This window comes from Myodes glareolus, chromosome 21 (assembly GCF_982192425.1).
Source record: "Myodes glareolus chromosome 21, mMyoGla1.1, whole genome shotgun sequence".
Taxonomy (NCBI): Eukaryota; Metazoa; Chordata; class Mammalia; order Rodentia; family Cricetidae; genus Myodes; species Myodes glareolus.
This window is the reverse complement of record NC_142046.1, coordinates 40,155,668-40,299,846: the sequence shown is the minus strand read 5'-3', so window position 1 is coordinate 40,299,846 and position 144,179 is coordinate 40,155,668. Positions and strand designations below refer to the sequence as shown.

Here is a 144,179-nt window from a genome sequence, read left to right as displayed (position 1 = left end):
CTTTGGGACAAAGATGTGTGGCTTTTCTTACAACATCAGTATTTTAAGTACCTTTCGCTGAGCAAGGCTTTCTGATGTGAGGGAGGGAAATTTTCATTTTTTCCCGTAGAAAGGATTTCTTTTAGTGGAATAAAGCCTGGAGTACATGTTAAATGACCGGCCTCTAATTTTCTGATAGACACGCACCACTGGGATATGTATCTTGTTGGCAGATGTAAGAGACCATTGCCCTTTGCTGCCTGAAATTAAGAAAAGTAAATTGTGGAATCCACTTGGGTTGTCTTCTAACATCTCATATTTTTAATAATTAAAACTTTCTCTGTGTGATGTGTGTATGTGTACGAGTGTATGTCAATGTGAGTGGGTACCCCTAGGGGCCAGAAGTGGATATTGGATTCCCTGGAGCTGGAGACCTAGGTGTTGTGAGCTGTGCGTCCGCCTCACCCCTGCACCTCCTCATGCAGGCTGGCTCTGGAACAGCAAGAAATACTTTGAGTTAACTGAGCCATCTCCCTTCCCCTCTTTCAACATTCCAAGTTAACCTCACACTCTCGAAGGGTTTGTTGTTGTTTGCTTTTGTTTTTCATTGCTGTTAGATCAGTAATTATATTCTTCATCCCAATGCTCCCACTTTTTAAAAAATAAACATAAAAAGCCTTCGTATTTTTAAATTCAAATGCTAATGGTGAAAAGCTTGCTGTCTTTTGGTCCTCTCTACACGCTCCTCAAAAGACAGAGGCACTAGGTAGAGCTTTCCAGGAAGTGTTTTTACATGTGACGCCATCTTCCTGCTAAAAAAAGTCATGTAATTTGGCCAGATGACAATACTGAATACAAAGGGCTCCTTCTATGAAGGGCACTGAGCAATGAAACTTGTGTCAATAACACGCAGTTCCAACTCAAAGGCAGAAGGAGTTACTGTTAGTCTTGTTGTAGTTTCTTTTTTTTTAATTCTTTGCTCTGCCACCCAGTTCCCAAACAAATACATAGAGACTTAATCTAACCTGTGAATGCCCAACCTTAGCTTGCCTTGTTTCTAGCCAGCTTTTCTTAAATTTTCCTGTCTACCTTTGCCTCTGGACTTTTACCCTTCTCTATTCTATACACCTCTCTTTCCTTCTTACTCCGTGACTTGCTGTGTAGCTGAGTGGCTGGCCCCTGGAGACCTCCTCCTTCTCTCACTCCTAGATCTCTCTCTCTCTCTCTCTCTCTCTCCCAGAGTTTTCCTATTCCCTCTGCCTGCCAGCCCTGCCTACCCTTCTCCTGCCAAGCTGTTGGCTGTTCAGCTCTTTATTAGGCCAACCAGGTGTTTTAGGCAGGCGCAGAACACAGCTTCACAGAGTTAAATACATTCAGCCTAAAAGAATGCAGCACATCTTTGCATCATTAAACAAACATTCCACAGCGTAAACTAATGTAACACATCTTCAACTAATATTCCACAGTCTCTTGTCCCTGGCCAGGCTTGGTAGAATGTCTACATTCATGGTTCAGTAAACAAAGGGCCTTTTGATCACATTGCTGTTTCAACACGACCAGCAGTGTGCGCAGAAGTTAAGAACTTTTGCTGCTCTGTATAGTGAAACATTATGGAGGGATCAGGCTAAATGAGCTTGCGCCTGGCTTATTCCTCCTGGATCTTGCCATGGTCGTGCTGTGAAGAAGTAGTGGGCTATGACAAGGAGGAGATGGAGAGTGGGGATGTGGGTATCTATCTGCCTGCAGCCAAAGAGCACATGGTCACAGGGAGGTCAGACGGAGGAGCCCTGCACTGGGTATTAGGCCCCCAGGTCCTTCCACTCCACATTCCAGCCCAAATGTAGCTACACATAATGACAGGAGCCTTTAATAAGGGTTGATTAACCTGGGTTCCTTTAAGGGTATTAGGGGCTCTTTGAATTTTCTGTAACCACTTGTTACCATAATGTTTGGCAAGGAAGCACAAACCTTGAGAAGTTTTGTAAAAAAAAAAACAAATTGCCCTTCGTGGAAGCTCTCTGGTTTGCTCTTGTTTGCCGCATTAGTTTTAAAAGAGCCGTGTAACAGTACATACCTCCTTTGTCTCTCTAGTCTCAAAGCGTTTCTCTATATTGTTTCATTGTATATCTTCGTTTCAGTCGAGCAAGTACCATTTCAAGGTGGGAGAGAAATGAGTTTGTATTAAATTGAATGTAGATTTAGACTTAAGTTTTTCAAGGTAATAGTAATATGGATTTTTATCCATATACATTTTATTCATATATATATCAAATATATTTAATCAAATATTTTAAAACACTTTGATCAAGTATTTGATCAAGACAGTTCCTTATTAACCAATAGTATTCATGGCATACAAAGGGGAGCCTCACATCAAATATTCACTAACCAACCAATACAAACCAAGAAAATGTAAGTTTATTAAACTGGAGGCCACGTAGAGTTAATGAACATCAATAACTTTTTCTCTCTTTGATAAAGAATAAGAGATTAGTGGGGGATGAGACAGCAAGGGACTATGTCCTTGCTGTCACCCTCCCTTTTTTTCCTTCCTAAAGCAAGAACTGGAAGGGGTGGGGAGGTAGCAGACTTGGAGAACAGTCCCGGGAGAGGATGGCAAATCTGAACTCTGTGCACAGGGCGCTGGTGACTGTCACCACCAACTCCAAAGGCATTGAGGAAAAGTTGCAAAATTCACAAGTTAAATTCATTCTTTCCTCCCTCCCTCCCTTTCCCTCTTCCTTCTTCCCTCGGCTTTCCCTTCCACTTCCCCCTCTCTCCACTCTATTAAGACCTCCAGCCCTCCAAATCTATGAGTTCTGCCTCCACAGAGTCAGTCAACTGCACACTGAAAGCATTTAGGGAAAAAAAATGTGTTTATATACCCCGCTATGGACGGTTCCTTTATCATGATTCCTTACGCCATGTGACCATGACATAGCATTTACATTGTATTAGTTTTTGGAAGTAACCTAGAGACAAATTAAAGCATGTGGAGGAGTGGTGTGTGGGTTATGTAAAAGTGCTATTCCACTTTATATAAGGGACGTGAGGGTGAATTTTAAATGAGTCCCGATGAATACATAAAGGACAGTTGTAGTTATCTTCCCAGATCTCGGTGGAGATGTTTGTGAGCTGGATTCCCACACAGCTGGGCTAGTACCTTTGCCTTTTCTATTCTCCTTCATTTAATTGCCTTGGGGAGGAAATGCTTTGCATTAGCCATGCAGCCCTTCCCAGACCTCAGCAGTGAGCTGTCGCATGGCCTCTGCTGCAGCTACCCTTCTCGTGGTCATTCTGCTTCCATGGGCACCAAAAAACCACGCTCACCAGAAATCGTCAACTAGTAAGTTCTCCTGTGTTCCAGAACACAGGACTTGCTCCAAAAGTGGTATTTGTATCAAGGCTATCTTTTATTAAATATGCTTTCCTAGCTGGCTACCATTGACTTCTATCCCAACTCATTGGGCTGTCGGCACACTTTTTCTTTATTTCTTTCCTATTAGGATTACCAGGAACATTTGGCTTAAGGCAAGGTTTTACGAATTGTTCAGTGTTTAAAGAGTCCTTTCTGGATGGTGCTGCTAGCTTGGGTTTTTTTTTTTTTTTTTTTTTTTTTTTTTTTGCCCTTTACTAACTTGTATCAGTTGATCTGCTCACAAGGGAGAGAAACATTGGCCATCTACGGTAAACATCCCTCAGAGCGGTTGCTGACGCCATGGCAGGTGACCCTGATTTCAGGTTTGTTGACCTGTTGCCTCTATTAGTTGCCATAGTGATGAGCGGAGCTCTGCTTAGTGGAGCTTTACCAAAATGAAGACAAGCTATAGCTTTTTAAGGCTAGGGTTTATGTTGGTGGCTTTTGATAGGAGATGTCAACGTTCAATGTTGTTATATGAATGCCTCCAATGATAGCATTGAAGTTAGGAGATGTTAGCATGTGAAAACGGATATTTAAAAAAAAAAAGACCTAATTCAGACGATGAATACACTCGGCAGCTTTTCAGAACACCTAGGATTCTTTATGAGGATACAGAGAAATAGAATGATGCTGTAGAAGGGACAATAACGTTAGCAATGGCAGACTTCAAAAGTCACGAGGACTTGGACAAGGATTTCTGAAGCCAAGCTGTCAGAGAACACTTTTAGGACCCGTTGAAGAATACTCTAGGCCGAGTTCTCCATCTACCTCTGTAACTGCTAATGATCCCAGAGGAGTCTGGAAATAATGCAGGAGGTATGTGGTGGCCAGTTAAAGTTTACTGTGCAAGCAGGAGTACCTGGCTGGTGCTTCAGAGCCCTTTCCCCACTGATAGCTGACTGGCAGCTGCCGGGACTGTGAAGAAACCAATAGGAAGACACTGGAGGGGAGCTGGCTAATTTTTCTCTCTCAAAACTAATTATTTCCAATGGTTTCTCATATATTTTTTTCCTATCTTATGAGTGAAATGCAAGTATCATCAATGTACTAAGCTTTCCAGTTTTGACAATAAAAAGGAAGACATTTGAGCATAAGTCCCAAAGCCCATTGTCAGCCATGTGTTCGGACTCTAAATTACAGGTGCTATGTCGTCAGCGGATGGTCGCTGGACCTTCCCTAGCCGGGATGGAGCCTACTCTGTGTGTGTAGGCTGCAGTTACCCCAAAGATCAGCTTGAGAGGGAGGCAACCTATGACCAAGAAGAACTGCTCATTAGCCAGAAGTGTAGGATCATCTTCTTGATGTGTGAGAACTCAAATCTCCTAAATTGTGTTGCAACAATCTGTCAAATGTATCCCAAGGCTTACTAAAAACAAAACAAAAAATGGGAGGCTACTCAGTGGTAAAGAATGTGTACTGTTTTTATAGAGGATCTGGGTTCAGATCCCAGCACCCACAGTCAGTCTATAACTCCAGTTCAGGTGTTCCTACAAACACCCTTTTATGACCTCCACAGGCACCTGAATGTTTATGCTGCACAAACAGACACACACACACACACACACACACACACACAAATATACATAAAATAAAAGTTTTAAAAAGCAAAACAACCAAAAGAGATCAACGCTGCTGGAGATAAGACATGACTATAAGATTCAAGAGGCAATTTTCAGTGAGCCAAAAGGAAGCAAACGGCACATGGGTTTCAAGGAGCAGGGGGAGTTAACGGCTTAACGACAGAAAGTATTTGTCTTCATGAGCCTTCTATGTGTCACTGTTTTTGGAAATGTAAAAGAAAAATCTGAAGTCCAAGATGAACTTTCTATTAAAAAAAATGACTATAAAGATTATCTTTTTTTCCTTATTTGTATCTCTGTGGATGCCTGTTCGTGTGTGTGTGTGTGTGTGTGTGTGTGTGTGGTGTGTGTGAGTGTGTGTGTGAATGCCAGAGGTTGATATCAGGTGTCTAATATGGTTGATCTCCACTTTATATATTAAGGCAGGGTCTCTCACTGCATCTAGGCCTTGGTCATTTGGCTGGTCTCATTAGACAGTCTGCTCTGAAGAGGATCCTGTCTCTGTCCCTTAATGCTGGGGTTACAGGGAGGCAGGTCCCTATGTGCTCTCAGTTTCTACATGGATTCTGGGGATGGGAGCTCTGTTCCTTACACTTGTGCAGAGAGTGCTTGACCTGCTAAGCCATCTTCCCTGGCCTGATTATGTCTGTCCAGTATTTGGTTTCAGTGATCACACTGATGATTTTGAGAGAGAGGCATTTTACTTACCAGGGATAAAACTAGTCAAACATTCAGGGACCCCGACAGTTGGTTATGTCCTCTTTACTGAGGACTGACTATGTGTCAGGCACTGTTGTAAGCACTGGGGATTCAGTTAGGAATACCACAGGCAGCTTCCTCCTTGTCCTCAGAGACAATCAGGTCAGATAATGGATGAATGAGAAAATGACCTGACAGCCTATTAGCCCCAACAGGAACATAACAAGGTTCCAGGGAGTGAGTGGAGACTGGGAAGAAATTCTTTTCAAATATTTAAAACTTTGCCTTCATTTTTTTAAATTTTGAGATGATTAATTACGTCACCAAGGCTGGCCTTGAGTTTGTCCTTCTGTGTCTGGGAGTGCATATTTATTGCTCTGGGCCCAGCTTCATGTAAGTGCTTTTTGGTAGGGTTGTCAGCTGAGACCATTGCCTTCTACCAGGCTTGTTGACCTGGGCTTCTAGCCGGTCTCCATTTTCATTCTTCTTGTTCCAAGTGTCTATTGACACAGTGGCCACTCAGAATTAAAGTTTGACGCTGCCTACAAACCTCAAAAGAGCTTCTGAGGTAAATGAACCCCCTACTCCTTCCCTTAGCCTGCAATAGACCACACAAGGTTTCTCGTTAATTCCTTGATTCCGTTTCCTCGTCTTTTCTCTGTTTATGTCTAGGATGTTTTGCCAAACTGACCAAATAGGTGTCCACCTCCCGGTCCCTCGCACCATCTTTCCCCCACGCTGGGACTCTGAGCTGCCATTCAGTCTCGCTTTGTTTCACTGTCTCCATGACACTTCTGCAGAGAGGCCTTCTAGGACCACTCAGTCTACAGTGACATCATGCTATCACGATGTCCTCTCTGCTGATTCAAACTCATAGCATTTATCTCCTCTCCCGCTCCTGCTCCGCAGCCCTCTGTTCAGCTGTCTGTATCTATGAGAGTTCATGAGCGCAGAGAGCAAGGATTGGGCTCTTCACTCGCCATTTTATTTCCGGCACCTGGAATAATCGCAACACATTCCAAGAGTCTGATGGGTATTTGGAGGTGCTAGTAGGGGAGCGCAGCTACTCGGATACCCTTGACCGGAGACCGGTCCTCCTCTATTGGGGGAAGGTTGTCTTCTTCAACCGAGCGCGCAGCTTCGGAAGGGACACACATGGAGGGGTGAAGGAGGAAGGGAACACTCGCCTAGCCAGCCAGATCAGCAGAATCAACCCTGGTGATCAATGGGGTGACAGATGTAGCAGTCAGATCGCCCTCACATCCCTGATGAGTATTTGGGGGAATGAATGAACAGATGGATAGATTTGCTGTAAGGACGGGACTGCTGAAGAACAAGGAGAAAACAGTAAAATTAAGAGCATCAAATATTTTGGATTTTTTTTAAAAAAAAAATCTTCCAATTCAATACTTTTTCTCTACCCCTGGCTCCCATTGCCATGGTAATATGTGCCGTCACCTCTCACTTTTCCCCTTATTTTTGCTCCCACTCTGGTCTTTGCCAGTGAACTTAAATCTGTGCTTTTATGGTTGCATAGTCTAGGTGAGGAATTTTAGCGACTGCATTTGGAATTTCCAAAATAATTTTTAATGTTAGTACTTTTAAACTATTTTTTCAACTTACTTACAAAGTCATGAATGGCTTAGTGTGTACTACAGATATGTATCTTTGAATACAGATACATACACACGCCTATAATTCCAGTACTGGTGAGGTGGAAGCAGGAGGATCAACAGTTCTGGGTTATCTTTGGCTACATAGTTTCAGGCTAACCTGGGCTACGTGAGACGCTTTCTCAAAATAAAATAATGTTCAGTTTTAGAATTACTGCAAAACTCTCAATTATTCCCTGCAAACAAATTCTAACAATACATATACAGAAGAAATAATTTTAAAAAAATGCTAAAATATTTTACATGAATTGATTTATAACTTTCTCTTTCTCTCTCTTTCTTCCGTTTCTTTCTTTTTAAACTGCAGTATCGCCAAAGGCTCCCAGACTGGGCCCCACGGAGCTGACCATTGTCATTACTGTGCCTGTTTGCCTCCTGTCTATAGTTGCCATGCTGGCAATATGGGCATGCCAGGACCGCCAGTGCACATACAGAAAGACCAAGAGGCACAACGTCGAGGAACCTCTGGCAGAATACAGCCTGGTAAACCCGGGAAAAACACTCAAAGACCTGATTTATGATGCCACCGCCTCAGGTTCAGGCTCTGGTACGTGTATGTTTTCAGCAAGCAAGCCCTTGTTTGAAAATAAACAAACAATCTTTTTGATAAACGTGTCCAATGTGAACTCATCAGCTAGAGATCAATGAGGTACATAATAAATAAGCTTATGAATAGAAATGTCTTTAAGTATTACATGTGAATTGTCTACAGTAGCAGGCTTCCTTAAAGCTTTGCCAAGGGCCTTTAGGATCAGTTGTATCTCACACATTCCCTCCTTTACCCTCCTCCCCCTCTCATTTAATATTATTTTAGTTTCTCCTTTATCTCTTCATAGCACTCCATTCCATTCCACCATCCTCTTTTCTTTTTAAAAAGAGAGACAGAGAAACAGGCATGTAGACCTCCCCTCCCCCGCACACACACACACACACACACACACACACACACATACACACACACACAGAGAGAGAGAGAGAGAGAGAGAGAGAGACAGACAGACAGACAGACAGACACAGAGAGAGAGCTTGAGAGACAGACACACATACAGAGAGAGAGACAGAGAGAGAGAGAGAGAGAGAGAGAGAGACAGACAGACAGACACAGAGAGAGAGCTTGAGAGAGAGACAGACACACATACAGAGAGAGAGACAGAGAGAGAGAGAGAGACAGACAGACACAGAGAGAGAGCTTGAGAGAGAGACAGACACACATACAGAGAGAGATAGAGACAGAGACAGAGAGAGAGAAAGAGAGGAAGAGAGAGCATGGAGTAGTTGGGGGGGGGACAAACGTGATCAAAATATATTGTATGAATAATTTTAAAAATTCCTACTTAAAATATTAGAAAATTGTTACGATAGAGTCTTCTCAGATGTCTGTTGAAGCTTTTTTGTTTTTTATGCCTTGGGATTTGATTCTTTGTTTATTTGTTTTGTCTGTCCTCTTGTCCTCCTCCTCCTCCCATTATGGTCAAAGCCATCACTGCTGCTTTCTTTGGCTTTTTTTTTCTCAAAGAAAACCAAGAGAGAAAAAAATCCTGCAATTGAAAAACATATAAACCTGGAATACAAATTATGTCACTGTATAGAAGGCCTACATTTTTATCTTAAAAACAATATTCCTTAGTATTTAAACTCTATTTCTTTGGATATTGTATGTTGAGACCTACTATACCCCAAAATTTTGATTACTTCCAATATTCTGGGCACAAAGAACTCTAATTTTTGTTTAATTTATAGAAATACATTTCTTTATCATTTTCAAAGGATTGAATAACTGTCTACTTATTACTCACAGAAACATTTTCATTTACTTGATGATATTAGGTTGTGTTCTGATTAAGTTTTATTATCAACTTGACACAACCTAGAGTCTTTTGGAAGGAAAAGGCTCAGCTGAACAATTGCCTGGATCAGATTGACTTGTGAGCAAGTTTATGGAGAAATGATTGCTAATTTATACAGGAAGGCATAACCAGTGGTGCCGTCTCTGGGCATCTGGTTTTGGGCTGTACAAGAAAAGCTATATGCAAGCCATGTTTCTCCATAGTTCCTGCCTTGAGTTTCTGCCCTGACGTCCTTCAATGGTGTCTGTGCTCTGCAAGTGTAAACCAAATAAACCCTTTCTTCAACCAGGTGCTTTCAGTCATGGTGTTTATATGTTTTCCTGTAGACAGAAGTTTCTGTTCGGCCCAGTCCTGCAGCTGTTCAGTCTCAGAGGCTTATATTAATTATAAACTGGTTGGTCTAATGCTCAGGTTTATTACTAACTAGCTCTTATGATTTAAATTCAGCCATAATTCTTGCTTGTGTTTAGCTGTGTGGCTTGGCAGTACTTCTCAGTAAGGCATTCTCATCTCTCTGCCTCTGCTTATGGATAATGACTGTCTCTCTGTCTTTTCTCTTCCCAGGATTTTCCTAGTCTGGTTGCCCCACCTCTACTTCTTGCCTGGCTACAGGCCAATTAGTGTTTATTAAATGAATATGAGTGACAGATCTTTACAAGAGTATTATCCCACAGCATTTCCCTTTCTTTTCTTTTCAAAACAGGAACCCTGAATCCTCCTTTGTTTAGTGTTTTCTCTGACCATTATTCATAACAACTTGTCACCAACATGCTAAACAAAGACAGACATCCATAATCCATTTTTGGGGGAATGTGGGCAGTGATTACCAAATATCTAATTGCCAGAAAATATGACCACGGTTTGCTGTAGGATAATGTCACTTACATTGGTTTAATAAAATATTGATTGGCCAGTAGCCAGGCAGGAAGTATAGGCGGGGCAACCAGACTAGGAGAATTCTGGGAAGAGGGAAGACAAGAGACACAGTCATCATCCACAAATGGATGAAGTGAGATGAGAATAGCTTCCTTAAAAAAAGGTACCAAGTCACATGACTGAACATAAAGAAGAATTATGGGTGAATTTAAGTCATAAGAGCTAGTTAGTAATAAGCCTGAGCAATAGGTCAAACAGTTTATAATTAATATAAACTGCTGTGTGTCTGCAGTACTGGACTGTATAGAAACGTCGGTCTATATTTTCCTATTCTTTAAGTGTACTGAATCTGACCAGGGATTTTTCTTTCATGTAAAAACAATGCAAATTAATATGTAGGAGACTAGATATATAATTTAAAAAAGGAGTGATGAGCTGGCAAGATGGCTCACTGGGGAAAGGTGCTTACCCCCAAGCCTGAAGCTCTGAGTTCATTTCCAATGACCCACATGGGAGAAGGAGAGAGCCAACAACCTATAAGGTTGTTCTTTGACCACACACTCCTTATAGTGCTCTCCCCATACACAAATATAGAAATGCTGTTAGGTTTTTTTAAAATATATAACAAGGAGTCATGACTTGAACACTAAAGCCAAACTTTTGACAGTTGGCACAGCCCCAGATTAGTGTAGCTCTCATCTCTCATCAAGGAAGTTTTGTTTTAGGCAGATGAAGACCATTAAGACCCTAGAGAGCCACAACTGTTCCAAATTCATAGAACAACTGATGCCAGGGTGCTCAACCCCAAGGCATACATTTACAGCACAACTCCTACACCTTAGGCTCAGGGAACATCACCGAGGACAGGATGGAAAGATTGTAAAAGGCACAGGACCAGGAATAATTCTGTGAGATCGTGTCTCCTAGGAACGGCAGAGACATTGGCTCTATGATACCTCAACTATATGACTGTCTGAGTAAGATCTGAATAGGGACAATACCAGCAAATATGCTAACATGGAAGAGTAAATCTCATGGAGTCCAAAAATCTCATGGGGCCCCATGATTAAACAAACACCAAATCAGGCTATATTTATATATTTATATGTATTATTCACTTAACAATAAAAATCAAAGAAAAATTCCTGTTAAATGTTTTAATGGCTTCAAAAGTATATCTTCAAGCATGCATATGAATTTGTCAGCTTCTAGACTCTTCTTTTTGAGATTATACTAAGACATCTTGTGGAAGGAAGAAGAAAACATGCCCCAGCCTGGATAATTTCTTTTTGTTTTTGCAGTGTGGATTGAACCAAGGTCTCATGCATCACATGCTGGGCAAGTGTTCTTACTCTGAGCTACATTCCTAGGCTGTGTGTTTGTGTGTGTGTGTGTGTGTGTGTGTGTGTGTGTGTGTGTGTGTGTGTGTGAAGAGGGGTAGTGATAAGGTGTCACTAACTTTCCCAGGCTAGCCCTTCCACAGCATCCCAAATAGTTGAGAATACAGGCCTGCACCACCAGACTCTGTTCATAAATACATTTCCTTAAGCACAAATTTGAACACGCTTTAGGCATTTTGTCTCTTCAAAGCGAGCTTGCTTGGCGGTGACCCCTAGCTAAAAGCACATGCCTTTAATCATGAGAGAACAGGTTTACCTTTGGCAACGCTTCTGCCACAATAGCTTGCCTGTGGGGAGGATACTGGACCAGCCTGCTTCCTTTCTGCCTTTCTCAATTGGTTGGTGACCTTGAATCTGAGGCAGCTTTGTCAGATACTGAAAAACCCTGATTACGAAGCTTATCCCTGACCAGGTCAGGGACAAATTTCAAAGAGTTAGAGAGACTACAAAGTGAAAATAAATGGTGTTTTATTGGACTGTGCCTGAGAGTGGGCTTTGTCTCAGGCGGCTTTGACGGAAGTAGGAAGCCAGCTTCTTTGTCTTACAGTATAACGTTCTGACAGATGGTGACACAAACCAGACATCAGGTTCTATAATCCCTGGTGAAAAGATTAAAATGAACTCATGGCAAGAGACAAAGTTTCTGTTCAAATGCAGTCTGAAACTGTGTAGCACAAAAACTACTCAGGTTCATCTCATTATTCGCTTTGGAAGGTTTTGAGGCAGCCAAAGCAGCGTCTCACCCGGCTCACCCCGCTGGTCCCCTTACAGGTTGCGATGTTCTTTATCCACCAATTGGCTGTTGCATCAACTGCCGTGTGGAAACACTGTCTTATCGACTTCTTTCTTTTTCTGTCGGTGGGTGATAATGTTGGGAGGGAGATATGCTGAGATTTGACTTAATAATTGTTAGTGCCACTTTGGGCCAAAAACATTGAGTGAAGCCTACAAAAATAACCCTGGCTATTTGTTACTGGATATCTTCCTTCCCACAGAGAGAAACACGGGTCTGTCCTCCTATGGGGCGCAAAGCACTCTGGGTCAGCCTCCCGCAGCAGCGGACTTTCTTCAAATCGAATGACTTGTCAGGCTCCCATTTTCTCATCGATAAATGACGAGGCTGAACCAGATGGTTCCCAAAGAACTTTCGGACCGTGGGGCTTGCTGACTAATTGTTGAGGCTCGTACCAGTGAATTTATAGTCTGTGCCTGTTTACCATCGTGGGTGGTTCTCCTGGAGAGGAGAACATCTGTGTAAACACTGGCTCATTCTTGGATCAGGGGACAATGCCCCCAAGGAGCCACATGGGCATTGCTTTCTCTCGCTGCCTGAGGACAGTGACAGTAACCAAACTGACTTTCTAGAATATATGCATCCTGTAGCCACTTCAACTATTTGCTTTCTAACAACAACAATTCCAGGAATAATAAAACCTTCTCCTGGGCCTTATGTTGAAAATGCAGCAGATGAGAAGGAAGACTATTATTCTAATTCACTGAGATTCCACCATGCAGTTCAGTCTTTCTTCTATGCACAGCTTGAAAGGCTGCAAACTCATATAGACAAAATTTACTCTGCCGTTTTCATTTGCCGTTGTAGCAGAGTAGTCTCCAGTGGAATAAGCTCTATTGGCAGCACCATTAGGGTCAGTCTTACAGGATTCATGCAGATGTTGCTGTAAGATTGAGGGTACCCGTTATTGATCATGCGTTAGGCCAGGTACAGGGCTAGCGGCTCAAACTGCTTATTAACTCTCCCACTGTCCAGTTTTGCAGAGGAGCGTGCGAAAGTTCATGGAAATTAGATAATCTGACAATGTTGACTAGATGCTGTAGCTGAAGTCAAGACCCAGGCCTTTACTTATCTGTGCTTGTGTGTCTGCACCATATTTCACAATTGCCTTCTTACTTGAAAGGGTTCAGTTTTGTTTACTATTACTAGCAACAATGTATTCAACATCTTTATCCAGACCCCTACATTTTGACTTAGTTCTGTAGGATAGAATTTTAGAAGTAAAGTTACTGCTTTAAAAAGTACAACCTGTGTGGGCATGGTGGTATGCATCTTTAGTCCCAGCACTTGAGAGACAGAGGCAGGCAGGGCTCTGTGCGTTTAAAGCTAGCTTGGTTTGTAGAGTGAGTTCCAGGACAGCCAAGGATGCATAGCAAGACCCTATTTCCAAATAACCACAAAAAAATATGAGCATTCTACAGATCCACAGAACATGTTTTTATTTCACAAATATGCATTCTTAGAATAACATGTTTATCTTATCAGTCATTGGATTTGATTCCCGACACGCACATTTTAATTTTGTTTTGCAGAAAATCCACGGAGAATTAATTCTTTTCCTTTCACAGTGGTACCCAGGAGCTCTGCATTTTATTTTAAATGTTAACCATGCATGCTTTGCTTGGAGTCCTTAGGAATTGGAATGGCTTTAGGGGGAATCCAGGGGATTTGCCACAGTTCTTAGGAATCAGATATCTGTAGCATCAGGCTGTGTTCAGAAAGCATTGCTAGTTCATGAGAGAAGAGAAATTAATAATTTAGGACATTTTCTAGGTCATGCCTTGGCCTTACAGCTTGTTGGAATGGTGCTTATTTCTTCAACCTTGGTAAAGTTACTAACGTGTGTAAGTGTTTGCTTTTTATGCAACAGCGTCATGGTTGTGACTGCTGTTTTGAAGGTTCTGTCTGCCTCTCCTTTGACTAGGTCTGCCTCTTTTGGTTCAAAGAACAATTGCGAGGACTATTGTTCTTCAAGAAATCGTAGGAAAAGGTCGATTCGGGGAAGTGTGGCATGGAAGATGGTGTGGGGAAGACGTGGCTGTGAAAATATTCTCCTCTAGAGACGAAAGATCTTGGTTTCGTGAGGCAGAAATTTATCAGACAGTGATGTTGAGACATGAGAACATCCTTGGCTTCATTGCCGCTGACAACAAAGGTAAGGTCACTGTCACCGTGGTCGGTAAGAAATATGTGAGATTGCTTGTAAGACAGATGGGACTCGTCACTTTGTCTCAAGAAGACGCATAATGTTCTAGCTTCTTTATTAAGAAAATTCCTTTTTCCCTCCCACAAGTAAATGCCCATAACTCAGCAGTGAGCTGTAGCAGTGAATAGCTAGTGTGGAGTCGTGACAATGCAGTGAAGCTGGTGTTTAAGATATTAGGTAACTGGTCCTGGGCAGGAATCAGCCATCTGCCTCTGGAGCCAGTTCTCAGAAAACCCATTAGCCTGGTTTTCCTGTCTTGAGTCACCCTGAGTTATGGAAATATCTAGAGGCATTTTGGACTGCGGTGGGGGTGGGGGGGCATCGAGTGTACTGGCAGCGGGACAATTTTGGAATTTTGAGTGCCCGCTGTTTATCAACCGGGATGGAATCTATATCACAAGATTTGTGTGCAAGAGAACAGTTTTCAGCCGTGTCCCCTCTAGACTGAGACTGAGACAAGAGTGTAATTATTAGCGGAGTTTTCTATCATTGTTAACTCGAACATGTCTCAGAATTTGAAGCTCAACTCTGACAGGTGAGTCATTCGTTGTTGATTGTTTTCATGTCCTGGAACAAAAAAGATCATCTATCTGGTGTTTAAAGTCAGAACTCTTAAAATGCCGTCCCATGCACTGCAGGGAAACCATGTAGTTAGTGGGTTTCTTTGTTTGCTTGCTTCTTCCAACAGAGTTCTGGCTTTGCAGAAAGGAGCGAGAAAATGCAACCCAGTCAGGTTAGAAATTAGACCTTTAATAGTCTCAGTATCTTTGAAGAACTTTGATGGAGCCACAGTTACAATCCCATCAACAAACAAAAAGGTTAAACTAAATTATCTATGAATTTTACATTTTACTTATCTACTATTGCCTGGGAAATTAAAAAATAGTTTTGTCTAATAGAAGCATGATCATGATTTTATTTATGAGTAACTAGATGACAAAAGAGAAGTTAGCATTCGTTGCACATTTTGACCAGAATTATGTTTCTTAGTTATGGTTTGTAAGGAAGGAGAATAAAATTGAGATACTACTACCACCACCACCTCTACTACTAATTATTATTATAATTATTATTTCATATGTTGGGGTAGTTTCCCTGCATGTATGCCTGTGCCCAGCAAAGAAAGAAGAGGGTGGGCATTGGATCCCCTGGAACTGGAATTACAGATTATTTTGAGCCACCATGTGGAGGCTGGAAATCAAACCCGGTTTCTCTGGAAGAGCAGTCAGTGCTCTTAACTGTTAAGCCATCTCTCCAACTCTGCTTCCCAAGTTCCTAAGGACATATATATACATTTACACTATGTCCAGAATTTTGAAAATAGAGTTACTGTCCCAAGGTTAAGAACCACTTCTCCCCTGCTGAGTTATTTCCTTGTAAAATTAATCAGCACAGTAGTGACTAGTCACCTAACTTATAATGATAAACTAGTTTAATCATAGTGCTTCCTGCCTTACAGACAAATCTGCCCCCAAAGAGGTGATCTTTCATCTTTGTTCCCTTCTGGTTTTTTTTTTAATATAATTTTATTTTATGTGCATTGGTGTTTTACCTGCATGTATGTCTGTGTGATGGTGTCAGATTACCTGGAACTGGAGCTACAGACAGTTGTGAGCTGCCTCGTGGATGCTGGGAATTGAACCTAGGTTTTCTGCAAGAGCATCCAGAGCTCTTAATAGCCGAGCCATCTCTCCAGCCCCTGTTTCCTTCTGTTCACCTGACTTCATATCCTTCCTTATCAGTCACTTTGTTCAGATACCAAATGATCTCTAATATCACTTTCATCTTCACACATTCTTTATTCATGCAACATTTACAGTACATTGTAGCCGAGTGTCTGAGAGTATAGTTCGGTGCAGGTGTTAGCAGGGAGAGTCTGAGGGTGAGGTTGATGGATGGTGGGTTCTTAGTGAACTTTAGAGTAGAATGCCTTTTGCGTGTCATGAAGCTTCCTTACTGCCTGGTTGTGGAAATGAAATCGATGGATACCATTCCATTCCTGAACATGGGCAGGAAAGCCTCTAAGCAAATGCTCACCGTAGAGTCCATCTGAGTCTCAGAAGTGGCCAGAGCAGCCCATATTGTTGGAGACACTTTGTTTAGAAAGCTATAAGTAGCTGGTCGGTGGTGGCGCACGCCTTTAATCCTAGCACTCGGGAGGCAGAGACAGGCAGATCACTGTGAGTTCAAGGCCAGCCTGATCTACAAGAGCTAGTTCTAGGACAGGCTCCAAAAAAACTACAGAGATATCCTGTCTTGAAGATCCAAAAAAAAAAGAAAGAAAGAAAGAAATAAAAAGGAAAAAGAAAACTACAAGTAACTGTTGAAGCGCCGCTTTTAGAGAAGCATCAGGCTAATTTCTCACCCGTTAAAAGTCTTTTTAAAAAAATGCTGGGTTGATTTTTTTGTTTAAATGGGAATGCTGTCTGAGAATGTCTAGCAAACGTATCACAGAGCGCAGCTCATTATACAACTGTTTGAAGTACAGAATTTCCTATTTTTAAAGGAAAAAAATCATGAACATTGTTAGACTATCAGCACTCTGGTGGTGAAAATAGTGGTTGGTGTAAATTTGTTATATTTCTTGTTTTTTATTGATTTAATCTTTCTTAAAAGCTTAAGAGTAAAGGATAAGGCAGAGGCCAGATGTGCCTCTCAGAAGTATCTCCCATGATGCATTTTTTCCAAGTTTCCCATACATGATGGTAGCTGTTACCAGCAACTATTGAGGAAAGTAAGCAGGCAAAGAGTTGCTCCCTTGTTAGAACCACCTTCTACATCTTTCTGTTTCCATGGAAGCTTCCTCCATACCCGATATCTTCAATAACTCATTGAGAACTTGATACTTCCCTAACCACAGCTTCCCAGCTAGAAGAATTAACTTTGTTTCATAAATGGTACAGATGACTGTTGTTTTTAAAACTGTCCGCATGCTTTCCCAACATTTGTGACTTTAAACGTTGTTTTCTCGTTAGATAATGGAACTTGGACTCAACTTTGGCTTGTATCGGAGTATCACGAACAGGGCTCCTTATATGACTATTTGAATAGAAACATAGTGACCGTGGCTGGAATGATCAAGCTGGCCCTTTCAATAGCCAGTGGTCTGGCTCATCTACATATGGAGATCGTTGGTACCCAAGGTAGGCATCTCCTTTCAGAAAACTGGTCTTTCTATTGACTGTATTTCAGTTCTTCGCAATCGTCAAACCCAGAGGAACAGTGAAGGTACGTCATACCAGTGAGGTTCTTGTCATGCAGCAAATAACTTTCTCATCCTCAGCACCACACACGTTATTCATGATGTATTTTTATCCCCAGTGGTTCTACCCATGCCATTAGGAGTCTTATTTTGGTGGCAAAGGCTACACAGTCATATAAATCCTTGCTTTTGATAATTAAAATGTGATTGGGAATGAAAACATGACCATGAAAGAATATTTGAAAGCTGTCCCGCGCTACCGTCTCGCCAGCAAGAACGACGTGGAACACTTAGGATCCTTCTGCAGAAAAGCTTTAATGCGTCTTGAGAGAGAGAGAGCATAAGCTTCCAAAGCGGAGACCCAGAATGAGGGGAACCCATCCCTTATATAGGAAACAGTCCTCTCTTCGGACGTGTCACTCTTGGATTGGTCCGCTGCCCATCAACCCAGATAACGCCTCGGGAGTAGGCGGGGACGCAGCAGTGGAAAGTTACCAAGCATATGTGCATTATAGTCCCACTGTCTCTGCCTCCCCAATGCTGGGATTAAAGGCCTGTGCTACAACACCTTGAACTCACAGAGATCTATCTGTCTCTGCCTCCCAGGCATTGGGATTAAAGGCGTGTACTACCACACCTTGAGGTCACAGAGGTCAATCTGCCTCTGCCTCCCAGGCATTGGGATTAAAGGCATGTACTACCACACCTTGAGGTCACAGAGGTCAATCTCTACCTCTGTCCCTTGAAGTCACAGAGGTCAATATGCCTCTGCCCCTTAAAGTAATGGAGAATGTGGTTGCGGCTCTCCACAGAAAGTAGGTGTGGGAAGCTGAGACAGAAGATACCCATGAGTTTGAGGCAGTCCTGGGTTACATGTGAACTCCATATTAGACTGGAACTGCTTCAAAAAGATAAAAGAGTATTTGAATATCATACTTGAAATCCAAATAATATTCTTTGCTTTGTTAATTTACTAAGCCTACAGAAAGTGACTCTCAAAAATGGTTAGTCTAAATAGGGGACTAGATTCACGACCCCTTTACATTCTTAAAGGTCTTTGAGCTCCCCAAAGTTTTGGTAAATGTAGGTTGTATTTATTAATACATTCCATACTAAAAACTTTACTGATAAATTAAAATCTTGTTTATTTCAAGAGCTGTAATTAGAAAGTTAAATATTAATATGACTAACAGCTTCCAAGTGTTTTACAACTTCTTAAATAAGGCAATGGAGTGAAAATGTTCTACAATTTTAAAAATAATCTCAATAACTAGCTTATTTCACACATGCTCTTTATCCTACTCATTCTGTTATATGGTTTAGTTGAAGTCAGGGGAGAAACGGTGGTATGAGTCAGGCAGGTAGATATATAGTCGTTTTAAGGACCCTCGTGAATCCTCTGTCCTCATTTGGGGAATTGCTAGTCTAGAGTAGTAAAATTTTGAGATATATGTTATTAAAAAATATTTGCCATATTGTGGATCACAAGTAGTAGCAACCTAAACTCATTTATTGAAAACCTGGTTATTAATGCCCACAACAGTCACCTGGTGCTCCACACACTGGAACTGCTTGAGTGTAAAGCCAGAGACGGCCCTCGCTTAGCTTGGAGTTTGGCTAGGAGGCTGAATGCCTCTCCAAAGCCCCTGTCGCACTGCTGGACTCGGGGTGCGGTCAGGGAAGATGTGTCTAAAGGGGCGATATTCGAGCTAAGTGTTCTAAGTGATTTGCTTCAAGAGACTCTGTCTTCAGTAGGGGAACAAATGAGTACACTTTTCTCACGTTTTGTAGGTAAGCCTGCTATTGCTCACCGAGATATAAAGTCGAAGAATATCTTGGTGAAAAAATGTGACACTTGTGCCATCGCTGACTTAGGGCTGGCTGTGAAGCATGACTCCGTCATGAACACTATAGACATACCGCAGAATCCCAAAGTGGGAACAAAGAGGTAAGATGACTTTCGTTGGCCGCTCACTAAAGCATATATGATTGATTAAATATGGGGACTGCCCGTGATGTGTGTCCAAATGTGAAAAACGCGAGACCTCGCAAAAGCAAGAAGTCTTTTCAGAGACACTGAGAAGCCATAATGACTTCAAAGTTGGAAAGTTGACTCCTTGTCCTGACGAAGCAGCCATTTGAGTTTAGAGTCTAGAGTGGGTAGTGGTGGCGAAGATGACAGCATGCCATGTTTATGTGACAAGTTTTCCAGATGTCTTTTCTGCAGAAGAGAAACCACCTCAGTAGTATATAGGGACTGAATGGACGCTAGCCAGCTCATGCGTGGCAAATGGCTCTGGCAGGCCTTGAACTTCTCCCCTTTCCCTCTGCCTTGCTAAAATCCCAGATTACATTCTTAAATCTAGTCGTCAAGGTCTATTCCCTTATTTGGCTACTTTCTCCTCCTGAGGCTGACTACCAAGATCCAACTATCAAAGTATTGGAGTCTAGCTGTCAAAAGCCCTTTTGGCTCACCTAACACACCCAGTTAAAACTAAATGCCTTCTCCTAACATGAGGTTTCCCCTTTTACCATTATAAACCATATTTTTTCTAGTAACCATATCTGTTGTCCCCCACAAAAAATATGCCTGCCCCTTTTCCCTTGTCCCCTTCTCTTTCTCCATTGCCATCTATCTCCTGTCTTTGTCTCTTTTTCCCTCTGGGACAAACAAATCTCCTTTGTGCTAAGAACTTGGTCTTGGGTACCCTGAGCTACAAGTCAGGGCTTGCTGTACAGGTTCAGGTTTTAAAGACCACATGCAAAACCAGGGCATTGGAGGAGATGGGTTAGGGGCATAGATAATAAAACCACGTGTGTGACAGTCAATTCCCTCAACACACAAAGATACAGTGTACAATTTATATCTTACCTGTAGCTGGACTTGCCTTTAGTGTCCCAGAATGATGTACTTTGAGATAATATGCATTTGAACACCGTTTCCACTTTCAAGGAACGGAATATAACAAAGCTAGGAGGAAGCATGAAGGGAACGGAGCACACACAGCTGTGGCTGCCACAGGCTTGGCAGTCGTTAAACTTCTGCTGTGTTCCTTGTTTTGACCAGCAGGTGGCTCCTCAGCTAGTCTTCTTTCAGCTCCTTTACCTGGCTGGGTTCCACACTTCAAGCTACTTTTTCATAATTCCAGAGCTCTTGGCCTGGAAATCACAAGAGTCAAAGCATTTCTCTGAACTTGTTAAAGCACTGGAGAGTAGCGAATTTCTCAGGAGGTAGAGCTGGCCTTCAAGCCAGCTGAGATTTCAGGACAGTGCCCGCAAGCCGTCTACTGTCTGCTGGTTGACATTACGGATGTCATAGGCGTTCCAAGGAGGCATGTTGAGAATGCCTGGTCTTAACCGATCCCTCTTCTTTTCTCAGTAACACACACCCTACCATTGCTGAATCGGGGCCCCTCAGGGACTGCTTGGGTGCTGATTTCCTTTCAGGGGTGGAGAGGGGGAGAACACTTTGAAAAGAACTCAAGAGAATATATTCCAGGAAAACGCTCAACTCTATGGGTCCGTTAGGCTCAGTCAGGTCTTGTGACTCCAGGACTTCTACCATTAAGTTTTGTTTGAACAAGGCCATACTATTCTTGGCAAGGTAGAGAGTAAAATTTTTCATTCTGAGAAGGTATCTGTGGAATACCATCTAGCCTTCCTGGTGTTGGAGGTTGAGCCCCCTCTGGTGAGTGAATCCCATCCCTGTCAGACAGGAGCTGTCTGTGATGACCAATTCTTGGGATGCTGAGCTCTGTTTCTGTTGTGGTGTGCTTTGCTCATTGGCCTTCCCAATTCATTCTTCCCAAGTACTAGGCCTTTTACTAATGATCCTGCTATAATGTAAAGCTGTGTGACCTTTAGTTTCATTTAAAATGTATTACAATGACGATTGAGTCACTAACTATGTTTTTTAATGTCCCCCCTATTTCGGTATCTGACATGGACCTTTGACACTGATGTGAGCGATCTTAATTTATGTTTGTATCGCGATGCATTAAGATTGTGGTTTACTGGGCCGAATCTCAGTGTGCGCATTTTTAAGGTATATGGCTCCTGAAATGCTCGATGATACAATGAATGTGAGCATCTTTGAGTCCTTCAAGCGAGCTGACATCTATTCCGTGGGGCTGGTTTATTGGGAAATAGCTCGAAGGTGTTCGATTGGAGGTAAGATTTTGGAAACTATCCTTTTGATCCCCTTTCCTTGACACTGGAGACAAGATGTGATTTTCTGTATTTTCCCAATAGTATACTGGATAGTTTCTGAATAGTGAGGAGAAGTCTTTTCAGTGATTTCTTTGCAGGGGCAAACGTGGAGCCCCTTGTGGAGAATGGCGGGTTTATCTTTTGGATTCTCCTTAGATGCAGGTGACAATGCTATTCATTCTGATGCCTGTCATGATTATTTCCAATCACTCAAAAATGATCTGGTTGGAGTTTGCAGCAGCTGGTATCCCTACGCTTGTCCCAAAGGAGCTAAGTGGCTCACCGAGGTGGAGGATGGCCAGCCTTCCGTCCACAGGCTTCTCCTCTTTTCCCTCTGGTGATGTCAATGCAGGGACGGATAAAGTGCAGTGGGGAAGTGAGCGACAGTCATCTCCTGTCCTCTACTGCTCCCGAGTTTAGAAGTTGGTATGGGAACCCCTGCTAATGCAGTCTAATGAACTTGCTGCATCAATAGAGAAGTTAAATGCTCATAGAAAGCAGCTTACTGAGTATTCTCTTGTGAGACACACTTAGGACGAGCCTTGGTTTAGCAGTGTGTGTGTGTGTGTGTGTGTGTGTGTGCATGTGTGTGTATGCATATGCACATGTGTGCATTCCCATGTGCTATGGCACAGAGTTCATGTGCAGGTCAAGGACAGCTCGTGAGACTGAATTTTCTTTCTTCCCTGTGGGATCTGGAGACTGGATCACTGTGTCAGACTTGGAAGCAGTGTCTCACTGGCTAAGTCAATTATCTAAAAGCTTCAACCTCCCGCCCCATACTGCTTTGATAGAGAAATATACTTATTTACAGTACAATGATGATATTTTATAAATATGATTATTTTGGATTATTTTTGAACCATATAATGATAATATATGAAAATAAAAGTTACGTTGTTTTTATTGGAGGCATATTTGCTTTATTTTGTATTGTTATAAAATTATATACATTTATGCAGGATTTTATGTATTACATATGATAACGATATCAACTTACATTTTATTCTATTTATTTTTATATTATAAAGTGTCATAACTTTACATGAATATTTAGCTGAGTGATTTGAACTGAATCCTGCCTAATAGTGATATACTATTTTAACAAAAGTGAGATTACACTTTTCTAGGCTATCATGCATGCCTGGCAGAACTAAGCATACTAGTTTGAAATACACATCATTATTGATTGTGTATGCAGGAGAATTTACCCTGCGAATTTCTTCCAGGAATGGTTGAGGAGTACCAGTTGCCTTATTATGACATGGTGCCTTCAGATCCTTCGATAGAAGACATGAGGAAGGTGGTTTGTGACCAGAAGTTCCGACCAAATATCCCAAACCAGTGGCAAAGTTGTGAAGTAAGACTCTTACGTTCCCCCTCCTGCATCCTCCCCCTCCCTCCTCTTCTTCCCTCCCCAGCTTCCTCCTTCTTGCTGTCCTCCTCTTCATCCACTGGAGATTAATACAAGCTGTGTTCTTCTGATTTCCTTCTGTTTTACTCTTCAGAGTAGTATCAGTGAGGATTTCCAGAGTACGCAGTTCATTCCATATATGGAGGGATGCCTTTTTTTTTTTAAATGTCTTTAGAGGGTTTTATCCCCTTAAGTGGGATGCATCCTTGACATGAACCCCTGAAGCCCTGGTGGCTTCTGACAACAGTGACTCTCTGAAGTCCTCTGGGGCTTAAGTGATATAGTCTGTGACATCCGTCCTCACCGAGGTGGCTCAGTAGCCATTCATTCGCACTGGTCCTTGCTGCTGCCATCCCCGTGCTGTTTCCAGGTCTCTGTGTTTATCAGAGAGAGGAAACAGGGGTGCACACACTGACTTTTCAGTGCTTGTCACAAGGGATACACGGTTGCCACCACACTGCAAGGGAGCAGGGAACTGAAGGACATGGGCAAAATCATTGGCTCATTAGTATAGTAATCAACAATTTGTACCTAATCTCGAGTTGCCTGAAGCTTAGCCTTCCTCATCAGAAAAGATGCCTTGCCTTAGATCCAGCTGTTAGCTGTCTTGTCAGCATAAGCAATGCAGGACTGTAACCCAAGCAAGGTGGACACACGGTACACAGTGGTCATTCTGCCTTCCATAAGTTCTGACAGAGGGAGGAAAGGCAGCCTTCTCCCCCGATTATGTGTTTCAATCTCCCCTTCCAATCACTACTGTTTATTTACAGCTTTATTTTGGTAATAAATACAACCATTTTATGTGACACTGTCCCTATTTATTTTGTTATAGGATTATTTTATGTAGTCGCCTTTTTACCCCATCTGTTTCCTTCCCCCGTGATTTTAGCTCTTTCGTTTAAGGCAAAGTCTTACCACTTTTATCGTTTGTGTAGTTATTTCATCTCTGTTTATTTGAGGATCAGGCTTTGAGTCTTGTGTAACATAACTGAAAGAATTTAAAAAAGGCATGCACCACCACACCTGGCTATTACTAGTTTTAACTACACAGGTATATAAACTGGGAAAGTTTAAAATATCTTAAAATATTTTAAATAATCAAATTAAAAGCTGTAAATATACAATTTGAAAAGTGGAGCATTCCGAAATCTTTGAGGAACTTTCTGCCTTGCTGAGTGGTTAATATTAATATTAATGATTTCTTATTGTTCCCTGACTTTATTTAGATTTTTGCCATATATTTGTGCATATCTTGAAAAATATTTGCATTTGTGTATTGATGAAAATTATGAGTAAAACTTATTACAAAAATTATTTTTAATTTTTTCACCATACGTATGTATGTTTGAAAAATCTGTCCATTTGCATTGCTCTGTAGCTTTCTTCCTTGTGGATATACTAGAATTTGTCTACTGTAGTATTGGTTATCACATGTGATTTATAGTTAGCATTATTAAATGTAATGTGGCTATATGTACTAGTGAATTTTGCTGTTTCTTTGACAGAATACTTGACAAAAAGAACTTAAAGAAGGACTGGTTAGTTGTAGCTCAAGTTTGAAGGTGTTATCATGGCGGAAAAGGCATGAATGAGGCAGTTGGTCACATGTGTCTTAGTTACATTCCTATTGCTGTAAAGAGACACCTGGACCAAGACAACATAGAAAGAGAAAGCATTTTATTGGGGTCTCATGGCCCAGAAGATTAGAGTCCATGACTGTCATGATGAGATACATGGCTACTGGCAGGCAGGCATGGGGCTGGAGCGGCCGCTGAGAGCTTACATCTTATCCCTCAGCATGAGGCAGAAGGGGGGGGGGAGTCAAGGATTGTGGGAGCTTTTAAAACTTCAAGGCCCACTCCTGGTGACACACCTCCTTCAAGAAGGCCACACCTCCTAATGTTCCCAAACAGTTCCATTAACTGTGGCTAAGCATTCAACCATAAGAGTCTATGGGGGCCATTCTCATTCAAACCACTACATGGTGTGTCCAGCATCAGGAAGCGCACAGGAGAATGGAGATACTCAGCTTGCTCTTTATCACTCAGCCCAGGACGTGTGCCCATGGAATGTGTCACCTACATTTAAGGTAGATCCTCCCCTTTCTCTTAAACTGTTCTGGAAATAACCTCATCGATAGACCCAAAAATGTGTTACCACGGTGATTCTAAATTCCTCCCAATTGACAGTCTATCTGCTGCAGGGACTGGAGAGACTGCTCAGTGGTTAGACCACCTGCTGTTTCCATATAGTACCAGAATTCGGTTCTCAGCAATTATGTAGTGGCTCACAACTGTCTGTAACTCCTGTTCAAGGGGATCTGATGCTTCTCTCTCTCTCTCTCTCTCTCTCTCTCTCTCTCTCTCTCTCTCTCACACACACACACACACACACACACACACACACACACTTAAAACATCTAAAAAGAGTTATCTACCATAGTATATAACCATATATTTTCAAAAATTTTGGAAGCTATACACCTATTAATTCTTTTGAGGTATCCACTTAGACAGGCAAGCAGTCTGCTCATACTTTCTTACTGTGGTTCTGGGATCTCTGGCATAATGTTACCTGGAATTGGTGGGGGGCAACTTTTTGCTCCTTAAAACTTGTTTTTCACTGTTTAGTGTGACAACTATTACACACATTTTTAAAGATTAAATAAAGATGGACTTTGATTTTAATAAACATTTGCCTCTTAATGCCTTGTCTACTTACTATTTTTATGCAAATGAATACTTGGCCTGTATGTTTGTATGCATACCATGTGCATGACTGGTGACCAGGGACATCAGAACAGGGCTTTGGGTTCTTGCAACTGAAGCCATGGATGGCTGTGAATTACCTTGTAGGTGCTTGGAATTAAACTCAGGTCCTGTGCAAGAGAAGAGTGCATTGAACAGCTGCGTCTTCTCTCAAGTCCTTCTAACTGCTTTTAAGAACATCTCTGGAGAGACGGCTCAGAGGTTAAGAGCACTGACTGTTCTTCCGGAGGTCCTGAGTTCAATTCCCAGCAACCACATGGTAGCTCACAACCACCTGTAATGAGATCTGGTGCTCTCTTCTGGCCTGCAGGTGTGGAAGCTGAATACTGTGTATATAATCAATAAATAAATAAATCTAAAAAAAAAAGAAGAAGAAGAAGAAGAATCTGCCTTTAGTACTCTGCAATTTCTCTGTGGTCAGCCTTTTTGTTTGTAGGTACTTAAGGTTTTATGAAGGAAGCTCTCCCTATGCATCCAAAACTTGTAGGAAACTTCCTGCCGTAGCGTCCCATTGCTGGCATCACAGCATGAGTCCCCTGACTCAGTTTTGTAGTTAAACTTGTTTGGAAAAAAAGAGTGTTCTAATTCTAAGGATTTGTGACATTCCTCTGTTCTAGAAAGTTCTGTGATAATATGTCTTCTGATAACTCTTGCCTTTCTATCTCCATTTTTATTTTCAGAAATCTCTTTGGCTGCTATTAAACCTTTCTGGTTCTGTTTTGCTTCATGGGTATTTCCTATATTGGCACCTGTAGATCCCCTAGGTTTCTTTTCTGCTTCTATACTTCTGCCTCAGATATGTCTAATTTGCCATTTAACTTATTCACTGGATTCTTTATTTTCATACCAAGAACTTTTACTGGTCCTGAAAGTACTGTTTTTACCCCCATGGGTTGTTCAGGTTTTACTTCTCTTTTAATGCATGTTTCTTATCCTTGAATTTTAATAGCTGATATTTCATGGATCTGATTCTGCTAGGTATTGTTGTGATTGGTTCTTGCTTATTGTTCCCCCTCCCCCTCTCTGAGTGTAGAATTCCATTATGAGATCGGATTTACTGAAAAACTTGGGTAGAATTTTTTTCCTTCACCCAAAGTCAAAATAAGTGGTTTTCCTTACAAACTTCCTTTTGGGAGAAGATTCATCTACATACATTTATTTTTATTACGTTTATCTTCTTATATGTAAATGGGAATACATGTGTGTACCAGGATACACTCACTGGAAGCCAAAGGACAACCTGTAGGAATCAGTTTTCTCTTTCCACCATGTGGGTCTCAAGATCAAACTCGGGTTGCCAGGTTCAGTAGAAAGTGTCTTTACCTACTGAACCATCTTGACAGTTTAGGGTTCATGTTCACATTCATGTCCTTTTAAAAGCATCGTTAAACCTTCTCTTTGCTTTAGGCTGACTTTCCTTCCTCTTGCATGTGGTCTTCATCTCTGATTTTCTCGAACAAAAGATGAGCATACACCAGTGGAGCTCTCCCAGCTTCAGTGACTCCCTGGGTCCCTTATGTTTCATGCGTTATACTGATTTCTCCTCTACGTACTGCCTTATTAGGGTTTCGGTTGTTGGAGGGCAATTCTTATAAAGGAAAATAATTGGAGCTAGCTTACAGTTTCAGAGGTTTAGTCCACTATCAACATGGTGGGACATGGTAGAGTGCAGACAGGGTGCTGGAGAAGGAACTCAATCTTCAGGCAACAGGAAGAGAACTGTCTTCCACACTAGGAGTAGCTTGAGCATAGATGAAGCCTCAAAGCCCGCCCCCACAGTGACACACTTCTTCTGACAAGGTCTCACCTACTCCAACAAAGCAACACCTCCTAATAGTCCCACTCACTATTAACTAAGCATTCAAATGCATGAGTCTATAAGGTATTCCTATTCAAATCACCACAGTATCTGCCTTCTTGCTTTGGCTATTCTGCAAAATATTTATATTTATTCTCAGATCAGCATTTGCAACATGCAATTATGAACAATAAAAGTATAAATCTTAGTTTTCAGCTTGATGAATTTTTTCATGTGCTTGCACATATGAAGAACTGTAGCTGGGATTTCATACCATTGCCATGTTCCTCCATGCCTCATGCCACTTTCTAGCTGTTTGGTTCGAGGCAGGGTCTCCGGTAGCTGGCATGGCCTTGAATTCCTACTGCTTCTGCCTTCGCCTACAAGTACTGGGACCACGGACTTGTAACATAGTGCTCAACTATCATTGCCTTTCTTAGAGGAGTTTGAAAATAGCCATCATAATGATTATCATTATCATTCTGATATCATTCATTATCAGAATCAACAATTAATCCAAAATGTTAATTTTTGTTTGTGCCTCTTGAGAAGATTTTACAGAAGCTGACCCAGGGTCCTCCGTCACCCCTGATTTGTGATTTCACTTCATTTGTACTCTGTTGTGTGCACCATTAACCCTGTGGTCTTTCTCTCCCGAAGGCGCTCCGGGTTATGGGGAGAATCATGCGGGAGTGCTGGTACGCCAACGGGGCGGCCCGCCTGACAGCCCTACGCGTGAAGAAGACCATTTCTCAGCTGTGTGTGAAGGAAGACTGCAAAGCTTGACAGCACGTCCAGGCGAAAGGACACTGGTCGCGGCTTCCGTTTGTGTCTCAGGCCTTGTGTGAACGTTCTTGCTTCTTTTTTGCCGTGTTGTGTTTCAGTTCTACCTCAATGACGACTCACGACAGTGTTTAAGTGTCCCAAAGGCGGCATCAAAAGACAACTCTAAAGTTAAGCTTGGGCAGGTCTCGACTTTTCCAATCTTCATGCTGTCATTTGTTTTATTTTTAAAGGTGACACACTCATTTTTTTTATTTAAGGAGGAAGATGTTATGAATATAAAATAAGCTACATAAAGCAGTGAAAATAAAACAACTTTTGTTTTACTTGAACCAAGAGCACACACAAATGAGATGAAAACATATTAAAAATGTGAACTAAGGCACATGATAGTGAAATAGAACTTTAGAAATTATCTGGACCCTTGAAAAGTTACTATTGCTCAGCATTTTGGTATCTAAAGGCTGAACGGTGGAGGCCCTCAGCAGGTTATGAGAGCAAGGTCATGCTCTCCGTACTCGCTCTCTCTCTCCCTGCTTGCCACTCTCATCTTCACCTCTACAACAGCCCCTAAGGAGTTAGAAAGCCACCCGAACCATTGCTTCTGATACATAAAAGAAGTCTCCGATGTCTTGAACACTGTGAAATGTTTCAGAGTCACAGAGCTCATGCCAGAGACGACGGCAAACCCTGTGATAATAAACACTGTGAAGTCAGCTGGCCCGCCATGTTTCCTTCGATTTCCCATAGTGCTTTTCTTCCTAAGAGGGGGCATCTTTAGTTATGATAGTTTTAATTTAGTCATGTAGAGAGTGTACTGAGTGTTTTGTAAGAGCATAATGGATTTGCTAGTATCTCAGAACCAATCTACTAGCATTTCCTCATAAAATGTCATTGTTATCCCAGTCATTAATGAGAAAATGTTTTCTGAACATTGCCAAAGATTGATCAATTATAAACGTACATAGTCTAGAGATGCATGTCTTAAGACGTAGGGTGTATATTTAGGAAGAAAAATGACAAAAAGGTAAACCAGGAAAGAGTTTTAGAAAAATTAAGAGAACACTTTCAGAAGAATCTAAGTACTACTAGTACAGAGAGGACTGACTACCCTGGCTGAGAAGACATTTCTGGCCTTTTAAGAGGAACCCTTATGGAGGGTTTTGGAGGCTCTGCCCCAGCCTCCTTTTTCAAGGTCAGAAATATTTAACGGAACACCAGATATTTAATTCAAATGTGCTGTACTGCTTTAGTGAAGGGGATTTAGCTTGATGCCTTTCAGTGTTCCCAAAGCCCATTCCTCAGAACAGGCTTCTGCCTCGATGTTCTCAGAACAAGTGTTCTCTGACAGCATCGTGAAGAGTGAGGCTTCACACTAGCACAGACTGTTCTTTGATGCTTCCGGCAGTAAACACACCTGACCTGGATGCCTTCAAGGCCAAACGTTTGATCAAATATAGTGCAGTCCTTTTATTATAGGTAGGGCAAGGTTTTTACTATACAGTGTTTAGATCTTCTACAAAGTGTAACACAGGGAGTAACGTTCCAAAGGATACACCTAAGTTTTCCACAAAAATACAACTTGATGTGTACTTTTCAGTGTGCCAATATGCTACCAGATCCATTTCATTTGATTTAAGTTGAGATAGAAGACACAAATGCCTTGTTGACTATGGGGTTTGCCTATATTTCCATTCCCAGTCATACATTCATCCATTTATAGGCACAGAGCACCCCGTAACTCACTTGCCACAATATTGGGTACAAGAGGGAATAAAAAGATAGATAGGTCCTGCCCTCAGGGATTTTAAAGTCTAATTTGGGAGTGGGAAAAGGCATATGCGTGTGAGGGGAGAAAGTAAATTGACAGATAAAATATGCAGTGGGATGTCTTGAGTTCTACGTGACAATGCTTTCGAGAATAGGTCTGAAAATCACTTCCAATTTGCAACACATTTAGAAAAGATCTTTATTTAGATATTACAGTCTAATTATATTATCAGTATCGAAAAGGTGTGCCTGTGTGAATGGATATTGAAAAGAACTGTGTGAAAGAGGTGATCTGGCTTGTGTGTATTACCTTATTGCACACAGTTTCTGCATGAAGGAAATGAAATTATTTACTTAGGTGATTGTTTTCAAATCTTCAATAAAAACCTAATATATTCTGTTCTATTTACCACTGTTCTGTGAATATATTTACTAGGTTTTTAAAGAGAGGGTGTTTTAGCATCTTCTTTGTCTTTATGTTTTATAATTTATTTGAGAGCATACAAATGTAACTTATATTTTATTGATTCAGATTTCACTGTGGAGAAATCCACGCATTAGTATGTTTTGGGACATTTTGCTTGTTCTTATGCTGTTGAATTGTAATAATCTTAAAGGACAGAAAAACAAAAGTGTAAGGGAAAACAGTAGACGTTACAGTTTTTCCTTACCTCTCAACACAATTATACATAGAAACTGCTCACCTATTAAAAAATAGAGGAACGTTTAAAGAATAAGGCAGATTTACTGTACATACCTATGCAGTTCAATTTTAGACTATGTGTTTTTAATGGAATGTCATGTGATACTTGTTTCTTTTAAATATTGTTATGAGTAAAAATACCTTCTTAGGTTAGGTGCACAGTGACATCATTGTTTTGCTCCTTATGGATGTTTTGGCTCTGGGTATAGCATAGAGCTTAGGAATGCTGTTATGAATTTTAGTACTGTGTGCAGAAATGATGGGGTTTCTATACAGCATCACTTCTTGAAATATGAGACACATTATTTGTTGTCAACATTTGAGCATGAATTTGTTGCCTTATAAGTCACGCGTTGAAGTTTGTAATCAGTACCAATTCTGTTGTATGCATTCTTCCATGTCTAAAATATTTGGCATGTCACATCTAGAATTCCTAATTTATGTTCTGCCTTGAGAGTTAAGCGAAACATGACTGTCATACTCTATTTTAAGCATAGCACTTGCTTTTCATCTTTAGACTTTCAATTAACTTTGCATTTTAAATTTCCATAATTGTATGAAAATAGTCACCTGATTGCAATGTCTGAAGAATTTAAAATCAGCTTTTATTTTAAAATGAAATATCTACAATACATTCATTAGATCATAAGCTCCACAGTAACTTATCGTTTCGAATGCTTCAACTATTGCAGAATGGTTAAACAAAAGAGAAGTCTGCTGTCCTGGAATGTTGCCACCATGTGACTTATTGGGGCAGAGCAAACTCAGGGCAATCCGGGAGTCTAAGCAAAAGACTCAGGGGACCACTTAATGCATTGCCTGAAGGCAGGGAGCAGGCATCTGCCATCACACAGGGATCAAGAGAACAACTTAAAATTACCTGAGAGAGAATAGTTTTTGATTGATTAAAAGTAAACATGGAATTTTACATGACTAAATAAATTCATTTAAAATGTGGAAACTTTGATTTTCTATCAAGCAGCTAAGGAACAATAGTAAATGTATCAAAATTGGTAGCTGAGGCATTCAATAACCATTTCCTTTATATGACTTTAAAATGAACATTTACCAGCTACTTAGAAATGTTGACGTTTAGTGTCCTTCAATGCTGTCATTGTAGTTTTTGAAGCTATTCTCTTTTTATTTGTGAAAATCACTTGGATTTTGTTCACTATCTTGGAGAAGACAGTCATAGTTTTAAGGGCTTTTAGGTTTTTTCAGAATTTTTACAAACCCAAAAAAATCTAGAATGTAAAACATTTGCTAAAAATCTAAAATTAATCAGAATTTCTATATTGTACACAATTTTTTCCCAAGGAATTCTAATGCAAACTTTGAGGTGCTTGGCTTTCTTTTTGCCCTTCTAACTTTTCTCTGTTTCCTTATTTTTACCTACTTTTAAATTTAAAGTTCTTTCACCATCCTCCAAAATTATAGCTACTTCTTAATTATTTTTAAGCATAGCTATTATTTAACTTAACCATCACAGGATTTCACATTTGTGATGGAAAAGAAATCCCTTCGTGATCTAAATGATTTCATATGTGCCACAGTGCAAAATGAAAATGAGAATTTAAAAGCTAAAACGACTCTGAGCCTTGTAACTTGATTCCAGTATTTTGTAGATGAAGAAGATCAGACACAGGATGGCCGCTAATGATCGTAAAATGCGATGGTGACGCCTACTTCTGCCGCCTCGCCAACTTTTACAAATTGAAAAGCTAATCAGCATGCATCTAAGATGCATGCAACTAAGTCTGTTGGGTAGTTTATCACCATAATACGTCATCAGTGCTGATGGTCAAATGATACTTCTTTCCACATGTCCACCAAAGTCATCTCCCAGATCAGTAGGAGAAACGAAAATGGGCAAAAACAAGGGTTTTAAAATAGTCGTCGAGCTAGGTAGACAAGCCCTGGAGTGCTGATAAAACTGAAAATGCGATGGAAGAATTCGAGTCTGAGGTTTCTTGGTGCGGGCTGGAGATGAAGTCAGCAGCATGGGGCTTGCTTAGCAGGTACAGGGACCTGGGTTGAGTCCCCAGCACTGAAAAGAGGAAGAGAGAAAAGGAAGGAAGAGGAAGGGAGAAAAGAAAATATTTAGTGTGAGTAATGGTAAGAGAAGCTTCCAGACTCTTCCCTCTGCTTTCTTCCTATGTATATTGGCCATCTCCCTTCTGTTGGAAAGATGACTTGGTACATGAATTGGAGGCTGTGTTTAAAGTCGTCTGTCTTCTCTTTCTCTCATTAGCGTTGTCTTCAGCATTGCTTCCCCTCCACCCCAGTGGCAGATTTCCTAAACCCAAATCACACCACAGCTCTGTCCTTTTGTGTATTTGAGCACTGTCCAGACTGTTACCCACTGAACTTCTTAACAAGGTTTGAATTTCCCCACCGTGTGTAAGAGGCTTCGCCTCATCAGTTCACTGGTGATTATTCTCCTGGCACCGGGAAGAGGGCTTGCTTAATGGCTGCTATGACTTTCTCTTAAACGTTAGTCAGATTGTCTAGTTGTAATCTAGCTTTTAGCTGAGGCGTAAAGAAAGCCTGCTCTGCTTTAATGCTGAATTCGGCTTGAGGAGCGACTTGAACAAGGACTGTGAAATGCATGTCCCATAACGTGAATGCTCAAGTTACTTACTGGCAATCAATGTCACTGAATTGTTGTATTTCTGTCCTCCTTTTAGAATTCTTATTTATTTATTTTTGTGTGTTATGGGTGGTTTGATGTGTGTCTGTGTACCATGTGCATGCCCAGGGCTTGGAGAGACCAGAAGAAAGAGTCAGATTCCCTGGAACTAGAATTGCAGGTAGTTGTGAGCTGCCACGTGGATGCTGGGAACCAAACCTTGGTTCTCTGGAACTAGTGTTCTTAACGCTAAGCCATCCCTCCAGCCCTGCCTCTGCCATGATTTTAGATTAAGCCATGTGCCAGGCTCTTCAGAATGTAGAATAGACTGGAATTAGGTGACAATCTCCACTTTAAATTTTGTTATTGATAACTGCGAAAATTCTTCTCCAGTTAGCTGTAAATGAACATAACATTTACGAAAAAAAGAAATTCCATCTCATCCTCATTTTAATAATGCCAGAAATACATCTCCTCCTTGTTGGTCTATGTTACACCACAAGAAGTGACTTCCTGGACCCAACACTTCCACTGGAACACTTCTATTCCAGGTCTTAGAAATCTGACTATTAGCACGTCCACCAAGAGCCTGAGTGTGTAGGAGATTCACCTCTTTCCAGTATCCCACATTCTTCACAATGCACAACCCAGGTCAGCTGAGAACCGAGGTGAGCATTGCAATGGGCTCTTCCCTCTAGACACAATTCTGTGACTCACAGAAAAGGGCACGAGGCATTTCTATATCATATACACATGTATGTATACACACACATACATATATGTAATATATGTGCCTGGGTTATCCATCATTCAGAAATGGGAGCTAAATTTAAAAGTGGTTCTTGACATATGCAAACTGAACACATAATTTAGAAGAATAAGTACTTTGACTCAGTGCTCCCACAAGGGAACAAGACAGAATGCTTATCCGGTTGATAAATTTTTCCCCTACCCCAAATCATGTACAATGAGGCACAGTGACCTTGATTTCTAGCCATTCATTGAGTTTTTATTCCATGGCTGAATCTATTTATTTCCTTCTCCTGTAAAGGGCGGCTTGTGTGTCAGGCTCTAAGAAAGTCAAGCACAGACAGAGATTTATCAATACACTCAGTTTTTCATTGGTGAAACAGTAGTGCCAGCGTTTTTAAAGATCTAGCCGTTTTCTGCTCTCTTTATCAAATGAGGGTATTTGAGTAGAATATTAGACTCTAGCTCCTCTCCAGAATGACGTAAGTCGTGTGCTCTCCTGACCCTAGGCTGGGTAAGATCATCCACCCTTGACTGGTGTTTCAGGTTTCAAAATGGTCTAAAAAGAGAAAATTAGATTCAGATCTTTTTTTTTTTTTAAAAAAAAATGATTTTGGATTGATTTTCCAAGCACTAATACTAATTACACTTTTCTTTGGGTAGTGTGACTCCTCTTATACCTAAGAACATATTACACGTGTCAAAACCATTGCATTTTGATATTGCAAAAACATGCCTTGAACTCTTGAACTACTGTGAACAGAGCCACTGTTGTAAGGACCTTTTTGGTAAGCTAGCTGATAATCTTAAGTATGTAAAAAGCTGCTGCTTTCCACAGACAGGCTCAAATGAATGTATATAGAGACTGTGAAAAAAATAAATTGGGTTTTAAAATAAGAACTGGGTGATAAATTGTATCCAAAATGTGCAGATGGGAATTGTAGTGTGTAGCTGTGTTTTCCTTGCTGAAGGTTGAGCAGAGTTCCAGAGTCATTCAGAAACTTCCCAGAAACATTCAGATGTTTCATGAATTTCGAATCTGCGAACATATGCATTTTATAGTAATATATACTTATATTGTTTAGAAATAATCATATTTTAGAATGTAGTAGGAGCTCTGTGATAGCCTTCATACCAAAATGTCTAACTTTGCCAACAGCAAGTCATAAAAGTATTTATTTTCAAGCTTGCTAATATGATTGCATAACTTCCTGCTGCCTCCAGGTGTACATACTTCTCCGCCTAAATGTTATATTTTTATGTATGCATTTTCGGAAAGCATATTGTTTTGTAAAGTGGCAAAGACAATAAATTAAGCACTCCTTGCACTTGTTTCTGTAAAGCATAAAGAACTCTATTTTAAATAAAAGAAAATGTGTCATATGTTGGTGTCCATGTGCTCATGTTCTCTTTCACAACTGTGTTTATATTTGTATGCAGCGTGCAGACAGGGGACTGGAGATGAATACTAGGGTCTGGGAGTGCTGGAATGTCTCCCCTACCCTTCCTTCCTCCTTTCTTTTCTTCTTTCCCACCAAGTTATCTAGAATTTCCGATTTTCAAAGCCAGAAGACGCACTTATTAAAAGCTGTTTTTCTGAATGATATTTAGGACAATATGTTCTTAAGGGCTTTATCTTTTCAATACTTTGCATTAATTTTTCCCAGTTTTTAATTTTGTGTGTGTGTGTTGCCTACATGTGTATAGGTGCAGAAAGCACATGCAGTGTTCACAGAGGCCAAAGAAGGGTGTTGCATCCCCTGGAACTGGAGTTTCAGATGGTTGTGAGTCGCCATGTGGGTGCTGGGAATTGAACTCAGGTTCGCTTCAGTCAGAGCTCATAACTGCGGAGTCACTCTCCACCTCCCTGGCCCATTTTGCATTTTAAACATTATTGAAGAGCTACCAGCTTGACCTGCTCTCAAGCCTAAACAAGCTTCTATCACCCTAAAAACTCATAACCACTCCACTCACTGACAGGCCTCTCCAACATGCAGAATACACTATGTCTTCACTCTGGTGTCCCCACCTACATCTCCAGATTCTGACTTCTTGCTGCTTCTTGGACTTTTCAAACATACACCTGTCCTAGGTCGTTGCCTGGAATGTCCTTTCCCCAGACACGTTTGCATCACCAGTGTCTGTCAGGACGCAGCCTTTCCTGTACTTCCGTCACCATCCACCGTGAGCTTTGACTTCCTTCCCATTGCTTTTTAGTGCATTTAGCGTTAGTTGGCTTTGTTTTCCAACCTGCTGATGGATAGAGTCACAGGGTCTAAGTCCCAGAGTATTGGACTCAGGCATTTGAAGTGTTCTTTTTTTTTTTTTCTTTCTTGTGTGTGTGTTTTCAAGACATGGTTTCTCTGTGTAGCCTTGGCTGTCCTGGAGCTTGCTTTGTAAACCAGGCTTTCCTTGAAATCAGAGATCTGCCTTCCTCTGGCTCTTGAGCATTGGTATTAAAGGCGTGTGCCTCCATGCCTGTTGGAAGATACAGTTTTCAAATCTTAAGAGCGGTGCATTATTTGTCCAATGAGATCTCACTATCCTCAAATGTCTGCCATAACTTGGAGAACATTTTGCCCTAACTAATGATGATTATTTGGAAACAATATCACAATTTTGATGCGTTGGGGACTTAGCAAAAGAGGCAGAATACTATGTTGGTTTCACTTTTGGTAAAAGCTCTGAAGTTCTTTTACTTCTTTTTAATTTTCTTTTGAGGGAACTAGCTTTGTTAATAAGCACATCAGTGATCTTGTATTAACTTGGTGCTAAACAGTTGCATAAGCAATCGTTACTGTAAAACAACTTTATTTGTATTTGCTTATCTATTAAAAAGAACTTGCAAATTAAAAACCAAAAGCCAACCAAACAAAACACAATCTCTTACTAAAATGAAGGAGATGCAAAGTCTGTGCAACTCAATGAACTTCTGAATAGTTAGAGCGGTCAATCCATAGCTGTGGATCTTCTTGGTAGATACGCACTTTCACTGACCTGGTCCAGCATGTGGGTCTTCTGTGACGCATTCCTGAGAGGGAGGACTAGGAGAGGAGGAGACATGGAGATGGATAAGCTGCGGGCAGGAGGTCCTGCACCAGCTGTGTCTTACGTCTACAGTATATTAAGAAGTCCAGAGTCTTATGTACAGCTCCCAGGGGGAGAAAGGAATAGAGTCAGCAGAAACCTGCAACACAGCGGGACAAAGTAAGCAGGAAACTGACCAAGCAATGATGCTCAAAGGGAACACTGGATATTTCTACTGCTCCACAGAATGATGGCTTCCTCGTGGTCTTGAGACTGACAACCACAGCCCTTCAATGCAGGGAGGGGAGATGAGTTCCTGGGACCCCAAACTGTAGCTCACTCAAGGGCCTGACCACTGGTCATTATTAGCTTTGCCAAGCTAATTCCTTCTCTATATATCAGGGCCTCAGGGAAAGTCCCTGAGGTCCGGTTCCCAATGTTTCACGATCAAATATACTTTTTATCCACTTACTCTCCACAAAAAATAAAAATAAAATTAAATAAAACATTACTTTAGACATAAGATTTCACTACATATTTTAGCTGGCCTTGAACTCACTGTGTTGCCCCAAAAGTGACAGCAATCTTTAGCCCTCCAAGTGCTGGAATAATAGATAGGGTCCATCATGCTAGGTAAAGAGCTTTGTTTAACAAAAGCTAAGTCAATTCTGAACTGGTTTCAGCCCCAGTTGTATCTTGTGGTTGTGGAGACAGGCAAGTTATTGACTTGAGTTAATATCAACTGTGATGAATGTGAAATAATTTAAATGAGTTGGTTTCTGATGTCTAGTGTTGGCTTTTTTATTCCTCGGGCCATCATCTTTCTAATTTCAGCGTCTTAAGTTTTAAACAAAAATTTGTAGAGACTCATGCTAATGAAATATTTTATCTAGAGTATATACTTGAAATTGGACACATGTTTTTTCCCATTAGGATACATTTCTAGACATTGGGAGACCTTAAAATTAGACAGAAAGTAATATTTTCCAAAAGGCTTCTTGACTTCTAGAGGCAATAAATGTTCTGAAAATTCTTAAAGTCTGTTTAAGTTATAACGATTTCCGCTAGGAGATTTTTCACAGACCTCATGGTTGGTTGTTACTACTGTATCTAACAACATTATAATTATTATCACTTCCATAATTAAAATATTTTATTATTATTTTCCTTTAATCTCTCAGTCAATAAATCTTTATCAGATATTATTCCTAAATACACGCTGACGTAAGAGTCATTGTCAGCAATGTTTCATTCTGACTGATGAATTAAGTACATACCATTTAGAAAGTCAAGCCAGGAAAGTGTATATTGCTCTGTGTATTATGTTATCTGAAAATGATATAACACCCACAAGAGATACTGAGCAAACGTTTGCTCAAAGAGAATGGTTTTCAAGAACTTTCAGAGTAAATTAAATAACTCCTAAATTCTTTAAGTGGTAATAAATATTTAATGACAAGAAAACAAGACCGCATTTCACAAGGAGACAAGGCAGGAGCATAGAAACAATCTCCCTTTAGAGGGGAGAAATACAGCTATTCTAAACAAACAGAATCATAAGCATGCTTGCTGTGGGCACAGATATTAAAAGTCAGCAAAGACATAGGACCTATGCGCCAATTCAGATGGAGGATCAAGGAAGTTGACAAACTGAAGTTTCCAGGGCAGGAAATATTTGTCTGAGTCCAATGTGAGAAAAAACTCCCTGGTAAGAAATCCCCCAGGCAGGCAGGAATGCCATTCATGGCCCTGAGTAACCTGTAGAAAGAACGGAGGCAATGTATAAGGGTCAGCTCTTCTTGCTGGATACTGTCCTTAAGGGAGCTTCTAAAGATTTGAAGGCAGTGCTCCTTGCATGGAGCCAGCATTTAGTAGAAGCAGATGGAAGCATTGACTTAAGAGTCTTGTCAAAGTAACGTGAAGACTCCTCAGTGCCCTATCTCAAGCCTCCTCAATGCCCTATCTCCCTCCTTGAAAAATGGTTGTAGATGTTGTTACATAGGCCAAGGATTTCAAGACAGTCTGCTGTGTCTCTGGAGCAATGCAACATAGTATCACTGTGTGGGGAGAAAAAGAAATGAAATATTTCTTCTCTAGTCACTTAGCATAATAAAAATGACCCAGGAAATTTTTAAAAGCACCCCCCCCACACTCCGAAAAAGGTCTACCTTGTCATTCTCTCTCTGCATGGAGAAATTTCCAGGTGCCACTGAACTGTGTGCATTAAATTTCAAGTATAACCAAATCGAATTTAGAACTACTAATGGCTATTCCATAGAAGAACCCTTGCTTCAGCAACTTAGGAAATTACACTTGATTTTCTTTTGAGTGTAACTCAATTGTGCTTGAAATTGTTCATTTGAACCCTTCTAAACAAGAAGCAGGTGGTTAAATGCGGGCCCTATTTAACATTTACACAGAACGTTTTCCGCACAATGCACTGTTGCCCTTTGAATGTCAGGTGCCTTTCTCCTCACTCTAACAGCCTGTCCTTCTGTGGTCATTTCATTTGACCTTGCTATACATCCCTGAAAGGAGAATTGGCTCCAATGTAGTTACCTGCTAGGGAGTATTAGACTATTCTTTTAGTCTTCCAGCTAAAGCTTTTAATATGGCTAAGTGCTGGTTACTGAAGCAGTTTAAGAAAAAGGAATTGCTGAGTTTACCTTCTTTTAAATGGAGAAACACAGAGTGACATAATCATATAAGACAGTGAACTAGAACGGGGAAATGCAGCCTAGGTTCGCTAGACAGCAGAAACAAGGCCTCGCAAAAATTCATTGCATCCTTCTGTAGCCGCCTAGATTTTCGCTTGCACAAAATTCATGAGCTAGTTCATGAAACGTACGTTCCATAACTCAATTTTTGCCTGAATATATGGGTGATACCATAAACATCCCCTGAGAAGCCTGCTGCCTGAGGGCATTTACACACTGGAAGTTTATATCCAGGAAGGAAGGTGATGTTCAGCAAAGCACACATCGTGTCCCTTCGTTTCTGTAAGATTTTAGGCAAGTAGGGTTTTATGGGAGCCGGATGCATTTTCTCTCCCACTCTGTCAACCCTTTGCCCCACCCCCTGGCATCACAGAACTCTTGCTCACTAATGTGAAATCTTTCTCTATGTTCACTAATATCTAGTGTTTACCTAGGATTCTTCTTGATATTCTTCCTCTCAAGTGACCTTCTTGGTCACCTTCTTGGTGACCTCCTTTACACTTTGTCAAGGCAGGGAACTCCTGAACCTATGTATTTGCTGCAGACTTCCCTCCTTAAGCTCCAGAACTGCAAATGCAAAACCCAGCACCCACCACCAAGTCAGTAAAAGAGAGTTAATTCAAGGATGAATGAATGACCTTGGCTCAGAAACATGCAATTCTGCTACTTGAAACAATATGTTTCAAATGTGGCAACAGTTTCTTGAGGTTTTTACAGTTATAGGACAAAGGAAAACATACATCAGAGCAATTAGAATATATCAATGTAATTAACATCAGGTGTGCTGATTATTGCCAAGTCAGAAATCTCTGTTACAGGTTTGTGATATTACTTGATTTTTTTTTTGAATTTAGTGTAATGGAAACTATCATTCTACAAATACATCCCAAGTGCTTCCATGTGACAGCTAGAAGGATGTTCTATAAACCATCAATGAATCTTTATCCAGGGAGCTAAACAAAGATGACTTGATTCTGGATCAGGCACATTCCAACTCTCATAAGTCATGAAATCCCAAGTCAATCAGCCCTGAAGAATCCTTAAACCTTGTGTGTGTTCATTCCTACCCTTACCAAACTTTATTAATATTTCTTTTGCAAATGTGAGTGCCCTTGCATTTGGAGCATAGACGTTCAGTATTGAGATGTCTGTCTGGAAAATTTTTTAAATGGGTATGGAATGTCCTTCTCCATCTCTTTCGATTAATTTGATTTGAAATATATCTTGTTAAATATTATAAAAACTATACCAGCTTGTTTGTAGGTCCTTTTGAATGAAAAATCTTTTTACAACCCTTTACTCTGAGGTCTATTTTTGATGTTGAGGTGTGTTGCTTGTATGCAGCAGAAGGATGGATCCTGTTTTCACATCTGTTCTGTTACCCAATGTCTTTTATTGGCAAATTTAGTTCATTGATATTGAGATATTAATGACCACTGGTGATTTATTCTTGTTATTATATTGTTGATGATGGTATTGGTAGTGTGTGTGTGTGTGTTTGTGTGTGTGTGTGTGTTTGTGTGTGTATGTGTGTGTGTGTGTGTGCATGTATGTGTGTGTGAGGGGTTTCTTTTCTTTAGATTTTGCTGGTATGAGATTATTTACTTCCTGTGTTTTCCTGGCTGAAGTTAACTTGTTTGGGTTGGAGTTATCCTTCTAGTACCTTCTGTAGGGTTGGATTTGTGAATATATATTGTTGAAATTTGACTTCTTCATAAAATATCTTGTTTTCTCTATCTACAGTGATTAAAAATTTTGCTAGGTATATTATTCTGGGCTGGCATCATGGTCTCTTATAATCTGCAAGACATCTGTACAGGCCTTCCGGCTTTTAGAATCTCCATTGAGAAGTCTAGTGTAAGTCTTATATAGTTCTGCCTTTATATGTTACTTGGCTTTTTTCCCTTTTACCTTTTAATATTTGTTTTTTTTGTTTTGTATGTTTAATGTTTTGATTATTGTATGACTTGGGGACTTTATCGTCTGATCCAATCTAATTGGTGTTCAGTAAGCTTCCTGTACCTTTACAGACTCAGTCATTTTAAGGTTAGGAAAATTTTTTAAATATATTTTCTGGGTTTTTGAGCTGGGATTTTTCTCTTTCTTATATTCTTATTATTGTATTATTGTTAGATTTGGTCTTTCTGTGGTTCCCCAGAACTCCTGGATATTTTGTGTTAAGAGTATTTTTTTGTTTGTTTGTTTTGTTTTTCAAGACAGTTCTCTGTGTTGCTTTGTTGCCTGCCCTGGAACTAGCTTTTGTAGACCAGCAGGCTGGCCTCAAACTCACAGAAATCCTCCCGCCTCTGCCTCCCGAGTGCTGGGATTAAAGGTGTGCACCACCACCACACGGCTGTTAAAAGTATTTTTGATTTAACATTTTATTCGACTGATGAATCTATGTCTTCTATTGTATCTTTAGCAGCTGAGATTCTCTATTCCACCTCTTATATTCTGTTGGTGATGCTTGCTTGCATATGTAGTTCTCCTTTTCTTACCCAGATTTTACAACGCTAAATTTCCTCAGTTTGTGTTTGCTTTATTGCTTCGAACTCGATTTCCATGTCTTGAGTGTTTTCCTTCACCTGTCTGTGTTTTTCTTGGCCTTTTTGTTGTTCTTTAAGTGGTTTGTTGATTTCCTCTAAATTTTTTTGGTTGTCTTTTCCTCAATTTCTTTAAGAGAGTTTTTACTTTCTTCTTTAAGGACCACTATCATCTTCATAAAGTTGTTATTAAGGTCATTTTCTTGTGTGTTGGCTGTGTTGGAATATTCTTGCTGAGGTGGGATAGCTGGGCTCTGGTGGTACCACACTTGCCCCCGCTATTGTTGATTATATTTTTACACTGGCATTTAGGCATCTGGGTTTGAAATGATTAGTTCTAGTCCCTAATTTCTGAGTTTGTCATTGCTGGATGTGGTTTATGTTTCTTGGTTTCTGTGTAGCGACATTTTGTTTGTGATCTAATAAATAAAACTTGCCTGAAGATCAGAGTGCAGAGCTAAACCACTAGTTAGCCATAGAGACCAGGCAGTGGTGGCACACCTGTTTAATCCCAGAACTCAGGAGGAAGAGGCAGACGGATCTCTGTGAGTTCAAGTCTACCCTCATCTACACGAGATTGAATCCGTCTAAAAGAGAAACAGAGCTCACACAAAGGTAATCCCAACACTTAGGATCATACACCTTTAACCCCAGCACTAAGGAGGTGGAGACATGAGTGACATAGCTGGGCATAAAGAAAATATAAGGCAGAGGGAGACAGGAGTTTACATGCGGTCTGAGGCTACATAGAGAAAGGAGACATTCTGAGGATTCTGTCTGAGCACACAGTCTGAAGTTTCATAGAGGCAGATGCAGTCTGAGGTTTCCTAGAGAGACATAGAGAGATTCAGTCTGAGGATTCCTAGAGACAGAATCGCCCCTTCAGTCTGAGCATCGGTTGCGGTAAGAACACTTTAGTGGTTGGCTCTTCTGCTTCTCTAATCTTTCAGCATTAACCCCTGTATCGGATTCTGTGTTTTTATTATTAGGAATAGTTAGAATTAGTGTTACATTTCTGTTTCCTCTTTGGTTTTCTAGTCTTTGCGGCCTGGAATTCTAGATGCTAACGTAACCTCTGATCTAGTAGGAATCAAGTTGGGAGTTGGTCTGCTGGTGGTTAGCTTGGCCTTTGTTGCAGCAGAGGGTCTCTGCTGATTTGATTGGTGTGGTCTGCACCTGATCTTCTGATTGGTGTGGTCTGCACCTGAGCAGCTGAAGGTTGTTCAAGCTTGGATGATCTGCCCTTGTTCTGACTGCTGCGCCTACCATCTAAGTGGTGGAAGTTGCAGGGCCCAGCAGCGGGACTGGGGATGAGCTGGGTTGGTGGGTGGGGGCTGCAGGAAGGGTGCTGGGGAACAGAATCCAGGGAGGGGAGCAGTTCTGTTGGCAGGCAGATCACTCACTGGCTCTGACTGGTGTGGCTTGCCTCTGAGTGCCAAAAGGCCTGTACTTCCTCCTTTAGGTTAGGACGATTTTCTTCTATGGTTTTGTTGAAAATAATTTCTGAACTTTTGATCTGTATTTATCCTTCCTCTATCCCGGTTATTCTGAGATTTGGTCTTTTCATAGTGTCCCAGATTTCCTGGATGTTTTATGACTGATTTTTCTTAAATGTCTAACATTTTCTTTGTTTGAAGTATCCATTTCTTCCATCTTGTCTTCAATGCTGAGATTTTTCTCTTTCATCTTTTGTATTGTGTTGGTGAGGATAACCTTTGTGGTTCCTGATCGAGTTCCCAAATTTTTCACTTCTAATTTTTCCTCAGCTTGAGGTTCCGTTATTGATTCTTTTCCCACTTCAATGTCTTGAACAGTTTTCATTAATCGATTTATTTGTGTCCTCTTTAATGTTCTTCAGTGCAATGATGGTAGTTCTTCTGAAGTCCTTGTCTTGTGCTTTACCTACATGGCATTTTTCAGGGCCTGCTGTAATAGGGTTTATGGATGCAAGTGGAGACATATTGTCCTAGCTGTTACTGAGTTTTTATGTTTTCATGCCTGCCAACAGAACTGCTCCCCTTCCTGAATTCTGTTTCCCAGCACCGTTCCTGCAGCCCCCACCCACCAGCCACAGCTCGTCCCCTGTCCCTCTGCTGGGCCCTACAACCAACCCCAGGTGACTTCCACCACTCAGAGACAAGGCACACCAGTAAGGAAAGCGGCAAACCGTACAAGCTTGGACAAACGTCAGCTGCCCAAGCTCCTTTTATCATCTCGGCATTTGGATTTGGAACCATGATGCTTCCTGGTCTTTGATATCTGGTCTTGTCTTTATTGGGTGGGTTTTCCTGGTTTCTGCTGCCCTCTCTGTGTCATAGGAGCGTGTGGTAGCTGTGGGTTGCTTGGAAGGGCGTCCTGAAAGTCTCTGCCAGGTGTGATGACAGGGGTTCCCGGGTAGAACTTATTTCTATCTGTTGGAAGCTGACAGGCAGGAATGGGGATTGACTGGAAGGGTGGGGGCCTGGAAGGGTCCCCGGGGGGAGGTAAGTTAAATATTCCCACGAGGATCTCTGGGATCCGCAGGGAATGGAGGAAAAGAGATATGATGGGCCCTTGCACGTGGTCTGTTCCAGGGAGGAGGGTGACTCGACCCTGGGGAGTTGGAACTGGAAGCTGGGAAGGAGAGTTAAGGTTGCCTATTGGTTCCCTGGCTAGTGTGTTTCCAGAGAGAGTGGCTTATGTGTTGGTTGCGACAAAGGGGTGGGGTGAGGAGGGTTGTGGGAGAGAATCTGCTTTCTCCTGTACTTATTCTAAAATTTACAGGAGCTGGAGGGATGGCTTAGTGCTTAAGAGCACCAGTTCTTCTTCCTGAGGATCTGGGTTCAATTTCCCAGCACCGCGTGACAGCTCACAACTGTCTGTAATTCCAATTCCAGGGAATCTGACACCCTCAAACATACATATAGGCCAAACACCAAAGCACCTGAAATAAAATAAATAAATAAATAAAAATTTTAAAATATAAATAAAAGTCATAATATATTGTTAATTTTGGTTTAAAACAACTATTTTTATATAATTAAATTTTAAAAATTAAAAAAAAAAGATTGTTTCTTTATCCCTCTCCCCAGGATGTTAGCTATTTTGTGGTGTAGTTTTGATATTCCTCAGTCACTTTTGCTTTACCATTATTTATGGAGTAGTGAATGCTCGCTGTCTCTTCACTTTGCAACTGTGACTTCAGCTTAGCCGAGCTGTAAAATTGTGGCCTTCCTGAGATTTTAACAGGATGACCAATTAACATAAAAGATGCTCTCTCTGCCAGTACAACACCTTTTTAGTGCAGCACGAACTCCAAAAGTTAACTTGTCTACACCTTCACAGTAACTGTCGTTTGCCATTGTATGGACAGTAACCAAAGTTTGTACTGTGCCACTTTTAGGAAAAGACTGAAGGAGACTTCCATATAGACTTCAGAAGCTGTTTTCTGTGAACCAGTCTCTTGTTCTTTAAATAAGAGGCATCTCCATCTTCTCAATATCTGTTCTTTTAATTCAGCAAGATAGCCAAGGTCAACGTACATCTTCTCTTGTTTTAGCCTTCCAGAAGGAAAAAAAGCTGACAGTGCTTCATGTTGCCTTTATTTTAGGGATTATAACCCTGTACTGCCACCTATGGTTGATACATGAAGAAGTTTTAGATCCATGTATCTACACACACACACACACACACACACACACACACATATTCACTCACTCATTCACACACAGTTGCACATAACAGTCACACACACTAACCACACACACATATCATAATACCACACATGCACACACACACTCATATTTACTTATCTTTCACTGTTGCATTTTACATGTGTGACATATATTTAGATCATTTGTTCTTGACCAGTTTTTCAGGTGTTTATGATAGGTCAATCATAATTCCAGATAGTCTACTAGGGTAGAAGCAGAAGTCTCTATTTTGATTTTAACAGTTCTTAACACATTCTATTTGTTTTGTTCACCTAAATGCTATTCCGTCCCATTCTATTTTCAAAAGTTCATATAGATACCTAAAAATACAATTTGAACACATTCAAATCATTAGAGTGTGTTTATTTTATGAAGAAAGAAAAGAAACAGGGGTAATATTAAAATTAAATAAAAGGATCACAAGGGATTTAAAAGCCTTTTTTTCATGTTGAAGGGCTGGAACAAACAGATAGCAGGAGACAAGGAATGGCCATTTTTGAGAATGGACCTCACAAAAGCAGTGTAAGCACCATCAAAATTACCCTTGTCATGTTCAGTGTTGTAGGTATTGCTGGAAGGTAATATTGTGTGCTGTGCCTTTGTTACCTGGCTCTCGAAGCATTAATTCCTAATGAAATTTCCAGTTTTATAGCCCTCCAGGACAAAACCATTGATTATTATTAGAAAAGAATGTAAGTAATTATATATACGTTTGACACTTCTATCTTATTTCTGACAGCTACTCCTTCCCTCTCTAGAAGGCTGGGGGCTGGAGTGGCAGGTGCCTGGCTTGCCTTCCATGTGACATCTGACCTCCTCTGTCTTGTTCCTACTCCTTTTTCTTTCTAATGGGGTATAGTCTTCCTTTTCTGGACTTTCTTGCTCTAGAAACCTTAGAGTAGAAGAAGGGTCATAGTAGTCAGGATCAGTTTAAATAGGAACAGAATTTCATTATATATCATATATATTGCTTCCTTCTTCCCATGGCTTACCCACCTCTGAATCATTAGCCATATAAAACCTGATACAAAGTCCCTTGAGACTAGTCTCAGACACTTCAGTTTGTTTATAGAAAGCAGAGGAAAACAGCTTTAGGGACAGTTTGACTGTCCAGCAGATTTCAGTTCTATCACAGTGTGTTGTTATGGTGCATAGTCTAATGTCCTCTGAACCACTGCAAATCCACTTCAGTTTCCATTGATGCACCTAAAGGCAAGATGGAGTACACAGATACTATGTGCTTGCTGGTATATGTTCAATCAAGAGTTATTGGCTGTGCTTATATAACAATTGATTAAGTGTTAACATTTATGGTATCAATTACTCACCCTCCTGCTGAATTCTTTGATACGAACATCTTTAAAGTTGATCTTCGGCATCACAAGAACTAGGTGCTTTCTCCAAAGATATATTTTAAAATTTTTTGCTTTCAAAGATATAGATCCTAGAAATAACTATTTTCCCCTGGTTACTGATATTTTAAGAATTAAGTGAGTCCTCTTAACATCACAAAATAAATTAAATATGCAAATCCACCCATTAGCATTTACATTCAATCCAAAGGTCTTTAAGGACCACATGTAGCTTTCACATTAAAGAAATATTTGGGGAGAAGAAATGCAAGAAGGAGGGACAGATGTCCACTGTGTATCTATTTTGATGTATAAGTTATTTTTGTTTACCTTTGTCAATCGAATATATTTTTCCAAATAATGGCAACAGAAGTTTTGATCTCATTGTTCCTAGATCTGTGCCACTTGGTAATCCATGAAATCCATTTCTCTTAACTTGAATTTAGGGATTTGTACAACTTTCAAATCACTTGAAAATCACAAGGCAAAGGAGAACCAAATGATTTCTGAGGGTAAGCCATGGGAGATACTGTATCATGCTGGCTCACAGGATTACTCTTTGAGCCGAGCTACCACGTTGTGAGGAAGCCCAGGACACATGGAAATATTATAATGCGGGTATTCTATAGTCCCACACAAGGTTCTCCCAAAGCATCTAGAATCAAGCATTAGACATGAGTGTAAGAAAGCAAACTTTTGGAGGATTGTAAACCCTAGCCAATAAATTATCTATAAGCCTAAATCTATCAGCTGGTATCCGAAAAATCATGAAGCAAATACTAAATGTGAATGTAGTCTTAGTTTTTGAGTTTCTTCTGTTAAGGCTGAGTTGAAGCACTTCTCACAGAATAGTCCTGAAATTGCCTATTTTGAAGGAAGAGCAATGCCATTCTTTATGGCGTTGGTTTTAGGAGACTTTATGGGCAGCGGTAGATAGCTGGAACACATTTTGTTTCCAGGAATGAAATGCAGCCCAAACCAGATTACTCTATGAGGCAGTAGATCTAGGATTGAGAACAGAGGAAATGAGCAGCGTCTTTACAAAAGCACAGAGAAAATTAGTTAACAAAAGCCCAACGAAATTCGGAAAGACTTAGAGGCAATCTAAGGAACCTCGAGAAGCCTGCTGCTGTTGATAGAAATGAGTGAGAAAGATGCTACAGGAAGGAGGAGGGAAGGAACGCTCGTACACACTGGCACAAAGTTTAGCAACAATATCTCCTGCAGTGAGGTGGAAATAGGAAATGTACCTATTTTCCTAACTGAGGAGTATTGCAGAAAGGGCCTTGAAAGTGGTTTGCCTACCGTCTGTTTCTAACTGCCTGTAGTAAAATTCAAGGAAGAGAGATGAGCTAAAGAAAGAAATGTTCTATATAAAGTCTCCAGGACTTGCTGGGTTGGAAGGGAAAGCTGTATCTCATTCCCAGCCTCTCCAGATGGCAAATGATGCTAAATTAAGACATGGCTTCTGAGCAGAGATCAAATCCAGGGTGCTGTCAAGAAAACATGAACGGAAGAGAAATACCTTTTGTTAAGGCTTCATAGAGTTGGGAGCTAGTGTGTTGTAGGTCATTTTAAACAGACAAAAGATCCCCTATGTGACAGTTTTGTGGTGTTTCTCCCAGATTCTTTCTGTGAAATAATAAGGCTTCCGTGAACCTTAGGAGTGTTCTTAAAGAGAGCCCATGTTTTGTTTTGGTTTGTTTTTTTAAAGGGTTGTTTCAACGAGATTTATGCATGTGGTTTTTATCTAATTGGATAGATTATAAATTGATTCATAACGAATCCACCAATGTGTAAAGGAGTTGTACCACCTGGTACTGACAAGAATAGAGACAGCATCTCTGGAAGAGGGAAGCAGAGTGTGAGACTGATTCCACTACAATGATGACCTACATCTTATGGCACAGGAAGGATGTATTAGTGAGTGACAGAGTCCAAATAGAGAGTAAAAGGCTATGAATGATTCCTTGGTCTGAGCCATAATCAAGGAACTGGGAACATGTGCATGGCTATATTATATAGTGATTATGGATTATATATAGATATAGATATAGATATATAGAGAGACACTGCTTTGTTTTACTTGTTGGCTCGTTTTCAAATGAGCACAATTCATGCTTCCCCATCTACCACTTCATTACACCTCAGGCATGTGTGCAATTCACTTCACATATCTTCAGATCAATGGGGTTAGCATCTAGGGTGGAAACCATGGAAGAACAAGCTCTAAGGACATTATCTGATTTGGAGACTAAGATGCTAGGCCATAAGCCTCGCTGATGTTGGGAGGTGGTCTGTGTAGAGGAATTCTGTATTTACTGGTGGAAAGATGGGAACTGTGCCCTGAAAGTGGGATTGTGTCAGAGTTTTGGTTCCCCACAATAGCTTCCATAGTACTTTTGTGTTGAATGCTGGGCTTGAGCCTCGACTCTTCTGTGCTACAAACCCTTGTCCATTCCATGAAACAGGATTAGCTTTCACAATTGCCGAAAGAATAAAATCCTGCCAAAGTGAAGTTGTGTGGCTCTTGAGGCTAGATCCTAGAAAGAAGCAGTCCCTCTGCTCCTTTCTTTGGGATGCTTGCATCTGGAATTCAGGATCTGTAGTATGAACAAGCTCAAGAGGTCAGGTGGAGATGTTTTGTTGGAGGGCAGCAGCTAACAATTCAAACAAGAACCAGAATCCATTGCCTGAGTCTCTGAGTGGCATATGAGCCTGCGCAGAGTCTTTCAGTAGAGCAGAGCTAAACTGTCCCTAAGATGTCTTTGGTGGCTTGAGTGGCAAATGTCCCCTACTGCCTCAGGCGCGTTAATACTTGGTCCCTAGGTAGTAAAACTGTTTTGGGAAGGATTCCTGGGTGTGGCCTTGTTGGAAAAAGCATGTGACCAGAACAGACTTTGAGAGTTTGAGTCCACTCTTTCTGCCTTCAGTTCAAAACAGGAGCACTCAGCTTCTGCTTGCTTCCACTCCACCACTGTAAATTTTATACCTCCGAACTGTAAACCCAAAGAAACTCTTTTCACTGTAAATTGCCTTGCTCACTGTGTTTTTATCACAGCGATAGGAAAGTCACTAATATAGACAATCATCAGATTCCAGGTGGTGGTTAGAATGAAAATGACCCCATAGGCTCATGTGTTTGAAAGCATGGTCCCTAGCTGGTAGGATTATTTTGGGGAAGATTAGGAAGGGTGACATTTTTAGAGGAGGTGTGCCACTGGGGTGGGGAGGCTTTGAGATTTTAAAAGCCCACACCATTCCTACTCTCCCCTTCTCTCTACCTCATGTAGGTGGGTCAGATGTAAGCTCTCAGCTATTGCTTCAGAGTCATGCCTGGCTGCCTGTTGCTACATACCCTACATGAGGATCATGGACTCTGATCCACTGGGAGCCCTCAATTAAATGCTTTCTTTTATAATGTGCTTTGGTTGTGGTATCTCTTTGGATCAATAGAAATGTAACTAAGATACCAAGGTTATAAGCAAAATGATTGTTTTTATGAAACAATATATGACCCATCTACTTTTCTAATGAGGAAGAGTAAAGATGGACGTTAAAAAGAAATCCCACACTAGCTCAGAATTAAGTACAATAAAGGGTTATTTATTTAGGAGTAGATTCACAGATCACAGTTCTCTGCATGAGTAGGGAAACAGGAACTGAGTCCAACAGCCAAAAGAGAGAGAAAGTGAGCACTTTACATTGGCATTTATAGTATAAGAGCATGCCCAAGTGGGCTGGTGACTTAAAGGCTACTTGCTAAAGGAGTTCCTATAGCACCTCCCCCTTTTGTTTAAATAAGAGAGTTCTAAGCCTAATACAAAATTATATACAAGAAGAACAAATATCAAGTATAAAAATTAGAATTACAGCAAGCATAAACAGTATCAAGCAAGAAACATGTGATAAACGTTTCAATAATTAACCTATCCTAAGGAGTCTAAGTCTTTTATTATAAATAACTTGGCCAAGTCATGAGAGGAAAGTAACTATGACTATCTAGTCTTCAACCCCATCAAAGACCTGAGAAGGGAAATAATATTACTTGAGTAAGCAAGAAGTGCAATAAGGCAACTTCCAAAATGTGCAACAAATGACAGAGACAATTGGCTACCTGGGCAATCCCAAAATCTTATTTTAAATGTTGGAGCAATCAACTTTGGATAAGGTCTCGAATAACTGACAGACCATTTTCAGAGACAGGAAAATTTTCAAAACTGTCTTACTCCATCTTGGCAAGATTTAACAGTCTTTTCCTCTCTTTCTCTCTTTCTTTCTCTTTCTTTCTTTCTTTCTTTCTCTCTCTCTCTCTCTCTCTCTCTCTCTCTCTCTCTCTCTCTCTCTCTCTTTCTTTCTTTCTTTCTTTCTTTCTTTCTTTCTTTCTTTCTTTCTCATATCCTGATTTTCCTGTCCAGACATTGTGCATTTGTCAGTGGTTGATGCCTGGGCGGTTCCTTGCCCAAAGGTCAGTTTTGCCAAGAAGAAAACAAGCTACAAGTGGAGTGTCTTTGGATCTCAACATTTTCTCGGGAATAGATTGGTGGTGCCAGGAGAAATCGTGTCTCATGTCAAAAGAACCCTAAGTTATTTAAATGCCATATTTTACAGCTCGTTGAAGTGCTTGAAGATTAACTATCTATGCAGAATAAATCTTTATGTATCTAAAGAACCTGATTAGTCTAACTAAAAGTATAAATATGACAAACATGGATGAATATTGACCTATAATTGTTAATATCTATATAGCTTAAATAGTGAGGCTTCATATTAGAATATTAAACAATCTTCAAACAACTGTGCAACAAATGAGGACAATGACCTCAAAATGTAAACAATGTATAAGTATCTTGACCAGAGGTAGAAATATATAGTGCAATATGATAAATATATCCTAAAATTGCATCAATATACAAAATGTCTTAAGCAGAGGTAGAAGCATGCATGCATACACTATGACAAAAGAACTTTGCCTAGGTATACAAATATTGTAGTAAAAAATAGGAACATAGTCAATATAATTTGAATTTGCATCAATATTCGAGAATCTATACCAATGTAAATTTCCTATAAGTAATAGCTCACAAGTATTTACTCTGTTACTCACTATTATTATTAGTGTGAGTAAGCTCACACTAATCTATCTATTATCCCATCCAATATCCCTCTTTTTTTTCCCAAAGAGATCCCTGAGCCTACATGATTTCTACCCCATTGGTGCTGTAGGAACTCCTTCAGCCAGTAGCCTTTAAGTTACCAGCCCACTTGGGCATGATTTCTTATCTATCAATGCCAATGTCAACACTTACTTCCTCTCTCTTCTGGCTGCTGAATTCGGTTCCTGTTTCCCTGTTTGTGCAGAGGACTGTGATCTGTGAGTCTACTCCTAAATAAATAACCCTTTGTTGTACTCAATTCTGAGCTAGTGCGGGATTTCTTCTTAATGTCCGTCTTCAGAAGAGGCCTGGCAGTCATTTGATCTATTAGAGGCAAAGCTGAGCTTAGATCACAGTGTATATTGAGATTTACGATTCTTCCAATGTTCAAGCTACTCTTTTATTAGGGCGTAGGATGACCAGAAAGACCTTGAATTGAACTAGAAAGTCCATGAAGCTTTAGCTTGAGGAAACTGAACTTATCTTGTCAGCGCGAATGGCTCTCTTGAAAACAGGAGAAACATGATTGGTACCTTTTTAAAAAAATGTATTTTCATCAAGCTTGTGAGATGGCCTTGTGGCTCGCCAGTTGGCTGATGACTTGAATTTAACCCTCTGGATCCACATGGCAGAGGGCAAGAAATGGCCCCTGAAAATTTTCTTCTGACATCCACAAGCGTGAAGTGGCACCTGCACACACACACACACGCACACGCACACGCACACGCTTCCATGTACACATTACAACATGTTTTAAATGCGTATTCACCGTAGGGGATTATTTTACTTCTATAGGAAAATGTGACGTCACAGCAGGCGGTTTCACACTCAAATACAAAGCATTGCTCTGTGTTGGTCCAGGAAGGATCTTGAAGTAGAAACTGCACAGAATGAAGCATAAAATTGGAAGGTCTGTGGGAAAGCCGTTTGGTTCACTTGTTGAGAAACATGCATGGGCGATTTTCACAGCTCAGAATTATCAGGGAGAGGAAGAAAGGGAACAGGAGTGGATACAGCTTGTGTTGTATCACACATTTTTATTCATTAATATTGTTCCCCAAATATATGAAATAAAATGTAAAATACATTGCAATTTAATAAAACTATAAACATGTTTTGTGCAAAACAATATTGAACAGTCTTCACCCGAATTTTCTGGATATATTGATAGGCAACCTACAGTTGTCTGATTCATGGCATCCTTTTGGGAACAATGTGTCCACTTCATGATCTGCCATGGGCCATCACAGAGAAGCGCTTTGTGTTTGGGTGTGGCACCACCTGCAATGAAGCTGCTTCTTCAAATAGAAGGCAGACAATTGGGAGAACCTTCCTTTAAGTCAAGTGTCTGTCTTATGTTAACTATCTTTCCATGTTTTCTGTCTTCCATCTCCTTCTCCTTCACCTCCAATCTCTGTCCAAGGGTCAAGTCTTCGTTATGCCACCCTCTGGTGTCAGCACGATTTCAGTATCAAATTTCCCATGTTTGGTTGTGTACCAGATATTTCTGGAGAGCTGGGGAAAGTTACAGATTTTTAACGACCCATCCTGAGCTGCGGCACAGAATACTTTCCCTATCTTCCCCTTCTTTGCACGCTCAGGAATACTCTCGGATTATAAAATTTATTCTCCAGGTTTTCCAAATTATATATCAATTGGTGTCGAATCAGTTACCCAAGAATGTATTGGTCCAATTAATCTAAATTCTACATCATACATGTTGTCCCAATGTTAAGTAATTATTAATGTATCACCATTGTCCGTGAGAATGTCACCCATTATCTGTAGTCTAGAATCTAGCAGTAACAACACTGACCACTGAGGACTTTACCAGTATAACTTAGTTATTCTTTAATATAAGCTCACACCAACAGAGACAGGCTAACAAACCTGTCTATTTTGTTCCAGGTTGTTGTAGTAAAGCAACCTATACTGTACATATCTAACAGCAAATATTTACTTCTCGTAGTTCCCGAGGCTGAGGAGCCTTAGAAGAGGTTACCAGGAGATGCGTTTTCTGCTTTGAATCCCTGTCCTGTCTTATATTAAATATCACAAAAGGCGAGCAACAGAGGCCAGCATGGAAAGAAAGCTGACTTGTGACACCTTCTGAATATGCAGGGTTTTTAGAAGTAAAGGCATTGAGATCATGATTAGACCTTGAGGTGCAAGGAAGAACGGCAGAGAGAAGGATGGAGAACAAAACGCAATCGAGCCTTAGTGGGAAGGAGACATTCTCCTTTGAAACTTGGAGAGAAGATTCATTAAGGACAGGATAAGGACAAAGATGTCAGAGATTATCCGACTGCTGTGACAGGATGCTGTTAGCAGAGAAGTGGGAGGAGTCTCTTCAAAGAGCAGCCCTCAGCAAACCTCCCTGAGCCGACCTCCCTGAGGAGTCTCTGGACCAGACCCGAGAACAAGCGAAAATTTAACTTTTTTTTTTTTTTAACCTTTTTGAGGTGGTGGCTGGAAATTTCATATCACATGACTTGCTCCAATATAGCCTACGTGACAAAAGGCATGGAAGAGCAAGGGACTATAAATTAAGGGCTGCTGATTCATGGCACAGACTACTTCCTGACGCCCTGTCCTAAACAGAGCTGGAGGGAGGGATATGGCCTAATTCTTTCAGGCTGTGAGATCTGAGACCAGATCATGGCGTAAACACACAGGCCTGTGTTCTACAGTTTCCAGTCAGTTACCCTCTCCCTGTATCTTCACTCAGTGCTGTGGTTTGAATGAGAATGCCCCCCCCCAAAGATACTGGCATTTGAATGCTTGGTCTCTGGTTAGTGGCACAGTATGGGAAGGCTTAGGAGACACAGACTTCTAGGGGAAGTAAGCCACTGGGGGTGCTTTGAGAGTTTAATGACTCTTGCCAGTTTGAGTTCACCCTTTCTGTTTCCTGCTTGTGTTCGAGATGTGGCCTCTCAGATGATCTTATTGCCATGTCTGGTGCTTGCTGCCATTTTTCCCTACCATGACTGACTCTTTGGAACTGTAACCCAAATAAATACTTCCATCTATAAGTTGTCGTGTTCATAGGATTTTATCGCACCCATAGAAAAACAAATTGAGGTAATCAGTGTTAGAAATGCAAGTGAAAACCCAAATGAGAAGCCTATACACATCTGAGAAAGAATGAAAATTACGAAGCACTTTAATACCCCACCATGCTGGCAAAAATGCAGAACAATTGGAGATGTCTTGCATTAATTAAGGAATATATAACAATTTAACCACTTTGAAAGACTCTTCACCTGTTACATTTCCTCTACAGCCCATTAATTTCATTACTTTTAAATCATTCAAGAAAAAATGGAAATATACTTTCACAGAATGATGCCATCTTTATAGCGATAAACTAACAGGATTTTCACAAATGTTCATGGACTTGGAGATTGGAAACTTATGAAATATGGTATATGCATACTGCACAGTGAATACATGCAGTAAGAGGAGAAATTCCACGGGAGAATTTTGTCATACGTCTCACAGACATGATGCAGAAAACAAGACATAAAGGAGTAGAAGTTGAAATTTGGTAAAAATAATTGATGGTTAAAAATGTAATAACACATGGCAATAAAAATCAGAACAATGCTGTGTATCTTAATTGGAATATGAGATTTCTAGGTCAGTATATTGGCTGGTTCCTATTTATGACACGTCTGTAGTAAGGAGGCCGCTTGTTTGTTCCAGCTGCCCAGAACCAAAATAACCACACAGAAACTGTATTAATTAAATCACTGCTTGGCCCATTAGCTCTAGCTTCTTATTGGCTAACTCTTACATATTAATTTAACCCATTTCTATTAATCTGTGTATTGCCATGTGGCTGTGGCTTACCAGCAAGACTCCAACTGTTGTCTGTCTCTGGTGGGGCTACATGGCTTCTCTCTTGCGACACACATTCCTTGTCCAGCAAGAAGGAACGATCACAAAATCAAGAATCCTTCTCAATCACAATTTATTGGAGCACTCGATTGAAAAGGGGAATGGGGAAAAGGGATGACGAGAGAGAGCGAAAAACCCAAAGGCAGCTGCTTTTCTAGGGTGAGAGGCTCGAATGCTGATTGGTTGATGCCATTCTGCTAGGGCCCAAGGCCACAGGACAGGTCAGGGAACCAAGTCTCTGAAATGCAAAACAAGGCCCCAAGCACACTGGCCTGCAGGGCAGCATCAAAGGATTTGTATACCTCCAGGCTGTAGGACCGCTGGCACTATCTCGCCAAGGCGACATCCTGGTGGCTCCTTACACTCTCTGACTCTGCCTTTCTTTCTCCCAGCATTCTGTTTAGTTTTCCCCACCTACCTCTATTTTCTTCACAGGACTAACACAGTTTTTTTTTTTTTATTAACCAATGGTATTCACAACATACAGAGGGGAATCCCACATCACATGTCAATTATACATTAGTAATAAGTGTAAAACAAAACGTTCATGGGGTACATTCAAACTACAAGGATATATATGTAAGAACCTTAGTGTACCACGATCTCAGCTTACAAGCTGCTAATATCTCCAGAGACAAACTACTCAGGTAGTAGGAAAGAGTGCAAAATACAGAAAAGGTGAGTCTGCTATACAGGCCTGTGAGCTGACTTCAGTTAGGGACCAAGACATTTTTAAAAGATTTATTTATTTGTATCTTATGTGTTTGGATGTTTGCCTGCATATATATCTGTGCTCTGCATGCATATAGTGCCCTCAAAGGCAAGAAGCAGTCAAAGAATCCCCAGGAGCTTGAGTTCTAGAATTCTTATCTGCATGGAGATGATGAGAATGAACCTGGGTCCTCTGCAACAGCAAGAGGTCCTGACTACTCAGGCATCTCTTCAGCCTCCCAAAAACAATTCTTTTTTTGCTTATTACTGGAGACAGGGTCTCTTTATGTAGCCCTGCACGTCTCATAATTTTTTTTTTTTTTGTAGACAGTGTTGTCCACAAACTCATAGAGATCTGCCTGCTGTTGATTCCTCAAGTGCTGGGATTAAAGGTGTGCGCCATCACACTTGGCTAGCAAAGACAACTCTTAATGAAATTATGGAGACAAAACCAGTGAAACAAATATCCAGAACTCAATTTTTCTTTTAGCATATACTATTTTTTTTCAGTGTTCAAAAGTAGACTCAGAGCCTTGTACTTGCTAGACAAGCATTCAAGCACTGACTCATACCCTCGAACTTTGCTTTTTTGTATATAGCTCACCAAAGTATCATTTATCTATAATTATAATAATGGTGGCTTGGCTAAAAGACTCTCCACACTAAGAGTGACCTAAGTGAATTGAGGACATAGGAAAGGAAATGAATATAATTGCTGAAAATAATTTGTGCTGCATGGCCGCAAATGAGAATATGATAGCATGAAAGATGGTGCAATTTTGGTTGACTCAGTCAAACATCATGACTGGAAGAATCAAAGGATTGCTCAAGCCACCATTAGAAAAGGTGTTTTGCTGCTAGATTACAGAGGGCTTTCAATTAATGACAGCAAAATGTCAAAGGCATATCCAGGGGAATAAATGCTAAGAAGACACGATGTACAAAATGATCGAAGAAGACAAACTCAAGGAACTGAAAAACTAGGAAGATGAAGAAAACATCTGCTTTCATATGTATGGGTGTGTGTGTGTGTGTGTGTGTGTACATCATATTACTATATAATATGTTATATAAACTATATAATCTATATAATGCATTATGATAAATAATAATTTATGGGAGGGGCTGAGGATGTACCTCTCTGGTGGAATGTTGGCCTAGTATGTGCCACACTGGGTTCAATACCCTATAATACCAAGTCAACAATGGTCCAAAGAGAAATATGATGACAGATCAGAAATATGATGAACGGCATGAAAATATGATGACCTGCATTTGGTCCCCAACACTCACCTAAAAAGTCAGAAATGTTTGCTTTGCTTATAATTGCAGTGCTGGGGTAATAGTGAGATAGGGATAGTGAGGGCTGTATTCCAGGCACTAGGAAAGCAAGAGACATAACAAAAACAACAAAATTACAGGTATATAAGACAACTGTCTTGAGCTGCCATTTTTAAAATTCTGAAACCTGGACAATAAAACGCTCCTCAAAACAGTGGCTGAATGTGTTTGAGATGGCACGTCTCAGGAGCATTCTAGGCATCACACAAAGAGATAGGCTGCATAATGATGACATTAAACAACCTCTTCATCTACAGAAAAAAATCAAATTGCAGCAATGGCACTTGAGATACTTTGACCATGTTATGAGAATGACTGATGGCAGATTCCTGAAGAGAGCACTGCTTGGAGGAGTACACTGGATAAGGTGAAGAAGAAGGCCCCCAAAACACTGGATAGACATCATAAAGGAAGACTATGAAACCTTGGGTATGGCAATAGTGCAAGCATCTAGGACTGCCCAGGATAGGAACAACTGGAGAACCGCCATAAACCAGCTGCCCATGCATGTTTAAGCGTTTTGGGGTCATAAACGAATGAGTGATGGAAATAGTGAGGTGCAGATTCCTGGGACAATCTGGCCGGTCAGCTTAGCCCAGTTGGTAAGCACCAGGTACCAGGGAGGAAGACTCTGTTTCAAAAAACAAGGTGTTTGCCACTTGAAGGTGATATCCAAAGTTGACCTCTGGCCTTCACATATATATGTATGCACATCCATAAACACAAACATGCACACATGCACACACATGTGCATGTACATGCACAAGAAAAACAAAGAGAAATTACAGCTTAATGGAGAAAATTAGAGACAGAGCTGGATTCTGAAATCTGCAGAACAATGGGGCTGGAGTTCTGGATAAAGCCTTAGGGCATGGGCAAAGAGGAGTTGTAACACGAGGGCCGGCTTATTGGGGTTTCTGTCCTGCCCGGTACCCCACAGCTGGCAAGTCCCAAAGAAAATCACAGAGTCTACATTAGGTTATAAACTGATTGGCTCATTAGCTCAGGCTTCTTGTTATCTATTATTGCTTATATTAACCCATTATTCTGTTCTATGTTAGCCATATGGCTTGGTACCTTTTTCAGCTGTCAGCTTACATGTTGCTTCTTCGGTGGTCTGGGCAGGAATGGCAGAGGGAGCTTCCTGCTTCCCAGAATTCTCCCATTCTCTTTGCTCCACCTCTACCTCCTGTCTGGTTTTCCCACCTATACTTCCTGCCTGGCCAATCAGCATTTATTTAAAATATGATTGACAGAATACAGACAATTCTCCCACATCAAGGAGTAGATATTATAGCCTGCTCTTAGTGTGAGTCATCCTTGAAGCTTTTATCTCCCTTGGCCCCTGGAGTCAGGAGTCACTGAGTCCTGTCAATCTATTCATCTCCTCAACAATAGTTCCTCTTTAATCGCCAACAGTTTTTTTTTAATTCATTTCTCCCTGCTTTAAAACATTAGTTTTCTAATTGGTCTCACAGTATCTATTCTTGTCAGTCTAGAATCTTCTTTGCTGCTGCTGAACCTCCCTCAGTAAATTTTGTCACGTCTCTTGAGCCCACTCACCTTCAAAGACACCATTTACAAACCTTCCACAGCCTTAGGAGGATTAAGTTGACCTGGCCTCAGGTCACCATTTCAGTGAAAACTTAGTTCAAAAATCACCAGCCTAAGGAAAGCAGGTTCAACACTTCCCAAATTAGGTTTGTATGTGCACATGTATCCACACACACCCATACATAGATAGTATGTGCATGTGTACACATGAATATATATGAAGTACTTTGTTAGATTGGCTAACACATGTAGAGGCTGGATAGTCCCATATAGTATGTGCATGTGTACACATGAATATATATGAAGTACTTTGTTAGATTGGCTAACACATGTAGAGGCTGGATAGTCCCATAATGACCATCTACAGACTGAAGAGACAAAAAACATTAGGATCTGCTTTGTCTATGAAGCTAGACATCTCAGAAAAAGGGGATTCAATGATAATAGAGCAGCAAAGGATAAACACTCAGAAACCCCCTGGAGAGCTGCTTGTAAAAGTTAAGGTCAAAGCCAAAGAGGCAGCAATATGATGTCCACAGACTGTGGCAGCAGCAGCAAAAACAAAACAAGAACAAATAGCTCAAGAATAGGTAAGCAAATAAATGGATGAGAGCTCCTCTTTTCTGAGTTTTGCTATATCTGGGTCCCCAGGCCTATGTATCTGCCTGCCTGTCTATCTACCTACCTACCTATCTATCTATCTATCTATCTATCTATCTATCTATCTATCTATCTATCTATCTATCTACCTACCTACCTACCTACCTACCTACCTACCTACCTACCTATCTATCTATCTATCTATCTATCTATCTATCTATCTATCTATCTATCTATCTATCTATCTACCTACCTACCTACCTATCTATCTATCTATCTATCTATCTATCTATCTATCTATCTACCTACCTATCTATCTACCTATCTATCTATCTATATCTATCTAATATCTTTATTATCTTTATCTTTATCTATCATATTTGTTCTCTCTCTTTCTGTCTCTCTCTCTCTCTTTCTTCAGATTATGTCTTTAAGTGAAGAAAACAAAGTTATCTATAGTATGGTACATGTAATACTGTTAGGTAAGAAATGGGATATAAGGAAATATACCTATTTTTATTTATCTGTGATAAAAAGAACTATGGGTGTGATTAAATTATGAGTTGATGACTGGTTGCAAACAGGGATGGAGGGAATAAGAGGGAAAGAATGGGGGACTGAAAATGGGCAGCCAGGATGAGCAGGGACAATTATCGGATGCCTTGTGTGTTCCTTGTATTTATAATTGCAAAAATATAAATATTTTCTTATAAAATAATATTAACTAGTATGCAGCAGACACCCAAACAGAGTACAAACAAGATCCAATGATCTAGCTGCACTAAAAATGAAAACCTCAACCATGGCAAATGGACCAAAAAGGAAAGAAAAGAAGAAATACAAAAATCAGTGGAAGACAGAATACCAATTTTGTGATGAGTAACTTTTTACTGAAGTGGTTTGCACTTTGGAAGAACAATGGATAAAGGTGTAAACAGTATTAATTAGCCTCCATGCTGGGCACACGGGTTACCTTCAACATATTATTTAAGACCCAAACTAAAGAACTGTATTGTGCACACTTTTTGGGGCAAAGAACCTTTTTCACAAGGGTGTATGCTAAGAATCCTGATCCTGCTTCATATGTTCCCTAAGACTATGCAAGCAAGTAAACTGTAGATAGTGAAAGCAGGTTTCCCTATCTGAGAGCGGAGTAACCAAGGCTGAAAGCAGAAAACTACACTGCATGCAAGGGACTAGAATCGAAGCATCATTGTAATTCAGTATACACTGGTTCTAGATCCACTTGTGTGCACACAGTCAATAGAAAATTAGGCATAGAAGTATGAGTATGCATTCGTGAGTGTATTTCCTAGCCTTGTCACTTTGAAAGACAGAGCAGATGGAGACATTACATCCACAATTTGGACTCTATTTACCAGCTTTCAATAAATGTTTGAAACCAGGCCTGATGAAGTGCATGGTTCACACACAAATGCGCGCGCATGCACACACACACACACACACACACACACACACACACACAAAAGAAAAAAAACACAAGATAAACCTAGAAAAGGTACCTAGAAATGATGTTGACATATAGAAAAGACTAGAAGTTCAAGACAAGAGGTTCCAACAGGACTTCTTGATGGACAAACCAGGGAAATAAGGAAAACTAAGAAAGTGAACTATAACTTGTTTTTACTTTTTACTCTTTGAGGGACCTGTCACCCAGTCCACAAATAAATACACATGGAGACTTACTCTTTCTTGTTTACAAATGTCTAGCCTTAGGCTGGCTTATTTCTAGACAGCTTTTCTCTACTTAATTTATCCCATATACCTTTTGCTTCTGGTCTTTTATCTTTCTGTATTTCATATACCTTTCTTTACTTTTTACTCCATGACTGGCTGTGTAGCTGGGTGACTGGCCTCTGACGTCCTCCTCTTCTTCTTTTCTTGCTTCTTAATCTCCCCTTTCTCCTTCCATTTATTCTCTCTGCCTGCCAGTCCTGCCTATTTTTTCTCCTGCCTTGAAAATTACCATTCAGTTTCTTATTAGGCCAATCAGGTATTTTAGACAAGGCAAAATAACACAGCTTCACAGAGTTAAAAAAAAAGCAACAAAAGAAGGCCACAGATCTTGGAATCATTAAACAAATGTTCCACAGCATAAGCAATTGCAGCACATCTTAATATAATATTCCAAGACAATAACTCATAGAGATAGATATGCATACATTCCTACTGACACAGACAGATAACTGAACAAATAAGAAAATGTGGAAGAAAGGACAGTAGAGTTTGGAGTTACAGTAGAATTGCAAAACTAAGTGTGGAAGGGGTGACAGACATGCAGCATTGCCATTTGATAATGCCAGAGAAAAATTGTCTTGAGGAAGACTAGATGGATGCTAAAACTAATGTGCAATAATGCAATTCAAAACACAGCGTTGTATAATCTCAGGCCAAGCAGTATGTGGAGAAACTTGACAGACACCGGTATGATTCCATTTAGCACCATGAAGAGTGTGTGCACTGACATCCTATATTTCCTGATGCGACCGACCTAGAAACTGTGGACTCATTTCCGTGATGTTCTTTCCACAAGCATGCAGCTCTCATCTAACCGTGATAGATCACCAGACAAACTCAAAAAGTATTCAACGCCACAACCGACTATGTTCTTCCAAATTGTCAAAGTCATTAAAGACCAGGTGTGCCTGAGGCACTGTCCAGTATTTCAGCAGACTGTGGAGACCAGATAATTGAAGGCAGTGTGGAGGGCAGGTAAGGGCCTAAAGAGCAAGGCTTTACTCAGGTTTTGGAGCAACAGATGGAGCTGTTAATTGAACAGGAGCTGGTGAGTAACCGGGAGTGCTTTATTGACCGCAGAACTTAGGTGCCTCTCCTCTATTTATTTGACAATGACATTTGTCAAGGCATAATTTATGTCTGTTTTCCCTCGTATGTCAACTCTGTGAAGACAGGTAAGGATCATAGATATCTTGTTTACAACATCGTGAAAGTGTTCAGTACATTGCCTTGTAGACACTAGTATTCAATAAACATGCTTGAGAGGAAGAACCTTAACCTAACTCTGACCAAGCCTGTGGGAGCAGCATTATGCTTTCTCTTTGTTCTGAACAACTATGCTGTTGGGTGGCTCTGTCCATCTCTTCGTTCATTGTGTCGCTCTCCTCTAAACTGCACATATTGTCAATCTTTTCGTGACCATTCCTTAGGGTTTAAAGGCTAACCAGGACCCGAAGTCCACTTCCTTCCCTGCAAGTCTGTATTCTGGATTTGTACTCCCTTCTCTTGAGGCTTGATGCCCTACATAGTACAGATGGTGAGTACGACTAACTCAGGGATCTTTGGCTTTATTCAGGTGGATTTCAAAGATAGGCTGGGTGGCCGTGTTCTTACCTTTGGTTCCCCTGAGTTCTAGATTTTTGGATTTCCAACTCCAGAGGCCTGTGATTCTATGCTTGGAGAGGTAAAGGCTTATTGGTCTGAACTTTCAGAGCTAGAGGCTTATTGATCCAGAAGCACAGTGCATCTTACTTAGTGATTCTATCGTTTGTTAATCTCAATATAAATCCATATATTCATCTTCCTTGAGTTATAACCTAATATTGTTATTATTTTGTTTTCCCCACTTTCTCAGGTCTTGCCGTTGAGAGGCCTTTCAGGTTGCCTTCTAGTCTTTTCAGAGGCATGCTGTTCTGGCCAGTAGCACAATGTATGGCTTCTGAGTTTCAGGTGTCGGGACCCATGACTTCTGAAGCCCTCACCGCTTTTCGGAGCTCTCCCAGTGACTAAAGCTTGCAGTCCTTGTCGCCTTGACTGTGATCTCTGCTTGTCACAGCCCCTTCTTCCACAAGCTCAGCTTCTTTTCAGTTTCTGTTCTCATTTGGAATCGTGATCACAACGGTCTGTAGTGGGAATGGAGGCACTCTTCCATCTAATTTTTGCTGCCACTGTCCAAGCATAAAGCTGCAAGTCTGATCTTTGTAATCTACTCAGCCTGCTCTCCCTGTAAGTTCCATAAATAGGCAAATTACCATTAGTCAGAAGCCTTTATTAGGGCTTAAAGGTACAATAGTGGGGATAGTACATGGATGTGTAGCCTCCAGGACCAATAGGAAAGGGCAATAGGCTGTTCACACAACCAGAAGAGGCAGGCTGCTGTGTGCATTGCAATTTCACCAATCACAGTAGAGCATCCACTTCCACCAATACAATCCCTACATCAGGACCAATCGTAAGCCCCACAGCCGTGAAATCTTCTGACAGTCACGAGTATGCTGCTGAGCCTCTAAGAGGAAGAACCCTTCCTCTTTCTAACCTAGTCAAGGAGTATGACAGTCTGGAGCAACCAGGGCCTTCTAGAACACCAGCAGCTAGAAATACCGTCAATAGATTGATGAGGCTCGGTGCTAGCTTGGGTGTTTGGGTTGGATTAAGACCTTCTGTCACAGAGGTGGGTGGTTTGGGCAGCAGCCATGATTATAGTTGGGGTGACTTCCTCATGGCATCAGAGTAGTCTGAAGGGCAGGTGGTTAGTCCAGCCAGTGGTCAGAGAGGATGCTCAATTACCCCCTTCCTGCTCAAAGTGATTAGGTACAAAGGCTAGGATATGACAATTGTCAACAGGGCACACAAAAGTCTGACCCCCAAGATTTTAGCTTGCTTAAAGAACGAGTGAGCATTTAAAATTATTAATAATAAAGTCCCAACAATAATAGAAAGATTTTTAGCAGAACTAAATAGCTCTTTACTCCTTGTTATACCCTTGGGAGGTGGGGCGGTGCAACCTGTATATGGCAATATGGCACTTCTATTGAACTTGTCCATATTGGGTTTCATAGTCTAAGCTGATGAGGATGATTGACCAGGCTTTTTCCTCAAGAGGGCACCAGGTCTCATTACAGATGGTTGTGAGCTCTCGTGTGGTTGCTGGGAATTAAACTCAGGACCTTTTGAAGAGCAGGCAGTGCTCTTAACCACTGAGCCATCTTTCCAACTCCCCCTCCCTCCGTTTTAAAATACCCTTGGGAGAGCTAGTTTCTCTGATTTTTCTCAAAGACATTTTAGGTCAAGGTTTTCCACTTACATTTAAATATTTTCTTATTGGCATTGTGATTTTTAATAGCTAGAGTGCTTTTTTTTTTGCATGTCTTTTTTTCATTAAAGTAAGTTTTCACTACCAAAAAGTATACATAAATAATACTGGTGAAAATCCATTTGCTCCATCTGGCTGGGGAGGTGGAAGGGGATGTCTTGGGAGGATGCAAATCCTCTCCGCCTGCCTAGTCCTCCCAGTCAACGCCCTACCCAGGAAGCTTTCGCAGTGCTCCCTTCTAGTTCACGGCTTGGCATCTTTGTTGTCATGTGTCTTGCGTGTCCCTAGACTAGAAGACATGGTAACTACCTTGTGAGACTCACAGCCTGGCACAAAACCTCCACCTGGTGCCTTCCATCACAAACATGGGGCAGGACCTCCATGTCCCGCGCTACCTTCTCGCCAGCAAGAACGACGCGGGGCACTTAGGATCCTTCTGCAGTAAAGCTTGAATGCGTCTTGAGAGGGAGAGCATCAGCTTCCAAAGCAGAGACCCAGAATGAGGGGAACCCAGCCCTTATAAAGGAAACAGTCCTCGCTTCTGATGTGTCACTCTTGGATTGGTCCGCTGCCCATTATCCCAGATGATGCCTCGGGAGTAGGCAGGGACGCAGCGGTAGAGAGTTACCAAGCACGTGCGCTGGGATTAAAGGCATGTGCTACATCACCTTGAACTCACAGAGGTCTGCCTGTCTCTGCCCCCCAGGCATCGGGACCAAAGGCGTGTACTACCACGCCTTGAGGTTGCAGAGGTCAATCTGCCTCTGCCGCCCAGGCATCAGGACTAAAGGCGTGTACCGCCACACCTTGAGGTCACAGAGGTCAATCTCTACCTTTGTTCCTAGAAGCAATGGAGAATGTGGTCCGGCCCTCCACACCTCCACACCTGTCCTCACACCTGAGCTGTGCTAACGGAGCTCTTGTCCTATCCAAGGGGGCTGTGCAGGGACAGCAGACAGGAAGCCATGGAGGAGGACGCTGTTACAGGTTTCCAAGGGCAGAGGAAGAGTGAGTCCATGGTGAGTGGTCGCACCGAGGCAGGACGTGGGACCAGAGCAACTCAACTGTGCCCCAGACAACATGCAGTCAGAGTCTCTCAGTGCCTTCTTTAACAAAACAGGAATCTGCTACCTGTCCAAACACAACGTAAGCATGCTCTAAAGCAAACCTCCTCCCACCTCCAATTCCATGGCCTACAACTATGTTTTTCCAGTTGATGACAGACTTACTCAGATCCCCGTAAGAAAGTAAAGGCTGCTTTGATACCAGAAAAATACTCTCCTCCGCTAAAGAGTTGCAGTGCTCTGGCTAGAGGCTGTAGCCAGCTGGCCCTTGGTGGGAGCATCCTGCCCTCTGCTGGATCTGGCTAGAAAAATGAGTCTGCATTGCCTTATCAAGAATTAATTAAGGCTGGAAGCATTGAGGTTTATCTGAAAATAAATATTTGCTTGCATGCTGATGAGGTTTTAATTAATCAGGGGATGCATTCCTTATGTGATGGCTTCGTTCTCAGAGGATTTCCAGGTAGTCGAGACAAACATCTATGTGCATCAAATGCATTCCGCCCTGCATGATAAACACCCTACGCCATCATTCCCAGAGATATGTAAACAATCAAAACTGAATCTCTAATGGTTTTTAAAGTAGTCACATAGGGTTGTGATATGGCAGGAAAAGCCCCAGGAGAGCTGGGGTTGATGAACTAATTCCCTGAGGTGTTAAAGCTCTCTGGGCCTCAGCCTGTCTGGAATAAGAGGTGGAGCTGCGATAAAATGCTGCCGTGGGGGCCCCCAAAACACCTTAGCGTTTCCCCACGCTCAAGGCAAGTGTGGAGTTTAATTGCAGCACACCTGCGCCTATGACGCACAGTTCACACAGGGAGCTAAGGGCTCCGTGTTAACAGCATGGGGAACTAGTAATATCCTAAAATTCAGCTTGGGTAAAACAGATTCAGATGCTAATAAAAGCCTAGAGACTAAAATGACTCCTTCTAACATGGTACTCTGTATCGATCAGCCACCGCCGACCGTGTTGTCCTAGACAATCCGTACACACATATCTACTTCTCGCTTTTATTTAAAATCGGTGAAATCAGCACAAAGAATCATCTTTTACAGTAGCCAATCTCTCCCAAGACTGTCCTTTCCCCTGTCTCAGTCCTCCTTGGGCTTTCTCTCTGCTCTCTTTTTGACTTTAAACCCAGAAAGAAGTGGCTTCAGTTGGCACTCCCAGTGCCGTGGGACACTTAGCTGTTCCTCACGGTCCAGCACCAGCCCCACGGGTGTGTTTTTTTCAGTGCCGTCACTATAACAAGAATAGACAGCAGGTTGCCTAGCTCGTGAGCTGCTGGCCACCTTAGGGGTAGCGAGCAACTGGCGGTGATGAGATTAATTCAGTCATTCTTTGATAAAAAGCAACAGATCTGTTTGTAACTTGATTTGTGTGGCTGATTTTGTTGTCTACATTGGCAGTTCTGCTTAATAAAAGCTTTCTTAGAATCGCTCCGGACTGCCCAACTGAAGGGTAAGTACGTACAATTGACCACCTTGCCTGTCTCAGCAAGGGCTATATTGGTGTGCTCTAGAGAGTCCAAGTTCAACATAGTTTTTACAGTAGTTGTTGAAGACAGAGAAATGATACACTCAACATATAAAATGTGGAGTTCCCAGATAGGTATCTTTTATGTAAATAAATATACAATAGACTGTTGATAAGGGAACTAGGGAGGAAATAAGCTGATATGTGAGTCCCCTATGTATCCTGTGATGATTACCATTAATGAATAAAGAAACTGTTTTGGACCTATAGCAAGGCGGAATTTAGCTAGGTGGGGAAACTAAACTGAATGCTGGGAGAAAGAAGGGCAGAGTCAGAGAGAAACCATGTAGTCCCGTCAGAGACAGATGCTGGACGAAACTTTACTCCATAAGCCACAGCCACGTGGCATTACACAGATTAATGGAGATGGGTTAGTTTAGGATATGAGTTAGCCAGAAATACACTAGAGTCATTGACCAAGCAGTATTTTAAATAATACAGTTTCTGTGTGATAATTTCAGGGCTGAGCAGCTGGGAACCACCAAGAGGCCTCCTTAAACAATAATCAGAAGGCATCTTAAAATATTTTTTTTCTGAATGCTATTGTTTACCAATTCTGATACATGTTTATGCAGAGCATATATTTATGAGACATAATGCAGGATTATACTATATCTTTACAATGTTTAATGATCTGATTGGAATGACTGACATACTTATTTACTCATTTATTATTCCTTTGAGTTGATAACTTTCCAAATCCTTTCCATTATGTGTTTTGAGTGATGCAATCAGATGACATCAAATAGTATTCCTGCTCTGTTATCAAATGATAGAATTACTCCCCTTGAACAACCGAACCCCGCACCATTCACCTCCTGCTTCTCCCAGGCTCACTTTAATTTCCAGGCTTTATTACCTACAGATACTTTTTTTCCCAGATTTGTTTGCGTATACTATACTTATCACCTATCTCTGGCTTATTTCCCTGCATATAATGTCCCCTGGTTTCATTGGTGTCTTTGCAAATGGCAGAGCTTTGTTCTTTTTGTTGCTGTTGAATAACACTGCATTGTGTGTACACACCGCACTTTCTTTATTCATTCATCTGTTGGTGGCAACCGTGGCTGATTCTGTTTCTTGGCTCCTTGGCATGCTGATTTCATTTCCTTATTTTCTTTGGATATATACCCAGTAGTGGGATTGCTGGGTCATGCGAGAGTTCTATTTCTGGCTTTTCTGAGGAAGTTCCATAGCGTTTTCCACAATAGCTTTACAAGTTTACATTCCCTCTAACAGTGTGGACGAGGTCCCCTCTCTCCTCTTCTTGACCAGCTTTTGTTTTCAATGCCTTCTTGGTTTGTCAATTGAACTTCAATTGCACTTTGAGAATGGTAGTTTCTATGTCAACAAAGGGTGTGTGTGTGTGTGTGTGTGCGTGTGTGTGTGTGTGTGTGTGTGTGATCTTAAATGACGGATCAATATTTTACTTTCTTGGTGTGTTATCTAGTCAGGCAAGCACTTATCAGGGAGAAAAGAGCACTTGTGAATGGTATTACACTGTCTTTTGACTTTTAAAATACATCTAAGTTTCTGCCAGAGATCCGCAGCAATCTCTTTGATTGCTGATAACTGAGCTGTGCTGTTGACTCCCTGAATGCAAGAGAATCCTAGCCTTGTATTGATCAGTAAAGACATCAGGGAGAATCCCTTTTTATTCAATAGAAGGTCATGTATTCCGAAAAGGAACACCAGCCCCTTTGTCCTGCTCACCTCACATTAGCCATACACTTTGTGTGCAGTTTATTGTCTGAGGACAATTTAGAAATGGTCTCCGTCATTTTCTATACCTCAATTGCTATTTTGTGACATAAAGTAGCAGGAAGAGTCCCGAGGACAAAGGCTGTGCTTCACCAATCCTGTTGGCTTATCTGGTTCAACAGAAATGTAGGTTATTTATGTAAACAGCTCAGCATAGCAACGACGACCTGAATTCTTGTCTCCTATAGCAATCCCACAAGCACTGAAAGAAACAAAGACTATCCATTCTAAACCTCTGTTTACGACTTCTTAAGAGGAAGCATTCCAAATTTGTATTTCTCAATTTTTGTAGTTGTAATGAGATTTACAGAAAATTTAAATACTTTTCTCCTGTGCTTGCTCAGCACTCAGCACATTAAGAACATTCTAGAGAACGGAGCACATTTTATTAAACGGCTTGACCAAAATAAAATGGAAATAAGACTAATAAGTCATATTTTGATACTTACTGACACGGGCAGACAAGCAAAGGAACCAGGAACTATCTGAAAACCCCCAGGAGTCCTTTTACCCTCAGTGCCCTGCACACAGTAGGGGCTCAGTAAATATTGAGAAATAAGGAAGCAACAGTGTGGCCCTTTTAACGAGTTGGCTTGCAGTTGCTATCTTAAGGGCGTTTTCAAGTAACAGTTACTTCATGACTACTTAGCCTCACGGGTTAATGTTTACAAAGTGCTTTGAACTTCTTGGAAAAAAAAAAGAATGTTTTGGTTGGCACCGGACCATACTTGCCAAGGTACACGAATTCCTCCCGTTTCCATCCTCCAGCTGCCAGGATTGTGCCCTCCCTCTACACAAGGCTGGGCTCTCCCATTAATCCAGTCTTTCCTGCCTCCTGTAGACTGCTCCCGGCACAGGTAGGTTCGACAGGGTGGGAACGGAGTAAACTTTTCACAGATTCTTTAAGGACTCAGGGGAAAGCCTGGAGAAGTGGAAATAAGGGGTTTTTATTGACGTTTATTAGAGAGATCGGTGTCAAGAGGGGTGCAGGAGCCTGGTAGGCCGTGGGAGAAGCTATGGAATGCACACTCTTCCATGAGGCAGCATCAAGCTCAGTCCAGCCGGACAAACAACAGAGGTGTAGAGACAGTATACGCCAAAGTTGCCTCTGTGGGTTTTAAGTGGATTACACATATGCCCTGACGAATGTCTGGATCTTAGTTCTGTTATAAAGTACTTAAAAGCTAGATCTCTTTTATATGGCAAGACTTCTATCTATTATAATTTCTTTCCCTACAGTTTTCACTCTTCATGTTTCATGACTGCAAACAGCAGTGTGTAAGTCTGCATATGGTCGGCTAAGGTGGTCGTGGTTCCTTACCTGTTTGCCACCACCTGAAAACACACTGTCTTAGGTTTAGGAAGGTGACGATTACAAAGGTGACATGTCCTTTGGTGGGCAAAGCTATGGTTTCTACGGAGAATGGATGCCCATCGGAGTAATTTCAAACAAAAGAGGTTTTGAACCCAGAGGTTGTGACAGATTAAGTTTCAGCTAATGACACACAGTAAAGCTTTCAAAGCAGTGCAGTTGCTGGCTGCAGATAAATAGAACGGCTCCCTGTGGAAGAGCTTGCTTTAAAGGCAGCAACAACGCCTATTTTCTGCATTGAAGGCACTTGTTTTCTAACGCAGACCGTGAGGTTCTCTGTGTGGGTGGAAATTTTCCATAATACATATTTATACCATAACTGCTGTCCATGTGGCGCATTTGCTCTCTCGAAACTGTTTCTAAGGACTGGAAATGAATGTCATGTGGGCAAAAACCAACATGGTATTCTGTTAAAGCGACAGACCACCAAAAAAAAAAAAATGATGCTTGCTCTGCTTCAAGGAAAAACTCAGGTAAGTCTGTCTGGCTTTAACTGAATGCTACAAAGTTAACTAGAAGCAGGTCTTTAGATTAAAAAAAATATATAAACACAAACTTCCTTCTAACTGGGACACATTCATTCTATACCTGAAAAACAGAAACACATAAAGTAAAATTTGTACATAGAGGGTAATAAGCAGCTCTGGCGTTCTAAAAGCTCCCTGTCCACATGAAAAAAAGCCACGAGAAAAACATCTGCTTGGGAGGCACCTCAGATAGGAAATGCTTTCTCTCCCCCTTGATTCATCAGTGAGCAAATTCCCTATTTGGACAGGACTGCGGACTCGCATAGGCAGCATTGACTTTTTTGTTTATTTATTTTCTGTCTATTTATGATGCTAGTCCCCCCTGTGAAAGAATAGATGGGCTATCCTTGAGGGAAAATGAGGTGGGTAGAAGGAGCTAGGGCCAGACTCTTGCCTTTTCTCTCTGTAAGTGTCTCGTGGCATTGCAGGGGGCTGTGAATTCCCATGGATGGAGTTGACCTAGACCTCATTGGTTCTGGCTTTGAGAGCAGGAGGTGAGCTCATTGACGTTTGCCTACTACAGTCTTATGGTAAGTTTGAGTGGGAAAAACGGGGATTGCGTCTCAGCACGCATTACTCTAGTTGATTTGAGGGAGAGGAGAAATTGAACACATTTTAATGAAGTATTGTGTATTATGATAAATAAGTTATTGCTGCGATTTTTTCATTTGTGTGCTTAGTAAGGTGACTCGCTCTTTGGGGTTTCTTTTCTAAATATTTTGGATTTCCATGCTTTGCTTGAAGATCTGTTTATATATATATATATATATATATATATATATATATATATATGAATGTATATACACATATGTATATATAAAATAACATATGGCCAGTGGATTTGTTGGTGGGTATATCTTGTGTCAGGGGAAGTGTTGAGCTTATGACATGTAGATAATATTTTTTATCACAGTCAGAAAGGTTTAATGAATATGGGATTGTGTCATCACTGCCAGAAGGGCAGCAACAAGAGTCAGTTCTAAAGAGCTGATTAGAAGTCAAGCAGAAACTGACTACACACCAGAACTCAAACATGGTATTCTGATGATTTAAATAGGCCACTTCAACTAGTGAGAATATACTCTGTGTGCACATGTGTACGTGTATATATGGATGTGTGTGTGTACATGCATGTGTGTGTGTACATGCATGTGTGTGTGTGGACATCAGCTTTTCTGGTCCTTTCCACCCCGTATCAACTGCAGAGAACAGTCAATTAAACATTTTAATTGACAGGCTATCGCTTTTTGTGGCTGCTACAAGTACAAGCCAGCAAATTCCTTGCTTTTAGATGCTCTCTGTGAGACAGGCCTGACTGAGATGCTCAGAGCTCAGCCAGGAACAACCGACAGTCAAGTTACCAGCAAAAAAGGTTTACTTTAAGCCAGACACAGGGTTCCCTTAAGCCCTGTTGTGTCTGAGTTACATTTAGGGTTAGACCACCAGGGGTCAGGCCACTGTGTCCAGAGAGCCTTGGTTAAGGACTCTTTCCTGTCTTACAAGAAAGGCACAGCACAGTGGATCTCAGACTGATACATGTAGCCCCCTGGGAAACATTTAAGTTAGTGGTGGCCCTGCATCTCAGCCCTGGCAGTTTTGAGTCTGCAAGTCTGTGGTGGAGAATGTATGCCTCTAAGAATCTTTATTTTGTAATGAATACAGGCATTGAAAAGCATGCCTCTTTTTCATTTCAACGTGCGTGTGTGTGCGTGTGTGTGTGTGTGTGTGTGTGTGTACATGTGCACGTGTATGTGTCTGAATGTGCTGACATATATAGAAACATGTGGAGGTCAGAGGTTGATGTGAAGATGTCTTTCTTGATCACTTCTCTACTTGATTATTTTTAACACAGGATCTCTCACTGGACCTTGAACTTTCCATTTTGAATTAGACCGCTTGGCCAATGATCCCTATGGATCTACCAGTCTTTTTCACCAGGCACACGGGCTACAAGCCTGCATTGCCATGCCGAGCTTTCATGGAGGCACCGGGATCAGAACTCAGGTCCTCATATTTGCACAATGTGTCACTGTGTACTTTACACACCGAACTACCTCTCCAGGTTACTCTCATATCTTTTCTTATTTCTTTCCTCTAAAGATAGGTTCTCATTCTATTCCAGGCTGGCCTTTCATTCCTGTTCATTACCCTTCTACTGCCAGGGTGCTGGGAATGAACCACCACACTCTCAGCTAGACAGTGCTGCTTTGACAGAAAATTATGCAGATTCTCTAGCCACCATATAATAAAAACAGTTAGCAAATGTTAGAAGAGAAATGTCAGGTGTGCCCTGTGTGGCAGGAAAATAGCACAGATAGGGTATCCACAACTAGGGGACTAGATCTTAGGCTGTGAGGGCCAAAAGCCAGTGTTTGTGAGTAGATCCTATTCTGGACAGTGGATGAGGATAGTCCTGGGGCTATAGCTCAGGGCTAGTATGCTGCCCTAGCATATTTGAGGTCCTGGGTTAGATCTACACCACTGAAAGCCATGATCTAAATAGGAGACACATTTCCTCACCAGCACATGCTTTTCCCCCTAAGAATAATAGTGAGCAACCAAGATGGCACCAGTAGCTGCAATTATAATTGATCTGGCAATGGTATTTCCGTCAATAGTTCAATTGATTTTCCTTGGGAGGATCATTGTGAGAGCCACTAAAAGAGAACAAAGTGAAGAACTTCCAATTCTGTGATTTGTTCATGTCTACCACTCACCATGTGTGGAGATGATGCGTGAAGAGAAATATGGTAAGATAAAGGAAGAGTCCTGGGATCAAGTTAAAGAAGCTGGCAATGCTGTGCTCAGTGTGTGTGGCCGGCTCCTGTGCGGTTGATCCCACGTTACTCTTGGAATCGCAGCTCCTAGAGTAAAACAAACAGCACTGATGTCTCAGGTGCTTTTCTTAAAGACAAAAATAGAATTGGGGGAGCTCATACAATCTGGCCATTTTCAACAAACTTACACATACAGAACTTGGTGGTCGGTGGGGTGCAGTGCCACATTGTCCCAACTTCTCCTCATCCAGACTTCAGTTTTCTCCTTCAGTTGCCATCTACTCTAGCATGGAGTATTAAATTCTTATTTACATTTTTCCACTGACAGAACAGTTCTTGCATGAGAAATTTTGTTTGAAATATTAATTTTTTTAGTTTCCACAAACAAAATTTTTAACTTAAGTATATAGTTTTCTTCCTTCTTTTCTTCCTTTCTTCCTTCATTTCTTTTTCTTTTGGTTTTTTTTGAGATAGGATTTCTCTGTGTAGCTTTGGACCCCGTCCCGAAACTAGTTATTGTAGATCAGGATGACCTCGAACTCACAGACATCCACCTGTTTCTGTCTCCTGAGAGCAGGAACTAAAGGCATGTGTCTCCACCTCCCGGCAAGTATACAGTTCTTAGCACATTACCAGTGCTTTTCTATTTCTAGCTGTTATTAGTACATTCTCATTTTCACAATCACTGAAGGTATTTCAGACAAAAGGGCTGACAAAAGTAGCCACCGTTTTTGAATTTCTGTCATCTGCTGGGTTCCACTGTGTTAGAAACCCCACCAGAAGGAATTGCTGTTGCTGGTTCCTCATGAATTTGAAATGAAATACCAAACAGCTGGAAAACATTTCAGCATTTCTACATAAAAAATTTAACGCGACATTAATTTGTTTCAAATTATTTCCAGAGAACCTTCAAATATAATGAAGAGACAGTAAAATAGAAATTCTATCTAGATTTGTCTCTGTATAATTTACAGTGGTACCATTTCTTCTTGCCTCAGTTACTTCTTTAGTAAGAAAGAACAGGGCTATGTCAATTACATCATTCTATGTTCTGAGCTTATAATAATGCTCTCTCAGTAGCTTCAAGCCATTCCATTTGTCTGCTCCCTGCCTATCTAACCAGACCCCTTACCTAGTAGATACAAAGTTGCAAAGTTCCTAGCTAGCAAATTTCTTCATGTCACATCCTGCCCAGCAAATTAGAAGCCTACCACAGCGTTAGATATCATTCGGGTTTGCTAGGGTCTTTCTGTTATGGGAATCACATTATTGTATTGATATGAATATATATGTATGTATGTATGTATGTATGGATGGATAAATTATTCTACTCTACCTCAAATTAGAGTCAAAGTTTGAGTCTATGGCTTTCCTTTTCCATAATCTGTTTCTAATCCTATAGCACACTGCAAATGTGCTATTCTGAGCCCCACTGTCAATCCTGCTCAGGTTGTTCTTTGATTCAAAATTTTTACTTCACCTTATTGTAAATGCAAAGTTAATAGCTAAGGGACTAATTCAGTTTTCACTTGTGATCTCTTCAGTGGAAGAGATGGCTATTTCATGTTGTTTCTACTTTTATTGAAGAGGTAACTGAATAGTCAACCTGTCAGGAGCTTAGGTATTGGAACAAATATTTCCTTTTTCAATTACTTAAACTTTTCCAGATTTCTCTTTTCCTTTGGCAGATACTTGAGTTTTTTTTATAAAACACAAAAACAACACAATTAAGTATTATGAAAATTTCAATCTCAGTTAAATTTAAAGGTATTTCCTCCAGTATTGCCAATCAAACAGAGGCTTCTGGGTATCTACTCCTTCTGGGATGCAATTTCCCGTCTCTTGGGTTTCTACAGTGTGAGGTGACTGGACCAAGGATGACAGGGTAATTATTTGTCCCTCTTATCTAATAGTGTAGTTATAGTCTGTCCTTCAGAAAGTATGTCCTGTCGTCCCCCCCCCGCCCCCCCGGCCCGGGGCCCTCTGTGTAGAAAGCACCTACTTGAGACGTTCTCAGATGCATCCTTTGTATATGGTTTGCAGATCTGGCTCCAGTAAGATTTCATTCTTGTTATCATTCTTTGTCATCCTCTTGTTGGAGTCCCTTGTGAGCAATCAGCTCTCCTTGGTGAAATTTCTCAGGGTATCACAAGCTTAGCTATTTCCCCAAGTTGCTTGGCTCAAGGACACATGCACGCGGGTAGCCTAGGACTGAACCTTCTCTCTTTTCCAAATCTTTTTCTTTCTTTCAGACATGGGCAGGAGGATTGTTTAGGATATTTTAGGTTCAGATGTGAAAGCTAGTGCTGACTCTTCTTTTCTACAGGTTTAAGAATGCTTCTCTTGTTGCCCCATGTACTTGACTCAGTGATGAGAGGCATGACCTCTGGAGTAGATGGAAAAACTTTTGTAATACTTCCTTTTTCTCCCCACTCAGGCTGCCTTGTTCTTCCCCCTCCCTAGTCTTCTCTTAGATTCGACTAATAAAGGGGGAGGGGTTGTCACACTATGGCATGGAAGTTGAGAACACCTATCCTTTGGTAAGCTTTGTAGAAGGTGCCTTACTCCAGGTGTTATCAGTTGTCCCTCCTTTTAATCCTGATACTGGACATCTATAACTGCCAACTCTGTCAATAGGAAAATATATTCTCAATCACCCATTACATTTATGAACTTGGGGGTATTGACTGATGTAAAATTGAAGCTTTCAGACCTGTATAGAGCCCTGTCGAGAGAAGGACAATGCAGAAAGACATGGCTCTGCTCGTCTGCACTCTCAGTATGTAGAAACAGAACCAGGCGGACTGAAACATTACAAGTTTAAATCTATTCCAAGAACCCATAGGACTCAACAGTAAGATTAAAACTTGGTGTCCAAGAGGATTGAAAACGTGTTCCCCAATGGGAGATGAATGGGCAGTAATCAATATCACACTGCAGTTAAAACACGGAGATAACAGTACACCCTGCCACTGTGGTAGAATCCTCAGTCGTTGACCCATGCTCAGACAGTGAGCTAGAACAACAAAAGCCTTCATTGATTGCTGGTGGCCCTGCAGAATGGCACAGTCACTTTGGAAGAGAGACTGGCAGCTTCTTGCAGAGCTAGATACGGTCTTAGCATAAAATCCAGCAATAGGATTGCTTGGTGTTTTTCAAATAAGTTGATAACTATGCTCTGCCCCATGCATGCACACGTGCATATATTTAGAGTAATTTTGCGCAGAATTCCCAAGACACAGAAGAAACTACAGCATCCTGCAGCAAGCAAATGGCTAAACAAATGGTGATGGACACAGGCTGTGGAATATTAGTTAGAGCTAAAAGTCACGTCTCTTGTTTATTGGGGTGTGAAAAACATTGAGGAGACTTAGAGGCATGTTGCTAGATAAAACAAGGCAGTTTGAAAAGGTTTCACACACACACACACACACACACACACAATCGGAGCAATATGACATTGTGGTGGAGACAGCAGGAGGGCACAGTAAAGGTCAGAAGTTTAGCAGGGAACAGAAATCAGTGGATCTGAATACAGAGGAATTTAGGGTAGAGAAACCATTTTGTACAGTGCTGCAGTGTTGATGGCTCATGACTATACATTTGTCAAATGCGTAGAATATAAAGCAGCAGGAGTGAACGGTAATGTGAACTATGGATTTGGGTGATGATGCTGTTACTTCTACACCACCGTGATGCAGGATGTTGGAAACGGTCGAGGCCATGAGCCTGGGGTGACTGGACACATGGGACTCTGAACTTTTCATTCAGTTTTGTTGTAATCTTATTCTGACTTATAAAGTAAAATATACTAAAACTTATTTTATATTAGTCATACCACTATAGTCACATTTAGCCAGACACAGTGGACTTCATCATTTATACGGGACAGAATGATGTCATATGACTCTACTCCCTGATCAGAGGTTGTCTATAAAATCATAGGCATAGCTGATCTTCTACCTTCTGCCTCTATTTTATGTTTATTAGAGACAGGGTCTCGGTGTATAGACCACGCTGAGATCCATCTGTCTCTGCCCCCTGAGTGCTGAGGTAAAAGATGACCACCACTACACCTGGCTCTGCCTGATTTCATCCTGAGCCAACTGGGGAGCAGCGCTGTAGGTGCAAAGAGTCCATTCCTTCCTGGAAACCTGGACCTGGACAGTGAACATATTATACTTTCAGTTTTACGGAGAACCGTCCATCACATTTAACTGTCCTGGGTGACGCAACTCTACAAATGACTATTACTCAGAAACACAGCAGTCCCTGGGATTCTGTTTTCTTAGAAAACTTCTGTGTTCGTATCTTGAGTTGGCTTTTAAAGTAGGTTGGGAGAATCAGAAGAAACCCAACATGGAAGCTGGCAAGTTAGACAGAATGGGGGCGTGGCCTCGTGTACGCCGTGAACTGTTTCTAGTAAACACAGAGATAACCCTGAGAGGCAGGGCTTATTTAAGATAAGGAGGCGGAGAGGAAACCGACTAGAGATTCAGATAGAGAAGGGAGGTCAGCTCCTCGGGCGGCGTGGGAGGTGCCGCAGCTGATCACACAGCTGAACCCAGGGTAGAGTTGGACGGGTGTTTAGATTAAATACGCACCTCAGAACAGTTAATCCTATTGGCTAGCTGGTCCAATGCAGGGCCGCGTGGAGCCCGATGGCAGGAAGGCCAGTGCTTCTGTGTTGCAGCATGTTGAGAAAAGACAGTGCTTCTCAAATGAGTCAGTTCTCAGAGAAGCTCTTTTTTAAATAGATCATTATTATATTTCCACTTTGTCTCTTAAACATTCTTGATTAGATATTTTCAGAGGGATGAGTCTTGGGGTACAGTCTAGCAAGTTCTCTCTGTTTTCACTATTGACAGGCTTTCTCATTGATGCTAAATTATAAATTAGGGGCAGAGGCAAGCAGCAACAGCTAACGCGATTTGTCCATTTGCTATTGTTTTGCCTCTATGCTCTAGATGTTTGGGAGTGTTCAGCTTTATTTTCAGTTGGACTTTCTGAAACTTCGTATAGGAATATGCTCTTATTAGAACACGTTCATGGTTAATATACTCCAGTTTCTACTTCGTATTCCACCTCTTTTTTCAAATTACTCTGAGACTCAATCCCGCTCATTTATATGAACCTGACTGCACGTGCTCAAAGCACAAAGTCCAACACTAAGTGAATGTTTTTGTTGGTCACATGGCAAAGAATGTTGTTTCCTTTCATTTCCTCTTAGAAGCTATTGATGCATTTTTTAAAAAATTAAAACACAAACAATTGTGTACACCTAATAATCTTGCACATTAACGAAGTGTTTAAGTACTATTTTCCATTGGGCCATCACTGAATTATTGTTTAGAGAACGTTTTCTTTCCACTCAGTCTCAGGAGCCTATCCGCATTGGGTTCCCCACCCAGGATGAGAAGTTGGTTCTCGGATCTTGCAAACAAGCTGTCGCTGAGTCCCAGGGCATTAATCATCGTGGCACACACAAAATTGCTCTGCTTTGCTGCACTGAGCCAAAGAGATGATGCATAGGGATTCACACTCCTCCACTCTCGTCTTCTCCCTTCTCTCACCTCCACCTTCTCTCTGAAGGCAGTTTTGGCTGCCACCAAAAAAACTAGCGCAAATGCCAGTTTTTCAAATGCAAATGGTGTTCTTCTTATTTCTGGAAACACCACATCGCTCAGGGTGGTCATCAGGGCATATTCCTACTGGTATCAGTGCTGGAATTTTGGTGGCAGTTTTGTAAATACCAGAGGTGCGATCAGAATTACAAAACGCTAATTAAAACTGGAATATAATCAGGTAGACTCAGGTGTTTCCGGAGTCATTAAGTGTGTTTACAAGCCGGAAGCTGTTTCCACCTCAGGTATGCTTTTACCATATTGCATAAGCCCTGTCTTTTCCCTTCTGGGAGCCCATGCTGTCGTTAACTTCTGATCTATATGCTTCCTCTGTTGCCTCTAGCTCGAACATCATAAATTCATTTAGCTGAGAGCCAGAGGGTGAGAGGGCTGAGGAGAACAAGCAACCATTGCTGGGCACTCTGTTTAGGCATTAGAGGCTCAAGAAAACCAGAGGTAAACACCAGGAAAGGGGTTTTTGACCCTCAAAGAATGTAAGACCAGAGGGCTAGCCTTGTATGGCAGGAGAACTTTCGGCTGTGATAGAACATAGTATATAAAAAGGACACTGCGGGGGGGGGGGGACTTTGGAAAGAGTGGTTAGGGGACATTCCTTGGAGCAGTGATGTAGAACCTGAAGGAGAAGGGCCTAATGCTGAGAGGCATTCTGGTTTTAGGCCCTTCCCCATAAGATGTGCTGGGACTCCATAAACACTACGACCACAGACATGATATCCTCTAAAGCAACCAGGCCAGGCTTTGGCAAGCAACAGACAAATGAGCACCTCAAATTTCCTTTATCTTGCTGACAATGTGCAGCAATTTCCATCCCCCTGCCTCAGAAAGCTTGCAGGATAAGATGCAGTTAGAGCAGGAATTCTGTTGTCTCTCATCATAGAAGTGAAGAGTCAGCTGGGAAACCCTGGTGATCTGGGATGCTATGAACATAGGGGTGTTTAACCACAGTGTAGGCCACTGAGGCTTCATTTCTCCGTTTGCTGAAGTGGTGCCATCCCCAGTGGCCTTCCTGCTGAAGCAACCCTTGTACTAAAGACTTGTGATTAAAGGGTACTTCAAAGATATCGAAGTAGTTGGCTCTCTGTTGTCTGACATGGTTTCCTTTTCTAAAATGAGAAAAAAAAATGATCAGGAAGACCAGGGCTGACAGTGAATCATACAAATTCTTTGAACAATTTATCTACTGGTGAAATTAACTGCATTCCAAGTATCAGGGAATACTTGTAGGTGATTTTCCCCCTTCAATGACTTCATATAGGGCTAATTAAGGGCTCTTCATGGCCCTATGCAATCATTCCTCTGTGTCATTGAGAGTGTCGAGTGTGTAATTTACATGGTCCTCTCATAGTTGATATAATTCCCATACACATTCGTTTATATTCGCCACACAGAGATGGGCCAGGGAGATTTCGTTATTCGTCAGTCTCTTCATTGATTTCATATCCATTTTATACCAAAGGGGACTGCAGTGGCGAAGTTAATGAAACACAGAGTGCGAATCCTTGACCGCATGGCACACAAATCCTCTATTTTTTTTAGAAAGCTTCCACATTGAAAACATTCATGGTGATGAGAGAGCTTTCTTTTACAGCTGAGAAATTGGTATCAGCTAAGGAAAGAAACACAGATGTATTTTTTTTCCTGAAATGCTCAAAATTTACATGAGGTGAAACACTTGGTTTTCAACACGCCAAGTCAAGCCGAGCCACTCTGAAAGGACCAAAATATTTCGTGTGTTTCTAAGCTACGTGGGTAGGTTAACCAACAGGAAAGACCAGGAGAAACCCGAGTTATAGAGAAACTGCCCTTTACTCATGTGCGTTTACAAACGGTGTGATGATGCTACTGTCCTGAAATCCTGAAATTCAACTGGCCTAAAGTGATGCAGTTGCCATGGTTTCACTCTCGTAACAGGGAATGTCCTGAGCAACTGCACTGTTTTTCTCTCCCTGAAACTCCAACATTTCATACTTCTAGACAGAGTGTGTGTTTTTTTTTAAACAAACTTTTAAGAAACAGAAGACATTTTTGGGTAAGAAGATAGATGATTGTACTCCCTGCATCTTTTAACTGGCATTCCCTCCCCTATAGAATTTGACTGGGAAAGCAAATGAGAAAATGGAGGCTCTTTCGACATACTCGAGACGATACTGAGTTTCTTAAAACTTGGGGTAAGATATGTGTTAGGTGGAAAGCTATCATAATCAGGAACCTGGGCCTGTGGTTGATCAGTCATCTGTAATGCGCAGACAGCTTGTCACACCCAATGAAAACAACGAAGAAAGGGAAGCAAGCAGGGGAAGTGGGAAGGGGTGTATCACCGTACAGATCTTAGTGGTCTCTGGGCATTTGGAAAATGCAGAAGTTATCATATTGTTTTCAAAACCTTAATTTATCTCTGTGAGAACTCCCAAGTATAATGTTGACATTTGATATTTGAGAAAAAGGATGCCTTTATTCCTGACGCAAGCCTATTTCTGTCCACATCATTCAATACCTCTGAGTTCCTTGGGTATTTTAAATTAACATTTACTAAATGCTACTGTATCACACATTTCTCTAATAATTGAATTTAAGCAATACCTAGCAAAGTTATTATTTTTATATAGCCATGAGCATGGACACATACAGTAATAAGGCGAAGCTACTGCTAATATCTCTGCTGCATGCTGCCCTTATAGGGAACTTACAGGGAGTTTGTAGCATTAATTAGTCCTTTCCTCTATCTCGCTGTACACTTTCTGTGTGTCCCAGTGACCACTCCACACATTTACCTTCTGCTTGGAGTTATCTCAAGATGCTTACGTTATTTCTTACCATCCTGTGGCCATTTGCATACATACTTATCTCCTTGAATTGACAATCAACTCTTTGATGTCTAAGTTCTGGTTAGATACTAAGCAGCAATGAACTCAAGGCTTGATGGCGTTAATGATCAACAGCCTTCATCTTGTCCACAGGTCTGCAGTTTGGGCAGGGCTCAGTGAACATATGTTGTCTTCACCCCACTTAGGGTTAGTTAGGGTGGTTCAGAGGCTAAAGGCTGGGGTTGGACCACATATGCCATGTTTGATCTTGGTCTCAACTGGGATAGCTGGAATCTAAACGCAGTCTTTCTATGAAGTAGCCTGACTTCCTCAGAACACAATGATTGGCTTTCAAAGATCCGAGAAGAACTGAGAAGAACCTTTTATAGCTAGCTTGTGAATGTCATAATTCTTCATTTACGTAGGCTTAGACAGACGTCAGTAGAGAGAATGTCTCCAAACCTATAATGTAACAATGCCATGTGGGATGGGTTTAAGGAGGACGCCGTCTTTGAAATATGTGTTATAGTCAACTATACTTTCATTTCAGGCTCATCTCTCTGTGCTCTAGACTTTTATTTCTCAGTTTTATCAACAGTACAAATTCAGTTCATGTCCAGGAAATACATCCATTGAATCAAATTTAAGAGGAGGCAACTTTCTTCACTGAGCTGACCTAACACAGATGCGAGGTGTGCAGCTCTTACGAAAAACCCTTTATAATGTAGTGGGTCTCACTCAGGACAGTTGGTGGGGCTTGCCAGGAAAGGCACAAGTAGCTATGTCTTATCTCTAGGTTTCCTTTTGCTTGGTTGGGGGAGGGAAAATATGGCGGTAGTTTGAGCTTCTAAAGAATGTACAGCTAGTCTCTATGTGAGAAGGTCAATAGTGGTAGCAGTTCTTCATACTTTACCGAGAGGCACCTATGACAAGCAAGATGAACTTTAATGTAGACACTAGCTACCATTCACATTTGGTGCTCTTCTTTTCTACTGAGTTTTCTGTTCCTACTAATAGGATGGTTTTCAAACATGGAGACTTGTGCACGTTAAGAATACTGGATTTCCTCACTGACTGAGATTCCGAAGGTGCATGTTCTTTAGAAGCTTAAACCACCACCATATTTTCCCACCCCCAACCAAGCAAAAGGAAACCTAGAGATAAATGCATCACTACATGTGCGTTTCCTGGCAAGCCCCACCAACTGTCCTGAGTGAGACCCAATACACTGTACGGGGTTGTTTTGTAAGAGCCACACACCTCACATCTGTGTTAGGTCAGCTCAGTGAAGAAAGTTCCCTCATCTTAAATTTGACTCAGCAGATATATTTCCTGGGCATTAATTGAAAATGTACTGTTGATAAATACCAGTTGAGGCTTCATGTTAAAGAATACATCTTCTGGCCAACCCTTGCAGGGTCAGTTGGGAATGAGAGGCATACACAAGTGCATGGAAGGGCACAGTCACAACCGCGATTCCGAACTCACCAGTCTTGTGACTTTGTCTTTCTTATCCTGTCCTGTTGTCTCTGCGAAGTCTTTCATCCTCTGTCCCGTTGGATCTCCCAGCCTATGGCAAATTTCCTCTGCTTTCAGGAAATTGATACACTTGCTCATTCCTGGCATTTCTTTACTTAAAATGATATTGCCTGACTCCTGCAAGCCTCCCCACTTCACAGGTGTGTGTGTGTGTGTGTGTGTGTGTGTGTGTGTGTGTGTGTGTGTAAAATCTCATCTGTATTTCCTTTTAGGACTTTTAATTTGAGCATGCAAGATCCATAGGCTGTTTTCATGTTTCTAGTCTGGTTTATGTAGAGTTAAGGCTTGCAATCAGTAAGTATCTATAAAGAGGACTTGGAGTCAGATATAAAACTCAAAAGGGCTTAATGTACTCATGTTTAACTATATTTGAAAAACATCTAGCAGATAAACAAAGACAGTATCATATTTTCACATTCTCTGACTGTGTGCACACCACTCCAGCCAGGAGTCTGTGTCCTGGCTACTTATAGGAGTCATCTGCCATGCAGTATATGAGTTCTTCACACAGACATATATTTATTCAGAGTATGAGCAGTTTCCTCCTCAAGCTTACGGCTATTTAAATTTTCTGAAGCATTACCTTTGAACAGATCTTAAAGGCAAATTTCAGCTACCCACCCATCTTTGTTTGCACATTTTCCCCGACTGATAATATTCAGCAGTAGTGGATGACTTCATAGTAGTCACTAGAAGTTTCTATATCCAGGAAGAACAAGCAACTCAAAAGTGAGTTTCATAATATCATGGGAACCTTTGAATATTTGGGTCTGATTCCCTGATGGAAACTGATCCACAGGGATGGTTGAACTCTCAGTTCTCTAGAGTTCAAGTTGTGTCTTTAAGAATGGTTATTTTCGGAAAGCTCCAAGATTGCGGTGCTTTTTTGTCATTGCCAATGGCTTTGGTAGAGTAAGAGAGAAAGCAAATTAAATTCCCCAATGTGACAAGGCTTTGTGGCTTAATTTCCAGCTCTTGAAGGTTGAGTACTGTTTTCTGGAATTCGACTGCAATGCTGGTAATGAAATTAGGGTCGAACACTACTGCAAAATATTCCGACTCATGGTCATCACTGTCACGACAACATCATTCTCCAGGTCCCTGGAGATGAGTCAGAACCCTTGAATCCCTCTCTTATTGCTTCTTAATCCCCAAAGTCACAAAGTCCTAAACTTCTATTGCTTGCTTTTTTGGAGGTGCCCTTACTTCCACTCCCTCAATTGCTTTGATTCCAGTGTTTATCACTCATTTTCAATATTCTATAGGAAAAGTTAAACTGTCTTCAACCCTCTTTCCCATTATAAATGAACCACCAAATCAGTTCCCCCAAAATGAGTTAACTTCTGCCAAAATTAAAAACAATCTAATCGTAATTTTTATTCTTATAGTAGGATCAAGTCCAAATTATCTACCGCGGTAGATATGGACCCACATCCACAATGCCCAGTGAGGCGCTCAGATGTTATCACGTACACACGTCGCTTGTCCACAAACACCAAGCTGCACTTGTTACTGACCCTTCCACTCTGTTTACTCCTCTTGACAACTCCCCTTACCTCACTGACCCTGGTCACTGTTTTTCGTTGTTAGACTTGTCTTTCTTTTTCAGAGGCAACTCTTACCCTCAAGTCAAGAAAACAGTGACCTCTCTGTTTGGGCCCTTGAAAAAAGTTCTTTTCTTCTCTTGCCCTGCTGCGGGGCACAGTAGAGATGTTTCTCTAAACTGACTCATGCACGGTAGAGCTAAAGTTTTTCCATCCTCAGCATCACTTTCTCAGAGTCAGGAACAAGGGACCGGCCTTACCTTGATGGAGTTCTTCGGAATTGGAATTTTTCACAGATTCTCTTTGAGAAGAGGTTAAGTCTAATACAAATCATCAACTTAATCTTTCTTTTGTATCTAGAGTATGTAAAGCAAATGCAATACAAATGTGTGGCTGCTTTGGTATATAATTATTCAAATTAAGTTTTTAAATAAAAAACTCGAAATGCCATCTCATAAAGGGTGTTTAAAACATAGTAGACTAAGAACTTAGGTCATTGAGCTTCTACAGCAAGTTCGAGCACCTCCTGATGCTGGCCCCTACTAATAACTTAAAAATCCAAACGCAAAGTATGTTAATAGCATCAATGACTGGTTATTCAATACATCAGCAAAGGAGTGTTTGAAACTTGTGGAATACCCAACCTTACCTTTCTTCCCATAGTCATGTTTAGAACTGAAGACTGCTGTTGTATGTGTATGAGAACAGGGACCTACACTGTTTGTTTCTCACCTTGGATGCTCAACAAAGATCTGACAGTTGAGTAAGAGAGCTGAGGTTTAGTGTTATGAAAAATTACTAATTACAATAATTTTTTTTGAAGAAAAGCTTTTTGTGTGTCTTCTTCTGAATCTTTCTTATATCAAAGGGTCCAGCGCTCAGAGCCGCCTCTCCTTGCTTCTTGCCATAGTTTTTCAGTTCAGGCTGCAGGTTCAAATGGTGTATAATTTTCCCCTCAGTACCTTTGGGTATTTCATAATGTTTTGGGTAATGCGACTCATAATAGCCTGCTATTTGGCCTCTACCACACACACAGCTAATATTTTGGGACCAGCTCTTCCTTTGAAGGCTATCAGCACTTTGTGCACAGATAAAACATGATGCAGGGAGGGGTCCATCTCTCTTCCCCACTGCTGGACTCTTGCATCACTATGGAAAAAAGTGTTTCACTCTGCTGTAGATAAAAATCTTTCTCTGCCCATTTCCCATGTTTGACATGAGACTAAATGGTGCAGAACAACAGCTCTTCTCACCACATCCATGCAGATAAGTGAATCAAAGGGAGGATAGTGTGGCAGAAACCGTGACCCCAAAACTGATGGGTTTTGATACTGTCTTCTAGCATATTCTTGATGCCAAACACACGGAGACAGGTTAAGGTAATTTCTGCTGTGCCCCCCCCCCATTTACAGAAAGAGAATGGACTATATTGTGCTTTGTCCTCTTGGTCCTTTGCTTGTTAGGACTTGATAGATGGAGTCAGGGGCTCAGCCACATTGCTCAGTTCTTATGTTTGATCGCTGGATCAGTTCCAGCCCTCCCCCTACCCCAGATGTCTTGCTTTACTTTGTGGAATTTCTGATGTTCTGTAAATACCCTTGGCAGTCCTTGCCAATGTGGAGCAGGCTTCTCTTGCAGCGAAGTGCCAACTCACCTGGTTGCTTAAGGTCCCTGCTCTCGTGTCCTTGTCTAGATTCTGAGGGCTCACACCCTCTTTCCTCAAGACATTAAAACGATGGGTAGCAGAAGGCTTCGTGGTAACCTGACTACTCTGTACCCTGCCATTGAGGGATTGTGTTCTTCACAGTTTTCTTGTCTGAATTCAGATCTCTATGACTAAATTTAGTCAGGGTAAAGTCACTGAAGTTTCCACACTAAAGTTCTCCCACACGCTCTAAACTTAGTGTGTCAAGTTGGATTTTTTTCCACCCAGGTCAGTCCCAGTTGTTCTGTTTAGGAACCTAAATTATCTGGAAGGGCCGATTCTGTGACAGCGTTTACTATTAAGCAGAAAGAACTTGTCGGTTGCCATCAGGCATGGCAGCCTACATCAGGAATCTCATCATTCATAGAGCAGAGGCAGGAGACCCACCAGTTCCAGTACAGCCTGGACTACAGTAGAGCAGCTCTGCCTCAAAACGTTAAAAACAAACCAGAAAAGCAAGCAAACAAACAAACACAAACAAAATAAGCTCCCCAAATTTCACTCTTTTAACATAATCTGCAGAGGACTGACCACTGGGACATAGACAGTATCATCACCACCATCATCATCATCATCATTTATGCCCCGACAAGGCTCAAGCAAGCATGTGCAGCCAGTTTATGGCAGTTCTCCGGTTGTTCCCGTCCTGGGCAGTCCTAGATGCTTGGGTTATTGTCATCCCAAGGTTCTGCGGTCTTTCTTTATGTTGTCTACCTAGCGTTTTGGGGTCCTTCCTCTTCACCTTATCCTGTGCACTTTTTCAAACAGTGCTATCTTTGGGTATCCGTTGTCATTCATTCTCATAACCTGGCCGAAACATAGATAGTAAGTGGTTTCTAAGTACTCAGTTGTGTTACAATAAGTATGTGATAAATCTTAAGGATTCTTCATAATCAGGAGATTTTTGTTGCGGAATGTACTTATTATGTTCATTAACTTACTTATATTTATTTTCTGTGTGTTCTTGGCCATATTTTTTAAAATAGAAAAACAGCTTTTCTAGGTAACACAAATAGGAAGATTTGTAAAGATTACCCTCAAATTCTTCCTTTTCAAAAGGCCAATGTGGAGCACAAAGACTGTGTCATTGCCTATATGTGCTTTTAAAACTTACTACCATTATAGCAAAATAACTTTACATTTTTCCACTTTAGAAACCAAGAGTTCTGGATGGGGAGTATTCTTTGGTGTGAAAGAGCTTTTTCACAGCCATGTGGTTCTTTTTATGTAAAAAAAAAAAAGTGTATGTTAGTTCATGTGGGCACATTGATTATGATCAATTTTTCGGCTTTGATGTGTTTGTTATTTTATTTTTAAATGAGAATCTGGCTATTATGATTAAATATATTTTGTGCGCTATCCTTCTTAATCATTTCAAATAATTGAGTTAGAAAAAAAATACTCTAGATTAATTTAATACCAAAGGACATAAAAAGGGAAAACATGCCTTCCATTTCAGGCTATTTTCTCTGGGCTCCTTTCATGTACCTGAAGAAGGAAACAGTGTTTCCCTTGCTCTTCTATAATTAGAATTTTAACATTGAAGCTTTTTGTTTTTTGTCAGAATAGATGTCAAGTAATTTGGTAGATGTTGTAAAATCAATCAGAGTCTTTAAAAATTTTGTCCTGCCAAGACTGTGAAATACATTTGTACATATTCATTTTTGAATTGATGGATGGGTGTCAGGCAGTAGGCAGCAAGATTGAGCACTAAACGATTCTTGTGTGAGGCTTGAACAATCTTAGCAATCTGATCTGTAGCACATGAAAAGGCATAGGAAAAGAGCAAAGCCAGAAATATGTATGAGAATTTGGTCTTAAGTCAGGAAATAGCAGCTAAGAATTATTTTTACTGGGAGATACGGAAAAATAGTAAAGCTGGAAGGCTGGGACTTTTGATGAATAAATGAACCGATTATTTTTATGTTTTATTGAAAAGTTACATTATCTTGTGCCGCGTTGAACCCGAGGAGATGAATTGAAAGCGAATTAGAATGAGTGAAGGCTGGGAAGGCTGATTTTATGAGGAAAAATGAAAAATAGGCCAAGCTCCATCGACGATCTTGTAACATTTTGGGGTGAGGAGAGTAACAGCCTGAGAGGTGGAGGGCTGGTCCTCAGCCTACAGCTCCTTCCAGTGGCCCACCGTATCATCACACAAGTGGCTACCAGGCTGTCATAGTGTTCATTTCATTGTACCATTGCACGAGGCAAATTTAATGTCTTCTCACTTTCTCAGGCAGTCAGAATACAAAACAAGAAGGGGTGCAGAATGTCTGGAGTTCATCTCGTTGGGGAAACACGTCCTTTGTAAAGCTGGGGACGAAGTGCTCACGGACACTGGGGAGTGTTTCCGCACTGTACTCCTGGCGTTTGTGGGATGCTTATTTCTTTCTCCTCCTCACTGCAGAACCCCTTGTGCCTTTTGTTTCCGCAATCGTGGCCAAACATCCACTCTGAAGAAGAAAGAATGAAAATAGGAAAATTAATGCAAGCTCAGTGTCTTCTGTGGCATCTACCGGCTCTTTCTCAGTCTGCCCTACTTTTCCTCAAACCTGGCTTGCATACCAACTTGGGGTGTTTCTTTGCAAATCTTCTTAGAGTTTCTGCGAGGAATAGCAGGTTGGTTTTTAAGGGAACAGAATTACAGCTATAAGCCTGTAGAAAACTTTGAGACTATAGTGCTTAGAGTAAACAACTCTGAAGTATAATTCTCTCTGCACCCAAGCCCTTCAGGAACCCAGGGAATGAGTAAATAATTAACTCTCTACTGCTTGCTTGGAAAATGGTGCAGTGTGCCTTAGGGCGTGTTGAGCCAGCACTAGATGGTCTTCGATGTTCTCTGCAGTCCACAAGTTCCAAAGTATCGTTCCTGCCCTTAGGGAAATCGCATTTCAAAACTGGAGGAAGGGGGAAGCCTAGATTAAGTCAAGGTGAGGTGTTTCATTGGAAAACAACAGAAGGTGCCCCACCCCCACCCTGCCTGTATGTCCATAAACACTTAAAACAGTCATTTCGGACAAAGGACATTTTATTTTCCACCTGGAGAGATCGCCAGTTTAGGTGGCTTGGTTTTCCAGGTCTTTGGAACAGTGAGCCACCTTCCAGCAGTGAAGCTAATAAGCAAGGCGTGGCAAGTGGCCAGCAAGGGACATGCTGGAGGTTGGAAAAAGTCCAGAATGCAACTCGTGAACTATTTATAGTTTAAAGGGGATGCTGACCTTTTGAAAAAGTCAAATCAGATACAGAGACAGTGAAATAGAGAAAGAGGAAATTCTGGATATGAACACAGGCAAGGCGATATCGGGGACAGACTCGTGGCCCTAAGTCCCTCTGGGCTTTAATTAGCCAGGGGAGTATGCTCAGAAAAACCCAGTGCTTCATGCAAATTTGGGAACAGCGAGGACTGTGTTAATGACCCACAAAAGGTTACTGGGGATCTCACCTCTTCTATGCATTTTTTTTAACCTTTTAGGAGCCAGGCCACAGGGGAGACATGACACACCCTCAGGCCCCTCTGTTTCTTCCCCTAAACAAACTCTCCAGTTTCCTATCTTTGTGTATCTACAGAAGTCTAAAGAAGCACAGGGGCATGGAACTTTCTGGATATATCTTCTGCAGTCACATCTGACCCTGTGATAGGATCAGTTGTTACAAAATAAAGTTAAATGTAGCATATGTGACTGGTTGGGGCTACGCCTACATTTGAGAATAGATTCCTAACACAGCTATTCATAGCACTGGTAGACAAACTACCGATGGGGAAGGGAGTCGATAGAGAGGCACCCCTGGTTTTGCAGGTGAAAACTTGGGCCTGGCGTCTGCAGCAAAGAGGAAAGGGCACACCCCTATGTGGTTAGGTGGTTAGGCATTTGGGAGCCTTCTATATATAGAAAGCTTTTCGTTATATGCTATGAGTGAGACAAAATATGGGGCCCCAACACACAGTTATAAGACCACACAGACAGCCACCATTTAGGGAGGCATTCAACAGCATAAGAAACACTGGGGAATATCAGCGGGCCTCTTCCCTGAAACTGAGTGCTGTCTTCCGCACAGACTATGGAGTTGAATGCCATATCCCAGAGAGGAGCGACAGATCGATACAATCTGGCTGCTTCTTCATTCAGTTTCTTGGCTCGTGGCTAAGCGCCAGGGATATATTTGCTGTCTTTGTTCTGCCCTGCACACGTGCTCTGGCAGGCAGCTGCTATGTCTTCCTTTCAGGGCTCAGCCACGATCAGGGTACTTCTGTGAGGTCCTAGCAAGAATTTACATCAGTCCTGGCCAGTAATTACTGTCTCTTTCCAGACACAACTCTTACACATTCTGCATGTTAATGCTCCAGGGCTGTGGAGCCAAGAGGGTGAGGGTGAAATGCTCCCTGTCATAAACCTTGGGGCGGTCCTGGCAGCAGGGAACAAACAGTGCAGCCTCCCAGCCAGGTGCTCAGGGCTCTAATTCCAGCTTTAAGAGGCAGACACAGGAGAACCAGAAGTTCAAGGTCAGCCAAGGCTATAGGATGCCTTGTCTCAAAACATGAAAATGAAAAGGGTGAAGAGGGCATCCTTTCTTCACGTAGAATGGTCAAGGGTATCTTCTCAGATGCTGCTAATGTAAGATGCGACGTCTGGATGATCCTGTCCTCGTCTGTTATTTACTGATGCCCTAAGTATTTACTAATCATATCTACTTTTCACGTGGTCTGCTCTGTTTAAACACAAGCGTTTCTTGGGGACAATGGAGACATTGTCTCCTTGTGTTTCACTAAACATCCCTAACATTCCTCTACCCAAGGTGCTGAGTGTCCTACCAAAGGGACATGTGATATAGTTTAATTACATCAACAATCCCCTTCAAATCATTTAATTTCTTCATTTGTCATCGCATTGTCCAAATTTTACTACATCGCTTAAGCCTGTGGAGAAGTGTTACAGAAATGTATAAAATGAGGTTTCTAGCCCTGGATGGTGAGGAGAGTAATAAGTTGGCATGTGTCAGAGGCAGTGTGAGTCAGACAAAGGGTGGATGGACAGGAGTCCAGGAGTAGCAGAGACCCATTATCTGCTGCTGGTGTAGGAAGATGCTGCAGAGGAAGGGGCATTTAAGGTGAGCCACTCAGAGAGTACGGAATTTACCGAAGAGTGAGAAAAGCAGGTGATTGGCAGGGGGAGCAGCTAACAGATACTCAGGTATGATTATCCCAGGTGAACTGACAGAAGGAAGGCGACCACATTTTGGAGCAGCGAGACGATTCGTCTAGATTAAAATTGATAACTGAAGAATTAGGTTCAAAACTCCATGGTAGATGAGTTCGAAAGTAAAAGTAGGAAATCACAACATGATTGACAGGTGCGGAGTCACACCACGTCCCGATGCTAACGTTAGAGGATGGAAAAGTGGGGGCACCAAACATAGGGAGACAATTTTGTGAGTTTTTCTTTTGTGTGTGTGTGTGTGTGTGTGTGTGTGTGTGCGCGCGCGCGCGCGTTGTGCTGAGGACCACGCCTTGACTTCAAGAGAAGGTGGAGACAGATGAGGGGGTAGGACATTCCAGAGGAAGAAGTGATGACACATGAGCTCCTACCGTATCAGAGGAGAAATCAGAGAATGGTCTGGCAGATTGCATCTGCTGCACAGCACTGGCCCAGACAGTCTGCTTCTATCTATGGCTTAGTGTACGAACGTCTTGCGGCAGGAAGGAAGCTGTAAGCTGTACTTCCTGAATTCCGAAGCATCTTCATGTTTGTCATGTTAGGACATTTCTCATCACCTGTGAGCATATGCAGGGTGACGTTTTTTCCTTGAACAGCAGTCAGTGAATCAATGGTGCATGTTTTAATCGAGGGTGCCTTATTATCAAGCTGTAATATAAAATATACATTATTGATATATTTCAGTTTTGCCTTAAAATAGGCATACTCATTGCAATTAAGTCAAACAATCCAGAGTAATAAATTACATTTAGATATTGAGAACACCATGAATATCATTCAGCAAACACATTGCCCAAAGTAAATAATCACAGAAAATATATTCACCTCCAGAGCTTTGGGCACAATATGAATGCATGGATCACTACTTACAGGAACACTCTGATAAATGTGTTTCTCTTTAATGTTAGAAGGATACAAATAAATGAGACAGAAATAATTGCTTGGACTGGGGATATATGGGTGGCATCCAGAAGAAGAAAAGACAGACATTTGAATAAGGCAGAATGTAACGAATCAAAGAAGAGAGTCCCGTCAGGTGGTTTTGATTGTCTGAGTTCCTTGGGGCATCAGGAGAAAACGGAGAAAGTTGAGAAATTTAAGGTGAGCCTGAGATGATGGGTAGGCACCAACATTGATGAAGTGGGTGGATTCAGGTGAACTGTGTGTTGTGAACAAAAGTGAGACATTAGAAAGAACCCATGCCTTCAGGAAAGGAAAGGCTTTGTCTTTGGAAGGAAGGCTTTGGCTAGCAGTAACAACCCTGGGCAACTTGGATCAATTATAATTTATTTGTTAGTGATTGTGTATTCCACATGTGGACATGTGGCTTCACTCGTCCTATTGTAGAAGCTGAGCTGAGCACGCAGAAGTCCAGGTCAATTTAGGTAGCTTGGTCAAGAGTGTAAGGACCCATGTTTCACCAGCTGACCTGACTCCTTTCCTAAGAAAGCAAGAGAAAAGCTATACACATGGGGACATGTGCCAGGGAAAGGGTGCTGGCCAAAGGGAAGGGGAGGAGTTGCAGGAGACATGAAGAAATCTAAACTGAATTCTGCAGCTGAAGTGATGCCATATTAGGGACTTGGGATAATATGTGACCAGCATTATAGTTGGGGTAGTAGAATCGCACCATAATGATCTTAATTGTGACAGGGAAACTTAGGTTGATTATTCTCTGCTAATGATATCATCTTTTTATGATTACAACTACAAACGTCATAATTTTAAAGATCCATTTTTACGGGTACTAAGGGTTAAGACTTCAACCTTAAAAAAAAAAAAAAACCTCTATATTTTCACTAGACTCTTTTACTTTTGAGACCAGGGATCATAGTTCCTATCTTCTCAGGATTAATTCAACTGTGGGGTAACAGAACTGCAGAATGGTGATCATCATTGGATGGTAACTTTGACTGTGTCAGGTCCCTTGGGTAAGTGTATTGAAGTCAGCATCTTCCATTGGAAAAGGAGCAATCTAGTACCATCCTTACGGTTAGTAAGAGAGTAAGCACACTCAGCAGTTTGCCTAGCTGTAGCTATGCTATGGCTATTCACTTAGCAAATGCTTACAGAATTGTGTTGAAGGAGACTGTGTGACCTTTGATTATTCTACCATCAAACCATTGTCCCATTGGGATTTGTTTCTCCACCTGAAGATAAAACATGCTATGCAAGGTGACTCTGAGGTTCCTTCTTGTCTGAATTTTGTAGATTTATCTCATGTCCCGGTGTCTTCTTGTAACTCTAAGTGTGCGAGAACAAGAGAATGAGAGCAAACAAGTAAGAAATTACGGACTGTATATTTTTTTGGGGGATACTAATAAATCTTATGAATTTATGGAAGAACACATTGTTATTAGTTTATGTCTCATGGTTGACATTTTGTATCTATTTAGCTTATGTTAACCTTGTCAAGAATAAGAAAACTACCACAGTTTAAAACTAAATTTAAAGCAAACTTTAATTAAATACTGGCCAGGTGGATAGACTCTGGCCAAGTCCATATTCCGGTTCCCAGGAAATGGCACCGAGTCATGTTTGCAGGGACGTAAGAAGGTAAAACCCATAATTCACTGCATTTCCCAACAGGTCCAATTAGTGGCAAGCATATATCTTGACGTATTTCCTGCCCACAAACTTCCTGCCCACATGAGATCAAGCACATCCAGTGTAGATGGATCAAACAAACTTGTTTAGAGGAGAAAAAAACATGTGTCTTGTTATCCCCCATAAAGAAGCCTCCCACATTTCAGGAACCATCTGTCCTTGGGCAAGGAGCTTGCAGATCAGAGGCCTTTTTGTTTCATGGATCTCTTAGGTACAGTAATTAAAACTTAAAATGTAACGTTGGCTCTCATACTTACTTTTTTTAGTTAAATAAAATTTAAGAACTGTTTCTTGTTTCCTTAAGTGAGGCTTTGTGTTAGGTCAGAAATGACTAGAAGTGATGAATATAATGTTTTTCATTGTATTGCATTTAAATCTTAAATCTTAAAGCAAGTGAGATTTTAAATCTATTTAAAATTGTAAATAGGCTGGGGTAGAAATAAAGGATTCCGGTTTTCTAAGAAGTTACCTTATTGCCCATCTGTAGCTCCTTCTGCTACACACACACACACACACACACACACACACACACACACACACACTTCTACATTATGGAAACAAAAATGGAGAAGGCGAGGCACATTCCATCAGTTTCTACATGCTGACCCTCTTTGCTGATTCACTTGCCATGTTCAAAGACATCCTCTACAGGTGGCAGAGTGACTCCCAGCAGCAGATGGGGAACAGATTGGAGGGAGTACTCTTTGGAGAAGTCTAAGGGAAAGCTTCCTGGGAGCTGTTCCTTTTGTATATGGTTGAACATCTTCCTCCATCTAATTGCATTGAACTGGTGCCTCTAGTTTATTTTGAATGGAGAGAAAAGGCAAGTGAAGTAGAATTGGGGGAGCAGTGTTGTGAGACAAAGGAGGGCAAAAGCTCCCCAGAGGAGCTGCCTTCTGTGAAAGGGACAGAAATAAGGTCAGAATGACTAGGTGTGGTCTGATATGAGGTCAGGTATCTACCAGAACAAGCAGGGGCAGGAAGGGTAGACTAAGGGGAAACCACCCAGACTTCATGTAAGTGTTTTGTCATTCCAAGTATCTCAGACAATTCCCATTCTCAAGCTCAAGTTGCTTTCTAAGAAGTTGGTTTCTAAAGACTTTCCCAGTTCTGTGGGGATAACTGCCCCTGCACCAGAGCAAGGGTGAGGTTATGTAAACGGTGAGCCCGAGGAGAAGAGGTGGAGGAAGAGGAAGAAACCACCCTCACTTGTTTATCTCGAAATTCTGTGAAAGGTTCAGTTTTGAAATGTAACTCTGTGAGTGTGATGAGGAAGAAAACAGGTAAGAAATGACTTAAGAGACAGGTAGACAGACAGACAGGCAGACAGATATCTGTGTGTGTGTGTGTGTGTGTGTGTGTCTATCTTTTTGTCTGTCTGTCTGTCTTTATGTCTCTGGGTCTCTCTCTCTCTCTCTCTCTCACACACACACACACACACACACATACACAAAGGCCCTTGTAAAAACAACCAATAGGCTTTAGTAGCCCCAATCAGTGCCCTTGGCCTGTGTTTTCATTCCCTTCTTTGCCATTGTTTTGTAGAGACCTAATTAGATCTTTTTAGAAGAAGAATTTTGCTTAATTGGAAGAAGGTGATAAAAGGATGAAAAATAAATGAAAAAAATCTGTTTTCCAACAAACCCTGGGCATCCACTGGACACAACGATAATTATCACTAGTAAGCATAAACAAAGGATTAGGACCTACAAAACAAAGATATATCGGCAAAAATGGCTCCTTAAAATTATCTGTGGATTATTGAAATTTTGAAAGCTGATTTAATAGTGTGTAGATGAAGCATATATTAAAGGTTTAAAGAAGATCTCTCTCTTAAATAGAGCTCTGGTAGGCAATCATCTGCCTCTCTTTTCGTTTTCCAAGGCCATCACCAGTGATCACTGGGACGAGCGGGTCACCTTGTATTCTCTTGTTCCTTTTTCAATGTTTGTCTGTGTTAGGGTTCATAGTATTTTCCTTAAAAAAAAAAAGAACAAAAACAAAAGCAGCTCAGTACCACACTTGTCGTCCTTCTGCCTTTGCCTTAGGGTCTCGATCAGCACACGAATACGTGCCTTACACTTTCCACCTACTGCAATGTATTCCACAGAATCAAACCCCACAAATCATGTAAGCACATCCATCTGGTACACAATTAAAACTTGAAATGATTTGTAGTTGCAAATAACCCCACAAAAATCATTCTTGGATTGTCTTTGCAGATAGAAGGGTTTACCAAGACTCCTAAGTTAGAATTACTAACTGCATACTTAATTTGATACTGTCAAATGACATCACTAATCGATTGATATATATTGATATGACTTGATTGATATATATTCCTACCATAGGTGTCTAACTGTCCATTTATCTGCACCTTTTCCAGTACTGTATATCATTAAACTTCTTTCCATCTGGTAGGCAACAGTTAATATTCACTATTTCAAAGTATTTTCTACTACATCGTTTCACCGATTTGTTAAACACTGACAAATCTATTGGTGATTTATATTTCTTCTCTAAATTATATCTTCACTGCTTTGTTATGCCCTTGAGTTTGAATCCCTAATGAAACCGTGGAACTAGTTTTTTAATGTAAATGCAAGAGGGTCTTTGTTTAGCAAGCTTATGCTTGGACCACAAACCTCCAGCACACCAACATAGTGGATAAGAAGAGAGTGCAGCCCCTAGTGTAGGGAAAGACAAGCTTTTAAAGGGAAACACTGCAATTCAGGGAATGCATGTCTTAGTGACTCAGGATTGGGTAGAAGGAGTACAGAGTAAGAAGATTTCTGAAGCCATTGGTCAGTTTTTGGGCATGAAACCCTAACAAAGTACTATAAATCGTTGACAAGGTATTTGCCAGGGCAAGATGCCTGCAGAGACACCTGAATATTCTTAACTTTTACTGTCTCATACCTTAATTGGCTGTCCAGTTGACTGTCCGTTTTAAGTTTCTCTTTCATAGCACATTCCTGGACCTGATGTCAATCCCAAGTCATTAGTTGTTTTAAGAGAAGTCCCATCTTTAAGATGGGGTCTGTGAAGTCACATTTTCGTTAAAGAGTTTAAGGTCTCACAGTTTTGCATTTTGAAAAATACTTTTCTAAGAATTATCACTTGACACACTCTACTTACTGTTTCCTTTTATTATTATTATTATTCCAATTATATGAACTGAACCCATGGCACTTTCTGGGTACCCCAGAATGAACCAGGTCAGAGTCCTTCATCCTGGCCCATATTTAATTAAAGATTGCTTCAAATGTGGGTCAAAATTATGTGCTCTTATTATCATCAGGTGGGATTAAGAAATAAGCATGGTTGTAAGACGCTCTCGTGGGAGCGTGACCTACGTTTCCCTCCGTCTAGATTTTGTAGCCACTCTCACAAAGTTTTAAAAATGCTTGTTTATGATGTTGTAGCTGTTCTTTTTTTTTAAAGTTTATTAAATTATAAAAGTTTCCATTTCCGCCCCTCCTCCCAACACCCTCCCACTTCCCCCACTCCCTCTCCTCCTCCCTCTCCATCCCTAAGAGTAGTCAGGGTTTCCTGCCCTGTGGGAAGTTCAAGTTCCTCCCCCCTCCCTCCGGGTCCAGGAAGGTGAGTATCCAAACAGACTGGATCCCAAAAATCCAGTATATGCACAGGAAACAAGTCCCAGTGTCATTGTCAATGGCTTTTCAGAAAGGCTCTGGGCCAGCCACATCCAGAGAATCCGGCCACATTCAGAGAATCTGGTTAGATCATGTGCTCGTTCAGTTCCAGTCCAGCTGGCCTTGGTGAACTCTCATTAGATCAGTCCCCTTGTATCAGTGGGTGATGGGGCCCATTGCAGTCCTGATTTCTTTTTTCATTTTCTTCATCCTTCTGCTTCTCATTTGGACCGTGGAGGGCTCCGTCCGGTGCTCCAATATGGGTCTGTTCTTGATGATGGTTCTTTTACCCACAATTTCAAGTCCTTTATAAGATTGCAATATAGCAATGAAATAATTTTAATAATTAAGTAATAAGTATAGCAAAAATTATCAAGTCTCATATGTAAGAGTTGGCGTTGCATAGGCAACTTACTTAGTTTTGTATTTTACTTCTTCATCTTATATTTTGGAAAACTATTGCTAAGTTTGCCCTTTCCTTCTTTGAAATGAGTCCTACTACGTTGACCAGGCTGGCTTTAACTCCTGGGACCAAACAATCCTCCCAACTCAGTGACCAGAGTGGCTGGAATTACTGAATTACTGTGCCCGGCTAACGGTTCTATAGTCAGCTATCTGTCTTGGGGAGGATACTCATGGAAGCTGAGAATCACTACATTATTTGTGCTTATGGAGTACAACAAGAAGAGCAATTGCAGAAAACATCAATCTCTCAATATTTAACATGAATCTGTGGGTATTTATTTTAAATTTAGATTGCTTGTTTCTGTTGAAACCTAGCTTGTTTGGGATTTCTAAAAGTAAAATTAATATTCATAGTGCCTCAATCTGTGCCTGAAGGGTTGCTGGACACCACAAGGCTCTCTTAGCGAAGCAAATATGGTTCCCTTCAGCGTAGGTCAAACTTGGCAAATGCATAGAAAAAGATGGCTCTAGGAAAGTGGTAGACAAACTCAGCTAGGTTTCCTTTAACTGATGGTGATGCTGTTTGTTTTGTCTCTTTATTGAAAGAGGACCCCCCCCCCCATCCCCAGCTCTAGTTTTATCCCTCCGAAAGAGAGCCATGTTCTTATCTATGGAAACTCGGGGCACCCTTCCTGGCCTGAAGCTGTGCTATGGAGGACTGAATAGGCTATTGTTCTTCACGCTCTGGGTGTAGGCTCCTTTCTGTCTCCCGCAGGCCTGCTGTTTTCTCTTGACTTTTATGTTTATCACTTAAGTAAATTATGCAGCATGGGAGGAACACAACATACAGGATCCTCAACAGAGCTACTGCACATACAGCCAGGCTGGAATTCAGAACTTCATGGGCCCTCCTATCACCCTGTTTCCTTCTTTGATGGGAAATTTAAGAAATTTCCTTTCGTCTGGAAAGTTACACCTTCAAAATTACTGCACTGACTGCCTCTAAACCTCCAAACAAGGCTTGGACACAGCCAGATCAAGGAAAACACCTGGAGCTGTATACAGGCAAAAAAGGTGACTTTCAAAACTTACACATCCCTTGCTCCAAGGTACTCACATGCCATTTTACACCGACACCAGGACTCCTTACAGATCTATTTCTGACACCCACCCTCTGCTGTGCGCATGCTCTCCAAGGCTGAAGTAGGGAGGAATGGAACTTTTACGAAGTCGCTGGCGATGTTCCTCTGTGATAAAGGAGTGAATGGATGTGGAAAAATATCTATTTTTGCACTTGAAGACAGAGTTAGCTCATCGGAGGGCTTCAAGAAAAGCTGATCTTGATAAGACAAGGTGCCTCAGGTGAATCTGGGGGCCTCTCTGGGGTGATAATATGGTCCACCCATGGCTTCATGAACAAGTGAAGCCAACCCATATAAGTTAGAAAAATGTTTCCTTGTTTGCATATTAGGAATATTCGGCTAATTATTATTTATGTTAGGGTTAATTTTTTTCTCTTTTTTGTTTAAATATGTGTTAGTATCTCTATTCCTAGCCTTGGTGCCTCTCCTCACTGCTGTTACAGAGACCTTTAATGAGCTGACTCTGTTACTTTCCTGTCTTGAACCAGCTACTCCCTGGGGAAAGTCTTTGCAGAATAATCTGAGGTTGCCTGTTTTGAAGATGAATACTTTTTTTTTCTTTTGAGAATGGTATCTAATTTCCATTTATTCAGGGAAAAGGGAAATGTCTATCCGCCCAAGCCAGTCTTTAAAATAAGGTGATGAGGGCACTAGAGATAGGGCACAGTGAATAGGCACACTTGCTACTTTTCCAGAGGACTGAATTTCAGATCTCAGCAGCCATGTTTGGTCATTCAAAACCTCCTGCAACTCCAGTTCCAGGAGCTCTGACATCCTCTTCTGGAACCTGAGTAAAAGCATATGCTTCCATGCTCACGAGTGTGTGAGTACACGCGTGCTTGCATATACACACACACAGACACACACACATACCAGTAAAAAATTTAAAAATCTAAAAAGCTTTAAAATGATTTGTATATTTAAAAGTAAAATAAAATAACTTTATGAAATTAAATTCACCTTCTGCTAATTCAAACCCAGAGTCGTCCACTTTCCTCTATGTGACGTTGACTCATGTCTTAACTTATGTCCAGGGAGCCAAATAAAAGCTTCCTGTATAGTAAGGGCATAAAATAAAACAAAGCGCTATGGTATTCTAGGTAGCAAAATAAAGTCTTGAACAAGAGCCGGAATGGAAGCCTAACGAGATGGTGGCAGAAATCTCCTCATTCAGCACCACCTCACTTCTCTCCCAGGCTCATGTGAATAAACAGATATTTCGAGCTGAAAGGAACACAGGAGTTTAGGAACTGGGTGTGAAAATGCTTTGCGAACACATCTTGGTTTACCAAAGGGACTACACACGTATTTCAGCGCTATGCTCTGTAAGGGCGATGAGGCCCCTCTGCCGCACATGTGGATACTGGTAGTTGGCAGGCAAATTTATGTGGAGTTAAGGTTGTTGCCTCTGAGCGTTCCCTTTTGAGCTCTTACTACTTAGATCAAAATTGACTAGCAATAGTTTATTTTGTACTGTGAGTTACACATGGGCTCTTGTGCCCGTTCCTCCTAAATGTTGTGTTTGTAGATGTGGAACTTGAGGTTTAGAGAGCATCTGAATCAGCTCAGGCTGCTGGACACCAGCCAGCGTAGCAAGTCTGGTAATCTAAGACCCTGGGTGACTCTACATGACAGGCATTTTTGTTTGCAGGGCTCGGGGGGGCTTCAGAGTCTAAGATCAAGGTATTGACTTGATACTGTGGATCTCTTCCTTCCTTTAGATGGCTGTCTTCTTGCTGTGCCCTCAATGGAAGAGACCTCTCTGATGTGCGTTCTCTCAAGGACACGGTCTCTTAGATCAGGGTTTCTTCCCACTGACCTCATTACCTCTTTATCCAGTGGCCATCTACATTGGAGTTTAGGGTTTCAACACGTGCACACGTGGGATACTCTTTAGTCTGTATTTTGAAACCATCAGACCAGGGTTTGAAACTAGGGATCTGGCACTGGAGCAGTAGGGTCAATATTCTTGCTATTTTTGTGGATGGTTAGCAGGTTGGCCACAGTTTCTTGAAGAAATTCCTGCCTTTCTGTCTGTGTTCTGGACTCAGTGTATCTGTTTACCTGCCTATACCAAATCTTCCCATGTCCCTCAGGGCTCACTTCATTCATACTAAAGCTGGATCTCTACAGAAAATCAAAATGCTCCAGGTAAGAGGATTTCTTGCCTTCCAACAATGGAAAGTTAGTTTTTGAAACACATGGCAGGCAGTCTCTTAAAGAGACTGTTCTCACATTCAAGTCATCCTTAAGAACACAATAGCCCCTTTGGAATGGCTTCCTTCCTTCCTTCCTTCCTTCCTTCCTTCCTTCCTTCCTTCCTTCCTTCCTTCCTTCCTTCCTTCCTTTCCTCCTTCCTTCCTTCCTTCCTTCCTTCCTTCCTTCCTTCCTTCCTTCCTTTCTTTCTTTCTTTCTTTCTTTCTTAGGTTGTTTTTTCTTCCCCAATGCTTCAGAAAATTACTATTTAATTAATTTTTTAAAAATAACTCCTTTTTTACTTTTATTGACAGACATTTCTTTTACAATTTTTGCATAGAAGACATAAAACACAAACTTAAAGTTAAAAGATGTCTTTTGATTTCCAGAAATGAGAGGAAACAGTGCATTAATGTACAGTCTTAAATGTCTCTAACTATGACCCACGTGTAGTATTTAGAGCTTAAAAGAATGATAAAAAGCAATATGACAGGCCCCTTCAGAGATAGAGTGAGAAAAGAACTTGGACTGTGTTCATTCTGTTCCATGGAGAGTGCAGCACACCTGAGACTTGCGTGGTGGGCAGCTTGACCAGAGCATCCTCAGCATCCCCTCCTCAGTGATGTAGAAGCTGAAGGGGAATGGCAAGTAGGCACTTACCATTCTCTGAAAGTAAATCCTAGAGGACAAAAAAGAGAAAACACAGGAGTTCTGGAATCTGTACAGTAGAGAGAGGCTACATTGCCGTTGAAAGACAAGTGCTTCACCTCATTGTATCACAACCTACACTTCCGAGCAGAATGTTGTAACATGAGGGACTGGCTTGTTGGGGTTTCTGTCCCACCCAGTACCCCACAGTCGGCAAGTCCCAAATAAAATCAACCACACAGAGGACTTCGTAAGTTATAAAGCTGATTGGCCCATTAACTCTTGCTTCTTATTAGCTAACTCTCATATCTTGATTAACCCGTTGTTCTGATCTATTTTTGCCATATGGCTCAGTACCTTTTTTAGCTGGGCAGATCACATCCTGCTGCTTCGGTGATCTGGGCAGGAGTGGGAGGAATCAACTTCCTCCTCCCCAGAATTCTCCTTCTCTCCTTGCATCATTTTCACTTGCTGTCTGGTTTTCCTGCCTACACCTCCTGCCTGGTCAATCAGTGTTTATTTAAAACATGATTGACAGGTCACAGGCAATTCTCCCGCACCAGGATGTTATTTAAAACATATAATAAGTGACTTGACACAGGCCTTCAGAATCAGAACAGAGAGCAGAGTCATAGAAATTGGCCAGTTCATAAACACGTAATTAGTGGGTGTGACCTGACTGACGTGTATGGGCAGGGAGCAGATCTGCCTTTGACTGATATTTATACTCATGGAGTATAAAATAAAGTGTACTTATTAAAAGATTCAGCTTGATAAATGAATTCCACAACTTATATAGTGAAAAATACTTTCATATTTCCCCAGTTAGTCATCAAGATATATAGTCTACAATCTAATATTTTTATAACACTAAATTCATACAATTTTAGCTTTCATCTATAAAACTTGGCTAGATTTGATATTTTGAAATATTAACACATTTACTTAACCATAAATTTCCTCGAGGACAAGGATGAATGTTATCCATTAATTGTGTTACATGCTTCATAGACTCTCTAATATCCCTTTCTAACATGCACACACATGGGCACACACACATACGTGCACACACACACACAGGCACACACGCATGTACACACACACACGCACACACTCAGGTACACACGTACACACACACGCACACACAGGCACACACATATGCATACACACATGTACATGCACACACACATTTATAATAATGTACTTTCAGAGCTGTGCACGCCTTACATGAATACTTCTATGATTCATTTTTGTTTAACTATGAAAGTCACTGCCACTCCCTTTTGCATTACACTTCCCTGTCCCCTGAACAGGTGTGTGTTTGTATATTCTGACTTAGATTTTATATGTTTTGGTGGATATCATTTCGCTTGTATCTTAATCCAGTTCCAACAGAAAGGAGTCATACGATGGCCGAGCTTCCCCATTCTCCGATTTGGCTCCCTCATTTGATTAATTCTGAAGACTTTACAATTCACATTTGGCAAGTTTTGCGTAAGCTGAATTCACCTCAACTTCCAACACACGCATTCCCTTCTAGTGTCAACCCTGGTGGTGACCTTCCGAACGACTTTTAGATGCGTGTTTGACTTCTGTGCTATTTAAAACTTCTTCTTTTTACTTTTGTGTTGAGTCTACCTCCAGTCCTGCTCTGCTTCTCTACGAAAATTGTTCTCTTCAAATGACTTTAATAATAAAAAATAAAAAATAGCCACTGTTTTCAGGTACCCTGTGATGGCCACATTAGAACAATGGGGCCATGCTGTGCTACTTAGCCTGCCTATTCCCATTCTTTTCCCCCAACACTTCTGCTATGTCCAGTCCCAGACATGACCAACATTCTATGCTACACAATACTGCCCTTCCTTCCGGAAGGACAGAGCAGTACGGAGATATGAAGGCAGGCGCCAATGCCACAGCTGAAATGAATGAATGCCTTCTTGAGGAATTTTAACCAGCTAGGGTGTCCTTCAGGGGAGGAGCACTACACAGACTCTCCGGAGAGCAACATGACCAGCGCCTGTGATGCTTAGCGTCCTCAGAGCCGAGGGTGGGTGCTGTCCACCATGTGCACTGCGGTGCTAATGCTAAATGAGAGCCTGGTAGGAAACAGATGACAGAACTTGAGCAAGACTCTTTTTCCTTTTAAAAACTAGAAGATTCTGTTTTGAGTACAGGTAGCCATAGAGTATCAAATTCTAAGTGTTCTGGCTGTTTGAGGGAGAAAGAAAAAGCAAAGTGATTAAGTGATTCTTTCTTTCTTTTTTATTGTAGAAAAGGAGCGTGAGGTTCTCTCAGGAGCCCTGGGGAGTGGGAGCGCTTCTAGATAGGGTTTGTGTAACTGTACCTCAAACCACAGCAGTCACGTGGGTCCGTTCTGCTTTGCTACTTTTTGACTGCCTGTCAGAGGGTGCATTTCACTTCCCCCCTCTGGCAAGGCCACTGCAGCATGTGCTGGCGGGATTAATCTTTGTCCACAATGTCTTTGCAAAGGCTTCTACAGCAGCAGAGCAGCAATGGCAACTTGGAGTACTGTGCTGATTCCTCATATGGTGCCTACTCCATGCTCACGGGCCCACTCACGATGGAGGACGGCAGAAGGATCCAGATGCTGGCAGACACTGTGGCTACTTTGCCTCGGGGAAGAAAACAGGTACGATTGCACTTCTGTCTAGAATGTTCACGTTTGTCTGATGACGGTCGAAAGTGGTACTTGCTCCTGCGTGTCTCCATGAAATTCTTGACTCCTAGTCTCAATTCCCATCCTTAGGAGTGAGCTTGGTTCAAAAGAGAATCTTTCCCCACCTATGGATAATCTCTGTCTACTAAGTCAGTCCACTTAGGAGTTACTGACTGTATGTGCGGGGAAGAAGGTGACATGCGCAAAAGAGACAGTGTAGCACTCCAGAGAGGGGGAAACAGTCTTAATTTTTTTAAAAGTAAGACTCAAATATTTCTTTTTAAGTATGTGCTCAAGTGAAATGAGGTTGTTGAGCTCAACAAACTTGAAGATGGTTTACAGGGATGCAAGCATCATCATCAGAATTTTCCCCTTTGTGTCTCCATCGATTCTCTCACTCCTGTTCTCACCTCCAGGCCTAGGTAGTCCTACTAGTTCCCAATCAAGAGACGATGCGTCCTGGAACACAAAGGTTGTGAACTAAATTAGCTCCTCATCTCCAGAACATTGACACAACCCAGAGATGCTGGGAGGGAAAACCTTTGTGGGGAGGTAAACATTGACCAAACACCCAGTTTGGCTGCTTAGTGGCTGTGGCATCTTGAGCAAGGTGCCAGCCGCCCTCACAGTATGTCCCTTACAAAAAAAGGCTATTGTACGAAATTCCATTCATTTGATTAGGCAACGGCAGAAACACCATCCTTGAACTCTGTACTCCTTAAGTAAGGAAATGTATAGGGCACCCGGTGCTTGGTAAAGGCTGTTTGGAAATTTTTATTGCATAAACTTTTTTTTAGAGATGGGCACTCACTTGGGAAAATCTATGTCTACAAGAATTTGTTCTGAATTTTTGGCCTTGAATTAACCACGTATCTCTTTGTATTTTTTGGTCATATTGATTGGTCCAAAGTATATATTTGAATTTTCATACAACAATTGTACACAAGATGTTTAGCATTGGCTGAGAGCCTGAGAGTATAGCTATGTGGTCTTATGTGCATTGTGTTCTTCTCTGAGTGCTTTTAACCTTAGCATTAAGGAGTCCCAGCTTGGAGGCGAGGCAGCTTCTTCTTTCAGCGATATGGTGAACTGATCCCTTGGCATTTTCCACAGCGATGAAGATGAAGATGATGGCATCATTTGCCAAGACTTGATTATCACTTTCAATCCAAAGTGCTTTCATGATTTAAAGTTTCACGAACATTTGTATCAATTTACAAATGGGCAGCACAGCAAACACCAACATCTTTACTCAGGTTCTAGATAAACTTTGGTCCATTTCTGTTTCTATTTGCCATGAAGCTGTTAAACTCAATTCTGTTCATTTGTTTAGTCTATGATTTGTTCTCTGGGTACATTTCTTAGCGGGAAAGCAACTTGCTAAGATTGCATCAAGGGATGGATCTTTCCACATCTCCTTTTCAGCTCAAGCATGAAATCATGCTGGACCCCTACAAGGCAAAAACCATCAGACTAGCTAGATCAGTCACAAGGGCCTGTTTCCTTTCTAGAGAAGGGTTACAGTTTAGGGACAGAACGAATAGGTGCTATACAACAGATATGTAACATGACTCTGAAAATCATCCTGCAGTCTGGTACCCCTAAACAAGGGACTCCCTAAGGAGGAGGCACAGACGCTTGGGCCTTGGGGGTCAGGTTTGCACAGTCACACAGTGCTTGGTGTGTCAGAAAGATGCAGTGTGCCTGTGAGAGAAGAGACAGACTTGTGGGTAAATTTCCTTGAGAAAGCAGTTCAGTTGGCTGTTGCTGTCCATGCTAGTTCTAAAACCCCCACCCATGTAGAACAAAGACTGCAGATAATGGAATCCCTGGTGTGAAGTGGCAGTCTATTTGCATGTAAACTGCTAGGATCAGGTCTAATACCTAAGACATGAACACTGGCTATATGTCTAGTTGGCACATTGCATCATTTGGAGAATGATGACAGTAAAGAAACATATCCGTTCAGTTCAGATGTCATGTTTTGTTTCTATGGAATCTCTTTGTCTTCAGCTGGTTGAATGGATGGATGCAGAAATCTAACTATAATTGGACCAGCCTCCAGAGCCACTGAGTAGGTTTGAGATGTTGTGAAATTTAGGAACTTCGTTCTAGAAAAGTGGCGGGTTGGTGGGTGGGCTTTTACAGTAGTTGGAGAAAGAGGAAATGAAGCAGTGAAGAGGTAAAGACTTGGTGGTCAATGGCACTGAAGGCCGATGAGGCACATCTGGTTCTTAAGCCTGAGTAAGGCTACTATGAATGGGAAAAGGACAACCAGTAGGATTCGGTGACTATTGGAGGGAACGGTAAGAGGGATTTAGGCATATAAAATGTGTGAGCATGCAGACTTCCTAGACCATTAACTTATTACGTGTTCTCTATTTCTTCGCTTTCTCTTCTTGTCCTCTTTAACACACTGTGTGATATACTTCCCCTATTCTTCAGACTTTTTCTGGCCTAGTGGTGGTGGTGATCTCTAAGCCAAGGCCAACTTGGTCTATAGAGTGAGTTCCAGGACATCTAGGGCTACGCAGAGAAACCCCATCGCGGAATTTAAAAAATAACAAACCCTTTTTCTAAACCAAACCTTTGGAGCACGGTACCCGTGGTTCTATGTAATCACTGTCAGTGAAACTTTATGCAGGTGTATGCCACGATTTTATAATTTTCCACATGGACGTTTGCTTCTTATTAATTGTTTTCTTAGAAACACAAACAAACAACAGCAAGGACAAAAGCCACCCCTCTGGCACTGTCTGCGTGGTCTGCAGCAGGATCCTGTGAGGCAATAGTAGCAGCAGCAGCAGCAGGTGTTCCTCTGTCTGCTGTTATTTTCAACACTTTGAGGGCTGACGTCAACATTCGTACTTCTTGTTATTGTGGCTTTGGTTTCTGCAAAGCTATATCTGGCTAGCTTCTAGCTTCACCTTAATCTTCAGAATCCACTGGGTGTTTGCACCCTAATCCTAATTGTTTAAAAATAGATTTCTGTGTGTGCCTATTATTTCAGTACCTGCATTGGTAGGGAGTGCCAGACAGAGCAGTAACGCTTCTAATTTTGAACATAGGTTTTTGGGGCAAAGCCCCTGCAATATAAAACCCTGAGGGAGGTTGATGGAAGAGAAGGGAAGTCTTGTAAGCATGCCATGTCCAAGGGGTAGAGATAGTGCCTGCCTGACACTCTCACAAGGCTGCAATGAAGGTGGCTCTTGCCTAGTGTGGCAGTGAGAATCAGGAACCTGGCACACAGGTATGCAGTTTAATTATGAATTAGACCCAAATTGATTGCCATTGTCTAGTTTTCTTTGAGTGATTAAATTTTCACTAAATCGGAAGGTTCTAGAAAGCTGGTTTCAGACACAGTTTCAGGTAGGGATGGTGCTAAATGCTTGTAATGGGTGTAGTTCTCAGTTGAGTTCTGCCCACAGGGATGTTCTTTGGACTTTTGCCAGTATCTCATTAGGCAAAATCAATTCTGCAGTGTTAGGCTGGTTCAAATACTCAACCGTTCTTGTTTTGAAAAAGGTGTGGGGCTATAATCAGACCTTCCTGGAAGCTGGAATGTCCTATTTAGCTCCCTTAGAGGTATTATAAGTTAGGGCATTGGCTTCAGTTTCATTATTTTGGTGTGTCTTTGGGTAGCTTGATCCTTTCTGTCTTAATTGTCTGACTTTCAAAAGATGTGGAGAACTGTATTCATGGAACAGTTGAGAATGAAAGTGAGATAGGCAGAGAATTGGGAAGAATCATAATTCGAAATAAAGTATTAAAAAAAAAAGAAGAAGACCACCTCTGTATCCAGTCCTTCCCCTAACTACACCCACAACTCTCGCAGGAAATGAGTCCATAGAGCCAGGACAAAAACAAAGGTCTGCCTTCGCAGCCAAAGTGCTTCTGTGTTGGTCTCTGAGCTGCGTTTAGGAGGTTTCACCATCAAGCCGTGTTTCCGACTTCCTCTCTGCTTTGCCCGCCGACAGCTGCTGTGTTTGGTCTTGGTTTTCCACTAAAGAGAGACCTGCGAATCGCTGTTTAGCAGGAGACACACGGTGTGGAATATTAATGCCTTGCCTTTTAAGTCGTCTCCCCAAAAGCAGAGGAACGTCCCTGCGATCAGTCCCAGACATCACTAGACTCCTAAGTCTAAGACGCTAAGGAGCCTGGTTTGCTGTAGTCAGAGCCGAATGTGCTGCTTTCAAGTCTGCCAAATTGCTAAACCTAGACTTCTCATATTAGATAATGTGTAATAAAAGACAGCTGTTGCCAGCATATGCTGTGAATTGCACACCAGTTCTCCATTCATGATTTCTTTCTTGTGTGTGTGCCATCACTACAACACAGGAAGACTCTGGCTGGGAGGGCAGTCTGTCTGCTCAACACCTACTCCAAGGTCAAATCTTCAAATAGGGCTGATGCATGCCAGGGAGACAGACACAGAAAAAACTTAATTCAGAAAACCCTTGAGAAGGCCTTAGGACACACTCCAAGTAACAAGCAGTTTAGCAGGGGAGCAAGGCAGATGCCTGTGAGTAGTTTCTTTTTATGTCACCCCTTTGGACAGCTCAGATCAAAACCAAGAAGACTTTGTGTGATTGGCCACCATCAGAGAGTTTCACGGTAGCTAATGCATTTAAATTGCTTTGTATTTATATACTCATTGTTTAAAATCTCCTCCAGTCCAGAATGGAAACTAATTTATAATCTGGTTTTGTCTGGACGTTTTGTGTCACTGGTAACCCAAACATATCAGCCACGGGAGTGTTCCTCATTACTATTTACCCAGCAAGCTACACATAACTGTTACAAGGAGAGAGGTGAGCAACTCCTTGCCTGAATGGAGAAGTCTGATCTATTTTAAATTTTAGAGTTGAGTCTATCCATAATAACCTGTCACTGAAAAGGCATACTGAGGAAATCCTGAGGCTCACATCAATTCTATGTCTATGGGGCTAAGAAAGGGACACTGAACACTGTGCTAGTCAGATGTTTTCTTAGTTCTTGCCAATTGGTTAGTTCTTGAGGACTGGTTAATTGTTAACATTAGTTTATTTAGCATTAGGTCTTAAGATACCACCATTTTAGTTTATTTTCTCTTAGCCCTCTTTCTATACTACTTGATGGTTTTAAAATCCTTTTATATGTTTTAGATTGTCAGGGTCCAGCCTTGACAAAAATATCTCTTGCCAGGGTAGGGGTGTAGAAATCAGAAAAATAAGTAAAGAGTATGAAGATACAAGTAAAATAATAAAACAGAATAGTATAGGGAGGGAGTTTCAGTGAATACTAAAATCGCCTGTGTTTAATTTTTCACATTTTTATCTTTTGAAAATCATCTTTGATTTTTTTCTCATGAAGCTTTAATTTAATGAAGGACAAAGTTAAAGAGGATCTTAGCGCATCTGACTGAACTTGAATGTCTTACTCGGGATCTCTCACCATCTTTCAGTTGCAGATGGCGTCTGAGGTTTAGTTCTGTCTGTCTGTTTTACTATTTTTAAAGTCACATTCTACTCTAGGCCTCTGTGAATCACCGAGGTGAGAAATAAAGCCAGTTTATTTCTCCAGAGTCCCAAAGCACACAGATGATTAGCTGAAGAAGTGAAGCGTTCAATCAGATGCGCTCTTCATCTAGATGGGTACACATGGGCACATACAAGCCTCCGTGTGGACGGTAATGCGAGATGGCAAACCATAATAGTAAGAGCAACGTTTTAAAAACACAAAACCCTCCACTGGGATTGTAATTAACAAAATTAAATACAGCTGAACTGAGTATTTGTCAATCTGAATGAAGGGTGAATCCAAGGAGATGGCGATATTGAAAATAGATCAAGAAAATATGAACACAATGTAAGGGTGCGATGTTTGTGAATATCACCTTCTTTTTTTAGCCCCAATTCACAGGGATGCAGCTTTCTGATGTAACTGAAAAGTTCCTAACCCTGTTAATTTTTCCATGCCTCCCCCCACCGTGTGTGTGTGTGTGTGTGTGTGTGTGTGTGTACACTAAGTATTAAGGCAGAAAATCAGATTATGACAAACCATCCAAATTGCTGCAACTATCCCATAACTAGTCCTTATAAATTAACATTAGAAACTTATTACAAGCCTAGAGGGTAATTTGGGGCCTGAGCCTTCCTGTTTGGGACTCCAGGCACATCTGACAAAAGAGGACAATGCAGCTGTTACACATGAAGCCTGTGTGGTGACATCATCTCTCCATTATATGTAGTGACTGGTGGCTGAATTTTTAACATCGAGGCATTCCAGAAAATTTGTGAACTTGTTGGCATTTGGTACCTGGCAATTTGAATTTATGGTAATGTAGGCATCTATGGAATTTGTCCTGTATGCATTAATTTCTCATATGTATTTTCTATGTCTGGGTTTTATCTTCACATTATTTTTAGTTATCATTATCAACCTCTTTGATCTACCATTTTGATTGTTTATGAATGACAATTACATTATGTTGGCAGTTAAATGTCATGGCCCTTGCTGCTCTTGTAGGGGACCTGGATTCAATTTCTGGTGTTCTCATGGAAGTTCCTGACAGGCAGTCTTTAATTCCAGTTCCAAGGATCTGATGACTTCTGACCTGCACAGACATAGGTCATGCACACCATGTACATACATACGTTCAGGCAAAATATTCATATAAGTATATAATAAAAATAAAATATTTTTTAAATATCATGGCTTAATTAGGGGATTAATGATATGTTTGAAGTCCTTAGAACAATATTTAAGAAAGGACTAATTAATAACTGTCATCTATAAAATGTTTCGTAAACAGAGGAAACCAAAACTAAAACTGGTCACAGTCCCTTAAGATGAAGGTCTCTCCTGTTGCTGACATTTTCTCTTTATAAGAATTTGGGTCTGTCCCGGAGCCTTATTGTTTATATGACTTTTCCCAAAATGAGCAGAGGAGTGAAAGTGTTGTTATTTATAGCATTATGAGGTTTCTTCACAGTTTTGGCAGGAAATCTCACTACGCTCTTCCTAAACTATTGTGAAAATAAATCATAATCAGAATTGGGGTTTGGAGTCCCTCCTTTATTATTTTTCTGAATCTATTTCTTATTTTCTATTCTAACTACTTGTGTGTGGGTGGTGGTGCTAGTGACACTCTCTCTCTCTCTCTCTCTCTCTCTCTCTCTTTCTCTCTCTCTCTCTCCCTGTGTGTGTGTGTATGCACACATGTGCATGCGTGTAATGCTATGCATGAGGAAGTATCAGAAGATAAACTGCAGGAGATGGTTCTCCCTTCCTACTGATCAAACCTATGCGGTGAGGCTTGTGAGCATCTTTACCTACTGAGCCATTTTGCCAGCGTCTTAAATTATATTTCTGTATGTGAGCTCATTCTTTACAGATTATCTTAACCTGGTAAAAGGAGTAACATGTAGAACTGTTACAGTAAATATAAGCATTTCGTCTGCAGCTACAGAAAATATGGACTATGGTTTCCATGCCAAACTCTGGGTAGGAGTTTCAGTATGGTTGTAAATTGCTATAGCTCAGTTTGAGAGGTTAACATAATCTTGGGTTAGACATAAAGCAATCCTTAGAAACTTGACGTTCTGATACAGGGAGCAAACATTCTCCTCACCCAGTATCTTACTATCTGAGCCTCTCTTCATCGTCTCAATAGAATGTCTGGGAGTCCCTCTTCTCCCAGACTCTCCTTCGCTGTTGTGAGAGAATGGACAGTACTAATCTTACCTAATAAAGTTTCCAGGATGATGATGAAGAACAAAGTCCTTTGTAACCCAGAACAGTTGCAGACACATCTTAAAGACCTTGAGATAACTCTGCGATCTTTGTATTTTTCAGCTTGCTTTGGCCAGATCAAGTTCTCTAGGTGAATTTTCCTGGTCTCAAAGGTAAAGAGATTCCTTTTCCTTCCTTCTTTCTTTCTTTCTTTCTTTCTTTCTTTCTTTCTTTCTTTCTTTCTTTCTTTCTTCTTTCTTTCTTTCTTCCTTTCCTTCTTTCTTTCTTCCATCCTTCCTTCCTTCCTTTTTCTTTTTTATTAGGTCTCTGTCAGAGATGTTTATGGATATAAGTGTTCCAGTATGTGCGCACGCGTGTGGGTGCACACACACACACACACACACACACACACACACACACACACACGTGCGCGCATTTACACCTGCACATGCTCACAATAGTATGCACCACTAATCCATAATAAAATTACAGAAATGAAAACTAGTTTTTATTGTAACAGTAATTGTTAATGCTAAATATATTCCAAATATGATGCTTTGTTACTTATGCAGTTTAAACTTTTTTCTTTCAGAAAGCTTGTTACTGTGGAAAAGCAGGACAATGGAGCATTTGGATTTGAAATACAGGTGGGCAGTTTGTAAACATTCTAGATTTTCAAGGAAGAAGCAGACACTAATTACACCATAATATTTGGAAAGAGCGATGTGGTTAGGACAGGCTTAGAACGATGATGGGGACTGGCTTTTATTTAGTGTGTGACTGATTTTCAGTACACTAAGTACTACCAGGGAGAGGAAACACTGGAACTTCTGTTTCCCTAGAGACACACTTTCTCCTTGGGCCCAGTCACTACAGTCTAAAGGATTGGTCAGACACAGATGCTTGACATTTCAGGACCTTAAGAGGAAAGCAAAGGACATTTTACAGAAGTTTATTTTCATATAATCATATTCTTGTACTGTATATCTATCAGATTTTAAATACTTGAGCTAGGCATGGTGGTCCATGGCTTTAATCCCAGCACTTGGGAGGCAGAGGGTGGAAGGGAGTTCCAGGCTAGCCAGGACTACATTGTGAAACCCTGTGTCAAAAAATAAAAGGGCAAGTTAAGAAAAATACTTGTGAGATGGTAAATTTTATATATAAATCCATATATACCTTAACAGAGACCCAGCATTTCTTATTGGGTACAATAAGAAATTTGTAACCCTTTCCCCATGATAATAATAGATATATAATAATTACATATGTTATTATTTATATATATATAATAGATATGTAATATTATTTATAATATATAGATAATAATAGATAATAACTCTATTACTTGAAAACCATGGGTAGAAATTTTTACCCTTCTTTATGGGTTTCAGTGTGGCTGTCCAAGAATTTTTTTATGTGCTGTCTGTCTTTTCACGATTATGTTTGTGAAGATGGCGAATGGAGGCGGTCACGTGGGCTGTCGTTCAATCGAGAGCAGTAGTAACAACTCCAGTCTCAAGTTTTCACATCATTTCTGCCTTTCTTTCTGATGTGCTTTGCACAATCGGGTTCTTATGCTCTACGTCAGATTTTAGATCTTCGCTCCACCGAGTGCTGCTTTTGGAAAACCTTGGTGTGATATCAACCCCATAAAAGGAAACCTGGTGTATATTTTAGTAGCCAGAGGAGGAAACTGCTGCCTTAAACATGCTCTCTGAGTAAAGAAACAACCTGGAATGATCAAGGAAGTCGTGGGAGAAAAGACTTCTGCTTTCTGAGATCCCTACTTTAAAGTTTACCATAAAAACATGGAGACATAATTTTCCACAATAATGGGGGATATCTATAAGATTTTGAAAGTATGGTCTCCTCACAGGAGCCATTTGCCTTTCTTTGAAGGGATGCTGCATGCCCATTACGGGCCTCTTCAAGGTTGCCTCGTGGTAGCAACTGGAAGCAGGGTGACCGAGGGCCTGCCTGTCTTGTTTTCCCACTAGTGGGTCACATTGCTACATCCTTCCTTGTCTCTTTCACCGCAAGAGTGTGTGTAGAATCATACACATCATCATTACTAGACAAGGGGCCTCAGAGACATGACAGTTTAGGAGCTCAAGGAGACCTGGTAGTTCTAGCCCTAAGCTAGATAACAGTACATACATGTTATCTCAGAAGTTAACAATTCACAGCAGTGCTCTTGACAATTGCTTTCCGAGCCAATGACAGTGTCAGGATAGGAGATATGGGTATAAGATGGGGCGTAATAAAAACTCAGAGACAGATATTGGGGTTCACCCTGAAGATCAGAAAAACAAAGCAGCCAGCCACTGGTTATTACCTTGACCTCAGTTCCAAAATGATGAATCCTGCCTCTAGGAAACCTCCGAATGAGATGGAGAATGAGAGCTGTCTTCTGTTTTATAATCCTCTCTAGTTCTGGAATTAAGGGTGTGCATTACTTCCTGGTTTCTATGGCAAGCTAGTGTGACTACTGGATTTAAAGGTGTAAGACTGACCAGTATGGCTGTTTTGCTTTTCTCATCTTCAGGCAAGCTTATTTATTAAAAACACAAATGAAACGCCACTACAAAGTATTTTTTTCTGAGTCTACATGGCTTTTGGGTTTGCTTTCTGTCTCTAATCCCCAAATTGACAACTGCACTTTGTTCACCTTGACACCTGGGAGTGGAGGGCGGGTCTCCCTGTTGATGGGGAGTGCTAGAACAGTAGCTTCTAGAAGGTGTATTAGCTCAATCCTTGGCTCTTGCAGCACATAAACTAGCTTGGCTTCTGTTTCGAGAAGGAGCTGAGCTGTGGTGTGATCTAGGGCAGGAAACTCTCAAAAAGGTTTCTGATTCAGGTGGGACCTGCGAAGCTTCTCTGCTTTTCAAATAGAGGATTCTAAACACTTTATAGTTGAGCAGACATCTTGTAGCATTTAGCAGGACCAAGTGGCTAGCTCTTAAAGCAACATGCTTGCAACTGATTATGGCGTCTCAGCCATAGATTTCTCGAGAAGGAAACAATAATGTGGCTTAATTTTTAGTAATCAGATCTTTAAAAGACAACTCAAAACACTGATTTTGGTTCTAGATGGAATTCCATTCCACAACTAAAATTATTAAGTAGGAAAGCATGCTTGTTTGGAGTTATGGGAGTCCTATATGTATCAAATGTCTCCTTAGTGTTTTACACATTTTGACGTGAAAACTAAAAACATCATCAATAAAACCCAGTACCACTGAGTTTTTGTATCAAACAGAGACACTTGGGGAAGCATGTCTCTTTTTGTTTAGTTGGATGACTGAGGAACTGGTAAGAATTCAGGGCAGGAGGGGTCTTGTGCACTGAGAACTGAAATTGATCTAGTCTATTAGGCCACTTAGAACAAACACAGGACAGATTGCCTTCATTTGCAGAACTCTGATTTACTATAATCACTGCCGGTTTTATTATGTTGGATATTTGAAATATCCGCAGTCTTCCTGCTGGATATTTTGTGTCTCATACTCTTCCCCAGTGCCTGCTTTAGCCTGCAAGACCCACAAGGAGCTTTTCCTTTGCACATGGCTACCACTGTTTCATCCCACGGAGAATAAGAAGTTTAATTTCTTCCTTAGTAAATACACAGTGATAGCATCGGGTGGTCTCTGGGATTTGAAAACAGACCATTTAGAGCCACTTGCATCCCACTCTCTTGTTCATGCCAGATGTTCTTTATGAATGGAATTGGCTGCCAATGATCTGCTGGAATTACAAAATTGGTACCTTCCGTTCAGTGTACAGCGAGGAAAGCATTTCCAAGTTGGCCTTTCCCCTTACCTATTGTGCCACTTAATGCTGCTGGCACGCGTTGATGTTTTGACAAATATTTGCTGACGTCTTTGAAAAGTTACCATGTACCCACTTCAATTTTATAGACCTACAGGCTCCAGAACCAGAACATCTCCTCCTCGGAAGTATGTACCATGATCTACAAAGTACAGGAAGACAGCCCCGCTCACTGCGCCGGCCTGCAAGCTGGTAACCTAGCCCTGCACATGCTAGAAGCTATTTAAATAGCAAGAAACTCTTTTGAGAGTGAAGGTTGGGAAGAAGTGGTTGCTTGGAATTTTCTTGAGCGACACTGGGGGTGGAGCTTGCTTGCTTGTCTTCATTTCCACGTCAGGAGGCTTCGCTTAAGTAACTAATAAAATACTGATTTTCCTTGGCGTCTCCCAGGTGACATCCTTGCAAATATCAATGGTGTGAGCACAGAAGGCTTTACCCACAAACAAGTGGTTGACCTGATCCGATCATCAGGAAATCTGCTAACGTAAATATCCACTTAGTTGCTGTGGGGTTTCAAAGACGTTTTGGTGTCTAAGAATGTCTGGGGGGGCGGGTGTTGCTGTAAGTGGATAGACTATTTGTGGGTCACCGAAAACAAGGCAGCACACACAACTTTGGGATGGGTGCAGACATTTTTATGGGGTTCTTTTGTTTCTCAGGGTTTCATGAGTCATGAACGTATTGTCAACATCTGAAGTCAGGGAATGTCACTAGACAAAAGTGTTTTGTAGAAGGGATATCATTTGCTAATGTATTTTTAATATCTGATTCAATAAAACTGGCACACATTTCTTTGGACCAAGAGAGATTAGTCCTGCTTTCATGGTTCCTGTAATCTTTCAGCTATACCATTTTTCTCTCTCATATTCTCAAACATCTTGTTTTCCTCTGTTACTGTTCCATAAGGGTTAGTGAAAAAAATTCCTCAATGTTCCCCACCTTGGAATATACATAGTAACATGTACTCATGTTCAACTGATCAGAATGATACTGGTCTTCCCAGCTGTTCAATGGGCTTAATCTTTGAGGCTGATTTTAAAAACCTCAAGGACATAAATCTACAAGGATAGACATTGCATCACAATGTCATACAGACAGCACTGGGCTTGCTTTTGTTTGTTCCAAGAACCCAATTATAATAAGCAATTATAATTGAATTTATTGTTGCATTAAGATCATATATACTGAGCAAATATTAAGTTTTTTTCTCTGTGTATGTTCTAAAAAGGCAAAAATAAAGACCGTTGAACTCTAAAAATTACAGAAGATTTCTAAGAAAAACTTGAAGTATTTTAGTTGCAGTTATTCATAACCAATATAAGGAAAGAGAATAGTGCAACAGGGGAGTAAGAAAGTGGTCAGCTGAGTTTTGATGTTCAATGTACTCCACTTTAGCGATGTACGATTGGAGCTGAGGAAGGAGTGGCCATATAAACTTCTGGTAGGAACACTGGGGTAAAGAAAAATGTCTTTGAGCCCTGGAAAAGGATTTCGCATACCCTGAGGACAAGGTGAATTTGGCAGCTAGTGGATTAGAGAGAAAGCATGAGCAATGAAGTCATAGTTGGCCAAACATCAGATCTCGAGAAGCATTACTGTGCCAGGGAGTTTACATTTTATTCTGAGTTAGGTGGTTTCAGTGTTACCTAACTGTTTTTGTTCTGAAGCCTCGTTGTCAGCCTGGGTTTATTTCTTTATGTACAGTTAGTGCCCGAGGTAAAGAGGGATTAGTTAAGTTCAGCTGAGTAGTGAGTGACAACGGGACTTAACCTGCCATGGATTTGCATTTGCTCTTTCCAGTTTCAGCTGTTTTTGGTGAGCTGCCAGCAGAATCTTCTAGATTCTTCATGGATACTTCAAAGGAAATTTTGGGTGGGTGTGTGGAGGCAGTTTCATGGGTGACTGATGAGGGCAGAGTGGGGACCCGCACTCTGAACTCTCGTTCTCAAGGGTAAAAGTTAGGAAAGATCTGGCCTCAAAGAAACCTAGAACCAGATAGATAAAATGCTATTGGTTAGAGTCAGAAAAATAGGTACCACATAGATAAGGCAAGAAGATCACAGATAAATAAGGTTAGAGATGGTTCTTAGAAATAGATGATTGGTAAACCATGAGATAGTGTGGACAAATACTGAAGGAAGGGCGCATCTCTACAGCTGTGCACATCCCTTATTTAGACAGGCTTGAGCAACACTGAGAGTCTTATGAAGCTTCATACTGATTCTGTTGCCCACCACACAGAGACTGTCTCGATTAGAAATCAGACCGAATTTAGACTATCATCTTATTGTGTTGGGTGTGATGCCGGAAGAGTAGGTGGTTCACATATAGTGTTCTTACCACATTTTAAATTTTTCTCACACTTCTATGAACAAAATTACAAGGCACTAGTCAAAAGGAATTAGAACAAATACTTTCAAATGCTTAAGAGTATGATTCAAAGGTGAAATTAGCTATCATACTCAGATGGGAAATTTGTAGTCAAAACAACAATCAAAACAAACCAGCTCCAGAGAGAACAAACCTCCTATTTTTAGAAAAATCTTTGATGTAGGAAGAGAAGAGCACTGTTAAACTGATAATTCTAACATGGCCTTTGTAAACTAAAGGGTCTGAGATAAAATAGCAATACGAGGTTGCAGACAAAATTACCCTGCTTCAACTAGCACATTGAGCCCCCTGTAATGAATGTCCTGAATAACATTTTTGTTGACATCCTATCTGGCTCATAGTAGAAGTCCAGTGAACATTCACCAAATGGCTGAGATTATTCAGTTTGTCCAGGCAAGAATCAATTCTAGTGGAGAGCAACCACCATTAGCAAATAGTGCCTTCTAGAAAATGAGCTAGGGTTTGCAAATTAACAACATCTTTCTCTCTACTTTTTGTCAGACAGTTTTTCATTCCCCTTTCTCTCTCCCAATGTTCTTGGAAAACTTGGCTTAGGTTCATATGCTCAAGTGTCCACACTCATAGTTAAACGCATTGGGAAAGTTGGCATTTATGTTGAATTTCTGGTATAGTCTGTTCTTCACATGTGGTGCTTCACAGGGATGGTACCTCTTTGAAGGCAGAGCTCTGCGATTTACCCCCACCTTTTCTTTCTCTTCAAACAGGATAGAGACTCTTAACGGAACAATGATTCACAGGAGAGCAGAGCTCGAAGCAAAGCTGCAGGCGTTAAAGGTAATTTGATTTAAGAGAGCGCATCCTTTTTCGTCCTTGAATATATGAGGAGTAGAATAATGATCTGTCTGAGGAACTGAGATAGCCCTTGAAGGGGAAATGGCGGGACACATCTAAACTGCTGACTTGTCAAGGGCCACGCAATTACTTTCTCAGGAATAGCTAAGACGGTGAATATGTGTAAATCACCCTCTTCCTTCCCCACTCAGAGTCTAGGAGGCTTAGAGAGCCAGCGGGAAGGCATCTTACCTGAAGAACTATTCACTGATGCACCTGTGACACTCTTGATTTACATTTTGGTTAAGGAGGAAACAAGAGTGGGGGTGTGCGCTGAGTGCTGCACTGTGCTGGCAGGCCCATCACTTTGCTTTCCCAGGGTCCTTTGCCTCCTTTCCTTCTGCACCTTCCTAAAAGTGGACTATCTGCCACCAACCCTGTGGCTGTCCTTGAATTCGCCTCCATTGACGAACACACTATTACCTTGAAAGGAAGGAAAAAGGTCACAAGTGACAGTGCCTAATGCAGGATGCTCAGTGCATGGCTCTTGGAAGGTTTTCAAAATCTCAGTTCTTTTGGGCTGGAGAGATGGCTCAGTGGTTAATAGCACTGCCTGCTCTTCCAAAGGCCCTGAGTTCAATTCCCGGCAACCACATGGTGGCTCACAACCATCTGTAATGAGGTTGGGCACCCTCTTCTGGCCTGCAGACATACACACAGAAAGAATATTGTATATATAATATTAAGTATTTTTTTAAAAAAATCTCAATTCTCTAGGCTGGTGATTGGTGAGTCTTCCAAGTTATGAATTCCAAACTCTGAAAAAGCGAGTCAAAGATGTTCCTGACTTCTCCAATTGATAATCTCATCTTAGTGCCACTCCTGTAGGATAACGGAGCAATCAGCCTATGCAGAGATGGCTTGGCTACAAGCAAGCTACTTATTGTACTTTGTTAAAAACCTGCATTCATTAGTTTTTCGCCTGAAGTACACTCATTAACTATTGATTTCACTATTTATATTTTATCTAGAATCTTTTCCTTCTACCATGATCACTGATTAGCAAGTCTAATTAATATTGGGTTTGACACTCTTGCAGTAGTGTCTATCTCCATGAATTTTAAAATCAATTAAAAAATCATTGATGAATCCTCTCTGCTCAGATATGGAAAGGAATTAAATTTTACTCATACAATACATGAAAACATTTGAAATCTTTGTGGCTTTCATTTTTCAAATTTTGAATATGTTTTTCCATTTTTATTTCATACTTCACATACTCCAGAATAATTACCTTCATGCATTTTCAAATGCATTCTCTAACAAAAAAAGATAACCTTTTGTCTTTTAAGTTTCATATCTTTAGTTCAATTATTTAACTAATTTACTTTTCTTCTCATATAGCATTGGCTAGGATCTTCAGTATACTGTAAATTGTTGTATATTCTTCACTTTAATGAACTGCTTCTAAAATTTTTATTGTGTTTATATGAGAGGTAATAAGAATTTTATACTATCTTTAGGCTTATTAAAATTTCCAAAGTTTAATTTTTTTGTAAACAGCAAATAATCTTGCTGAATATCTTCTTTCAGATGTTCTCAATCTCTTGTTTTAAATAAGGGTAACGAAAAATAGACTAATTATTTTATGTTTTATTACATGAAATAGTACATTTATGTATATAAAATGAAAGTACTTACTTAAAAATATTATTTCATAGTTTTCAGTTATACTCTTTGAACATAATTTTAACAAAATTTCTGGAATTTCAATGTGCATTATTAGCTAGTTTTAACTATCAATGTGCAAGCCTTTCAAAATCTCTGTTCTTTTCTAGAATATAAGTAGGTCCTTAAATTTACTTTGAATGTTTATTTAAGAATCCACTTTCCTCATATTTTCTTTAGGGTATTTTATCAATTAAAGCATACATAATATGAAATTTTATTATGAATATCTTGAGGTGAAAGCATACACTAATGTGTCTCATTGTTGTGCTTGCATTCTTCATTTTACTCTTCCGTGGGTTTTTGTCATTCTCTCATATTACTTTATTAAATAATGACCACTAGATCTTTCCAGAAATGTTCTTATATTTCTCTGCTACTCTTGAAGAACTGGTTTCTAGGTAATTAAAAGTGTCGTAGGCTAATGAGCTTTAAATTTTGTTTTATTAGTTCTTTAAAAACCTTTGATATATTTGTTTATAAAAAAGCTCCTAAATATTAATCAGTTGTCAGTCATCTACATTAAATTTTTTTTAAAAAAAATAAGGCTTTTTTCTTTTGCTTTTTCATATTGAGTTCTTTAATTCATCCAGAAATCATCTTTGCTTGTGCTATAAAGTATGGTATAATTGGACTGTTCCCCATATGCACAAGCAGTTCTCCCAATAAAATTTACTTTATATTCTGCTTTTCTCCTCAAATAAATTGCTGTGAAACTTATATTTTAAAATAATTTTTATGTAAATCCAGATTTACTTAAATATTTTCTATTGTGATATGCTAGTTAATTTGTTTTTTATATCCAACTCAGTGTAGAAAAAGTTTTTCTGTCCCAACAGTCAGTTCTATCCTATCAGCTGGCTCCCCAAATAACTACACAGAGACATATTATTAATTATAAATGCTTGGTCTATAGCTTAGTCTTGTTGCTAGTGAGATCTTATAACTTAAATTAACCCATATTTCTTCTCTATGGCCTACTATGTGGCAGCACTGGTTTTTTTTTTAGCATGGCATGTTTATCCCCTGTCTGACTGATGATCACCCCTTCCCCCTCCCCCCAACTCTGTCCTTCTTCTTCTCAGTATCCTCTCAGTTTGGGTCTCCCACCTACTTCTTACTTCTTTCTGCCTAGCTGTTGCTTAGTCAGCTCTTTTATGAAAAACAAACAAACAAAACAATCAAAGGTACCTTGGCAAAGATATTTCTTCACAGTGTACAACAAGTTTATTCTATAACAACTCAGTTTGCAATCAGTTTTGATAGCTAATTGGGCAGTGTTCTTATTCTGTTGGTCATCTGTCAAATCATCACGTTCCATGAATAAATGCCAGAGGTTTGATTGACATTTCATTTTATATAGATAAGTCAATGGCAAGAACATTAAATATTATAAGATATTTTATATTCTTATTTGTAGGTTATTGTTTTAGATTTCTCTTGCTGTGAAGAGATACCATGATCACAACAACTCTTATAAAGGAAAATACTTAACTGGGGTGACTTACAGTTTTAGGGGTTTAGTTCATTATCATTATGGTGGGACATGGTGGCATGCAGGCAGACATGGTGCTGGGAAAGGAGCTGAGAGTTCTACATCTTAAGCCACAGGCAACGAGAAGTGCTTTGTGTCCACACTGGAATGCTCTGAGTATAGGAACCCTCGAAGTCTGCTCTCACAGTGACATACTTTACCCAACAGGGCCACACTTGCTCTTATAGTGTCAGTTCCTAAAGACTTATATCCATCTGTCTGTCTGTCTGTCTATCACCCCAGTCACAGTTTCCCTTCCCTCCTTTCCTCCCATTTCCACCTTACCCTCATCACCACAGTTGTCTTAGCAATTTTAACATTTTTCTTTGCATCTTTCAAAAAAATCTGATCATCGTTTACATATAGGTCATATAGTCATTTGTTATATCATCTTTGTACGTTATGATTTTATTATGGTCTTTTGTAAAGGTAAATTTTTATGGTTAGATATAGATATACGTCAATCATTTTATGCTGTTGTTAATAATCAAACACTTCAATAGACCATAGATACAGCCTCCCCTAAGTTGTTTGTGTGTTGTTTGTTGTGCTCTATACGGATAGTAGCTGTAAAAAAATGGATCTGGTTCCTTTCCTTCTCTGCTGTGCTGTCTCGGCTAGGTTTGCTTCAGATGAGGGAAATAGTCAGAGGCATTGTTATTTTGTCCTTTAAGGTGATTCTTGCAGCTCTTTCACTTTAGGTATGAGTTCTTTTGATGAATACATTTCAGGTTCAAGAGGCTCCCATCTAAACCCGATTTTTACTGGGTTTTATGATGCTTATGTATTAAATTTTATTCAATACATTTCTATGCATCTGGTAAGAACACCTTTTCAAAGACTTATTAAAAATATCTATCAATATGGTGAGTGGTACTAAGTATTTTTCAAGTGTAAAAGCACCCTTAAGTTTGAACATAAATCCAACATGGTCACCTGGAGATTTGCAATCATTTTATTTTCTTTAGACTTACTTTGCTATTGATGAATTTTGAAAATCACCCTGATTGACCTATATTTTTATTTCTCAGACTGCTTCTTAGGTTTCAGTGTTAAACTTACTAAGTTTATGACGTGAGCTGGGTTGTTCCTCTTTTGTTCTCTGGTAGAATTTTTATAATGCCATCTGCATCATTAGGACTTGGGGTTCTTTCTGGGGGGAACACTTTCAAACCACAGTTTCAATTTCTTTATTAGTAGTAAAACTACTCAGATGTTCTTTTTGGAAAAGCTTTAGTGGGTTCTATTTTGGTCAATAAAGTTTTCTAATATGTGTTTTCTAATAAAGTTTTCAAATATATGGCAGGGCCTGGTACAACATTTTTTCTTAACATGTAAACATCTGCTATAGATGTGATTTTTGTCCTAATTATTCATGCATTCTATTTTCATGCTTTCTTTTGTCCCTCTTAGTAATTTTTTCTAGAGTACTTTCTAATTATATCAGCTCCTTTCCTGCTCTCTCTCTCTCTCTCTCTCTCTCTCTCTTTCTCTCTCTTTCTCTGTGTGTGTGTGTGTGTGTGTGTCTGTGTGCATGTGTGTGCCTATGTGTCTGTCCATCTGTCTTTCTGTCTGTCTGTCTGTCTGTCTGTCTGTCTCTCTCTCTCTCTGTATCTGTGTGAATGTGTGTGCCTATGTGTATGTTTCTCTCTCTCTCTTTGTGTGTGTGTGTGTGTGTGTGTGTGTGTGTATGCTTGTGTGTCTGTGTGTCTTTCTTTCCCTCACTCTCCTGACTACTTTTCTCTCTAACTTAATTAGGTCCAGACTCATACCTCAATTCATAGTGTTTAAAATTGACACTGATCTTCATGTCTGCAAGACATGTGACACTAGCTCTGGCCAAACCATTTTATCAGATGCATTGTCTTTTTTGCTCCTCACAATATCTTGTGGGGTTCTGTTAGAAATGCCTTAGGGTCTTTTGATTTGTCTGCCTTAGTGACATCAGCAGCATCCTTGTTATCTGTTTTCCATATGGAATGTGCTCCTTCTAATTAGCTTTTAAATGTGATTCCTACTTTATTGACAAAATATTCTTTTTTTTATATCTATCTGTTCTTATTTCTCTCAACTGTTTATGCTTATGAGCACTGGTTTTATTTTTCATTTTTTAAAATCAGAATTTATAAATTTTTACTTGGCGTCTCTTTTGAATCCTGCCTGTTTCTTTGTTACTTGGAGAAAATCCATGCCCTTAGTGTTTGGTCAAAAGCATCACCCCAGCTCCCCAACACCCCCTTATATAAAGAGTCTTGAATATTACAGTCAGGGGCCTCATTCAGGTCCCTGGCACCCATCTTTGGAATACTGGGCAGAGAGTTTCATTTTAATCTCCCTCCCCTGGGAGTTGCCTTGGTCCTGACTCCACGTCTGGGAAAGCCTGTCAAGCAGTGACCCCTTCCTAGGGAGGGTCAAGAAAGCCTGTCAAGCGGTGATCCTCTTCCCAGAGAGGATCAGGACCATTCCCATAGGCTACTGAGGCTGCCCCTGGAGAACATACATGCGGTCTTCGGGTTTCATGTAGTCTCCCCTTTTCTCTGTCTCTTCCCCTTGCCATATGTTCCTGGTGCCACCCGGGAGGAATTATTTGCCTTGGCAGAGAGGTTCGTCTAAGAAATATTCCTAACACTGAGTAGCATGCCGTCCTGTAATTGCACATCTGAAGATGCTTTGGAGTTGAGTGTCAGCTTCTTCATTTCCAAGGGACAATTGTACTATTCCCTCCACACTGAGTTTCAAAGCTCCCCTTGCAGGGCCAGGTCTGGCAGCTTGACTGCCTCTCTCAGAAAGTAAACGCACAGTGTGGCTCAGATTATGAGACATTGCTTTGTTCCTGTCTCCTAAGGCACCTCCAGCTGCTAGCAACTTTTGTCAGCCTCTTTTTCTTAGTGCCTAATACTCTGCCAGGGTTCATTTGTCAGGAAGGGAATTTGCCTGAGCTCTGTGTGTTGAATAGACACATTGAAACCACATATTAGCACAGGATCTAAATTCCTAGCTAACTCTTGATGCTTCTGCTTGATGTATCTTGAAGTTCATTTCTGTTTTCCATCCTGCATTTATGTCTCACAGCTAATCTTAAATGATGAGATATGTATCCCTCAAGGCAGAGAAGACCGAGGAATGACCCCTGCTCCGCTTATTCATTTAATGATGTTCTTGAGATTTTCTCTTCCTCTCTTTCTCCCATTTCCTTTCAAATGTACATTAAAAATAATCTTTCTATTTAATCACCATTTGGTCCCTCCAGGTGATGGTGTACAAAGTATTGCTCTTTTCCAACTAGGCCATCTTTCTTGTGGGCAAATGCCCTTGGCAAGTGTGAGCTGTGCCCACATGCTGGCCTTGCTATGGGGACCTAAAATGCCAAAGGCAGGGGTAAAGCAGGGGGCAGGAAACAGAAAGCAGGGTGAGCATGTCACACCTGCCTGTCCATATGGCTGCTTCCCAGTTGGCTTTAACTTCTATTGACTTGGCTGCTCTGTGACTGGACCAGGCCAGGCCTTGCGTGCTGGGTGCTGGTTCTCATGGTCTCCTCATTCTCATGAGGGTAATTCTTTTCATTTACCATAGCAGCCAAGGAAAGAGAGTTGTGAAGTCTGGGTATAAGCTGGGGATGCAGTTCAGTTGGTAGAATGTTTGCTTAACAAGCATCATGCCTTGGGATTGCTCCTTAGAACACCATAAATGGTATGGTGGAGCATGTACTTAGGGATTGAAAGCAGAAGAATCCAAAGTCCAATATCATCTTCAACTGCATAGTAAGATTAAGACTCAAGGTTAACCTGGGCTCCATGAGATGATATCTCAAAATGGACAATAAAGTTAGAATGCTTAAGTGTGTTCTAGATAGATGTCTAATAAGAGAATTATTTCAGAGCCCAAACTCTGATTGACGGTGGTATTTACTAAGTGTTTACTAATCTGTAGTTGTTGGTATAAACTTTTACAACTGCAACTTCTCCATCCCTAAGACTCTGTGCTTTATATTCCACGTTATCTGTATAATTCATGTGGAAAAGCAATCTGATTCTATATTTTAGAAATAAAGGTACATGAACTTCATTGGTTTCCTTGTTCCTGCAGAGAATACTTGTTGACCTCTGAGCAATCAGAATTTCTAATATCCTATGTAATTCAGCAGAAGTCTTTAAAGAAAGGGAGTAGCTGGCCATGCTGTATGTCTCCATTGCCTTGCCTCCTTGGTATTTCCTAAGACTTAGAACGTTTCCCCCTGTCTTTCTTACAGCAAACCTTGAAGAAAAAGTGGGTGGAGCTCAGGTCTCTGCACTTACAGGAACAGCGCCTGCTGCATGGTAAGCTCAATTTCCTGTCAGGAAACCACATTCTCATCACACCCTCTCTGTATTTCTGCCTCCAAATATTTTAAGATGATAGCTATTACAGTAAAAGTCTAGTTAGCACAGATGAAGGACTCTAGTCTGTGTTTTGCCGGGATGAACACTGGCGTGACCCATATGTTTGGAGGATGGGGAGTCAAGCTACACTCCTCCACACACAGTGCATATGCATGTGAAAACATGTAGGACATAGGAATACACAAACTTGCCATAGGTGACCAATAATTCCAGAAGAGCTGCAGATAACATTGCCTGGTATTCTGGCTGAGGCTATTCAAAACTGGCAGAGCTACATCTTTCATAGATAGAATACCAACTGTTTTTCAAATTATATGGGTTACATTTATACGGAGACTCTCAGGACCAAGTCAGACATATAAGACTATTAGGCTGGTAATAGGCACTTTGCTATCTGTGCATGTTGAAGCAAGGAGTTGAGTCTAGTCAGCTGGTTTGCTCTTTGCTGTGTTACTTGAGGAAGCAAACTTCTTTTTTGGGAGATCAGTTGGGACAGTGTCCTGCATTGCCTGGGGATCATGATGCAGCCCCAGCTACCATCCTTAAGCTTCAGTCTCGCAAACACTGAAATCCCAGGCATGCACCACTATAGCTGGTAGGAAGGAAGTCTCTGCACAAGTAATGTCCTGAAGTCACCAGCTGTATGGCTGGAATGTAGGCCAACTCTTCTTTAATAACACTCTGCCCTAACCTCTATTTAGCTCCTGGAATATTTGTTCAAATTGTAATACTTTGCAGAAAAAGCTGCCATCTAAAAATTGCTTAAAACCGAGTCATAAAACCAGACAAGCAAACTATATCTGATGATGGATATCATGTGATATGCTATGATGTGGATATTACACGACATTTAAGTCTAAATAAACTAACTCCTCACTTTTCTTTCCTTCTTTCTTTCTCTCTCTCTCTCTCTTTCATTCATTCTTTCTTTCTTCCTTCCTTTTCTTTCTTTCTTTCTTCCTTTCTTTTTTGTTAGTAAAAGCTCTTAAAATATCTTCCTTCTAGCTCTTGGAAGTTTATAATAGGCTCCTATTAGCTGTAGCTACCCCACCACTTAAAGCACACTGAAGTTCCCACCCTTATGTAGTTGTGACTAGTGACCATGGATCAGGGTTTCCAGTGACCTCTCCCCTCTCTATCCCTCTGCCCAGCCTCTGGTAACCACCACTGTGCTCTCAACAGCTACTATACCAGCAAACATTTTCAGATAGTGTATGGAACTGAGATCATTTTATACTTCTGTTTTTTGTATTTGGACTCCTCCATTTAACATAACAATCTCCATGGCCATACTATAACAAATAATGAAATTTCTCACTTTTTTTGATGAGTAAATGGTATTCCACTCTGCATGGACTGTATTTTCTCCTTCCATTTGTCAGTCAACAGTGTAGAGCCCATCTCTTGGCTTCTGTGAATAGTAATAAAATGTGCGTGCCAGTGCAGGTTTGTTGATACACTGATTATGTTTCCTATGGATATACATATATGTGCCAGTAGCATTACTGGGTTATATGATAGGGGTGTGTGTGATTGTGTGTGTGTGTGTGTGTGCGTGTGTGTGTGTGACCTACATACTATTTTACATAGTAGATTAACTGTGGGAGGGTTGTTTTATTTTTCACATCTTCACCATTAATTTTGATCTTGTATCTTTTTGGTATAAACATTCTTATAGGGGTAGAGGCAAATCATTGTGGTTTTATTTGTGTTTACCAGTTAATTAATGATGCCAAACATTTTTCATATATCTGTTGGCCAATTTCAAGTCTTCTTTTGACAAATATCTATCGAATATATTCTACTTTGTCTCTTACAGTCTTTTATTTATTGTTTGATTGGCTTTTGGAGCTCCTTATAAACCCGTAGCCATCATTTAGTCATTGATAGCAGGATAGAGATTTGATTTGCATTTCAAAGTAGACAAATTTGAAGCTTGTATGAGCTCCTTCCTTTTTATAAATTACTTATTTAAACTACGTGTGTGTGTTGTGCTCCCACACAGGCTTCGTGCCACAGTGTGTATATGTGAAGATCAGGGGACAACTTGCAAGAGTCAGTTCTCCTATATGGGTCCCCTTGATTGACCTCGGGTCATTAGGTTGGCCATTCCCCGCTGAGTCATCTCACTGGCCTACTTTTTCTTTTTATGAATTTCAGTTCATTTTTGTTGCTGTTTTGCTATGTTGAAAGCTTTTTGTCTCGCCTTTTTTGATGCTAGCTAACATTCCAGGAATGTACCAACACACCCAGCTCTGTTGTACTACATTTTGAGGAATCAAAAGGTTGTGGGTTTCTTGTTTGTTTGTTTGTTTGTTTGTTTGAAAGAGAGAGTGACAAAGTCCTCCTTGAAGCCTTGTTGTTCAACTTCCTGGCTTTTCTAGACATGGAATATTGCAGAAGCCTTTGCCTGCTGATGGTTCCCAAGCAGCCCTGTGTATACAGTTTCCACATGTACAGGAATTCATAAATAGATCTAATATTAGAGACAATATTATTGCTTTTTTGAGGGTGTTCATGCATCTTCTCTCTCTAGAACTAGAGGAAGCACCCAGAACATGAGGGTTTGTAAAGCAGTTGCTCTTTCATCCAGATATAGCAGCTCATTGTAAGATGAGACCAAGCAAGTTGTAGTAGAAGAAAGGAAAATACCATGCAAGTGGGCTGCAGTTGACCTCATAGATTAAAGGGAATCAGAACAGTATCTCTTTGGGCTGCCAAGCAAAGACACAGGAGAACTAAATAAAGATGACTAACACGGGACAGCCTGGGGAGTACCTGACATCTCTCGTTCTCAGTGATGCTTTTCTCAGCACACTAGCTAACCGAGTGATGAGAAGTTGGTGGGGCAGGACAGCCTGTGGCACACTTGACATCTCACGCTCTCAGTTATGCTTCTCTGAGCACACGAGCTGACCAAGTGATGAGAATCTGGTGGGGTAGGACAGGGTGTGACTCATCATTCAGTTTGGGGAACCCGTTTGTGGGTTATGAAGCATTGATGGAAACACCCAGCCTAGCAGATAGAACTCGGTTTTTGGAGGCACAAGCTTGAAGGGCAGAGATGCTTTCTAAGCTCAGCACCATTCTAGGACTCCCATTCATTCCAGGAGGAAATTTGGAATATTGAGAGTGAACAGTGTGATTGACTTCATAAGCCTTTTATCTGCTTTGCAACTGTTCTTCCATATGCCTTTGTAGTAGGAAGGGCCGCTTGTTGGTTCCCAGCTGCTCATCCCAAAAATAATCACACAGAAACTGTATTATTTAAATCACTGTTTGGCCCATTAGCTCTAGCTTCTTATCGGCTGACACTTATATCTTAATTTAACCCATTTTTATTAATCTGTGTATCACCACGTGGCTGGGGCTTACTGGCTGAAGTTTTGGCTTCTGTCTCCAGCAGAGCTACGTGGCTTCTCTCTGACTCTGCCCTTCTTTTTCTCAGCATTCGGTTTAGTTTTCCCTGCCTAACTCTGTTCCCCTATAGCTCTGCCATAGGCCCAAAGCAGTTTCTTTATTAACCAGTGACATTCACAGCATTCAGAGGGGAAATCCCACATCACACCTTAAATGGCTTGATAACAAGCTTATGATTCTTTTTAAAGACGGCTAATGGAAGTCAGAGAAGCATTTCTCTGAGCATTTATTTTGACCTCACTTCTGTGAGTATCTTCATAAAAGTTTCCAGGGTTACCCAGTTTCAGAAATTAACACTTGGAGGTTCACAGGGTCATGTTGTCATAGTGTCGATTGGGTGGAACTGATTTCACAGCAAGTGTGCTTGCTCGTTGCCACTAAGGTAAATCAGCTTACAGAAATAGAAGCTTTACTTGGCTTAGAGTTTGGAGGTTTCAGTCCATAAGGCTTGGGCACATCATGGCCTATCATGACAGAAGCACTCAGTAGAATAAAAAAAGCTCTATTGGCAATTGGAACGTGAGAAAACAAAAATCGGACCAGGACACAGAAGTTATAATCAAGACCATGTCTCCAGTGACCTAAACCCTCTCAGGAGGCTGCATCTTTTAATGTTTTCATCATCTCCCGATACCATCACTACATGAATCTCTTGGAGTATATTCTACATCCAAGCTATGGGCCTGAAATATCTTGCTTTAATTTATTCTAGGTTCTAATGTCCATGACCCTTTCCTTAGGAGCTAGGCCATGGATGCTAGTTTGGAAAACCCTTCTAATCGTATTTCTGCAATTGAAAACTCAGGCCAAGGTGTTTGTCCTTCCTCTCTTGCTTTCTTCGAAATTGGGTGTGCTTTCTTGGGGGAACTGGTGGTCTTATCCATCCTACAATAGACTCTTCTCTGTATTGTAGGAGATGCGGCTAACTCCCAGAACTTGGGAAACATGGACCTGGATGAGTTGTCCCTGTTTGGAAACCTGCTGGGGCCAGGCCCAGTTCTCCTGGACCAGAACCGACTGCCCAGTGAGAGCAGCAGCTGCAAGAGCCGCCTGAGCTCCCTGACCATGGACAGCGAGGATGGCTACCGGACAAGTGTGTCTGAGGACTCTAGCCGGGGCGCCTTCAGTCGGCAGACCAGCACGGATGACGAGTGCTTTCTCTCTAAGGACGGAGATGATATTCTGAGGAATGCGTCTTCCAGGAGAAACCGAAGCATCAGTATCACCAGCAGTGGCTCCTTATCCCCATTGTGGGAAGGCAATTACTCAAGCATGTTTGGGACTCTGCCCCGGAAAAGCAGACGGGGAAGTGTCCGGAAGCAAATTTTGAAATTCATTCCTGGCCTTCATCGTGCAGTGGAAGAGGAAGAGAGTCGTTTCTGATGGGCGTGGCAGAGACCCTTTGAATCCGCTGGGTTCACAATTCTCTCACCACTTGCTAAGATGAGTTCCCCCGGCTTGGTGGGGCGGTGCAGCCTGACTGTGAAGTTCACATTCCAGTTCACAGCAGCATTGACCTTTATGTTCTTACATTGTTATTTTTGGGTCTTATATCATTTTTTTTTCATCCAGTACAGCTCAAGTTCTAAGCGGACATCAGGGGGAAAAAAAGCGATAGATTAGATAATATTATAAATAATATGCCTGTTCATTCTAATGCTGGCCACAAAAGTACAAAAGTATTTATTTTACTGACTATGCTTGTAAACAGCAGAGAACTCTTTGGAGTCAAGTGTGAACACGGAGTGACAGGATATAATGATTGGGTTGCCTTCCATAGGTTAATTTGGTAGACGACAAAACTTCTTGTTTGCTTAATTTCCTCAGTAGCCTCTGGGGGCAGCCTTCACAAGAGAGAATTTAAATTTTTTCAAACTATTAAATGATCATAAGTAAAAAAATATGACAGCGAGGAAGGAGGTTAGCGTTGGAGGCAAAGAGCTGAGCTCCCTAAGAAGCATGGAATGGGGTGCTGAGGTGGGCGCCTGGGACCATTACCCTGCTTTTTTTGGGGGGGGGTAATGATGTCTAAATAAGATGAATGAAATTTTTTTTTGGACATTTCAATTTTTTTTCTACCTAAACAGGGATGCCAAATCTAGAAATCTCAGAATCCTGTAGCTCTGTAATTATATTTGACTGTAAATGTCTAAACTTCTAAAAAGGAGGGTGGGAAAAGAACTTGTCTTTCCTGTTCCTCCTCAGCATAAATTCCACATAGGTACTGCCTCAGTCCTTGCTTCCCCAATAGCTATGCCTGTATTGTATCCTCACATTTCCATCATTTTCTATTTTATTTCAACATCCATTAAAGTCTATGTTCTGTTGATACAGTTGTTCATTACCTATATGCCAAAGTAAACAGTCCGAACCATGTGCTAAACACACGTTTATTATAAGCCCTGTGTGTGAGTGTTTTCAATAGAACTGCTACATTTAAATGACTCTCAAGTTGATCAAGAGAAAGTACTTTTGAGAAAAAGATGAGATAGGGAAGTTTATAGCATAATAAGTAATAAATTAATAAAAGATATCTAGGTGGGATATTTTGTCTATAAATTCTTTGAACTAAGGCATACCCGCTAGAGGATCTATGTGGCATATTTCTCGGTCATACCAGCAGTTCTGCCTCCCAAGTATGGAGTATCAGGTAGTCTAAAAAACACCTTGTATGTGATCCTGGAACAAGTGGAGACAAGATACAAAAAATAAATCAGGGGTGTAGAGACTCTGGTCTATTGGCTTATCAGCATCCTGACTGAAGCTGGAAAACATTTCTCCTTGGATCCAGCCAGTGCTCTTGGCATCTTTGGATTTCCTACACCTTTGCTGGTTCTGGTGTAGTTATGTCAAAACATCTGGGTCTTTCTTACCCTGGATGTGTATGATATAAGGATTTACAGAGTCAGAAACTCAACTCTCACCAAAAATCGACAGTCGTTCTTGAGCTGGCTCACATGAAGCTTAAAGACTTGGACAAGTGTAGAAGTAAGCAAAGAGAATAAAGTCTTATTGAGGGAAGCTGGGGAAAATGGGAAATTAAAGGAGAAACTCTTAAAAGTGAGAGGGGGTGGAAAAAAGCCCCTTTTCAAGAGGGGAAAAGCCATGGAAATGTCTTGTGTAGAACTTTTTATTTTTATTTGCAGAATTTGCAGCAGAAACTTGACAAGCACTGAGATAATTTCTATTGAGATTGGTCAGCTTTTTAGGTCATCATGGGCTGAGCTAATGGAGGGATAACGCTGTACATGTCCTTCTGCCCAACCCTAAAATGATCAAGCCCTGCTTGTTTGCTGCCCCCTCCATCAGGGTAATAGAAGCCCAGTTTTGTTCATCTCTGACTTCTATTTGTTAGCTACTGGACTTGATCTCTGTCTGCTAGCCAACAGTTCTCTAGTAGTTGATATTGTAGGTGTGTGGTCTGTTTGTTCTCACACTCCTATGACCAGCTTGCATTTCTGTCATGGCTGAGGGCTAACTCAATCACAGCTACCAGGGTGTGGTTGCAGTTGTCCTTTTTCTGCTCCTGTTTTAGCTCTTTGGTTATGGGGTTGTCTCCTTTCTGAACTAGATGGAAGATTCTTGTTAGAATATATCCTTACCGGCAATTTAGTCTCTCACGGCTGAATTAGAAGCAAGACTATACAAAAGGGCAACTGTGCCTTGTGTGGGCTCCGCTAATGATGCAACTTGCCTGGGATTGACCTGATTTGGGAACAGGAAATGAAGAAATGACTGACACATTTAGAGGAAAACTGGGTGGAGTAGGCCATAAGCTATGATGGAGATGCACCAGTATCCAGGAAGTTCGGCATATTTCTTATCCAGCTGAATAAGGAGGTGAGTTTATAACATATAGCCAAAGAAGGTCACAGGTTATCTAACCCTGGTAAGATGTCTCTACAGGGCAGCAGTCTAGGGCTTGAGCTCTGACTGGAATGTTCATACATAGTCAACATCTGTTTTCAGACCAGGGGCAGGCCTTGACATTCCCGTGAGTCTGAGACACTGGGGTCGTTTGATATGACTGTGCTAATATCAACAATATACAATCAATCTAGATTTATCTACTCCCCAGGACACTGGCCATCTGGATCAGCAGTACTGACATTGCAACCTAGAACCTGTCCTTTTCTCTTATCTAGTTGTCATGGTTTACCCATACTCAACGGCAAGTTCTCTTCTTCATCTTCCTTGGCACTTTTGACTTAATTGTTTTAACTCCAACCTTCAATTTAACCCCAGTATCTCCCTGATCTTCACCTTTGTGATCACCAAGGAATCTTCTCCATGAGCCCCTTTCTCTTACTACCCGTCGTGAGATGGTTCCTGCCTCAGCCCCATTCAGGTCTCATGATAATACTTTTAATTCATCTGCCATAAGATATTAAGATATAAATTATAGACACAGCACTGAAAAATCATATTTGTCTCTGGCAAGTAAGAAACAAAACACAGAGGGTGATCCTTTCCTTAGCTTTCATTAGCAAGTTCCCAGCTATAGGCACCTATCAACTATAGTACCTACATTCTTAGCACTATTACACTGTTTCCTTGAGGGCTGGTAAACCAGTTACCATCCAACTAGTATAGCATTTTTCTCATCTTCTAGGATTATCATTAAGCCGATATTATAAAGATCAGTTTATATGAACACAATACCTTAATTTTACTTCATGAAGTATGGGGACGAGGCATATATTTATATGGGTCAAGATGACTTTACATCACCCCTAAGTGAGAGCTCATGTCAGAGCTACTTCAGACCTCGGAGAGTAGGTCATAGGTCATCTGCGTCTCTTGCGACTTCAATGCAGATGTGCAACCCTCTGTTAGTAAATGTCAAAGTGGGGACAGGGAAGGGGCAGGGCAAGTATTAAGTTCATCCGTACTGAGATGAATTAGCATCAAGAGGTAGATCTGTGCTCTTGGGCTTTGTGGGGAGGAAGCAAAGTTGGCTAACTAAGGCACAGGAAGGGAGGCTGCTGCTATTCAAAAGCAGTTTCGTAGAAATGGGGGGTGAGTTTCGGTCTACATCTGGCCTGAGGAGGACGTTAGAAGAAACTTCTGTGGCACTGTGACTCATTTGTATGTAATTTATGTGGGAAACAATTTAAAATTATTTTAATCTTTTTTTTAACTCCAAAGTTGTCAAGTATGTAATTTGGTGCATCACATTGTCAATTTGTCACGAAAATACTGTTTTCTAGAATGGTGTCTGATAAAGCAATTCTGAGTCAAGCAAATTCTGAACTGCATAATCATGTAGCTAAAAGAATATTGTATCAGGCAAGTAGGAAGTTGCTTTTTAAAAAGATTTTGTTATTTATGTGCATGAGTGTTGTACCTTCACCCATGTAGGTGTCTGTGGGGATCAAAAGGCATCAGATTTCCTTGGAACTAGAGTTGTGGGTGGTTGTTAGTCTCCTTGTAGGTGTGGGGAATTGAAGCTGGACCTTTGCAAGACCAGCCAGTGTTTTTAACTACTGACTGAGCAATCTCTCCAGTCCCAGAAAATGAAATTTTTTGAAATAATGAACTTTAACTCAAAACACTCCACTTTTAATACTTCTATAGCTTAGGTGCAAGACATAAATGGTAACAGAAATATCAGTTTGAGCCAAAGAAACTAAACTTGGATGCAATTTCTATGCACTCATCATGAAGCAGGTTTATGCATGTAAGTAAAGAAGAGTAACTAATATATAACTAGACTGAACCCGTTAGGTCATAAGTACTGTTGCTTGTTGTCTACTTGCATACAGAATTATGGACTACAAACTGAAAGTATTTATTTTTAGAAATAAAGAATGCTGTTCTTGGATACGAGCATTTTTCTTCTTCCTCCTCTTCCTTTACTATTAGAAGTGAAAAGTGTGTTTTAAAGGAAGATTTCAAAATATCTGAGTGACCACTTGAGATTTTAAGATGCCATTTGTAGTCCTCTGGATGAATTGGCCCTATAGGCTATTTTGTTTCAATGCTTGGTCCCCAGTAGGTGGAACTGTTCAGGAAGGATTAGGGAATGTGGTCTTGTTGAGGAGATGTGTCATGGGGAGTGAGATTTTAGGTTTCCAAAGATTCCATCTTATCCTGGTGTCTCTCTGTCTCATGGTTTTATCTCAAGATGTGAGTTCTTAGCTACTGCTCCATAGCCAGGCCAATCTGTCTGCTGCTTTGTTGGTCATAGACACTAACTCTTTGAAATCATAAGCCCCCAAATAAATGCTTTCTCTCATAAGTTACCTTGTCCATGGTGTTTTATCACAGCAATAGAAAAGTAACCAAGACAATAACACAAGGCACACAGTGCTAGGTGTATAGATTGGGGGAAAGCTGTTTCCTAGTGTGTACAAGGCTTTGTGCTCAATACCATTACTACAAATAACCAAATCAAACCAAATATTACCTAATTTTTTTGAGAGTTTAGAGCCATTAATTTTCTATCATGACTCAAAAACTTATTACACTTGTAAAGGCCCATGTTTGGATCTGCTTGGCGTCGCAGAGACCTACTTTAGTGAAGAGGCTGCCCAGGTTTGACTGAGAATTCACTCGCAAGCTCTTGGTTATTGTCAGAGTGTTGTCCTTCTGGCTATATGATTCCAGTCATCCTATTTCTTTAAAGCCATCAGTGGAAAGGAAGGGAGAGGTCATGAGCAAGGCAGAATCTTAAGTAATTCAGTTTAGTCATGGGTGATTGACCATAATCTGGGTTGTGTAATATAACCACTAAAATGTCTTCCAGTGCTCTTTGCCATATGATGTAACACTGGAGTGGCATTCTGACATTTGTGCTGGATGTCAGAATATAATCATGGAGTCCCATCCTACCAATGTGCATGCCTTCTGCTAGAAGCAAGACGTAGGCTTCATCTTGTAGAATAAGAATATTTTTATTTACATATTTTAAAGATTATTTTTACTTATGTGTATATGAGTTTATGTTACCTTGTGGGCACACACAGAAGCCAGAATAATCTACCCTGGAACTGAAGTTATAAGCATTTTGAAAAACCTGATGTGGGTACAAGGAATTGAACTCCCAGAAAAGCAAGAAGTGCTCCTAACCATTGAGCAACCTCTTTAGGCACTAGAAGCAGGAATTTGAAAGAGGTACGGACATGAGAAAGTGGAGAGAGGTAACCCTCAGAGCATCTCTTGCAGCACTATTCAAAGAATTCACAAATTGAATGGTACAAAGGTGTCGGGATTTCCTTAAATCATTTGAGTACAAAATGAGCTGTGAATATTGCAATCTTATTTTTAATGTCTAGAAATTGTCACATGAGTTAGGGAACTATTCTCAAAGCTTAGTAGAACTCTGGAGCTAAGTCTGTTGTTGATCTCTTGATTTTGTCTTCAATGTGCCTGGAATGATGGGAGATTCTTTAAGAGATACTGTAGAGGGAAGTAAGCACTTCCCTTCCAATCCTACTTGAAGAATTTATCTAAGTTCAGTAACAGGTGTCTCTTGAAGATCAGAGGACACAGAGAGTGCATAGAAATGCAAACAAAGTACATGCCACCAAAGCTATAAAGCAGAAAAAGAAATGATCAACTATGAACCAAAGTCAGGAAACAAAATGGGCACATGCCAGTCAGCCAAGCACTTGAGAGACTGAGGTAGAAGGATTGATCCTAGTTTGAGGTCAGTCTGTGCTGTATGGTGAGTACCAAGTCAGTCAAGTCTTCATAATAGATCCTATTTACAAAGGGGGATAAGGATTGGACTGGATCAAGAGATACCACAATCAAAATTAGTAGAAAGTGAGCAAAATAAGTAGTTTCAAAAAATATGAAATACTTACATTTTAGGATTTGATGTTAACGTTCACAATTTAACAAAAAAAAAAACACCTCTAAAAACCTGTAATTAATATAACAGTTTTTAAGTATCATAATGATGTGAAACAAGGTGTGTATTCCCCATCATCAAACACAAAGCAAGGATAGCCTTTCTTGCAACTCTTATTTCCTATTCAGTGCAGTGCTGACTAGTGCAATTAGACAAGAAAAAAGAGATAAAAAGCATTCAAGATGTCAAGGAAGCAAAGTGTTGCTTGTTGATGAGAGGATTAATATAAATCATCCTAAAGCATCACTCACGCCATAGAAAATGCTGGAAACAATCCCCAGACAGCAAGGTCTCAGGACACAAGATCAGTATAGAGCCAATGCTTCCTTATTTATCAATCATCAACAGTTGGAATCTGAAAATTTCAAAACTATCATATTGTGCTAAAAATGATATGCCCATGCAGATATCCAGAAATATGTATATGAGATTTCTGTGTTAGAAGCTCCAGAGTGAGTGAGATCAAGAAAAATCTGTGTAAATACCAGTAAAGACTCAGTAGCTTTAAGATATCACCTGTTTTTAAATTAATCTACAGTTTACTACCACCTTAATTATAAATGCCAACAATCTTCTGATGGACATGCATAAAGTCATTCTTAAATTTACATAGGAAGTTAAACCATTTAGAATATCTAACAAAAGTGTGCAGAAAAAGACCAAAGTAGAGAAAATTAAAGTGTCCTATTTCCAGTTATTTTAAATCTCTTGTGTTCAAAAGAACACACTACTTATATAGAGCTTCCCTGTTCCCTGTAGTCTCCATGTAGTGTAGGTTTAGCCTAGAGACCTCTTTGGAAAGACTCTGGCATAGAAAGGGAAGAAAACTTACATTCTGGACTTTAGTTACCCAATGAACTTCATTTCATTTCATATTTCAACTGGGTAGCCTAGGAAAACATTAATAAAGGTCATGTTGGTAATATGCACCCTTGGTATCTCGAAGAGAGAAGCACCCCCGATTTCTGCAGCACTTTTCCTCCAAGCCCATAGTCCCAGGATACTCACAAGAAATACTTTGAAAAACCCCAAGTCAGACACTATAAAATAAAAAACCAGCCCCTCTCAAAACCATCATAAAAAACAACTGAAGTCTGAGAGTCCATCATTCTCAAGAGGAGCCTGAGACATGAGAACCAGCTGTAATGTAGTATTCGGGAAGAGCGGAAGATACTAGGTAAGAAGAAATGCTGGATGAAGTAGGAACTTTAGCTAATATATAGATGTTGCGACTAGTTTTGACAAACCATACCAAGGACATGTGTGTCATTATTTCCTCCAATCTGACATACTCCTTTCTAGAGGTAGGAGACTCCTTGACCTTCAGGAAGCAGGAGCTGGAGAGGGGATCAGTAGCTAACAGTGCTTGCTGCTCTTCCAGATGATTAAAATTCAGTTCTCAGCTTCCACGTCAGGTGGTGCTCAACCGCCTGTAATTACAGCTCCGGGGAATCCTCCATGGGCATGCACCACACACACACACACACACACACACACACACACACACACACACACACAGACACGCAATCTTACAAACAAAAGACTCAGAAAGTGAATAAAATGAAGCTCAGTCATGCGCAAAACTCACACTTCCCAGCAAACTCTTGAAACAAGAGTCACAAAGCTTTTCCCTAAGGTCACAGAAGCTTTAGCGATCACTATGGGTTGGCATTCAGCAACTGGCAGAACTCTGGTAGCTTGTGCAAAGAGCTCCAGAGATGGAGTTTCTGAGCTGTCTCTCATGTTAGAGCATTTTTTTTTCTGTTATTCATGCAGCCTTTGAGTTACCCAAGCTTTTTACCATATGCACCAATAAGTATCTCCAATAAATTCACTGACTCACTAAGGCAGATGTGGGTGGAATGATTTCTTTGGGCAGTTTTTCATGCTCTGTGAAAATAGATGTTTATTCCCATTCCCCCAGGAAAAGTCAAACGCCACAACTATGACATTATAATGTGCAAACAGCCGGGGAAAGTGTGCACTAAGAATATGGGGACAATGGGATACTGTCACAATTATTCTTTGTAAATATGAAACTCCAAAAACCAAGTGTAGTAAAAGTAAGTAGACTTATATCTATTCTGTGTTTGGCTGACTGGCAGCAGCCCGGTTTCTTTCTCCTGGCACATCCCTCTCTTTCTCCCTTATTCTTTTCATTTTTCTTCTCTTTCTGGCCTAGATTTCTCCTCCTACTTATTCTCTCTACCAGCTCACCTGCTTAGCTATTGGCCATTCAGCTTTTTATTAGATCAATCAGTTGCCTTAGGCAGGTAAGGGAACCACATGCAACACATCTTTACATAATTAAACAAGTGCAACACAAACAAATGTAACACATCTTTACATTGTTAAAAAGACAGCAGAAACAAATGTAACACACCTTCACATAGTTAAAGTAATATTCCGCAGCATAAACAAATGCAACACATCTTTGCCTACCTAGTTAAAATAACATCTCACAACAAGAGAAACCATGGTAGAGAAGTAAACCATGAAAATTGACAAGAAAGTTTCAAATAAATATAAATATTTTTTATTTTGAGAACATCTGCAGATTGATGATTTTTGGACCAAATTTTAAGGAACTTGAAAGGCACCACTCTAGAAAAAAAAAACTGACCTAGCAAACTAAACATTAATTTTTCTTAGATACATCATAAAGTGAGGTGGCAAGGCAAATCATAGCCTATAAGCTTGAGGGAGAAATTCAATTTAGAGAATTACAGTTCATTAGAGCAGATGCTTCCAGAGAAGCAATGCTCATAAGAAAGCCTGAATGGTAATCGACAAATTCCTGAAGTTTCTGTGGAGTTATTTTTGTTCTTTAAAAAATATAATGCTGGCGTGTTTGCAGCCACTAGTTCAGGCAGAGACGGCTAGAGCGGTGCAGGTTCCCTGTGGCGAGCGGCAGAGCTGGCGGGAGCGTGTCCTGGACAGGCTGGTCCTGCCATGCGGCTGGGAGAGTCATCCAAGTGGGCAAGTGACTAGGTGGCGGATAAAAGGCTTGCAGGACATAGTAAATAGACATAAGGCTGAACATAAAGCTAAACATTCATTACTTAAAGAAGAGGCAGAGAGACAGAGAGACATAAAGACATAGAGGAGACACATGTGCACACGCCAAGAGAGGGAAGAGAAAAGGGGGTTAAGATGGTGGCGAGAGGTCAGAAGAGAGGTCAGAAGTCGCTGGGAGTGGGCATGGCTTGTCCCTTAAAGGGACTAGACCTAAAGAATAACAATTATAAACTCCCAGAGTTATGATTATTGTTGGAAGACCAGTTGTCATACTTTTGTGCATGGTTGTTCTCATGGTACCAGAAATGCCTGGGTATCCTGTTCTTAAGGAGTTCTGCAGACAGTGTTTACTGAATTCTAAATGACTAGGGGTTTTTGTTTATTTGCTTGTTTTAGCATAACTGACCAAGGGGTTGGGAAACACCCAACAGTAGCCCATTGAGCCATGCTGTCCCACCTAAGGAGAGGAGGGCTGAGAAGCATTTATGAAGCCCACAGTACACAGTCAAAGCCCCCTGTAACAAGGCCC

At 40.9% G+C, this 144,179-nt stretch overlaps 2 protein-coding genes and 1 long non-coding RNA gene across 4 annotated transcripts in view; 2 read left to right on the top strand and 1 right to left on the bottom strand.

The window, feature by feature from the left end:
* The window catches only part of Acvr1c (activin A receptor type 1C), a 91,272-nt gene extending 55,389 nt beyond the window's left edge, over positions 1–35,883 (top strand). The window contains exons 3-9 of the mRNA XM_085681110.2: positions 7,660–7,899; positions 14,193–14,423; positions 17,450–17,617; positions 19,468–19,624; positions 21,722–21,846; positions 23,115–23,245; positions 28,526–35,883. Of these exons, the coding sequence (XP_085537236.2) occupies positions 7,660–7,899; positions 14,193–14,423; positions 17,450–17,617; positions 19,468–19,624; positions 21,722–21,846; positions 23,115–23,245; positions 28,526–28,651 (1,178 nt within the window). The 3' untranslated portion in view covers positions 28,652–35,883. The remainder of the gene's footprint in view (positions 1–7,659; positions 7,900–14,192; positions 14,424–17,449; positions 17,618–19,467; positions 19,625–21,721; positions 21,847–23,114; positions 23,246–28,525) is intronic.
* Positions 35,884–71,243: 35,360 nt separating this feature from the next.
* Cytip (cytohesin 1 interacting protein) lies at positions 71,244–139,015 on the top strand. 2 transcript variants are annotated; one of them, XM_085681111.2, is made up of 9 exons: positions 71,244–71,380; positions 72,851–72,952; positions 106,800–106,959; positions 115,292–115,346; positions 118,620–118,722; positions 118,921–119,014; positions 121,647–121,716; positions 129,225–129,291; positions 133,688–139,015. In XM_085681111.2, the coding sequence occupies exons 3-9, from the start codon at positions 106,823–106,825 to the stop codon at positions 134,155–134,157; spliced, it is 996 nt and encodes a 331-aa protein (XP_085537237.1). In that variant the 5' UTR covers positions 71,244–71,380; positions 72,851–72,952; positions 106,800–106,822; the 3' UTR covers positions 134,158–139,015. The 2 variants fall into 2 exon arrangements, with proteins under 2 accessions (XP_085537237.1, XP_048281737.2); XM_048425780.3 differs by lacking the exons at positions 71,244–71,380; positions 72,851–72,952 and adding an exon at positions 114,823–114,872 and having other exon boundaries at positions 106,710–106,959.
* Positions 90,352–94,156, bottom strand: LOC125395069 (uncharacterized). The gene is made up of 2 exons (XR_007230437.3): positions 94,024–94,156; positions 90,352–90,892 (listed from the first exon to the last, which is right to left on the bottom strand). It is a non-coding gene; the product is annotated as an uncharacterized LOC125395069 (long non-coding RNA).
* Positions 139,016–144,179: the final 5,164 nt, after the last annotated feature.

Bases quoted from the DNA above. Each gene is read 5' to 3' on its own strand.
- Cytip (XM_048425780.3), top strand. From the start codon at position 106,786: ATGTCTTTGCAAAGGCTTCTACAGCAGCAGAGCAGCAATGGCAACTTG. The intron at 106,960-114,822 runs GTACGATTGCAC...TGTATTTTTCAG, and splicing joins TGCCTCGGGGAAGAAAACAG to CTTGCTTTGGCCAGATCAAG. The intron at 115,347-118,619 runs GTGGGCAGTTTG...TCAATTTTATAG, and splicing joins CATTTGGATTTGAAATACAG to ACCTACAGGCTCCAGAACCA.